The 143045-nt window shown below is 48.3% G+C and overlaps 1 protein-coding gene across 1 annotated transcript; it reads left to right on the plus strand.

Annotated features, from left to right (window-relative positions):
* Nucleotides 1-1247: 1247 nt before the first annotated feature.
* Spred2 (sprouty related EVH1 domain containing 2) lies at nt 1248-107466 on the plus strand. Its single transcript, XM_075944412.1, has 6 exons — nt 1248-2138; nt 75150-75327; nt 82448-82616; nt 85782-85846; nt 101712-101849; nt 104311-107466. Exons 1-6 carry the CDS (start codon nt 2113-2115, stop codon nt 104977-104979), a joined length of 1245 nt encoding a protein of 414 aa, XP_075800527.1. The 5' UTR covers nt 1248-2112; the 3' UTR covers nt 104980-107466.
* The last annotated feature ends 35579 nt before the right edge of the window (nt 107467-143045 follow it).

The following is a 143045-nucleotide window of genomic DNA, read 5'->3' on the forward strand; positions in this document are numbered from 1 at the left end:
GCAGGACCGGCTGGGACAGAAACCTCAGTCAACACAGAAAGGAATAGGGACTATGCCTCTTGTTCCCTGGCAGGACTTCAGGAGATGCCCAATGATTCTGAAATTGGTAGGATTCCGTGCAAAGTGAAAATATGGTATCCCCTTCAGAAACCGTAAAGGATTTCATTACCACAAATTCAGATCCGACGCAAATGCACAAGACAAGGTCCCGGGAACAATCCTGTTCATTGTCTAAATGTTGCATGGGTCCACTCAGAAAACCTCAGGTGGGTACTAAGCCACGGCAGGAAAAAATTAGAGATGCGGGGAGAGATGGCTCAGCAGTTAGGAGTATTGGCTGATCTAGAGAACCTTGGTTCAATTCCTAGCACCCACGTGGAACCTAACAACCAGCTAGCTATACAACTCCAGTTCCAGGAGATCCAACGGCCTCAGCTTCTGCCCACACGTGGTGCACAGACGTGAATGCATGCAGCCCCTTCCCTCCCTGCCCCCAGCATATTCTTAAAAAAAAAAACTAAAATAAAAAGATGGCCGTGTAGAGTAATGAGTTCCCGGGTCTTCCTTTTGCCAAAGCCCATCAAGGGCCAGTAATCTGTGGCCCAATTAACTATAGACTTTAAGAGTTGGTGACAAGAGACATTATTCACCAATGAATGTCACCAATAAAGAGACTACTGGATACTTTAATATATTTTGGTGTTACTTTGAACTCCATTTCTGCCTGCAATACAAAAGTTTCTCATCTGGGTCCAATGTACCTTTTTGTTTTCTGCAAATTAGAGTTTTTAAAAATGCCCACTCTGGGTGGGCATGGTGGTGCACAAGAATAATCCCATCATTTGGAATGCTTAGGCAAAAGGACCAAGAGTTGAAGGGAAGTATCGGCTACGTAACAAGTTCGAAGCCACCTTGAAGACAGGCTAGAAAAACACTTGTTCTCTGTCCACAAAAAAAAAAAAAAATCGCAAGATTCTCGTGAAACTGAACCTCTTCTGCCGTTCAGGACACTGGCAAAGTCCAATTCCCTCTTAGCTCGGTTTCTATCACAGTTAAGATGTTGAGGTCTACAGGGATCACCTGCACCGCTGCCCCCACCCCGCACCCTGTAGCGTTCCTCCAAGCCCCAACTCTCGGGCTGCAGTTTAACTCCTCCCCATCTCCGCCCCGCCACCTCCCACTTGATTTTTAATCCAAAGGTTTGGAAGGAGGGAGGGGACGAAACGGGAGCCAGATGTGTTCTCCTCCTCGGCTCCCGCCTCCCTCCCTCTTGGGCTTCCTAAAACCCGGAGCCCCGGAGACAAGGATTTGGAGCCGGACAAACACAGCGCCAACCACGCCGTTCCGCTCGCTCTCGGCTCCTCCCGGACTCGAAGCTAGCGGGAGGGGGAGTAGAAGCGGGCACTCTCAGTAGGCGGGACAAAGTGGTGTGTATGTGTGTGTGTTCCTCTCTCTCTCTCTGTCTCTCTCTGTCTCTCTCTGTCTCTCTCTCTGTCTCTGTCTCTCTCTCTCTTTTTGGTTGCAAGTAGGAAGCTTTTTGCACTCCACCACCTCTGGCCGCTGGGAAGACGTCATCGCTTCCGCCCTACTTCCTCCTCCTGTTGGCGGCGCTGAGAATCCAATATGGAGTAAATCGGTGGAGTCGCGAGATGGGGTTCGGACGGGGCGCCCTGCACCGCCTCCCAGGCGCACCTCCCCCGGCAGCCGAGCGCTACCCGGAACCCTGATTGGCCAGGTCCCCGGGGGCGACCCCGGCCCGGCCTCACCGCAGCCGGCCGCCCGCCCGCCCGCCGCCCCGAGCGTGCTTGTTTTTCTGCTGCTCTACTCCTCCGGGTCCCCTTCCCAAATCTCGCCCCTGTGCCTGTTTGGAGCCCGGGGGCCGCGCCCGGCCGGCCTGTGGCGTCCGCTGCCCGGTACACCCCTTCCCAGACCTCGCCCTGCGCTCGGGGAGCGCCGTTTCTCCGCCTGCCTAGGCGCCCCCTTCATCTCTAGCTCCCCCCTCCACCACCAAATCAGGAGATGTCGGAGATGTGAAGAAGGGGGGCGAGCGCACAGGAAGATGAAGGGAGCCAGGCTGCCCGCCGCGGGACAGGCGTCTAGGTGAACAAGAAAATGACCGAAGAAACACACCCGGACGAGTAAGTTCGCCGCGGGTGGGACGCGGGTGCCCGGCAGGGAGGCGTGGGGCCGCCGCCAAGGACGCAGGCGGGGGACTCGCCGGGGGAAGTTGGCGTGGGGTGCTGCTGGGTGTCGGGGCTGCGCGCGAGGCTCTCCAGCCTGGCTGGGGGAGGCTGCAGGAACCGCCTAGGGTCTGCGAGTCCGGGTCGTGGCCGGGGCCAAGGGCGCGCGAATGACCTCGGGGCGGTCCCCTGCGCTGTGCTAGCTGAAGCTCCAACGCCCTCCACGCAGGGCATCCCGGGGTCGATGGGTTTGTGTGCATGGTGACTTTGTGACTCCGGCTCTGCTGCCTGCCCCACAGTCCTCTCCGGAGCCCTCTGGGGCCCGGCTCCGCCATTTCGTTTTCTTGAATCGCTCTCATTTGCATACCACATTTTCATTCATAAAAACACGAAGGAGTTGGGGGAGGGCCGGCTAGGCTCAGCTCAGCACAGGGGCACAGGGTCCGTGCGCCTGGGTCCGCGCAGCAGCCGGAGCGCGGAGTCGCGGTGCGCATGAGTGTGTGCACGCGCGTGTGGGCTGGCACACGCGCCCCGGTGTCGGGGCAGCTCTGGGGGCGGATCCGAAGCGTGTGCAGCGAGGGAGAGAGCGTGCGGGAAGCGCGCTCCTGGCGTGTCTGTGAGGGAGAGCGCGTGCCCGGCCGCGGGCCCGAGGGGAACAAAGCTCTCGGTGCTTAGTCGGAGGTGCTCCCGGGCCGCCCCTTGGGGAGACCCGGGCCTGTCACCCGTCTCCTCGCAAGTGGCAGCGCCTCTTGCCTTAGTTGCTTGTCGGGTTGGGACTCCCCCTTGGGTTCGAGGCGTTTCCCTTGCGGGGTTCTGGGGGCGGGGCCGCCGTTCTGTCCCGGCCGGTACTCTCCTGGGGTCCAAGCTGTCCTTATTCTGTACTGCTGTTCAATGACTGAGCTCGCCACCAGTCACTTTTTTTTTTTGTGAATAAGACGGTCTCCTTTATTGTCACATGATATCCCTCCTCCCCTGCACATTCATAAATCCTAAGTCTGCCTCGGCTCTTTTCATTCAGTGTTGCCATTAGCCAAGGTAGTAGCGGCGCCTGCTTGGACTCCGGAGCTGGTCAGCAGCCTCTGAGAAGTCGAGGGGGAGGGAGACCTGGGGCGGTGGAGTGTGGGTGGCTGGAGACTAATTTCCAAACCTCTTGTATTTTGCTTTTGTGTGCCATCCCAACTCACCTCCCCATGGACACTCCAGAGTGCAGAGAGGGGAAGTGACTTAGGACTGGGTGACCTGGAGTCTTAAAGAGCTCTTGTAGCAGGTGGCAGAATCTGTGTTCCACTATGAGAAACCTTACCTTTTTCTTTGTTTTCGATGCTGGAGTTCGCACCCAGGGCCTGGCACACCCAGACAAGCAAGCCCTGGTTTGTTTTTAAATGGCCCTTTATCCTTTGGTGTCCATTGTCAGGCTGGGTGGAAGGAAGCTGATGTTCTGGGAAGGGAATTTCCTTCGGTGTGTCCCCAGGGAGATTTGACTGCAGCCACCCTAATCTGTCAAGACACCTGTCCCTGGAGAGGTTCCCACCTGCTGTGCAAGCCCCCACAGCCCGAGCTGGCCTGTTTTGGACTTTTTACTTCGCCTTCCTATACCTGTCATTGACATCATAAGGCGGAAAAGAGAAGTTGGGAGTTTTCGTGCTGAAATATGGAGGGAAAGAAATATGTGCTAGGCCTTCCGCTTTTGGAACTTGGCCAATAAACAATCCTTTTTTCTGGCTCCCAGTTCGTGCTTGCACGTAGGAGTAGCCTTAGGAGCGATGACCCGAACCTGTGCTGTTGGGGATTCTTGGAGAGCTTTGCTCACCTTGCGTTGGGTTCCTTGGCTCCTTCCCCGGAGAGTGCAGGAGCGCGGGTCTGGCTTGTGCCCTTCTGCAGGGCATCAGCTCTGTATCCATGCCCATTTGCTAGCCTAAGCCAAAGGATTTCAGGTGGGGGCAACAACATGAACACCTCTCCCTCCGGTCTTGGGAAGAGAGGAGAGTTTTACCACTGCTCGAAGTCTCGTTGAAGTTGATGGCTCACACCGGTTATCCCAGCAACTGGAGAGCAAAGCAGGAGGACCTGTTGTGAGTTTGAGACTGGCCTGTGCTACCTTGGTACAGGCCAGCTTGGGCTAAGAGGAAGACCCTGACTCCAAAAAGACATAAGTTCTATTGAGACAATAGATACGGAGATGATTCAGAGGATTGGAAGCCCTGGCATCTCCGCTGCTGTTGAAATGCTTGCTGGAGTTTACATTTTTTTGTTTTTGTCTGAGAGAGAGAGAGAGAGAGAGAGAGAGAGAGAGAGAGAGAGAGAGAGAGAGAGAGAGAGAGAGAGCGCTTCACTATGAACCCCCTGGCTGGCTTGGGACTTTCTTTGTAGACCAGTTTGGACTTCAGCTTAGAGAGAGATCCTCCTGCCTCAGCCTCCTGAGTGCTGGCTTTTTTTTTTTGTTATTGTTGTTTTTGAGACAGGGTTTCGCTGACATGTTTGTGCCCTTGTACCAGCCTCTGGAGGTCGTTAATATGACTTCTGTGGCAATGAACTGTGTGGTATTAACTCTCTTTATATTTGAGGAAACTGAAGAGAGTTTGAGTAGTTTGCCCGAGACCACCCCTTTAGTGACTGAAGGAATTCACTCTACAGCCTGATGCAGGAGGAGCACCTTGCTCCCAGCTGTGAAGTGTGTCTGTGAAGGGCGATGGTCAGGCTTTGTGAGCCTGGCCTCGTGCAGGCTAGGTGGGCGCTTCACCGCAGCTGGAGTCGTGCCGCCTGGCCGGACTCACCACGCTTCTGCCAGTCATTCTGTTGGTTCCTAATTGTTCTAAATCAGTGACAGTCTGTTGCCATGGTTTTTCTTCTTTGAAAACTTGTGTAACGTATGAGAAACATATACATTCAAGCGAAGTTAAACAAACTTGGGCATGAGAATGCTGTAATTCTCTTCAAGGTTATGGATGGAGGAGGCTCAGGGTATTGTTATTGGAGTGTGTTAGACCCAGTACAGGCAATGTTGAACCATATACAATTTTGTCTTTTCAAAAGTTTATTTTTGGTGTGTATGTGCAGAGTATATGGTGTGTGTGTGTGTGTGTGTGTGTGTGTGTGTGTGTGTACATGTACATACATGAGTGCTGTGTTGGAGGTCAGAGGACAACTTCATGGAGTTGGTTCTCTACTTTCACCTTTGTATGGATCCTGGGGAATCAAACTAAGGTCTATTTTTCAGAAGTTCATAAATTTTGCAACGGGAAAGTTAGTGACTGGCCTTGAACTCATTCTATAGTCCAGGCTGACTTGAATTTATGATTTTCTTGTTTCAGCCCCCTGAGTATTGGAGATTATGTACAGCTTCGCCCCGCTAAGCCCAGCTGACTGCGCTAGCATTTGTTTGTGAATTTGTTTGTTTGAGACAGGGTCTCACTGTGTAGCCCCAGCTCACCAAGGACTTACCACATATTTAGGATTGCCCTTGAGCCTGCAGCGATCCTCCTGCCTCTGCATCCCAGGGCTGGGAATACCTTTTCCATTTAGCAGGCTCTTTTGTTTTAGTTTTTTGAGACAGCTCTTACTGTCTAACACGGCTGCTTTAGAGCTCACAGGTTTAAATCCCTGAGCCAAGAAATCTTTACATGCAGAACTCTTGATGTTGAAAATATGAGTTGACTGGGCAAAATCAGAATCTTGATCCATTCATTAGAAAATGCTACTTTTTTTTTTATGGCTACAAGAAGTCTCAGATACTTTCCTGCTGCCGTAACCAGTAAAACCTGTAAGGAACACCGCAGGCAGATCTACAACTTTTTTGCCCCAACAGCTTGCTTACTCTTGCTGCTTTTGTGAGTTTGTTTTTGTGATTTTTGTTTGAGAGAGGATGTAACCCAGGCTAACCATGTGCTTACCGTGTAGCTGAGGATGGCCCTGAACTCATGAGTGTTGAATTATTGGGGTGAATTCCAAATTCACTGTTGCTCTTCATTTGGGGATTCTGTTTTGCTTTCCATCCATAGGTGAGTGGACTCTTCTTCCCAGCCAGTTTTGAGCTATCCTTTGGGGGGTTGTTGACTTTTCACCCCCCGCCTCTACTGGCTGTAGTCTGTTTCCTTTTGCTCTGCCAGGCAGCTCTTACCATATAGCTGGGCTTCTCTGGTCTAGATTCTGCACCAGATTATGGGCTCTTTGGATTCAGGGTTACTACGTAGTAATTCCACTGTTTAGTTTTCTCCTGTTGGCCCAGTACCACTGAAGCCATTGTATTTGCTTAATAAACGTATACCAAAGAAAGTAATGGATATAATTATTTCAAAATGCTGTTTTGGGCCTGGGGAGATTGCTCAATAGATAAAAGCATGCCGGAACCTGAGTTAGAATTCCCAGAACCCATAGAAACTGGTAGTGCACATTGGAATCTCAGTGCTTCTGGCAGATGATAGGAAGCCTAGACAGGACTCTCCAGAAGTCTGTGGGTTCATGTGGCCTGGCATATATACATAGCAGCAGATGAAGAGACCCCAGGGACCAGAGAGGTGGCTCAGTGGTCAAGGGCACTTGCTCCTCTTACAGAGGACCCAGAAGTTTAGTGTTGCTTGATTGGTTGATTTTTAAGACCTGGAGATTAGAGGGGTCTCACTGTGTTCCCCGGGCTGGCTTGGAACTCCTGAATTCCAGCAATCCTCCTGCCTCTACGTTTCTAAGAAGCCTGGACTGTCGCACTGTGGCACTGGCTTAGAGGTGAATCTCCAGCGTAGTAAGGTGGAATCTGCATCTCTGTCCCTGCAGGGAAGTCTGGAGAAATCACAATATTAACAGTTTGCAGTAGCTGCAGGGTTCTGGGGGAGCCTTCTCGCTTGCTGTTGGGGACAGCTGTGCAGATGAACTCCATACTGGCATGGGTCCGACGTGGCTGGCCGAACACAAACACTCGAACAGTGGATCCTCAGAAACCAGTGCGCGCTAATGGAGGCAGAGCAGGAAGTTTTGGATACGTGTGCTTGTTTGTTTTGGCTCATTTTCTCTGAAGGAAATTAGATTGACTTTAAGACTTTAAAGATAATTCATTGGTGATTCGGGGACACTGTCTATGGTGTCATTTTTCATGGATGCACACAGTGCCCTGGTGGCAAGGTGTATGTGTTTTAATTTAGTCTTTCAAAGTTTATACACTTAATGTGCTTTGTTCAGTAAACACCCCCCTCCACCCGCTGTCCACTCATCTTTGTCTTTTTCCTGTTGAACCCCCTCCCCTCCCCTCCTACTTGCTGTTCTGTTCCTATGGACTAATTTAATATAACTGCGGGTGTTTCTAAACCTATCTGAGCAACTCACTATGGTCCAAGGAAACCCTTACAGTTTGTCATGGAACAGCATTTCGAACTATGTAGAGGTGTTAAGTGCGTCCGAGTGTGTGTCTCGCTGCATTTCAGTAGGGTTTGCACGAGAGTGGGTGGGGGCAAGGTGTGTTTTCTGCGTGCCTGCTCTGAGTAGGCGCATACTTAAATGCCCTGACAGGTATCCCAGGGCGTGGAAAGAAAACAGAGTAGCATTAATAAAATGCTTGATCCTGACTGGATTAAGAGCCCGCTCAACTGCAGGGCAGCTGTTTTATGACCAGTCCATTCCCTTGCTTAGCTGGTTTTTGTTAACAACACATTCACGCAGCCTTTTGTACACGTGACTGTCAGAGTGTGCTTCCGTATGCACGCTTTACATACACACACAGCATAGCTGACTGAAAGCAGTTTTTGTCTTTGTGCTTAGTGGATAGAGGTAGAAAAGCAGTTTGACTTCGTCTTAGCCTTTAGTACTTTCGTTTTGTATTTTGAGACAGGGTCTCACTATGTAGCCAGAGCTAGCCTGGAGCTCACTATATAGGCCAGGCTGGCCCGAATTCATAGAGCTCTAACTGCCTCTGACTGCCGAGTGCTGGGGTTAAAGGCGTATGCCTTCACACTTGGCTATATGAAGTATTTTTGACCGAAGATATGAGATAGTAGAACAGCTTCTAAACCCGGGCAGCTTCTAAAATGATGACCGTGGTTCTTTGCCTCCGTGGACGCCATAGTAATTCTTTCAGACCTGGTTGTTTTGTTCTTAGTTATATTCCCCGTGGAGCCATTCATAAATGCATAAAAATGTACCAGGCTAAATGTCAGTTGTCTTTTCCGTATTCATCTGGTAATACTATCCTTTTCTGTCGTAATTTATTCCTCTTATTTCTGTCTGCTGTTGCATAGCCCTGGTTCTCACCTCCAGCACTGATGGCTCAGAGAATCGTGGCCCGGCTTGCATTTGTGTTCTGTGGGGACTGCAGGTGTGTAGGGAGACTTTGCCCGTGTTGTGTGAAGAATTTATTGACCCTTACATCCGTGGCCTGACCGTGCATATCAGTCAATAGGCCTTCTGCAAACATGCGATGGAAGTTAATGCTTTTTTCATTAAAAATAATAATAACTTCAAATCAGTCTGGCTTAGAGCTCACCATGTAGCCAAGGATGACATTGAATTACTGCACACTGTGTTCTCAGGGTTAAACCCAGGGTTTTGTGCAGGCTTGGCCAGCGCTCTGACCCCGAACTCAATCCACAGCCCTGCTTTGTTGTTGTTTATTTGTTTTTTTGAGACAGGGTCTTACTATTAGTTCTGGCTAGCCTGGAACTCACTACGTAGTTTAGGCTGGCCTCGAACACTCAGAGATCTGACTGCCTCTGCCACTTACGTGCTGGCATTAGTGGCGTGTGTTACTGTCCCGTTCCCGTCCCCCGTCCTCCCCCCCCATCCCTCCGAAGTCCGTGCCTTTTTTTTTTCTTATTTTTGGTTTTTTGTGATGGGTTTCTCTGTAGTCCCGTCCGTCCTGGAACTAGCACTGTATACCACGCTGGCCTCGAACTCACAGAGATCTGCCTGGCTCTGCCTCCTGAGTGCTGGGATTAAAGGCGTGTGCCACGACTGGTTGGCCCCTTGTTTTTTTAAAGACGGGTTCTTACTCTGTGCGTGGTCCAGACTAGCCTAGAACTCGGTGCAACCCAGAAAAACCTCAAAGTGACATCCTCTTGTGTCAGCTTTCCTTGTAGGAGAATTTCAGACAGGAACTGCCACCTCGACCCTGAGAATATTTATCTTCAGGACTACCAAGAAGAGGGCTGCCATGATGGTAGTGCTCCAGATATGGCTTTGGACAGATCCTTCCTCTGTCCCCTTTCTGATTCAGGAGTTCTGGATGGATTGCACACAGAAGTTCATTGTGTTGAACTGGTCTAGACCAGCCTCTTATTAAGTAGGAAGTGTGGTAGCCTGGGTAAAGCCCCCCCCCCCCCAGCAGACCCTGAGTGTTGGGAATTCACTGGACCCCTTCACTTCTGCTGTGGCTCCTTGTGTGACTAGATGTCCTGTCTTTCATAGTTCACAGTGTCAGGTGACCACTGCTTATTCACGCTTCGGAGTGGAGTGACTTGTTCAGTGTTCCTTAGAGCCCAGGATAGGAGAGCCAGAGCCTCGACGTCAGGTTCGACTGTTGAGCTTTGCTCCTCTGATGCCCTGGTAGGACGCTCTAGAATAAAACACCTCTCCCTCTCTCTGCTGACAAGATCGTGTTAATGTACCTGACTGGCCTGGCCTCAAGCTTGCGGTAAACCCCCTGCACTGGCCTTCTTGGTATTGGACTAGAGGCATGCACTAGACTGCTTATGGAAGTTTTTTTTTTCTAGGGAAGTTAGGGAGCACTAGAGAACAGGTGTTGATATTGTGTAGATTTAGATTCTAATGCCTGTTCTTGGGCCCTAATTGAGACATCATGTATTGTACTACATGGAATAAAGCAGCAGAGGACGGAGTGACCGGCTTAGCTACTGCCTGTCACTGGATACAGAACACCTAACACCTACCTCTAATCCACCCACTTGTCAGAGCTGTGACTCAGGCGGTCCCTGCCCGTGGGGAACTCGTGCTAGGGTGTTAGAGGCTTTCTCATGCCTTACGGGTATGAGGACGGTCTTGTCTTCCCAGGTGACTGATTGCGCAGTTGTTTTCCCTTTTCTCACCTGCTCACACGTGGTTGGGCTTCCCAGATGGTGGAGCTGAAGATCCAGGCCCAGCTTGTTTTAGGATCTGCATGACTTGGTCAGGCTTGCCTAACGAGCACGCCCTTTGTTCTTAAGGCATGTGGGGATTGTGTTGTACGTAAGCGCGTGTGCATATTAGTCCGTGGGTGGAGTGTGTCTGACCCTCCAGCATCCACATGCCGACAGGTGAGAGGGAGATTTGGAAAAGTTAACATCTCGCTTGAGGGCTAAGGATATAGCTCACTAGTAGAATAATTGCTTAGCAGGTGCAAGGCCACTGTAGTTTCAATCTCTAACGCCAAACACACAATAATAATAATGCTAATAATACATTAAAAATTGGACTTCCTTGATCACAACAGGATTTATGGTTTTTTTGTTTTGTTTTAAATAAGATCTCATTCTATAGCTGAGGCTGGCCTCACACACATGGCAATCCTCCTGCCTTAGTGCTAGGATTGCAGGTATGACCCACTAGAACTAGCAGGACTTTGGTTGTTGTTGTTGTTACTTCCTAGACAGGGTTTCTTTGTGTAGCCTTGGCCATCCTGGAATTCGCTCTGTAGACCAGGCTGGCCTCCCACTCAGATCCACTTGCTTCTGCCTCCCTACCTAGTGCTGGGATTAAAGGTGTGCACCGCCACTGCCTGACTTTTTTCTTTTAATAAAAATTTTATTTTATGTATATGTAAGTGTTTTGCCTACATGTATGTATGTGCGCCGCATGTGTGCCTGGTGCCTGAGGAAGTCAGAAGAAGGCATCGGCTCTCCTAGAGTGTGGGTGCTGAGAACTGGACTCGGCCTCTGCAGGAGCAGCCGGTGTTCTTTACTGCCGAAGCAATTAGCCAGACCGGGATTTGCTCCTCTCACCCAGGTTCTTGTCCTTAGGTCGCAGAGATCTGCCTATGCCCGAGTGCGAAGATGAAAGGCATGGGCCACCGCTGCCCAGCTGATTTCAGACTCTTGTAAGTGTTTTAGTGCTAGGTGACATCTCTTCGCCGGTCCTTCTTTGCTCATTGTGGATTGAATCTAGGGCCTCGTGTAGTTAGCGTTGCCAGTGAGCTATCCTCAGCCCTTTCAGTGGGCTCTTGCTGTGCCTGCAGCAGGAGCTGTGGAAGAGAACAAGCTGCTGCACCCTGTATGGGAAGCATGGGTGATCACAGTGGGTGACAGGGGGTCCTTCACCTGAACCAGCTGAGGAGGAACAGTAGGCTGCTTTCAGAAATTCCTCTAGGACTGGGCTCTTAGGGGAATGGGCTCCTTATCCGTGGGGCCTGGGATGATGTTTTCAGAAAGATTTAAACATAGTCTATGGGTATGATCTAAGATAAGTACTGAACCGTAGATGGTATTAGTCATTCACTTGTTGAGGCTCTTTGGACAAGGTGGTGTGTCTACCCTGGGAAATAATACCAAGAACATCTTTCTCCATCGCTGGCAGGATTTCTTGTTTGACTTTAGATGGGAATGAGTTGAGGAAAACTTTGTATTTTTTTTTCTGGCTTTAAAAAAACAAAACAAAAAAACCCAAAAAGCTGAAGCCTGGCATGGTTGTCCTCACCTTTAATCCCAACATTCTGGGGCAGAGGCAGGCAGCTCTCTCTGAGTTCCAGGACAGCCAGGGCTACATAGAGAAACCCAGTCTCAAAAAAGTATCAAACAAACAAACAACCCAGGAAAGTTCTCTGTGAATGCCAGGAGCCCCAAGAAATCCATCACTTAGGCATGCAAAGTCCCCCAGCTGTGCAGTATCCTACCAGGCAGCTGGCACTGTGCACCTTCCAGGGAAATCAGTCATGTACGGAAAGCCTGCTGGCCCTGGGAAGCATGCACGCTCAGGCCTAGAAGAAATCACAGGAAATAATTAAACAGAGAAGGTCAGAGAAAGAGGAAGTGGTTGTGTTGTTTCTGATGCGAATAGCATTGTTGTTGCTGGGGATCAAGATGATGATGTTTAAATCTCCTGCCATGTGACTGCTTGGGGCTTTGATTGTATTTAAATTGCGGCCCTTTTAGTTTATTCTTTTAGACAGCAGTCTTGTTAGGAAATGAATTGCCTTTAGGTCTTATCAGGAATCCCTGTGTGCCTAAGCAGAAATCTTAAGTGAGAGCTGCTTAGAGCCAAGCATTTAAATGGGATGACTGTCAAGACTATTAGAGGTTAATTTTAGGTGTCTGCCGTTCTCCCTAATTCTCCTGATTAAACACTTTAACATAATAGTTTTCCTTAATTGGAATAATGATGGAATATTAGCATGCATATTAAACCATTTACCTAAATCTGAATAGGGTTAAAATGTAAATGATCCGTCACTTGTCAGTTCTTACTCTTTGGAGATGATTCCTGGTGAGAATGGAAAGAGACTGGAATATGAATTGGAGTCGGGAGGGCTATACATGGACCTGGCTGCTGCAGCTCTAAGAATAGACCAGAAGGCTAAAATAAGTGAGAAATTCTTTGTCTCCCCCAGAAGAAGTACTAAAAACATGCAAGCCTGCAGTTCTTCTGCAGGGAGATTGGGACCCTGTGGTTTAATAGTCTGCCATAGTTTTCTTTCAGAGGATTGTGAGTAAGGCCTAAGGCCCATTCCCAGGAAGTCTCGTGTAGAACTTTTTTGAAAAGATTGTGTATTTTTTTTAACTATGTGTATATGTGTATGTGGATATGTGTATGGGAATGCACGTTCCCGAGGAGGCCAGAAAAGGGTGTCATTCCCTGGAGCTGGAGTTGTGAGCAGCCCAACTTGGGTGCTGGGAAATGGTCTTGGGTCCTAACGGCTGTCTCTCCAGCTCCTGTGCATCTTTTAAAATTGGTGTTGGTTTTGTGTGTGCCTATCTGTGGACATGTGTGCACACTGTGTGCATGTGGTGGTCAGAGGACAACTCTGGGGATTTCTTGTTTGACCCATGTGGGTCCTAGGGGTTGAACTCAGGTCATGAGACTCAGAGCAGGCGACTTTACCTACGGAGCCATCTGACCAGCCCTAAGCTGCAAGTCTTGAATTGACTAACTACCCAGTTTTTTTTACAAGTAGCTGGCATTCCTTATGTCACCTAAGTGTTGCTTGCCATGACCATGACCATGGTGGTGACCCTCAACCATGACCGTCGTGTTGACCCTCAGCCATGACCATCATGTTGACCATGAGCCATGATTGCCGTGGTGACCCTCAACCATGACCATTGTGTTGTCCGTGAGCCATGACCATGGTGTTGATCATGAGCCAGTACATCTTCCCTACAGACAAGGCGAAAAGTTAGGCCTCCTTAAAGCAGGAGGAATTAGGAGTGAATCATGCATCGCTCGGCTTGGCCCATCTCCTCACACTTGCAGTCATTAAACACAATGCCTTTTCTGTGCAGTTCTTTCTATAGCAGAGGAGAGGCTGCCCCAACTCTAAAAGTTTAAATGGATTCCAAATAGTAAAGAAGACAGGTTGCCATATGTAATGAGTTCTGGGATTCAGGACGTTTAGATACCCCCACCCCCTTTTTGCCACTAACCTGCTGTGTGGCTTTAGGTATGATTATGTAGGTCCTTAGATGATAAAATAACATTGCAGGGCTCTTCTAGAGGCAGGTGCTATAATGCGGCCCCATTTAAAAAAACCAAAAGCTAGGACTGGAGAATGGCTTAGTAGCTAAGAGTGCTCACTGCTTTTGCAGAACACCCGGGTTCAGTCCCCAGCACAACTCTAGTTCCAGGTGCTCTTACCTCCTCTTCTGGCCTCCTTGGGCTCATGCAAGCATGTAGTGCACATAAACTTCATGCAGGGACACACACACACACACACACACACACACACACAAATCTTTAAAACAAAACAGACCTTTTGGTTGAGAGTGTAACTCAGTGATAGAGCACTTGCCCGGCATGCGCAAAGTCCTGGTGAGCTCTCGTTCATATTAAATGCAAGTGTAAAGCCAAGCATGGATGTATAGGAGGCAGAGGCAGGAGGATCATGAGTTCGAGGCCAGCCTGGTCTACACACACGTTATCTAGGACATCCAGTACTATGTAATAGAGAGGTCCTGTCTCAAACAAACAAGCAAGCAAAATAGTCTTAACTAGAGGGAAAAAAAGAAACTGATTTTTTTTTTTTAATGATCATACCAGCCAGGCAGAGTTGGTATTCTTGTAGGTCTTGAGTTGCCTGTTGACTCCTACAAGACACTAGTACGTTTGCAGGGAGAGGCAGACCAGCCAGCCAGTCTTGTCCATAGGCCTCCACCACAAGCAAGACAGCCCATCTGCAAGTTCGTGCAGGTTCATGTATCTGCTGAGGCTGAGGCTGGAGACTGCCGAGTGCTGGGCCAACAGAGTAGGTGTTTGGACTTTTGTTCCTGAAGCCAGACTTGAGAGCAGGCAGATGACAGAGTGATAAGATGGTAATATAAAACTAGTGAGAGGGTGTGGGCTGCCTCGGGGTCAAGGAGGCCACTTGTCTGATGGGACTTTTCTGTTTGGGTCTAGTTAAGCACTGAGGGCGTGGCTGGAGAAACCTGCATTCACCAGAGGCCATTGGTGTGTTTGTCGGGAAGTACTCTGGGCAAGTTCAGAACAGTAAGGCAACTTGCTTTGGCGGTCAGGCATCCTCCTTAGAACCCCTGTGAGGGCTTCCTGTCTGTCTGTTTTTATATTGCTGCCCCTCATCTCAGCCCACACACTATTAGAGAAATGGCAGGTGCATCATCCTTCCTCAACGGTAAAGCGTCTGCCACTCACCACTGCGTGTTTAGAGCTGGAGAAGGTTCTGGGAAGTGACGAGCTCAGGTCCCTTCTTTGACACATCAATTGTAGTCTGGCAAGGCAGTTATACAGCCATGGTGTGGTTTGAGCTATGTCAGGGGGATATCATCTGGTCTTGGTCGCATCCCCTTCTGGGCTTTCTATTAAACGTTTGAGACTTGCATTAGCTCTGAGTTGTCAAAGCCTAGGAGACAGGAAGGAGGCGGAGTCAGCATCCATCAGGTCCATGTGGCCCACGTAGATGTTGAACTATCAACACGAACAGATTGCTAGGCTTGGTCACATGCTGTGCAAGGGTGAAACAGATGAGCTTCCAAATGCTGTTCCTGTGTGTGTCGCCTGTGGCTTGGCAGGAGGGTACAGGAAGTTTGGGAGTGGAGGCAAGGGGCCTCCAGATGGCCGTCCTGGGAGAGAGGAGATGAGCCCTCAAACAGTTGAAATACACAGAAAGTTCCCAGGCTTCTGTATCTGGGCAATGGAGGGAAAGTTTCTGTGACGACCTATGATTTTCTCTTGCTACCCAGCCCAAACGTCTATGCTCCTGTGTGCTTTTGATGTTTACTGCCTGTTTAAAAAACAATAAGGAAAGCTGTTTCTCCATGACCAGTAGAGCCACACCTCCTTCCTTCTCCTTGCTGTAACCGTTCTGATGGCATGAAGTTGTCACAGCAATGTACCTAAACTACCAGGCATCCCAGTTTGGTATCCCTCCACCCTGGAGACCAGCATGTCAGATATTCCTTCCAGGCTCTCACCATGTACCCCAGACTAAACTAAAGTCACAGCGTTTTCTCCTGTCTAAGCTTCCTGGGTGCTGGGGTTACAAGTCTGTGACACTGTGCCTTGCCATTCAACCTGCCTGGATCCTTCCCTACCTCTCCTCCTTTCTTCCTCTCCTCCCTTCCCTCTATCCCTCTCCTGCCCTCCCCTCATCTCCCATCTCCTAAGAATGTTGTGTTTACACATGTGCCCTTGCATCCAGTATTTGCCTGGCTCTCAGGGATGGAACTCAGGCCGCCAGCTGGTGTGGCAAGTACTTTTGCCTGTTGAGAATGACATCTTGGTCCCGGTGGTGTTTAAGTAGGACAGTGTTAACCAACAGCTTGATCGGAACACCACAAACACTCTGTTCCATGAAATGGAACTTTCGCTAGTCACAGTTGGTTTACCCCTATAATCAACCCTTGGAAGGATACCTGCTCCTCTAAAGAGGATCAGGAGTTCAAGGCCAGACTCCGCCACATAACCAGCTCCCGGGTAGCAGCCAGCTGGTCTGTGTACCAGCACATGAGAGAGAGTGGAAGATGGAATCCCGAGTTCCCTTGTGCTCTTCTGAGCCTGGGCTCCCATTTTCATCCCTGTTCACTGGTGTCTACCTCTCAGTCCATCCTTGCCTAGTTACTGGTTCCCCCTTCTCTGCCTGTCCCTCCCCGCCTTTGCCTCTCTTCTCCCTTTAGAGAAGGTTGAGGGAAATAAACTTCAAAATTGGCCAGAAATACCCAGAGTCATGCATTTGTAATGAAGGGCCCTAAAGTTTGCCAAGTTTACAAATTTCTACTGTACAGCATCATGACAAGGTCGTCTTGATGGGGGCTTGGGCCTCTGAGGAAGAAGTCCAGTCTTACAGCTGGGCTATTCTGCCTTCGTTTCTCTCCCTTCTCCCTCTCCTGTTTCCTGAGACAGGAGTTTCTGTGTGTAGCTTAAACTAGCCTTACACTCACTGTGGTCCAGCGAGTATAAACTCAGTCCCAATCCTGAGTATTGGGATTACAGCTGGTGTGTGCTGCAAGATGCTTGTGTGTGTGTGTAGGGGTACATGTAGGGCCTCGTGTATCTAGGCTAGCCTCAGACTTGCTGTGTAGCTAAGGTTACCTTTGAACTTCTGACCTTTCTAGTTCCACCTCCCCTAGCACCACACCCGATTTTATGTGGTCTAGATGGAGCCCCAGGCTTTATGCTTGCTGAAGAATACTTTACCTGTCAGCCCTAAGCTACACTTTTTACGTGATGCTAATGTGGTCCCTCTGCCTGCAAGTCAGTTTGAGATCTGCTTCTGTTTTTTTTTTTTTTGTTTTTTTTGTTTTTTTTGGTTTTTTCGAGACAGGGTTTCTCTGTGGTTTTGGAGCCTGTCCTGGAACTAGCTCTTGTAGACCAGGCTGGTCTCGAACTCACAGAGATCCGCCTCCCAAGTGCTGGGATTAAAGGCGTGCGCCACCACCGCCCGGCGAGATCTGCTTCTGAAACTGAAGTTAGATCCCCATGTTCGTTTTCCTAGGTGCCTAACCACTGACCACTCGGCCATCTCAGAGACCACCTCTGTGCCACACCTCAGCCACTCAGCGTTCTTAACAGTTCCTGAGCGTGTGTTTACACAGACTGCATTTTATGAAGTCCATAAAGACATATTTACCCACCCCGTCCCCAGCCGCTCCAAAGGTCGGCTTCCCTAGGCTCGCCTGAAAGGTTCTTAGCTCCAAGCCAATTAACACTAAGATGGATGCCAATTAAGGCAAGGAAATGAGTTGTTCTGTCAACAGTCCACCCCTCTCTCCTTGTCCTCGGCTGGAGCTTGGTTTTCCAAGTTCCTTCATGACAGTTACTTCTCGTAACCCATGCATGGTGGCCCATTATAGCACCTAGGCAGAAGGGCCACTTGTCACGGCGCCACGTGGGAGTCCCGTTTAAAAGACTCTGATGGACATCACTGTGAAGCCATGCTGTGCTGGGCTTCTTCCCTGACTCCGTGTGTGGCAGGAGCATCATCGTTAGTGGTAGGAAAGGAAGGAAGGAGAGTCAGGCTGCCTTGCAGCTGCTTTCAAAGCGTCCTCTGAGTCCTCAGAGGGTTACTGCGGAAGTCGGTGAAAAAATGTGCCCGGTATGTGGGAAATGAACAATTCAAGAAAGGCAGCAGTAGATGGTAATAACAGAAAAGTTGAAAACTTAAGAACTAACCATGAGATTAGCTGGTGGGCTGTCCACAGTGCGGTCATAATCAGCAATTAACCTTGGGTCTGGCTAGCGACCCCTTCCCCATCCAGATGGCAGCTGAGCATCCGACACTGAGAATCCTACCAAGGGGGAGTGGGTACCTGTATGCTCTTCCCTGTCCCGTAGACCTGTGCTTCGACTGTCGTTGCTTGAGACAGGATCTCCTGTAGTTCAGGCTGGCCTCTATCTCTGAATTCCCTCTATCTCTGAATTCGGCCAAGGATGACCTTGAAGTGCTGGGTTGGCGGTGTGAGCCACATACCTGGTTCCATATTGGCTCTTTCCATTGTTTGACAGACGCTTGCTTCAGCCTCCAAAGTGGTTGGGATTACAGGTGTGAGCCACCACTTCTGGCATGTCTGCTAAAGATTTCTGACTGCACAGGGTGTCAGGGGGACTCCAGGAAAGAAATAGGACAAGAGAACTTAAGAGAGTATAATCCAATAAGAACATTGAGTGTCTTATCTCCTTCCTTATACACTGGACACAGACAGGGTCTCTCTCGCCGAACCTGGAGGTTGTGGCCAGCGAACCCCTGTCTTCCTCCTGCGCTTTTTGCCTCTGCTCCTCCCAGGTACATGCTTGGCTGTGCCAGTGTGGGTGCTGGGAACTGGAACTCTGGCTAAGTGCTCTCACCCTCTTGAGTGATCTCCCTGGCCCCTTGGGATCATTTTTGACATTCTTTTTCTGCCCGGTTAGTCCCGTTTCCTCATCGTTTCCCCTGCATTGTTGTTTGTCCTGGAAAGTGGAAGTGCCCAGGACATCCTAGTCTCTCCTGATGGGAGTCTCTCCAAGAGCCCAAGGAGCATTGTCCTCAGAGGCGACTCTAGGGAGGTTGTCTGTTTGCCTTCCTGTGCTCTTTACACACAGAGGAAAGCAGGGACAGGTAGTGTCTCTGTCTCCACAAGTAAAAGGTCAGTGTTAGTCATCAAGTGAGAATAAGTACAATTGATTTGTTTGTTTGGTTGGTTGGTTTTGATTTTGTTGTTGTTGTTGTTTTTGAGTCAGGCTCTCATTACGTAACCCTAACAGGCCTGGAATTCGTAGAGATCTGCTTGCTTCTCCCTCCAAGTACTGGGATTCAAGGCGTGCCCCATCACCCCTGGCCTAATGAGGGCTATTTACAGAAACGGGAGCAACTTATCAGAGGCAACATCGCTCAAGAGCGCGCCTCTCCCTTCCCCAGCAACTGTTAACTGTCTACAGGTCCCAGGAAGGGGTGGGGCTTTGCGATAACTTTTTCCCTTTTAAGACAGGGTCTTCTGCAGTACCTCAGGCTGGCCTTGAAATTGAAGCTGTTTTCCAACTGCAGTCTGCCAGGTTCTGAAGGTACAGGTGTGAGCCCCCGCACTGCGTTCTGATTGGTCTTTGGTTTAAGCAACTAGAGAACAAAATTTAGGTTTGCAAAGCAAGTGGATGGGTGGATGTGTGATGTCTGCTGGGCTCTGACTCAACCAAGACTGGCTTCAGATCAGCTGTGCCTTCTGCCCACCCCACACAGAGGGGAATAAGCATGTTATACAGTGTGTCACGGAGGGAGTGGCATGTCATGCAAGATGTCTCTTACCTGCACCGCTCAAATCTGGCCGTGTAGCAAGGGCTTGGAGCCCAGTCCTGCGACACGTCTAGAGGATAATGCCAATTTCAGTGGTTTGAAAGTTGACCTGTTGGGCTTCTGTTGTTTATCTTATCCTTGAGTTCAGTCACCAGTGTTATTCACACGCCACCCCACCCCACATCAGAACACGTGTGTAACCTCCTCAGGTTCCTGGTTAGGTTACTGGGAGCCAGGTGTGGTGGCACAAACCAGTACACCAAGGCAGAAGAGTTCCAAGGTCAGCTTCCTGTATAACAAATTTGAGGCCAGCTTGAGCTACACAAGACTCGGCTCCAAGCAACAACGACAACAACAAGTTATTGACCCAACAGTGAAGGAACTAAATGTCCCTTTTGAGAAAGGGCTTGGATTTTTCAACTGCCTTGTGTAATATCAAACTATGGGGCCAAAAGCTCGGATGGCCCTGCCCACTTCCCAAGCTTTCTGGTCTGGGGCATCCTGCCTCTACGGAAGTGGTACTTTCCTTCCCTTTATCAGGCCATTCAGGTGGAGCAGGTTAGCTCCCAGCCAGAGGGGAAGAAAAGTTTGGTATTAACTCTGACCCTTCCGTATTTGCTGCAGAGTGGGATGATCTGCCAACCAGAAGGAAAGTGACCTGTGTGACCTGTCACCAGCCCCTTCCCCTGCCCCCATGTCCCTCCCCAGATATAAAATGTCAGGGATATGATGGGATATTGTCTCTGCCTTCCTAAGAGCCTTTCTTAGATCAAACTTTGGTGCATTAGCATGGCTTGGGGCAAGTGTGTCATCTCTAGCCAAATCAGACTGTTGGTTGCAGGGCTAGATGGGACAGGTGATGCTTGCTTTTTTTTCTAAGATGTATTTGTTTTTTTTTTTTTAAAAAAAAGATTTGTTTTTACTTTATGCATATGCTTGTTTTGCTTGCATCTATGTTTGTATAACACATGATTTAATGCCTTAGGGGCCAGAAGAGGGCCTTGGATCCCCTGGAACTAGAACTGAAGAACAATTGTGACGTACCATGTGGGTGCTGGGAATTGAACCTGGGTCCTCTACAAGAAAACTGAGTTCTCTTACCCTCTGAGCCATCTCTCAAGCCCTGATTTCCTTTTTCTCTCTTTCTTTAACATTTCTCGTTGTTGCTTCTGACTCCCATGGGGGTAAATTTTGAGGGTTGGAAGTTGCAATTCCATGGGCGGAGGGGCGAGATGGGGAATATTAGAAATTGTACTTTGAGCTCGATGCGGTAGCACACCTGCCATTCCAATCCGAGGAGACTGAGGCAGGAGGCTCACTACAAGCTCCAGATCACCTAAGGCTATAGAGCAAGCTCTTGACTCAAAAGAAAGGGAGTGAGAGGGAAGACAAGGAAGAAAAGAAAAAGAAAACATCGTTGTTGGTGTTTTCTATTCAGGAAAGGGTGTAGGATTTTCATACCGAATTTGGTCCATTCAGGGGGGCTTAGACTTTTAGACTCTATGAGACTATTAACTTCAAAGACCTGGCAGGATTTGCTTTTCTAATTTCTGGGTGGCACTGCCAGCCAGAAGGACACTCCACCATTAAATGCAGACTGTAGTGCCATAAAAAAAAAAAGTGGGTTTACTTCTGGGCAGTGGTGCGCGTCTTTAATCCCGGCACTTAGGAGGCAGAAGTGGGAAGATCTCTGGGTTCCAGGACACCTGGGTCTTTGTAGATAGGCCCTGTTTTGGAAAGCAAAAACAAAAGGGCATATATTTATCTGTAAATGTGTGTAGGTACACATACGCCGCCGTGCAAACGTGGAGGTCAGGAGATAACTCGAGGGAATCGATTCTGTCCATCCATCACATGAGTCCTGAGGATCAAATTCAGGTTTTCAGAGTTGGCGCGACTGGTTTGCTTGCTGAGCCATCACATGGCCCCACAGTACCATTTTAAGGTTAAAAAAAAAAAAAAAAACCTTTTCATGTTTACTTCTGCATGTGTGTGTGTTAATCCATGTATGTCTGCAGAGGCCCAAAGGCTTGGACCTGGAGCTCCAGGCGATTATGAGCCATTAGACATGGGAATTGAACTCCAGTCTTCTGGAAGAGCAACAAGCACTCCTAACTGCTGACCCATCTCCAGCCCCCACAGAACATGGAGGTCTGGGGAGCTAAACCCAGGTCACACAGTTGGCAAGCCTGGCTGGCCTGTTTTCCTGCTGAGCTCCTAGAGGAAGGAGGGTGCTGCCCACTCCAGAGGTCAGCTTGAAGGGGGCTTCGAACTAGCGGGAGCTGTGGCATGAATAAGGGGCAGTCATTCAGCAGACTCCCTGGGCTTCTCTGGCAGGAGAGCTCCTGCTGGGAGCTGGAGGGTGGCTCAGCCTGAGGACTGGTGGAGGAACTCAGATGGAGCTGCTTAAATTAGTTCAGAGTGAGAAATGTAATTACCATGCCTGCTCAAACCAAGTGTCTGAACAGTGTTATACAATGCGGTGTAATCACAGAAAAGGGGTTTGAGGCTGCCGCACTCCTACAAAGTAGCCTTTGTGTTCCTGGAACCCTGTGCCCGATTAATCGTGGAAGTTCAGGTGTGTGTACTGAACTATTTGGGGGAGTTTTCGTCTGTGCTCATCTGGATAGACATTCACAGTTGCTTTGCATCTGTAGCAAGTGCCTGGAGAGGAACATGGAAACAATGTTTAAGCACTTGAGCTAAGGATACTTGAGTCAGAGTAAAGATCCCAGAGGAAAGCAAGGTGGTGCCTCGCCACTGCCAACTGCTGTTTGAAGGACGTTGTTGTAGCTACGTGGAAATCACCTTCCTCCATCAGCATGGGTTTCTACAGGGTATGTTTATCTGTCAGGCTGGAGAGGGCAGCTTAAATGCTGATTTCACCATTTGTTGGTCATGTGACTCGGGGCAGGGAGTTTTCTCTTTTGAAAAGGATGGGTTGACGTTTATGTTATAATGTAGCCGTTTGTCCACGAGGGTTTATTAGAAAGCTGTCTGTACGTACACAAAGACACCTGCCAGAAGGCAGACATACCTGGTGTAGGGACAAGACAGGACAATGTGGTGGGAAGCAGGTGCCCAGAGCTAAGTGAGGCTCGTCCACGACTGGGTCACTGGAGCCTGTCGGGGAAAGGCATTTGGCAGAAGGGAAGATCTGTTTACGCTGGGGTGTGTGGTGCCTGGCGTGGCAGAGCTGTGCTGTTCTTGGTAAGAAATGGACGTGCACCTTCCCATGCGTGCATCCCATGCATGGATCCCATGCAGGCATCCCATGCATACATCCCATGCAGGCCTGACATCCTCCTGCTGCCTCAGCTTCATGGTCCACACCTACAACCTGTACATTTATGTGTTGGGTGCCTTCTTCATGGCCTTGTGTCCCCAGGTCTGTGGACTCCGGCTCTCAGAGACCCCGTGGAGGACCAAGTGTCTGCCTATTTTAGTCATTGCTGTGTTGTGCGTCTGGGTCTCAGGAAGTGCCTGATGGATGAATGGGCGGATGAATGAATGAGGTACAATATGAATAAACATCAGTGTTAAATTACATGTGTTCCTTGAGAAAAAACTCAAGAAACTCATTATAAACAGTTAAGACAGTTAAAAAAGCAACGCAGTTTGGTCATAGATAAATAGTATAAACTTGTGTGCATCTGGTTGCCATGCATTTCATTAAAGTTTTTCTTTTAATTTTAATTGTGTCTGTGTTTGTGTGGAGTATGTGTCAGTGGAGGCCAGAAGAGGACCTCGGGTCTTCTGGACCTGGAGTTCGGGGATAGTTGTGATTGCTCAGAACCAAGCTTAGGTCCTCTGCAAAAGCAATACTTCCTTTAACTGCTGAGCCATCTTTCCAGCCCCAATAATAAATTTAATAGATTTAACTTTGTGAGTGTATTTGACTATAGATTTTAATAGCTTAACATGGCAGGCTTGCCCATAGAGTTCTTAAAACAGTTCAAAGTTGTGTTTTACCTGTGCTAACATTCTGAGTTGGATTCCCAGGTCAAAAATAAAGCAAATTTTAAAGGGGAACACTGTTAGCATGAATATTCCTTGGTTATTGGCTCTCACTGTGTGTGTGTGTGTGTGTGTGTGTGTGTGTGTGTGTATACACAAGCATATGCTGGGAAGCTACCCCAAGTGAGTAGGGCCTTGTGTTCTGCCAGCAGACCAATATTGCAGTGGCTTCTGGAGGGCAGTGTCCACTCGGTACAGTGGTGCCCATCAATGGCAGCGGATGATTTGATGTGTTAGCCTTCCTCAACTTTGCTTATCGTGAGGGTCTTGTTGTGTCAGCACAGCTGGGTGGTGGGCCCACATCCTGCCCCTAATAGTTCCTGGTCTCTGCTCACCAATGTTCTGGAGCCTTGTTTCAGGAATCCACACTTGAATTTGTTTTTGGCATTTGGAGGTTTTTCTCGGTGTTCTCAAGAAGTCTAGTGCACTTAATCCCTCCTGGAAACAGTTGTTTCCTGAGGAGGGTTGCCCAGTTTGCTGGTGGGCACTATGGTACCGCCATGCTTTTCTGTAGTGGCTCCTAGAGCTTGGCTATTCTTGTCCACTGTGGACTCAGGGCGGTCTGAAGCTCTGGATTGGCCTCCGGGGTTGCCGTTGGCTGTGTGTCATTGTCACTGGCCTCAGCGGTCATCACAAAGGAGGTTGCACTGAAGTTCTTGAGGTGAGAGATGCTGGTGGCAGGATTCTTTTCTACTTCCCAGCTCAGTGCTCGGTATTGTCTAAGCCAAGTCCCCTCACGCCTTTTCCCTGTTGCAGTGCTGAGGATTGAACCTGTGCTCCGCTGGGTAAGCGCTCCACCGCTGAGCAACATTGGCAGCTTTGCCTACTGTCTACTTTTTTGTTTGGATACTGTGTGTGTCGGGTTTTTGGGTTTTTTTGGTGGGGGGGGGGCGGTTAGCAGGATCTCACTAGATTGCCTTGAATTTGTAGTCTTTCTGTCTCGGCTTCAAGCGTGTGCTACCATGCCCTGCTCACCCCTGTGGTTACACAGCAAAGCAGAGTTTCCGTGGTGCAGAATGAAAGCCCGCATGCATGTTGGCATGCCTGTTGGGTTTTGCTCCTTTCTGAATCATCAGAGAATCTCTTTGGATACAGATGTTTTGTGGAATTTCACTTATTTCGGCAACCACCCAGGTAGGAGTTTAGCTCTAGTTAAGTCAAGACACTGTACTTTCATTATGAAATCTGATGGCTGTGACTGTGTTACTTTTCTTACTACTTCAACTCTGTAAAGGCTGGAACCCTCCACCCCAGGGCCTGACCTGTCCCTTCCTCCTGCCTCTGTATAGGCCGGCCTGGGTGGAACCTCGCCCCCCTCTAACTTCACTGACTTTGTGCGAGTGACATTCAAGCTGATTTCTCCAGTTTGGCCTTTCCCGGGACTCAAGGTATCTCTCGGTAGCTCCACGTGGGCCTGTGACCAGCACAAGCACCTGACTTCAGTGTTCGTAAGAGTGTGCTCCATCTAACTTCACAGACTTGGCCGATGGCACTGACCATTCTTTACTGTCACCCAGATCCCAAGGCCCTGGTATCTTTGAAACCCCGCCCCCCACGCCTAGTTGTCATGCTGGCGATTGAACCCAGGGCCTTGCCGAGCTACGTCCTCCTTCTTCAAGACTCTCTTGTTCCTTCACAGCACCCCCTCAGGTTTGCTTTCCTGGCTGCAGCTCCCTTGGTCTCACGTGAGCTGTGACCATAGCCCCAGGACGACACCTCGCTCTTGTCCCTGCATACTCTTTGGCAGACTAGCCCCCAAAAATCTTTATGGCGATCACATTGCTCACCTCTCTTCTTGTGGAAAACCAGGTGGTCATTTCCCGTGGGACTCAGCCCCTTGGCCATGTTCACTAACTCCCTAGTCCATCTGTGGAGTTCAGGATTCTCGTGCTGCCTGGCCTCCGGACCGGAACACTGTTTTGCCACTTGCCTGGTCTAACTCCTCTCAAGTACTTTTGCTGGCCCTCCGTGTCACCCTCTCTTGTGCCGTTCTACACGCCTGGTACCAGGCGTCTGTTGACCTCTATGTTCGTGGTCAGTCACTCTTCAGACGAGCAGAGCATCTTTTGTGTGTCTGAGCTCAGAAAGGACCTGGATGTAGTAGAATGGGACTATTGGGAAGTTAGTGTCTTTATCTTGTACGTAAGGAAGTTTAGAGTTCTGTCATCGTTTTGTTCTCTCCATTTAACGAAAAGTCAAACAGTGTGTTACACCTCGAGTTTTTCCCATTGTCAAGTAGCCATTTCCAGAGAATGTGAGGAATTGAGGCCCTGCCAGGACAAGCTGCACAAATCCCTGGTTCTTTTGAGATGCTGGCTCCTGTGAAGCCCACGCCCCCTTAGCCACCTGATAACAAACACTGTTCTGAGGGTCCTGCAGGTTGTATTGGACTTGGTGTGACTGTTCAGCGTGTGATTAACAGAACTATTGGCCATTGTGGCCAATTCTCTGTGAGTTTCTGCTACTCTGTCCTGAGAGGCAGGACTGAGGGGCACACGCAACACTGACATTGTGACTCTCTCACTAACATCGACTCTGACTTCTCGTTAAGTGGATGAATCTCTGCAACCTCCCAGAACTCTAGGAAAATGACAGAAGAAAGAACAGTATAAACCCAGCCTCACCCCCAGAAACAAGACAGCGAGCAGATTTTTCAAAGATGGAATGTCAGTGCCCGAATACAGCCTGCCTGCTGCCCTGCCTGCCAGGCGGCCGTGAAAGCTTGGGATGGCTTGATGGAATTTTGTTACGGATTCCAAAAGGCTGGAGTTGAGTATGTCGTGCCAAACCAAAAACAATGGACCAAAGGAGGAAGAGAATTAACCAAAATAGCATCCCACGCAGGAGGAAAGAATGCTGCCTCAGCTTCACAGCCATATACTGGAGCTCTGAAACCAGCCAGTCTAGACCCCGATAGAGGACCGGTATTCTTAGAAGGATTAGCAGAACAGTAAAGGATGCTTTTGACCCAAATTTCGGGATGTTCCAGCCAGCTGTGGTCCAGTTTGTGGATTAAATAATAATTCATCATAGGAAACAGCAAAAGAACTCCCCCCCCCCATTTTGAGGTTCTAACCTAGGGCCTCTCATGAGCTAGGTAAGCATTTAATCATTGAGGCCCTATTTATTTATTTATTTATTTATTTATTTATTTATTTATTTATGGCTTGGGATGGTGGTATGAGGCTACCCTTGAACTCTTGATTTTCCCGTTCTGTCTCTCTCAAGTACTGGGATTACAGGCATATACCACCATATCCACCACAATTTTTAATTGAAAAATAAAAATAAAAAGACCAGAGTCAACTAGCTCTATCCCAAGATGAGCTCTACGTATTTATCCAATGATAGTGTGTTTAACTATTCTAATTTCTTGGTGATGCTGGGACTCAAACTTGGGTCTTTCCAGGCAGGAGCCCTACGTAAGCTATCTAAGAAGGCGCAAAGACAACTGTGAAGGAGTGATAGAGGTGATATAGTGGCTGAATGTCAGTAAGCTTTTAGACCACGGCCATGTTTGATGTCCGAGCTTGAGGCCATGGTTTACCGTTATTTACCTGCACTGGCCGGGTGAGATCTGCTCTATCAGATGCTGCGGGATAGCGATGCATGTAAAGAGGGCTAACTGAGATGCTGCCTCTGTCTGTTGGAAGTTGGCAACCTAATTAGAAAAGCCGGTCGGAGAATTACAGTATGGATTACCTTGTGAGTAAAGCAGCCTCTCCCCAAGTGCTGCTCAAAACTCGCCTTAGGAACCGGACACAAAGACAGGACAGTTCATCTTGATGTACACAGCTTAAAAATCCTCCACAGAAAAGCAGAGAACGGATTCTCCTCGTGGGTAACAGTAGGGGTTAGTTGAAAAGAGACGTGCCCTAAGTCACAACCGCTCCCGGTGCTAGTGAGAAAAGTTGGCATTGCTTATGAGGGCCAAAGTCATTACTTGTTGCCATCTTGGCCAGTGTCTGATAGGCTTGGATCATTTTCAGGGTGTTCCTAGGTAAACGCTGGGGCTGTTTCCCCGGGGCTCCAGCACCATTTCCTGATGCCACCTCACGGCATGCGTTTCCCAGTATTTCCGTTCAAAACAGGGAGAGGAGAGTTAGGGTTTTTTCCTCTCTCGCTTTTGTGAGGGCTGGGACTTGAAATGTTCTTGCCTGAACAGCTCCTGCATTCTTATTTAAAGGAAGACCTTGGCACATGGCAGCCCTCTTCAAGCTCTCTTTGGGCTTTGGGGTGTGAGTGATTAGGAATGCGGCTGTGCTCACTACCAAGGCTGTGGCGCAGGCATACACGGAGAGGAGCTTAAAACAGCCCCTTGGGCTCCGAGATCTAATTCTTCAAGTGCATGGCATGCAGGCCTCTCTCCTCAGGACCGATGCGTTGAGGACTGTTTGCACCGGAAGCCTGGGACTTATTTAAGAGCCCCCACCCTTGGCTCTGGAAAGGCAGCCGTGCCTCACTTGGAGGACATAGGAGAAGACTGGTTTCATTTCAGCAGCTTTGTGTAGCTTGGCTCCAGTGTGCCTCTGGAGTACAAAATTCCTTGCTTCCCCAGTGTGGCCCTGCATAGATCCATCTCTGTCCGGAGGCTCAGCTGTATGGTACCACTGGTGTTCAGAACTTGGAACTGCCTCTTGCCTTGGCTACAGAAAGTTGTGTTTTCGCTCAGCTCATGCATGTGGAGTTTCTGCCGCACGCAGGCCATGCAAAGCGCCAAGGTGCACCGATTGGGGTGTGTCCACAACTGGTGGCAGTCGGGTATACAGACCCAGGAGCCAGAAAGTCTTCTTTTCACTAAGAATGCAGGAACTGTCCGGGCAAGACAGGTCTAGTTGGGGCTCTCGGAAGAGTGAAAGGGGACAAAGATGGGACTTTTCTGTCCTTTTGAGCAGCAACATTTGAGGTGTGCAGTGGGCAAGCCCTGCCTAGAGGTAGCCAGAGTGTCTCTAGGCATTTCGTAGGAGGGAGTTAGTTAGGCAGGCGGGAGTCAGGTAAACCCTGGTGGGGAGAGATGCTGTAGGCGTAGGATACAGACCCAGGTGATAGAAAGCGCAGAACCAGGGGGTTGAAATACGAGGAGAGCAAGTGTGTATACCATGAGGACCCACTCCCGTCACCCCACTTAATCACTAACTCTTAGTAACTTTTTTCCTATGGGGTGGGGAGGAAGCCATCTAATTGCTGTAACATTTAGAGCCCAAAGCAGTCAGACCTCACAGGGGTTGGTTTTTGGTTTTTGTTTTTTTTTGCTAGAGCAAATGGTTGTTACTTGAAGGGGAAAGGAATGATTTGAAGAGGTAAAGTTAGGGAAAATGTGGTTTGGGACAGATGGGCAGAAGGAGCCTGAGTGCTGACTTAATTACTCTGGACGCTTCAGGAAGCCATTGAGAGTTTTTAATGGGGTGTGACATGGCCACAGTAGTAAAACATCTGAGTTCATCACTCCTCGCCAGACATTCTCCACTTCTCCTCCTAACAACCTGTAAGGTAGGTGGTGTGGATACCCCCCATCCTCCTTACGGCTCATGATGTTAGAGAGGCTAAAAGACTTGCTGAAGCAGATATGAGGTGAACTTGAGGTCAAAGGCAAAAAGTCACTGGAGAAGTCCCTAAGAGACAGTAAAGGAGAGGGAGGGATGAGAGAGAGGGCTGGGAGAATCTGACCGATGGCAGAGGCCACCCACCCCATAGGATGCCAATGGTGGTGGTGTGAGAAGGGAGAAGTCCTCTCGTTTGTGCCTTCTCTGCACAGTGCAGAGTCCTGCTCAAAGGTAGGACTGAGGACTTGAGCTAGGGGTGGGTATTTGTCAGAGCAGAGTTTAAAGCAACAGGAGAAATCTCTGCAGGGTTCAGCTTTCGAGAGAACATGTGTGTGATGGCTGGGTCAAAGACAGGGACTCTCTGGGAATTACAGAGCGCTCTAACTCAGGGCTGGGTAGTGATGGAGGCCACACAGGGTGTTTGAATCCATTTTTTTCCTTCCCCTGCTATAACCAAAGAATAAAGGTTAATTCATTCACAGTTCTGAAGGCTAAAATGTTCAGGATTGGATGGCGGCATGTGGGAAGGAGCTTTTTATTGCTGCAAGTCAGCACCAGGCACCACATGTCAAGACAGAGAGATTGCTAGCTCGGGTCTCTTCTGCTTTTATAAACCTACTAATGCAGCCTGGGGTCCCATCCCCACAGCCGCATCTATTCCCTACCTTCAAATACACTAGCATGTGACTTTGGGAATTAAGTGTGTGAGAGTTGGCATTTGGGAAACACTGGAGCCGTAGTAGAAGGACCAGTGGATAGGTGTTGCCTGGTCTCAGCATTTGAAGGGGCTGGATGATAGGCATTACTGGGTCCCTGGCCATCTCTGCACAGTTGACTTTGTCACTAGAGCCAACCAGCAGCCTGAGACAGTCTCCCTTTCTCCTCATTAAGAAAAAGATTGAAAGTCATTATGATTTTGGTTCCAGGTGCGGCTTAATTCTTGCCTGGCATCTGTTAAGCACTGGAGTTTGACTTTTCCAGCATAAACCAGATACGGTGGCACATCGCTGGAGTCCAGCTCTAGGGAGGTGGAGGCAGGAATACAAGTTCAAAGTCATCTTTGGCTGTTTGAGGCTCACCAGGCTACCTAATGCCCTATCTTGAAGGAAAAAAAAAACAATGCATGCCTTCAATTCTGCTTTGATCTCAGTACTTGGGAGGCAGAGGCAGGTGGATCTCAGTGAGTTTGAGGACAGCCAGGGGTGTATGAAGAAATCCTGTCTGGAAAAAAACAAACAGAAAAGAAAGAACAAAGAGAAAAAACAAAACAAAATCCACTACCATCACCAGTAACAACAACAAAAAATCCCAAAGCCATCGCTGTAATTGTCAGTCTCGAAGCAGGGTAATGTGAAAACCCGGTGTGTTTTTAAATTGTTGCCTGTTCAGCTGTGCCTGAATTCCTCCAGCTCATTGTATTGAGGCGTCCTTGAGTCTGTCCGTGTCTGTAGTTGAGAAATAGATCTGCTGAAGCTCAGGGGTTCTAGGGTGGGAGCCAGACCGACGTGGGCAGGTCTTCCTCTGAGCTCACTGAGGCCTGGGCTGGCCGCTTGGAGGAGAGGTGTTGGTCTTTAAATCCCCCAGGGGTTAGGTGAAGGTTGATTGAGTGAGAAGGCCATGCTGATCGCTGCAGAAGGGCCCAGAGGCATTCTCATCTTCGTTTTATTGAGGCCACCATGAAAGGGAAGGTCCGTTAAGCCTTGTTGCTGTCCTCTGAGCTGCCTCCAGCTTTCAGTCAAGACACTTGCCCCCTGCAGGGCTCCACCGGTCTCTGAAAGCCCCACCTGAGCCTGAGGGAAGAAGCTGTGGCTCGGGTCCTCCTTTTCTTAGGCAGTAGCAAGACTGTGGTTCATCTTGTTTGTCAGTTTCTAGCCAAGAGGCTGCCTGAGAGAAAAAGAATCTTAATTCTTTGCTGTACTTTTCAGTAGAGGCAGGGCCTTCCTGTGTAGTCCAGACTGGCCTCACCCTGCTTCAGCCTCCCAAACACTGGGATTAACCCACCATGGCCAACATTTGATGCACTTCCGGAAAAATAAAACAAAGCAAAATAAAACAAATTGTTCCTATGAGAGAGACTTCTCATCTTGAAGTGCATAAGACATGGCAAAAGTTTTTCCACGGAAGCAGCCATATTTGTTGATTTCTTTTTTTATTAAAAAATAATTTTTTAAATTAAAAAATTGGTGGTTTTTTTCCCTTTATTTTCATTTTTTTATGTATGGTTGTCTTGCCCCATGCATGCCTGTGCATGCAGTGTGCACAGAATCAGAAGAGGACATTGAATTGTCTGGAACTGGTTGTGAGCCACCGTGTGGGTGCTAGCACTGGAACCCGTGCCTTCTGTGAGATCAGCCAGTGTTCTTGACTGCCGAGCCTTCCCTTACTGAATTTTCTTTAAGGAGTTTTCTCACTCAAACGTTCACCTATTCTCAGTGGCCCTCAAACAGTTCCCACACTTTTTACTTGTGCCCATTCCTCCCCCTCTTAGCGATGAGGAGCAGACAGACTCAGGAGGTGACAAAGCTTTGCCCCAGATGGCACCATGCCTTTCTGCTTCATTGCCTGGAGCGGGTCAGTAGTGGACAAGAGGCCAAGTGGATGAAGAAAGGCCGTAGAGAGAATGCGGTTCTATGCTACATACTGCCGGGACCATTGGCAGCAGTGATCCCTAAGATTTTAATGTAGTTGAAAGTTTTCCATTGCCCGCGGTGCTGCCTGTCTATACATGTTTGGGGTAACGCTGGTAAAACCAAACCTATTCTAGTGCCAATCACACAGAAGTTTAACACAGTGTGCAGACCAGGTGACGATGGGGACACGCTTTATAACATTTTTGTTTTGGTTTTGGTTGTTTTTCAAGACGGGGTTTGTCTGTGTAACAGTCCCGGCTGTCCTGGAACTCGCTTTGTAGACCAGGCTGGCCTCGAACTCAGGGAGATCTGTCTGCCTCTGCCTCCAAGTGCTGGGATTAAAGGTGTGTGCCACCACTGCCCGGTGCTTTATGACATCTTTTCAGAAGAAAGTCTCCTCCCAGGACAGTTCTTAGCTCCTGTCTCCACTGCTGACAAAGGACTGTGCTTAGTATCTTCCCTATTCTGAGAGAATATTTAGGATAGTCTCAAAGATGTTTGAAAAAGGGAAGCATAGACTAAGAGGCACCAGTAAAGCTTCCTTATTTCTGGTAAGTTTCTTTATAAAAACTAATAATGTAAAGGTTTAATGATTAGTCTACAAATAGGTATTGCATACATACCCTTTAGCTTGGGGTTTGGGGAAGAGGGAGAGGACTGGAGGGAGATACAGGTAGAAGGGATGGGCTAGAGAGAGGTGTTATATTTCCCTCCTGGAGTTTGCCACCATAACATTTATCTATATTGAGGGTTCTAACGTGCCTGAGGGCTAGTAAGGTGGCTCAGCAGTTTAAGGTCCTGGTGACCTGAGGGGGGACCTCAGAGACAGGTGGAGAGAGAGAAGATTGCACCGACACTAAATAAATAACACTGTAATTAAAGATAGGCTCGATTTAAAGGCGGTTAACAGATCTATGTAGGGCGGTTTTTATAACACGCTGCTTTGCTTTTCTCGCGATCACTTTCCACAAGAACTACTGGTTCCGCCATCTTTGCCTTTTGGAAAGGAGTCAGGGTGGTAGAGTCGTACTCAGGGAGGTCTGAGTGACCACAAGTGACGTCGTACTCAGGGAGTGATCACAAGTGACTCCTGAGCTGCCCTGTGCTCTCGTCGCTCGTCCTGTCCTTTCCACTCGATGCCCAGTAATCTGCTGAACACTTAGGCGGAGGAGAAGTTGAGACTGCCCAGCAGGGCCGGCCGTTTAATGATCTGTAGGCCTCACACAGACCTCCAGTTCAGATCCTGGGGATTGACTCTTGGCAGTTTCCTCTTTTCAACACAGCACCGTGAATTTAGGATTTCCTTCAGGCAGAGAACGGGCGGAGAACCTCCCCTTGCATTTTCTTTGGAGTAAAACTACAGAGTTCATGGGTGAATATTTTAGCCCAGTTTGGAAGGAAGCAGAATTGTCTGCATATGAAAGTATCAAGGAAAACAAACAAACAAACACCTCGCAAAGGACTCACTTGAGTTTCCAAGCTTGACTTTATATACATTGCCACAGAGAAACTTAGCACGCGTGCAAAGAAAAGGTGCAAATTTTAGGTACGCTGATGAAGAGTCAGTAGAAGATTATAAACTTGGGGAATTACAAAAGAGACGCCCGACAACTAATAATAAAACAAGCAGTTCCTTTTTTGTTTGTGTGGACATCAGAGGCCGGCTCAGGCCAGCTGCTCTGTCTGCTCCCAGGCCCCAGGCAGGGCTCCTCTATCTGCATCTCCCAGCAGCGGTGCTGGGATCGCTGAAGCACACCACCGCACCTGGCTTTCTACAGTGAGTTCCAGAAACACAGGTTGGGTTGTCAGGTTTGCACGGCTAGCGTCTTTACCTGCGGAACCATCTTCTGGGCCCTAACAGTGTTCTTCTTACTACCTTTTTAATGGCAAGGCTCTTTGATTGAAATAAACATCGCTAAAACAAGATGGCCAACCCACAAATTATAAAACTGATGAAACGTAATAGTTTTTTTTTTCACCTTACCGTCAAATGGAAAAATATCGGTAAGTTAGTTGTAGCTTTGGGTAAGAGATATTTTTCACTCCGAGTTGTTGGAAGTAGGGTTGGGTGCCCTCTTTCTGAAGGGCAGTTTTGTTGTTTGTATTCTACCCCCTCCTCCACCATGAGACATTCTTGTAGAAATGTAAAGATAAAATCAGATGGGGACACATTTATGGGCAGTGACGTTTATAGTTCTGTGAGTGGGAACGTTGATAAGAACCTGGTAGAAGAGTTCGGTTACACGGAACAGCCATGTACTGTGCAGCCGTGAAAAACAGCTGTCAAGGAATTGGTGTGGTGTGCTGTGGTATAGCGTTGCCTCTTGTTTTGCTTTGTGGCTTGAGGCGAGGTCTCACTCCATAGCCCTGGATGGCCTGCAACTTGCTTTGTAGACCAGGCTGGCCTAGAACTCACAGTCATCCTCATGCCCCTGAGTGCTGGGATTGATGGTATATGCCACTATGCCCTGCTAGAGTGTTTGTTTTTTTAAGGAGTTCGTTTTCAGTTAATTATTCTATGTCTCTGTGGGTTTGTGTGCATGAGCAGTGAGTACATACAGAGGTCGGAAGAGAGCATTGGATCCTCTGGAGCTGGAGTTAGCAACAATTGTAAGCCACTGAAAGTAGGTGCTGGGAACCAAACTCGGGTTCTTTCCCAAAGCAGTATGTGCCTTTAACAGCTGAGTCGTCTTTCCAGCTCTTCGGGGAACTGTTAACAATACAGAATTATAATATTGGGTGGAAAGAAGATACAGAACTCTTCTATGTGACAAAGTTTACGTTTTACCTGAAATGTGTATAGCAAAAGTGTATCTGGGATATAGTATAAGCCTTGGCCGTCATCATGAGTGTGGTGTTGGAGGGATTGTGTGTGTGCTTACATGCTGTGTGTAAATGGTTTAGAATCCTATTCTTGACAGTTGATCACTCCCATATGGTATGTGTGCATGTACGTATATTGGGATGAGGTTTTGCCACTTAGCAAGAAGAGCCAAGCTACCCAGAAGTCACAAGGTGGTAGGGCCTGGTTGGGATTGCATTAATCTTTGTAATAGTAAGATTAATGCTTGCTTTTTAGAAAGAATAGGGGGAAACCAGTGCAAACCACACATGGCCCACTCCGCTCTACATGCCTTTGGGATGATCAGATCACGCCTATGGAAGAAGGCCCTGTGATACATCTCATTTGCCAAGTCATAAAGAGACAGCAGTTGGTTCAGGATCATGGCGCTCATGGCGGAGGATGGATTTGAGTTCAGGCAGTCTGGATCTAGGGTCCAGGCTGTTGAGCACCACTTACAGAGTCCCAACATTTGGTTCTGTTCCTTCTGTGCACAGCAGTGGGTGTCGTGACTGCCAGTGCCAGGCTACCGACCTGACCAGATGCACTTCCTGCTGCTTGGCTCTCACTCCACCACTCCACTGCTTGGCTGGGAAAGCTTTGACCTTGACAACAGGAACCCATTGGGGGAAACCTAGGCCTCTGGGTATATAGAGTCCTTTTAGCTCTGTGACGTGGGTGGGGTCCAGGTGAGGCCTTGCTGTTTCTGGAAGCCCTTCACCTTTTCCTTTCTCTTTCTGAGAATGGCTCGTTGGTCATCCTCCGGGAGCTCTTCTGCCTGGACCACCAGACATTTCTGTAGGTTTGTAATCTTGCATGAAGCTTCTAGATCATGGAAGTTAAGAGGAAACCCAAGCATGGGAAGGTGGGGCAGGGATCTGGGCATCCGCCCTCCTTGGCTGAGATCCCCTTGATAATATGTTGTTCCCCCAAATGCTCGGGATTGGAAGTGCTCCCTCTATGTGAAGAATTTTGCACATATATAATGAGATCTTGGGGATGGCACCCAAATCTAAACCCGCAATGAAGGTGTTTTGTATACACTTTATACCCACAGCCTGAAGGCTAATTTATGTAACATTTTCTACAGTAAGCAGGGCGTGCTGGCACACACCTATAATCCCAGCACTCTGGACTTAGAGGCAGGAGGATCAGAATCATATCAGATCCATTCTCAAACAGCAACAATAATCGTTTCTGATTTTGGAGCATACTGAGTTTTGAGTATTCTTCTTTGGGGAAAACCAAGTTTCAAACCCAGGGACTCATGCATGTGAGCTCAGGACTGACATCTCCAGAGCCTTGAGTTTCTGTACCTGTGCCTGCTCATTTTGTTTACTGTTTGACTGATTGGTTTTTTTTTCTTTTATTTTGATTTTAGCAGCCCCGGGACTCTGGCCCAGGCCCCCATGCTTGCTAAGCAAATGCTGTATCATTGAGCCACTCAGTCACAGCCTCCCCTAACTTGTACACGCCATTTCTTTAATAAGCTTGCTTTGCTTAACCGTGTATTTTATATAAAGTTTTACTCTCACTGAAGATTTGCTAGTTCCTTCAAAATCTCTGTGTGTGGCAAAGATCTTCCTACAATTCAAGTTAGAGCAATTCCATTTTTGTACCAAAAAGAAATACCACCAGCAACTGTCTGAACTTGTACTTTGCTGGGGACAGCGCCAGAATCTGATTAATTGCCTGGATTTTTTTTTCTTTTACATTAATGAAACAGCGGGAAAACATTGCATTCTTCAGTGGGGAGGTGGAGGCCTAAAATCCACTTTTTTTTTGGTAACATTTTTAAATGTATGGGGGTGGGGGGCAAGGCAGGAGGCAGGCCTGCACGTGCCACAGAGTGTGTGTGGATGTCAAGGGGACAGCTTGGGTGAATTTGTTCTCTCCTTCCACCATGTGGGCCTCAGGAGATGAAACTCAGATTGGTAAATTTGGAGGCAGGGGCTGAGCCAGATTGCCGGCTCCTGCATTTTCCCTTAGGCCCGAGAGAGTCTGAGATCTGGGTCTGATAAGACTCATGTGCAGGTACTTTCTTGTGGATAATGTTCTGTTTGAATCAGAGCTGAAGTCAGGCCCTTCAGACACTCAGAGCAATCGATGTTTCTCTCAAACATGTGGAGCCCTTGCGCCCTTACACACTTTAAAGGGGCTGATGAGGAATAAAAATGGTGTTGAAAAAGCAAATTCTTGTGCAAATGAACAAGAAGTAAGTCAGATGTAGGATGTCCTTAAAATTAAGGCGGGATGTTTAAGAAAGTGGGGAGGGAGGAAGGAGGGGTCCGAGTGGAGAAGAGGACTCTGTTGCTGCTTCTGGGGAAGGAGGATGAAGCAGCCATGGGTTGAGAATAGAAGGCTTGTTCTGGGGTCTGGCCAGGTAAAATTCCCTCAGTGAGAACAGTTATAAAGTGAAGGGGCTTTCATCCTTCAGGGGCGGAGGACTCAGATAGAAGCTAGAACTTCCGTCAGTAGGCTACGTGGGTAGGCTGGGCAAGCCAGGAGACCTCAAGCTGCAGGGGGCACTGCGCTGTTCACCAGGCCAGCAGACGTGCAGAATGAGCCCCCTCACCCCATCTGCCAAACCTGCTGAATGGTGGTAGGCGCTCTGCTTTACCTGTAGATGTTGGCCGAGTTGCTGGCTTGTATGACTCTCCTGGAGGGCCATTTACCCCAAGCCAAGGAGCACTGGGGATGGGGGAGACCAAGAAAGACTGCTGAAAACCAGACTAGGAATGTCTAGCAAGGGACCGTATACTCAGGAGTTGATTCTTCCTTCAGGTACCCAGGGAATGTTCATGAGTCCCGTGAGAGTGTGTTGATGCATACATGCGCGCATGCATGCATGCACGTGCACGCTAGGGAAAAACTGCTTCCTCCTCTTTACTGGCACAGTTGTGGGAGAGGACCAGGAGACTGTCCACTTGTAAATAAGAGCCCCTGCTATAAGCCCTTCAGTTTAGGGACCACCAGCTGCCTTCTTCATGAATGGCCATACCTAGCTGGCACTTGGATTCCTTCCTCTACTCTTGGAGGCTCAAGAAATCACCAGATGTAGGGCCGTAAACCTGTGGACCTTGGCCATTTTACAGACACACGACTGAGAAGCTGGGAGCCTGGCCCACAGGGTGGCATTTTCTCACCGCCATTTCTTGGATGCGATAATGTCTTTGGCCCTGCCTCTAATGGGAGACACACAGTCTCTACCCGAGGGCTCAGATTCAGTTTCGTAAGCTTTGTATTAAGTAAGTGATTGAAACACTCTGCTAGGCGGGGAAGTCCTAACCTGTGGGTCACAAGTCTCACGGGTGAATCACAGTTGGTGGTGTTTAGCTGTTCCCTATCCCTCGCTTTTCAGGATTAGTGAAGAATATGTGTATGTTCTAATTTTTAGTTTGACAGCCTAGATCTAGATGGGAAATACATTTGCGCTGAGATATTTCTGAGTATGTTTTAGTCAAGCACTGTAGTGTTCCCCCTCCACTCAATTTAATATGCACGCAACTGCCTGAGCCTTCCATGAGAATCTGTTGGCTTCAGAAATAACTTAGAAGCATTTATGGTATGTTTTAAGTTCTTCATGCTATTTTTCATTTATAGGCATTAAAATTGAATGTGTCACTCTTCCACTATATAAACTGAGAACTGGGTAGGCTTACCATTATTCTGTGCAAAGGCCAGCAATTGAGTCAGGCCTTCGGTTATTAGCCATGGAAATGAGAAGTTGGTACTGCAGAAACTACGGGCTGGAGCTGAATGAAACCTGCCTTCTTCAGGTAGCCGGATAGCCGGACCAGTCAAGGCCCGGGCTTTCTCTTCTGTAAGGTGGGAACCATGCCGTAAAGATAAAGTTGATAGGCATTTGACCAGTACCGGCTTAATAGTTTTGAAGCGTGGAAACAGACGGATAAGAAAAATGCCTTGACAAGTGCCTTGAGAGAAGACAGAAGAAGTCACCTGACCCCAAGCTGCTCACTCTTTGACTCTTCGCATGTCAGCTGCTTTATTGTTATAGGGTGTCTGTTGAGCTTGGCAGGGTCCCTCATTCAGTGTGGTGAAAACCTGATACCGCCTCTCGCCATCTGATATGAGGACAATCCATACTCATTGAATTACTGGAAAAATCAACGTTGCCCGCATTGTTAGGAAGCTGTTTGGAACCTCCAATGTTTTTCTTTCTCTTAAACAAATAATGAAGCAAGCCTCGTGTGGGGACAATACCTGCAATCCAACCCTCAGAAAGCAGAAAGACCGTTGCAGGTTCAAGGCCAGCCAGTGCTTCCGATTGCGTTCAAGCTGCACCTTAGACCAGCACTAATGGTGAGGCCTGCAACTTTGGGGGCACGGTGATGCTCCTTTGGGCTCTTCCACTTCTCCCTGTCTGCCTCTGCTCAGAACACGCATTTCCCCAGCAAAACTCTCCAGTCACCAAGAAGAGGAAAGTTTACTGAAGTTTGCACACTTGTCCTGCTTATAATGGCCGAAGCAAGGAAATCTCCATGAACTCACGCTCTTCCCCCAGGGGTCAGCACACTGTCACAGAGGAAGGCCAGAGAAGCAGTGCTAGCTGCTCATCCTCCCCACTCCACTGCTCTGTCCTGGCCACGGCGAAGTCACTACCAGAGTCAGCAGGGCGGTCAGCATCCAGCAACTGCCTTCATGATAGTGGCGATGGGAGGCGTTCCCTTTCAAGAACTCCACTGCCCCAGCAGACAGGGCTTTTCCTCCTGAGTACGAGGAAGATCTCCGATAGATTTTCACTTTCCCTATCACGGGTTCCCTGCCAGGGGTCATAGGAGACTCTACATGTGTGAGAAGTGAAAAAATTCCTCCTGACCATTCAGTAGAAACCACAACAAGCCTACTATGTGCTGGGTGTTTTTTGGCACGTGAAGAAGAGGACATAGACATGGCTAAAAGGTGGACAAGGAACACTGGGGTCTAACGAGGTGCGAGGCATGATGGGTAAATAATGAAGCAGCTGGGAACCAGGGCTCAAGACAGTAGCCCCCTAAGAGGGAAGCCTGGGTGAGGGCCTGCCTGGATTCTGTGCTAGCGCATTGGGCCTCGCGCCTGGTCTAATGCTCTTTGGTGATTTTGAAAGTTCTTATGTTTTGTGTTGGGGCTCAAACTCTGAGCCTTACACTTGCTAGGTAAGCAGCCTACTGTGAGTCGTGCCCCTGCTTTGCCTTAGGCCCTGCAAATCACATGGTTTTGTAGGTCAAGATGGGGTGTGAGGTGATGGTTGGGTGTGATTGGAAACCATTTGGCTTTATTCTGTGGGCAGTGGGGAGCTGTGGAAGGGTCTGTGCTGGGGTGGCAGAAGACCCAGTGGAAGAAATAGGAGGCTCTCGGTCCACTGAGGGCAACGGAGGACATCATGCTGCAACACGGGGAGGTACCAACCATAGCAGTTCATTCACAGGCCTGGTGGAGACCGTTTGTTTTGGGCATAGTGTGGAAGGGAGGGGGGTATTAGGGGTGGAGGTTGGGTTCTGGGGAGCTAGAGATCCCATAGGCCAGTGGGGCTGCTAGAGACGAATCCTGATCCAGTGGCAGTGAGGCAGATGTTGTGCAGGAATGGGGCAAGGCCTTTTCCAGAAGGACTCGGAAGTCTTGGGAGGGGCTGCTCGTGGAAACTCGGAGCGCAGCTGCGGTGGATGGCCTGCAGATCAGGGTTTCTGTCAGCATCGAGAGCGTCACTAGAACAAATATTCATCCAAAAATAAACTTCCTGCTCTTCCTGTTTTTATAACTTGCCTATTTCCTCTGAGTTTGAGGCTGGTCTCCTGTTCCGTGGGTATTAACCTTCAGAGGATCAGGACCTCTATAGAACTATTTCCTGTACATGTTTATCCACACAGCCCGAAATTATTTCTCCAAATGATAAGAGGAGTTTTTTTTTTCCATCCTGGTGTGTCAGCCTTTGAGAGGTTTTCAGTTGGGAATCCCAAGGATGGAAGGCTCATGTCAGTGGTGGGGAGTGACTTCATTCAGTGCTTGTGGTTTTGTTTGTTTATAGGTTGTGTGTGTGTGATGTGTTAGGTGTGTGCATATACAGGTCAGAGGGAAAATGGAAAGTTGGGAGTTGGTTCTCTCCTTCCACCACGTGGGTCCTGGGGATTGTAGTCAGGTCATCAGGTGTGGTGGGAACAGTACACTTACCCAGTGAGCCATTTTCTAGCCCACTTAGTGTTTTTGTTGTTGTTTACTTGTTTGTTTGTTTGGTTGGTTGTGGTTTTTTTGAGACAGTATTTCTCTGTGTAGCACTGATCCTCCTGGAACTCACTCTGTAGACCAGGCTGGCCTCAAACTCCCAGAGATCAGCTTTTCTCTGCCTCCTGAGTGCTGGGATTACAGGCATGCGCCACCACTGCCCAGTTCCATTTAGTGTTTTGATGAGCACGTCCTGTCCACCTCACATGTGGCTTCTTTGGGGACAGAATCCCAGAGATAGGAAAGCACCATCTTTAAAGGACCCACGTGAGGAAGGTTCTAGTGCCCCCATTGAATAAATAACACAGGGGAATACCAGCTGAAACAGCTCTGCCGTTCTCAAGAGCGCAGTGTTTCTTATTGGACTGGCAGTGGCTTCTACGTCTCCAAACTGTGAGCAGGGCATCTGCCTTCATAGGAAGGAAGTTAGAGTGGCTGCATGCAGAAAGAAAACCCAGTTTGGTCAAGTTTAGAGCTGGGTTCAGTAGGTGTGGCGGCATCAGCTCATCTGCCCTGCCCACTTGCCCCCAGCAGTCCCCTTGCTTCTCCTAGTGAGTCCTTTAAGATGTGAACCTCCTCTTACAGAGGCTGCGGTGACCTGGCTGTGTGGGCAGCAGCTTGTGCCACAGTGGAACTTGGAGGGGAGCCAGCTGCCTCTCATTGAGGCCTTCTTAGGTGGGGCCGGGATGCCACATTTTTTTCAAAAGCCACCACCCCATGGCTGCTTAGAGATCCAAGAGGCACTGTTGGGAATGACTGTCCCCAGGCCACTGTCCAATACTGTAACCACTAGTCATTTGGGTTCTGAGCCTTTGAAACAAGCCAGTGTGGGCTGACAGGGGGCGTCAGTGCAAAGAGTCCGTTGGATTTTTTTTTTTTAATTACAAAGAGGTGTTAGGTATCTCGTTAGTAATTATTTTCTTTTGATCACTTGTGGAAACAATGCTATTTTAGACGCACTGAGTTATGTCAACTCTGGAAAATCTCCACATTGTGAATGTGGCTTGCATTCATTTCTGTGTTGTTAATTTGCTGTGGTGAGTTCCCAGGCTCACAGGCTCCAGAGCTGGGCTCCCTGTTGGCCGAGCTGTGCGTGGTGACCCAGCCCTAACCCTAGACTTCCGTAGGGCAGTGGTTGGGACAGTGATTCCTTTAGGCAGACAGTTAATCACTTAATAAGCAACACACACACACACACACACACACAGAGAGAGAGAGAGAGAGAGAGAGAGAGAGAGAGAGAGAGAGAGAGAGAGAGAGAGAGAGAGAAGGAGGCTTTTTTTCCCTCTAGTCTGCCTTGCCGACCAGTTTCCTTCCTGGAAGCCCTTTTCTCAGATCCAGCACTAGTCTCTCCTCCTGCCCCAAGTTAGACTCCAGTGGTTGGTTGCCCTTAATCTTTGCACTCACTGCTGGCAGGTGGTCAGAACCCCAAAGCCGCTATTGCAGAGTGGGTCATGCCCATCCCCCATTACTCCCCCCCCCCATGTTTGAAGTGGATTCTCAAGGATAAGCACACTCCGGGGAAGTGCATGAAGGAAGTGAATCCAGCCTGGGAAACTCCTCATCTGGGAAGTGCAGGAGCACACTCACTTAGCTCACCTCCGGTGTGCTGGCCTTTCAGGGACAAGGGGCAGAAGTTCTGCTGCTGGCCGAAGCCCCAGACAGTTCCCTGCTTCGAGGAAGAAGTTCTGCTTCACCAGAGGTCCAGGAAGAACATGTCTACCTGGACAGTTATCATTTGCAGGGCTGGGGGGACACCTGCTTCACCAGCCAGTACGGAATCCCTGTGCTGACTACATTTTTGCCCACTCTGTTTTCTGTTTTGTTTTGTTTTTTTGAGACAGGATTTCTTTGCGTAGCCCTGACTATCTTGGAACTCTCTCTCCTAGACCTGGCTGTCTCTGCCTCCTGAGTGCTGGGATTAAAGGCATGGACCACCACCCCCAGGCTTGCTGTCTGTTTTATATTGAACCATTTTTGTTTTTTTTTAAATCTAATCTACATGGGAGTAGGCATTTATTAAATTGTTGAATGTTTGGAGTATTCGAGCACTGCAAAGTTAATTAATAGAACAAACTCCAAGGTACCTGAGTAGCCGCTCTTAGTTCCCCGTTGTGGATGGAGCACCTACCCCTAGCTAAGAAAGATGGCCTGAGTCGCCCTATGACGGAATGGGTGTTGGCTGTGGAGTTTAGGGTTAATTCAAGTCCAGTATTTGGCTGTTGTCAGTGTGTGCTGCCCGGTCTAGCTTGTGATGGCCTCATTTCATTTGCCCCGCCGTTTGCTTTGTGATAAGATGTCTGTTGGAGGTCCGGGCTAGGGCCTGATACCGGAGGACGATTAGCTGCAAGGTCCCCAGACCATCTGAGCTAAGGATGGAGGATAGTCAAGCTTTGCTGGAAGGATAATTTCCGCCATTCCTTTTGAAAAGGTTGCTATTTTATTTTGCTTTTTGTTTGTTTGAGGTTGCCTTTTTTTTTGGTTTTTGTTTTTGAGACAGTCTTGATCTGTAGTTTAGGCTGGCTTTGAACTCACAGCAGTCCCCCTGCCTCTGCCTCCCAAGCGCCCAAGTGCTGTGATCATAGGTATGAGCCGCCATGCCTGGCTTTCATGACTTAGCATTATGAGTTATGGGAGTAACCACATAGTTGCTGTGTTCCTTCAGAGGGCTCAGGGCTGTGTGAAAGGGGGTGATGTGACTTCTGGGGTGCCCTGCGGCACAGCCAGCCCACATGATGAGTTTAGGATGAGAGCCTCATGCTCGGGATCAAACTTCTGTTGGCTTCTACTTCTCCTTGACTTGGCATATTGGGGTCTTGTTCCCTGTGTGCTGGTTTCTCCATCTCTCAAATAGGGACACTAAAAAATTCTGTGGGAATACAGGGGACTCAGACAAAGTCTATTTAGCACATCAGGTGACTGTCAGCTAACCTTCATAATGATGTTCCTTGGTGCCACGCTGTGGATCACAGTACTAAAGTGTTGAATTTTAAAGTTTGTGTTTCCGTTTGAAGGCGACGTGATCCGAGCATGTGGCTGTGCGTCTAGGCGGCTATCTTTGTGTTTAAAGAGTTGTCACTCAGTGCTGGGCTCTCACCTGGTAAGGCTCTTTTCTCTATCGCAAAAACCAACGAGAAAGATGGAGGCTTTGGAATGGCCGTGGTTGTGGCTCAGGAGTAGCATGGTGACCTAGCATGCACAAGGCCCTGGGTTTGATTCTCAGCACCACAGAAAGTAAAGGTTAGAGTGTGTGTGTGTGTGTGTGTGTGTGTGTGTGTGTGTGTGTGTGTGTGTTAAAGAGAGACAGAGAGGCAGGCACTATCCATGTGCCACAGCTAGGCAGTCCCTGAGCAGCACAGCTGGGCTCTGTGAGAGTGCGGAACCAGCACCTCATTTCCACAGAGACTGAGGGGGGCAAGTTCGAGGGCTGTGCCTTCAGGTTCACGTGGGACGGTGGAGTGTCCAAGCAACCTTTCGGGTCTTTCCTGTGAGTGGAAAGGGGTGACGTGTTCAGACTATCCTGAGACATGTCAGAGGACGTGGCCGTGAAAGAGCGTGGGGCGCTGCTGTTTGGCTGGATCCGGTTTCAGCCTCTGTCATATAACAAAGGCTGGCCTGGCCTCACTCCTCTCTGGGGGGGGTGCATTCTTACACTTTAGGGTTATTGTGAGGGTCATTTAGTTGACGTAGAAGGGACCTGAACAGACACATATCCTACTTCTCTCCCAAGACCTTAGAAGGACACGACTAATTTCAGTAGAGGGCGGAGGCTCACGGCTGCCTATCGGTGTCACCCACAGGAACGTCTCCCAGTTCACCTTGTGAGGTGAGGCTTGCTCATCTGAGGGAATTGCTGGCTCCTCTCTGCTTGAATAAGGCCAGCTGTTAGGCTACTGCAGCGAATTGGCTGTTTATAGCTCTTCAGCCAGTTAAAACAGGACTTTATCTGTCCCGGCAGTGGCTGATCTCCACCAGAGGCGCGTTGACACTTAATGCCCTCGTAAGCAAAAGGGTGTGGAGCCAGTGGAATGTGGGTGTAAAGTAGGCCTGACTCTGGCTTTAATCAGTCCTCCTCCCTGGTTTGTACAGCTCTGGTTGTCCTTCATGGCATCTGCAATTCAGGGGACCTGACCTGGATGCCAAGTCTGGGGCCTTTGGCCTCAGGAAGGTCTTTCTGAGCGGCCCCGACAGGTTCTTAACAGCACTGATTCCTAAACCTCTCAGTACATCAGAATTACCTGGGAGCGTTGAAAAAGACGGGGATCCAGGCTGCACCCCAAACAGACTATACTCCACCACTTATAAGAACAGCAGAGCCGGGCGGTGGTGGCGCACGCCTTTAATCCCAGCACTCGGGAGGCAGAGACAGGCGGATCTCTGTGAGTTCGAGGCCAGCCTGGTCTACAAGAGCTAGTTCCAGGACAGGAACCAAAAGCTACAGAGAAACCCTGTCTCGAAAAAATCCAAAAAAAAAAATAAAAATAAAAAAGAACAGCAGAAAGCTCACCTGACATCCCAAGCTTAAGAGCGAGTAGTTTCCTTGGTGGGAGAGAAACCTGGTGTCATCTTTGGATCATCCAGGGGGTGTTTCCCCAGTGGGCTGATCTCGAGAGTGGATAGCCATTTTAAAGCGAAGCCCAGATAGTCATACATATTTCATACAATAAAACTTTTGTGTGCATCCCTAAGTGGTAAGGACCTAAGTAAGACCTAAATAAGAGTCACTGTACCATCATACCTGAGGATATTTAATAACAAGCCTGTGTTCAGATTTTTTCAGTTGGTCTAAAAATGCCTTCACAATATTTGTGTTTTTTTTTTTTAAATTAGGACCCAAATACATACAATTCATTTCAGTAGTCTGGCTTTGACTCTGGGGTAAGGACACTGTAATGGTGTACACACGGGTGGTGATGGGTGTGCACATCTGGAAAGAGAGGTGTCTCTGGCACCTGGCCCAGCTGATGTTTACAAGGTGTTCTCTTGCCTTCCTGAGCCCTTCCAGGGCCCTTGCCAGCTTCTCCAGCAACGGTTCTCAACCTTCCTAAGACTGTGACACTCCACTAACACAGATCCTCGGGTTGTGGTGACCCCCAACCACAAGTTTTTTTCTTTGCTCTTGCTATGAATTCTAACGTAAATGTCTGGTATGCAGAAGCTCTGACTTGTAGCTCGGTTGGCCGAGTGCCTGCCTGACGTGCAGGGAGTCCTACGTTTCTTCCATCCCCAGCATAAACCAGGGATAGTTGTGTACCTCTGTAATCCCCGTGCTTGCGGGGCAGAGGCAGGAGGATCAGAAGAAGCTCAAGGCCAGCCTGAAGTACATGGGGGGGGGGGATGGAAGAAGGCAGTAGGGTTTTGACTGGAAGCTGTAGCTAAGGGACAGGCTCCTGGGCTCCGTTGAGGAGTCCTGCTCTGACAGCTCCCCTAGGAGCCAGCTGGCACTTGTGCCCCTTTGGAGGGGCAGCCTGTCCTTGCTTCCTTCCCCTGGGGTGGCTTTGTATGGAGCTGACCTCCACCTAGGTCTCTGGGTCAGGTCCACATGATGACCACTGGCAGCAGGTGACCGTGTCTTTGTAAAGTTTGTTTCTTTTGTTGTTGTTAGACAGGCAGGGTCTTCCTGTGTGACTTAGACCAGCCTTTAACCCGCTATGCTCCTGAAGTTCCCTGCCGGGTGCTGAGACAACTGGTCTGTGTCCCTGCCACATCTAGACAGTACTTAAAGTGACAGCCGCCCAGATAAGTCCATTGAATTGGATTGGGGGTGAGGCAGGGTCAGCAGGAAGAGGGTAAAGATGAGGATGGAGACCAGACACCCTGATTGATTGACCTCTCCTTCCTTCCTCTGTTGAGTATCTCGACACACTCTCTAGCCCAGCAGATGAAGCCCTCCTCTGTAGCCCTGTAGGACTCCGTCTTGGGTGAGGATGGATTTGCAGCTGTCGGGGATGTTCTTTGTTTCTTTCCTGCATCACAGTCAGTGGTGAACAACAGCCATTAAGCGCACGTCTTGATATTTTAAGACATCTCTAACATTCATCTTACGACCGATCTTGCGAAAAGGGTAGGAAAACCCAAATGCTCTTCGATAACATTGGGGTCATAGCTCATCAGTAGAGCACTTGCCCTGAACCTGCAAAGGCCCTGGGTCTGATACCACTAGCGCCACAAAAATGAACAATCACTGAACAGAATTATGGTATACCCTTATAGTAAAATAATGTGCGGATGTGTGTGTGGGGGGGAAGACTTGAGTTGTCTGTGCTCCAGGATGTAAAGGTCAAAGGATAAAAATCAAGGTTCAGGGACTGAAGATGATGGAGAGATGGCTCAGTGGTTAAGAGCGTTGGCTGTTCTTTCAGAGGATCCAGGTTCAAGTCCCAGGACCCACATAGTGGGTCACAGCCGTCTGTGACTCCAGTGCCAGGAGCCCCAGCAACTGCTTCCGGCCTCCTCTCTAGGAACCCATGTGATGCACAGATAGGTGTGCAGGCACATAAAATAATAAACTTGTAAAAAGCCGAGGTCCAAAGACTCTGAGAAGTACGACAGTGTTTCTGGGCACCCCCCTCCCCACGCTGGGACCACAGACATGTGCCACCGCTCCTGACTTCATGCTGTCTGGGGGAGGATCATTCCCCAAGCCTGTTGCCTGCTGTTCAGTTTACCAACCAAGCTACGTCCCAGCCCACCAGAAACCTTTTAAAAGATGGCTCCTGCAGTCTTTGCCTGGTGGGAAAGGGGGATCAGATTATAGGATGTGGTAGAATATACCTTTTTACACTTTAATTTATGAATCAGACAGCAGTCGGCTAAAAGAATCCATCTGTATTTACATTGTCAGATAAATTGGTGGCTTTATTATGTCCCAGTTAATCTGTGTTGTAAGTTCTGCGCATTGCTTGCTAAGACATCCCAGATTCTGCCCTGCTGTGACCCCAGCGTGGCTGCTGTCAGTCAGTGGAATGTGACTCCTGTTCTTCCTGCAATGCCTTGCTCGACCACAGGTGATGGATGCTCACTCAGTTCTGTTCTGAGACCCGTGGGCTTTTCCCTTCCTCACCCTGAAATACAGACCGAGCCAACAACATCTGGAGCTTAACTCTAGGGGTCATGGAAGGCCCAGAACTGAGCCCTGCAGCACGGTTAGCTGCTGTTTCCCAAAGACGGTGGCACGGCCGCCTTTGCCTAGCGACCGCCTGGTGGCTTATCTGTTGGCATCCTGTCCACCAAATTGATAGTGTGTTTGTGTTTGTTTCCAGCTTTGGAGTGGCAGCACAAATGGGTCCCACCCTGGTAGTTTGGAATGTTCAAATGTTGAGACTTGTTCCTCACACCGGGTTCATTCTTAGCAGCAGAGAACACAGAAAGCAAACAAATGAAATCCTCCTTCCTGAGCAGAGAAGAGCAAGAGAGGATCTTGGGGCATCTGAAACAAAGAGCATCTGGGAGTGAGCCTTAGGCAGAAGTGTTCTGGAAGACAAATCCGAGTACACTCAGCCCTGCCACAGAAATCCTTTCCGTCATGTATTCATTCTTGCTCTGGCATCCGGTACCCACATCTCAGCCTGAGTAGATGGAGCCCGCATTCGTCGTCCATTCTCCCTTCTGTTCTTGCTTTAGTACCTGATATTTATGTTAATGAGGCCCGGGTGCTATCTTTGTAAATGGCAGAGAGTGGGTGAGCTGCCTCCCTGCCTTCGGTTCTGGAATAAGTGCCGCAGTGGGTAGGTGCTGAGTGTTTGCCGATCAGGTGAGGGCTTTGTTCTCCAGCACCGGCAGCCTCTCTTGTATGGATGTGCGCGGCGATGTGGCGAAAATCACCGTGTTGCTGGCTGCTCTTAAAACCTGGCTGTGACATCTGCATAGGCAGTCACACTGCTGCTGAGACATAACCTTTGGGGAAGCACAGATGAGAGAGTAGATGACTGTTGAATGGGCTGGAAGACGGGCTTGCCCTGCATCCGTCCACACACAGTCGAGGTCCCATCATCAGCCCTTGAATATCTTGGGGCTCAGGTTCTCTTGCCGAGTGTGTTGACTCTGCAAGTTAACACACTCTAGATGACCTCACTGAGCGTGATGCCTCCCTCCCAATCTCCCTTACCCTTCTCTTCTCTCTGTGCTCCGAGTCCACAGAACTTCACACATTATCCCAGCCACCTCCGGGCCAACTTTATCATCTCGAGCCCCAACAGGTTTCGTTGTTTGCTTCTACCTATTTATAGGTAGGGAGTGGGTGGGGCACATTAGAAGGAGTTGGCAACTTGAAGGGAGTTGGCTCTCTCCTTCCACCATGTATATCCTGGGGGTTGAAATCAGGTGGCCGTGCTTCATGGCAAAGGTCTTCCACCTGCTGAGCCATCTGGTCAGCCACTCCTTGATTCTCTTGGGTGGGGGGAGTGAACTCAGAGATGTCCACCTGCCTCTACCTCTTGAGAACTGGAATGGAAGGCATTGGCTGTCACATCGTAGCCAGAGCCGGTGTTGGTTTTTCAAACAGGCTCTCTGAGGCCAAGGATGGCCCGAATTCACTCTGTTGTCCAGACTGCCCTTAAATTAGAGGAAGCCCTCCTGAGACTAGGGGGTGCAGATGTGCACCCTCTAACTTAGGGTTGTTGACTGCTGACTTTTGTAATGTTGGAACCCAAGTCTCATGTTTGTGTTCTCCCCACCCCACCCCCACGTCTGTGTCCTCCTTCCTTACCTAGGCCCATATCATACATAACTGTGCCAAGGCCCAGCCATAGCCACTGCCTCAGAAAGGATACACTTGCAGCATTCCTGTCTATGAATTGTGTGCTGTTTATACAGATAAATTATTAAGGAGCATTGCTGAAAATTCCCAGGAGAGATCTGCACTGGCAGCAAATGCTTGTCTGGCCTTTTGACAAAGGTGGCTTCCCTGTGGAAGGTTCCATTTGGAAGCCACCTGAGTTTCAAAAAGTTTTAAGGTGATTGATCTCAAAAGGGGCAGTAGACCTCCCTCCAGGAAAGAAAAAAGAAAAGAAAGAAACTTGTTTGTTTTGAGACAGGGTGTCCTGGAACTTGCTATGTAGCCCAGGCTGGCCTCAAATCCAGAGATCTGCCTGCCTCTGTATCTCCAGTGCTGGGATTAAAGGTGTGCGCTACCATGACTACCCTCACCCTTTTAAAGGAGGGGACCCGTGTGGAGGTCAGGGGGCAACTTTGAGTGGTCACTTATCTCTTTCTGCAATATGAGCCCCGGGGATCAAACTCGGGTTGTAAGACTTGGCAGTAAGGCCTTTATGCTGTGGACCATTTCACCAGTCCAGCTCCTAATGATCCGGTGTCCTTCTGGCTTGGAGTGAAAGCCCAGAGAGGGCTGGGCTGATGAGAATGGCATTTGGTACAGCATGGTGTGAGTTCATGCTGAAGTACCCATTCCCCGGCACATCCGTGGGCACAACCAGGGCTTGTTCCTGCCCTTTTGTTTGGTTTTGTCTTTGGCGACAGGGTTTCTCTCTGAAGCGAGTTCTGGAACTAGCTCTGTAGACCAGGCTGGTCTTGAACTCAAGAGAGTCACCTGTCTCTACCTCCCGAGTGGTAAAGGCATGCCCCACTACCGTCTTTTGCCAACTTGATATTCTAGGTCTAGATAGAGGTTTGGTTTCTCTTTAGCCTGGGTCTGGGTTTGAAGGGAAAATTGATTCCCTCAGATACCTGACCCCCAGCTGAACTCCAAAACCACACTTTGAATACTAACTTTTCCTTGCTAATCCAGCCTTTGGCTCCTCCTGTGGTCTTCCAGAGTGACTTACCCAGGTATTAGTGTTCATTCTTTCCCTCCCTCTCCTGTAGAATAGGCTGTGCCGTGGACCCCGTAGAGGGCGTCTGCACCAGTGGAGCCCATGACTGTTCCATGTTGACCAGGAACAGATCAGTGATCAAGATGTTCTCACATCGTAGAGTGGACACGGGATAAACGGGGGTTCCCTTTGCCTTTTCCACACTCCACAGTCCTGCCTCCAAAAGGTCTTCACATCATAGGGCCTCATGAAAGGAAACAAAACAAAACTGTTGAGGACGCTGGTACCTATGCATCCGACCTGGCTGTGACTAAGTCAAACTCTTCATGAGATTAACCACAGAGAGCCCGTTAGACTAAACATAGGTCGGTACCTCAGCATGTTATTGGGTTAGCCTGAGGTGGTTGGTCACAGTGCTTCTATATCTGAAGTTCTTTTCTCAGGAGATGACCTAAGAAATTTATACCCTCTCTTAGCCACCATCCCTACCCCTGGTTTGTCCTGGCCGTTCTCTGTTGGATTAACTTTCCAAAGATGTTGCCGTTGGGAAAGCAGCCCGTTGCCAGCGGAAAGACAGCTATCCTCACAGACCCTAGATTTCATCTGTCCCAGCAGCTGGCCAAGACTTTGTTTTCAAGAGAACATAAGTGAAGACAAGAGAATGGTTCCTTTTGTTCGGATTTCCCCTCCCAGAGGCCAGTCCCAGGGGTCCCTTCACCTGCATTATCCATTAGTGCTGTGGATTCATTTTTTCCCCCAAATAAACAAGTCTTCCTGCCAAAGGAAATCTGCATTCTGATTGGACGCAGGGCTGTCTCAGGGCCTTCTTTTGAGTCATTCCCTTCATTTCCCTGGGTCCTGCATTCTCCCGTCCGCACCATCCCCCTTCTCCTTATGGGGCCCCTTTCCCTAATTTCCTAAGGCCTTTGGCTACGTGGCCAGTCAGCATTCCTCCTTGAAAGCATTCTTCGTTCCTGTTTGCTCGGTGTTCTGAAGGCTCCCTTCCAATCATCTTTCACCTCTCCCTTCACGCTCCGGGGACACATGTGGTTTCTCCATCCTGCACAGATGTGCTTGGGGGAGAGAGGCATGACTGTGGCCCTGCACACTACAGCTGGTGGACTGAGCTCCGCAATGGGGAGGTGACTTTCTCAGAGCAGGCAGGCCAGGGTGCGAGAGCAGCAGATGTCAGGCTCTACCCTGCCTTAAGGTAGAGCGAGTTGTTTGCGTCATAAGCAGTGGCTCGTGGCGTCTGGGGGGACCAAAATTCACCCTTGGATATCTGATTCCAAGCAATAGGAACCAGTGGCTGACAGACGCTCTGATACAGGCACACACATGAGAATGCGTGTGCACACACACCATGCACGGCTGTTGCAGGAGTCAGACTTGGTCTCAGCTGCTCCACTCTGCCTTTTACCTCCGAGACACAGTAGATGAGCGGATGAGTGAGGTGGCTGGCTACGGTTTGCCCACCTCAGAGAGGGAAATTCGTGAAGCATCCTCACGGCTGCTGTGTGTGTGTGAACTGATGAATGTTCTGTGTCTACAGCCTCTGCTCAGTACCAATGGGAGTGGGTCCATTTATCCCGTCCACGTGGTTTTGTATGAGGAAGCCAGAGTTCTTTGGCTGTTGGGTATTTTGACAAGAAAAAAGTCTATTTTTGTCTTCTGGTCCCTGTTTGTCCCCACGTCAGGAAAATACACCTGCTTTGCTTCTGTGACATTTTTTTTGCAAGCAGTCTGTTCAGCTCTGTGGGTTCAGGTTGTAGTGACTGTTACAATGGTTTATTACCAACTTTGCCCAAGCCCTGCCCCCCCCATGAATTTTTCCCTAAGTTCTTTCATTGATAAACATTTAACCAAATTTTGCTTAGTATATTTGTGAGCTACTGAATAAAATGAACATTTTATGGAATTCGTATTTTTCACACCCAAGATGAAAATAAGGTTTGAGTTTAGTGGGTTGGTTGGTGAGTTTATTCTCCTGCCCACTCCTCCTTTTTGAGGCAGGGTCTCAAGTAACCCAGGCTGACCTCAGACTTGAACAAGCCAAGATGACCTTAAACTCCTGATCCTCCTGCCTCAGCCTCACAAGTACTGGGGTTACAGCTGTGCCACTGTACTGAGCTAGGAATTAAAACTTAAGTAAATAATAGCATTTATCTGAAAAAGGATGGCTTTATGATGTTATCCATAATATAAACTCATTCTACAGTAAGGAGATAGAGGCTCAGAGAAGCCACAGCAAGCCTGGGTTTTGAGCCAAGACACCTGGGTTCCAAGTTCATTTTGCTACTGCAGAAGATTAACGTAAGGTAACATTGCTATCCGTGCTTTCAGATCTTGACATTGACTTGTGTTTGGTTTTTAACAACAGAACACGTACTGCTTAAAAGAAAAAAAAACTTGGCAAATTCAAACAAGGCAAGAACCTTAAACTAAGTCTCTGTGGGACTGGAGAGGTGACTCAGAGGTTTAAAAGCACCCAGCACCCACACGGGTGGCTCACAACCCCCTGTAATTCCAGCTCCAGGGATGCCATACCCTCTTGTGGCCTCTGCTGGCACTGCACACACGTGGTGCACAGACCTACGTGAGGTTCAACACTCAAAAAGTAAATAAATCTTTTTTAAAAACGAAAATGAAGTCTATTAGAAAAGTTTAAGAAACCAGGGGCCGGTTTGCTATGTTTCTGGCTTTTTTACTGCCCGTGCCAGAAAATGAACACGTGAAGGCATGGGAGCCCAGAAGCCAAAGCAATGCTACCTGATTTCCATGGTTCTCGGTCCAGTTTTCCTAAAGCGATCTATTTCTTGTTAGAAATGCCAGCACTGACCTGGACTTCCGTGTTAGTATCAGTTACTTTTGGTTGCTGTGATAAAATACCATGACCAAAAACAACCTACAGGAAAGCTTATGTTGGCCTTTGGTTCCGGGCAGGAGGATGGGAGGTGCCCCTAATGGCAAGGTAGGCATGGCAACAGGCATTGGGAGCCAGAAGCTGACTTCACCTTCCCATTCAGACAACCTTCCCAAACCACACCACCAGCTAGGGACCAAGTGCTCACATAAGCCAGCCAATGGCAAGCACTTCTTAACCCAGACCTCTGCAGCTGCCAACCCCTCGCCCCCCCCCCCTCCGGGTCACAGGCTCAGGTCCCCAGCTGCCTTGGGTAGTGGCAGAGGCCACTGTAGATGGTCAGGTGAGACAGGAAAATTGCACACAGTTGATTCCTGACTGATGGTAGTCAATAGCAAACGGAGCCGTCCAATAGAAATGCCCACTAAAGATGGCAGAAACGGGCTCAGCAGCTGAGAGCACTTGTTGCTCTTGCAGAGGATCCGGGTTTGATTCCTAACACCCATGTAGTAGCTCACATGACTCTAGATCTGAAGGATCCGGCCCCTTTTCTAACCTCTGCAGACACCAGGCGTGGACACAGTGCACGTGCATACACACAGGCAAAACACGCATTCAAAAAATTTCTTTTAAAGAAGTTAAACTGTAGACTGAAGAACACTCAGTAAAAACCATTTTTATAGTGCTCCACGAGCCACCGAGAGTTAAAACTGCTTGCAGTGCGAACCTGGCAGCATGAGTTGGATCTTGGAACCCTTTTAGAGGAAGGGCGAGAACAATTCCACAGTGTTGAACACCCTTGACCGCCACAGGTGCGCCATGCCGAGTGCATATGCTGTATATACACCTGATGTAATGTAAAATAGTGTGAGTGTCTCAGATCCTTTGGCTTCCAGCTGTTGCTCAAAGTTTTTGGTTCAGGCTAATTAGGATCAAGCTAATCGGGTGTGAAAGTGTTGCTGCAGGCCCAAGTTCTGTAACCATATACACATAGGGGGTGCAGAGGTTCCCTGGTCACGTGAACATAGGAGATGGAAGGCTACGCAAGCCTGAATAGAGTGTGTGTACGTGTGTGTGTGTGTGTGTGTAGTGTGTGTGTCTGTGTCTGTAGTGTGTATACTCTTAAAGGTTATTTTCAAGGAACAGCCTTTAAGAAATCTGAACCTAGAAACATTTCAGAGTTCAGATTTTGGTGACTTTCCTTATAGTTGAGAATATTTTTTAATGGGTGGACTTGTCAGCAGTAGCAACGATTGTGGGTTTTAAAAAAAGATATAGTGTGTGTGTGTGTGTGTGTGTGTGTATGTGTGTGTTGCCGATGGAGATCCAGAAGAGGGCATAGAACCCTGCATAGCTGAAGTTACAGGATGTCATGAACGCTACCTGAAGGCAGGTGCTGGGAACCAAACCCAGGTCATCTGGAATAACAGCCAGTGCTCTTAACCACCGAGTCATCCTCCAGCCCTATTGTGGCTATTAAAGTCATAGTTTTCCTTTCCCTAACAGGTTATATGTTTACTTTTGTGTGTTTAACCTTCTTTTGAAATATTTCATACTTGCAGGAAAGTGGCAGGGATAGTGCAAAAAATTCCTTTCTCTGATTCCCAGTTGGTACTATCACAGTTTACCCAATCTAGCATTTTTCTTTTGTTTTGTTTTTCGAGACAGGGTTTCTCTTGCAGCTTTGGAGCCTGTCCTGAAACTAGCTCTTGTAGACCAGGCTGGTCTCGAACTCAACAGAGATCCGCCTGCCTCTGCCTCCCGAGTGCTGGGATTAAAGGCGTGCGCCACCACCCTGCTCTAGCTTATTCTTTCGTGGACACATACTCACTGCTGGGTTTGTTCATGTTTGTTTATTTATTTACTTACTTATGTGTGTGCATGTGCGTGCCAGTACGTATAGGTGCCAGTGTGTGTGTGCATGTTGGGGCCGGAGGACAATTTCCCATGTGTTCTATGGCTCTGTTCAACTTATTTGTTATTAATTTGAAATGGGGCCTCTCACCTGGGACTTTTCTAGGATGGTAGACCAGGCAGCAGCCTCTGCGGTGTCCAAGCTTGCTTGTTTTCATGCTTGCTCCCCTTGCCTCCTGCACTGCAGTTAGCACAAACTGCAACATACCTAACTTCTTAACATGGGTTCTGTGTGTTGAACTAAGATCCTCAACTAAGCAGTACCCCCGCCCCTGTTTTTGTATTTTTAGCTAGTGAAATCTGGCTTACAAAGTTTTGTTTTTTTTAGACTCGAGTATCATGTAGTCCAGACTCACTGTGTAACCGAGGATGATCTTGAACTTCTGATCTTCCTGCCTCCACTTCACCAGTGTTGGGGTTGTTTTGTGCAACTGTTCTTGGTTAATGCATTGCTGGTTATCCAACCCAGGGCTTTTTTTTTTTTTTTTTTTTTGTATGCTAGGCAAGCATTCTTCCAGCTAAGCCGCATTCCCAGCCCCTAACTTACAAAACTCTCGAGTAAGCTATAGGTTTTTCGTTCGAATCCTAATAGAAGCTCCTTACGCTGGAGAGGTATTCACCTCCATGTGACTACCTTAGGGCCAGTGTCTATAAAGTCGGGAATTGTGAGAGAATGTTTAGCTAGGTCCTGTTGCTACCGTCCTCATTTTGGTCCCATGCTCCGCCCTAGTCATTCTGGATTAGGCTGTTGGCTGAGGTAACTGTCAGTTTCAGGACATACAGGGACAAGGCAGAGGTTTTGGTCCTTAGTGAGATCTGTGTTTTCCTGGAGTGACTTGAATTGTTTTCACAGTGTATCAACATGGAGAGTTTTGGAAGTGACGTCTAGTTTCGTCAGTGACTTTGCTTGCAGGCTAAACAAAATTTTTTCTCAGCTGTGAAATCAAAGCCCCATCTTCAGATGATTTAAGTCATCCTGTTTGAGCATGAAGTAAGTTGAACCGACCCTGCCACCTTACATAGGCCTTTGTTGGTGTGAGGGACGAGGGATGTGACTTACATAAGCTGTCAGGGAACATTGCCAAAGCTGTATGAGGAAGCTGGGAATGGACTCCTTCATAGTGTTAGCACTGAGCTCATGAACAGGGAGGGCTTCAGGGCACAAGGAAGCTCTCACCAGCCGGCCTTAGGAAGAAGCTGTACCAGGCATTCATTCAAGGGCTCAGTGGAGGTTTCACAGTGGCCTTGGGATATGTGGTTCATACCAGCTGGAAGACTTAGTCAGCCTCAGCTCCCACACCCACAGGGCGCTGGGTGGCAGATGTCTCTCTCTCCTCGCTCCTCCCATTCACATGGAAGCTTCACGCCTTAGTAACCGTGTGCCTCATTCTGGTTCAGATTGCATCCTAGCAATTGAAAAATCATGTATAAATAAATACTCCATAAAAACTTTCGAAGGTAACTCAAAAGAGACAAAGATATCAGGTGCAGCAACTTATCTGGGTTTTGCAGTGTTTCTTTATCCCTGTCTTTGTATCACTCATATGTGGGGTTAACTAAAACATCTGTAACACACCATAGAACATTTCATGTTACCCCAACATGCTTCAGTAACACTCTTTCTTCTTTGTTTTGTGGTTGTTTTTGTTGTTGTTGAGATAGGGTTTCTCTGTGTAGCTTTGACTACCCTGGAACTTGCTCTGTAGACCAGGCTGGCCTTGAACTCAAAGAGATCTGCTTGCCTCTGCCTCCCAAGTACTAGAATTAAAGGCACGTCCCACCACCGCCCAGCTACTAACGCAGTTTCTGAAGACCATCTTTCTAATTTTTGAGACAGGGCCCCTGGTAGCCTAAGCTGGCCCCAGGGTCTGCACAGCTGAGGTTGACCTTGAACTCCCTGTCCTTCTGCACCCACCTTCCCAGTGCTGAGAAGTGTGCCACCATACCCAGCTTCATGCAGGCTGGGGAATTAAACCCAGGGCTGGTGCATGCCGTGGCAAGCATTCCACCAATGGACCACCCTATTCGCAACTCCCAAAATTATTATTTATTTACTTATTTTTCAGAAAGGGTCTTAATTTTATAACCCAGGCCTCAAGGTCTTGGGTCTACTGCATCAGCCTCCCAGGGGATCACAGGAATGTGTTACTACGTCTACCTCCAAAATTATTTTTATATATAGGCTTTTATAATTTCTGTAATTGGTAGTCTTAAAGTGCACAAATCAAGCTTCGTAGAGTCACGTACACCTGTAATACCAGCATTAGGGAAGCTGAGGCAGGAGGATCATGAGTTTGAGGCCAGCCTGGACTGAACAGTGAGTGAGAGCTGGTCACAAACACAATGCGGGAATCAACGGAGTCCCAACCTCACCTATTCAACCAATAGCTTCTGAGATGGTTCCTTCCTGGTTCTGGATCTGAACAGTTCCTTGGTTTGTAGGGCGATGCTCAGCTCACACTTGTGGGTCTCTGGAGAGGAATCTCAGAGAGTGAGCCATGTATGAGCTTGGCTTTGTGGGCATCTCAGCCTTTTGTCAATGATTGATCATCGTCACTTACAGGAATTTTTTTTAAAACAATATTTTAATTGGAAAAAGCATCTGTCAGCTGTCAGGCTCCCCGTTCCCGCTTTTCAGAAGCAGGATGTTGAATGTGAGTAATGCCAACAGGCCTATAAACTGCGGACTCTAACCCTCAGATGACTCATCTGGTACAATGCAGTATATTTGTCAAGGAGACTGAATCATATATGGGGGGAACTACTTCTCAGGCAGCCAGCTGGTTCTCAGGTCAGCCAGAGAGGATCCATTTTTATCGGAAGCTTTAGAGTAGCAATGAGGCTGATAGCCGGCACTTGGACTCCGCGATGTAGAGGAAATGGCATCTCCGGGCAGGTATTGTGCTGACTTGAGCTCCCGTTTCTCCTTGCTCTCCTCCCAGTGTTTAACCTTTCCGGGGTTCGCCTGTAGCATATTCTTAAGGGAGAAACATTATTCTCAGGGACCAGTGGGTGTGAGCGTGTGTGTGAGTGTGCGTACGTGCGTGTGTGTGTGTGTGTGTGTGTGTGTGTGAGTGTGCTTGTGTGCTCGCCGACATGCGCGGATCCGGAACCTCTGATCTGGTGGACAGAGCTCTTCTTTACCTGTCCCCTTTCTGAACCTCCTTAGAGATTCAGATAAACATGGCTTTACCCTATCATTTTATATTAGTAAGTTTTAAAGATGCTGTTTGGGGACAGCTTGCAGGAACAGCCAACCTAGGTGGGTAGGTTAGGATGCTGAAACAAAGTAAGCAGGGGGCAGCTGAAGTGTAATTGCGGGTAGCTTTTGGTATCCGTCCGTTTTTCACCCCCCCTCCAATGTGGCCTCGTGCAAAAAAAAAAAGAAAAGAAAAGAAAAAAAAACTTTCTCCCCCCTGAGTGGATATGTTTCTTTTTTTGCAGATCATGATTTGCTCGTTCTGAATTCATGTGTTAACTTTTCCAAGGTAGAGGAAAAGGGAGTGGGGATTTGGTAGTAACATGTAATTATAGCTTCCACATGACCTGAAGGATCTTTCCACATAATTGGGAGGCTGGGGCTGCCCCTTTGACCTTCTCTCTTTCTTCACTCACTAAATTTAAACAATACCCGGCTAGCGGAGGCAAATGCCTTGTTTATTTGCGTATATTAAACATTCCTGTGTGTGTTGACAGATGATTCGGTGTCTCCTCGTATTTTTAAAGGACACTTTTTCAGTCCTCCCTGTTAGGGACAGTTGCTGGAGTTAATTTGTGTCTGTGTTGTGTCTGCTTGCTGGTCGTTCTGTCCACACTGGGTGGGTCAGGACCTGTAAGACTGGCTCCCATAGGTTTGCCTGGGATGTCCTCCACGGCACAGTTCCCTCTGTGGTGTCAATCCTGCTGTCCCTTGGAGAGTATCCAACAGATCTGGAGTTATCAGACTGGAGAACGAGGCAGGCTTTGTCCCTATAATAACCTATAATAACGTCTTTTTTTTTAAGGTATATGAATTTTAAACTCTTGGTAAATATTTTTCATTTATTGGTTTCAACACATTCAGAAATTCATATGTTTTGGAAGGGGTTTGCTTGGTATGTTCTGTTTGTAGATTAAAGTGTGTGTGTGTGTTTTTTTCTTGTTTTAAGAATGGCCAGCTTGTTTTTAGAGACAGACTGCCTTTAAATTTCATTAATTTTACATTCTATAAATGAAAGCCACCTGTCACGGCGTCACTGGCTAATTACGGTCAAGGACGATAATGAGGAAGAATAGTGTTTGGGGTATGTGGGGGTCTGGCTAAGAATTTCCCTGCCCACATCTGTAGTGCTTATTTTTGTGTGCATATGTGCATATATGTATATATAGTACGCATTTAATAATAGCATTTGGTGATATTAAAAATATTTCAGATTCAGAGCGAGAGCCCTTGCCTTCTCAGGAAGATTCTGTTTCAGAGTTAGGGAAGCTGCTTTAAACACGCTGAATTGACTAGAGTTCTTGTCTTTGGTGGCTTTAGAGTAAATGGGCTCCTCTAGAGTTTTGGTGAAAGCCTAAACTCGGTTTGGGGTGGCTCACTTTGTCAAAAGTTCAAGTAAGTGGGTCTTGCCTGTCATGTCAACATTCAGGAGGGCAAATAGGAGGACTGTTGTAAATCCCAGGCCAGCCTGGGCTATAGTGTAAGACTCTGACTTCCAAAGCCTATACATTTAAGGTCAGCCTGGTCTATATAGCAATTCCAGGACGACCAAGGCTGCACCATGAGACGGTGTCTCAAATAATAATTATAATTAATAGTATTATTTTTTTACTATCTTCTTCTCTAAGTTCATGGAAACAAGGTTCATTTATCTCCCCCCCACACACACACACGGCCTGCAGAAAATGTCTCTAAGCTCTAAGCACTTCCTTTAAATCTCCTGATTTATTGGCGTTTTCTATGAAAATATCCTGTTTCCCCCGCTCTCCGTCTCATTGCGACTAGCCCAGGTGCTCTCCAGCTCTTCCAGAGCTCTGACCTAGCTCAACACATGAGCAGCTCCCAGAGATACCAGCTCTGTTGAGTACTGAGAGCCATCAGCCCAGGGTGATCATGGCCTTTAGCATTCTGAGAAGAATTCAGAGCCACAGCTGGTACCAAAGTCTCTTCCTTCCGCTTAGGAGCGGTCAGTGGCTACTGACTGAGCTTGCTGCCCGTGTTGACAGGCATGTGCGATGCAGTTCCATGTGGAAGCCCTTGGCACCTAGGCTCAGCTCTGCCCTGCCCTTGGTTGCCGAAAGAATGCTCTACTCCAAAATCCACGTGATAGTGGTTTTGGTGGCCACGTTTTCTAAGCCGTGACAAGTGACAAAACTAAGGACAGAGGATGCTTTTTCTCCCCGCTGTTTCTTGGCGGGTGGCAGTCAGGGAGCGCATATATTCTGAGAGATCACAGTGTCCAAGGTACCTTAGTGGGGCAGACAGCTTGCTTCCCTGTCTTCACTGGTTGGGAGACTCCCCTCTTCTTTTTAGGATCTATGAAAGCTCTAGTCACATTTAAAGCTATATGAATTCAGTAACTATTTCATAAAAACAAGCTAATTTAAAACCACTATAGACCGGCTGCCAGCATTTAAAAATACTCACGGGCTTTTGAGTCCTGTCTCTGCAGGCTGCCCCTGCTGTTCACATGTGAGAGCGTGCACGGTAACATCCCCGGCTCCTACCAGAGGCTTTACCTGTGCATTGCCAATGCAGTGGTGTCAGCTTGTCCTACATCGGGAGCATATGCCCAGCACACACACACAGTACCATTATTTGGAAATTGTAGGTTTTCTGTGTAGCTCAGAAAGGCCAGAGACAAGCATAGTGTGGGTTCCATAAGACTCAAGCTCTACTCTGAAGAAGGCATAAGTGGGGTACATGCCCACTCATATCCAGCCACTGTGGATGCATTGACAACCCTCCACCCTTGTCTTGGCGTGGGTATGGACACATAAAGCCAATGCTTCAGACAGGCTGGTACCTCAGCTCTCTCTTGCAATCCAAGCCAAAAGCTCTTTCAAGTGGAGCCTTCCTTGCCCCACCTTCTGAGCGGCTGCTGGGACTGTGGAAGTATTTCAGGGAGACGCATCTTCAGACCCAGCCCAAGACAAACTGCATTGTTTTAGGCATTAACTCCTGCAACTGTAAAGAATGGAAATTCTCTTTCTCTTCCTCCCTCCATCTTCTTCTGCCTCCCTCCCTCCCGTCTCGTCTCCGTCTCTCCTTTTAAACACTTGTTCCCTGCATTGCCTGCCACTGCTCTGGCCCCGTGGGCCCTGCTGCTTGACTGGGCCCCTTGAATTCCATTAGATGAGCACAAAGAGCATGTGTCACCGGGGCTGCTCGGGGAGGGTGATGAGCAAAGCCAGTGTCTGTGGGTGGGCATGTGTTCTCATCACATCGAAGAGCTGCAGTGTGCAAAATCTGGCAGGGACTTGTTCCAAAGAAAAATCAAGCCAGTCCCCCCCTCCCCCGCCTTGAGGAATATTAAAAACACAGCTAACTCCCATGGAGAAGAAATGGAAGTGTTAGAGAATTTCTGTACTTGTGTTTAGTAATCTTTAAAACTGAGGGTCATCATAAAAATGTCAGGGGTGCGAGTCTGTTCATTGCATTATAGACATGTTAAATGTTCATTATAAACACTTGTCAAGGCTGGGGTGATGACACAGTGGTTTAGAGCCTTTGCTGCTCTTGCAGAGGACCTGGGTTCAGTTCCCAGCACCCACATTCATGGCAGCTCACAATGTAGCTAGTTGTTTTTATTACTCTTTGAGGGACCCGCGACCCAACTCCAAAATAAATCTCACGGAGTCTTATTCTTTCCTATGAATACCTGGCCTTAGCTTGCCATATTTCTCACCAGCTTTTCTTAACTGATTATCCCATCTACCTTTGCCTCTGGACTTTTATCTTTCTCCATTCTGTATACTTTTATTTATTTCTTACTCTCTGGCTTGCTATGTAGCTGGATAGCTGACCCCTAGGGTCCTCTCTCCTGCTTTTCTCGCTCCTTGATCTTCTCTTCCCAGATTTCTCCTATTTATTCTCTCTGCCTGCCAGCCCCGCCTGTCCTTTCTCCCGCCTAGCTATTGGCTGTTGAGATCTTTATTAGACCAATCAGGTGTTTTAGACAGGCAGAGTAACAAAGCTTCACAGAGTTAAACAAATGTAGCATAAAAGAATGCAACACATTTTTGCATCATAAACAAACGTTCCCCAGCATAAACGCATGGAACACATCTTCAACCAATATTCTACAGCATCACAACCTCCTGTAACTCCAGTTCCAGGGGATCTGACACCCTCCGTGGACACTAGGCACATATGTGATATACATACATACATACATACAGGCACTCACATGGCCTTAAAATAAGTATAAAAAAATTTTAAAGAATATTGTTGTCTAAGAGCTTAGAGGATTTTTTAGTGCTCACGGTGGGGGCATACAGTTCTGCTTCACAGTTTTGATCTTTGAAATGGTTTTATAAGAAAAGCCATTTTTTCTGGCAATTAAAGGTACTACTTAAGAAGTTTGCGTTGTATGTGGCCTGCCTTATGCATGAAGGAGCAGAGAGCAAAGACAACCTTGGCCTTGCACTCAGCTCCCTGAGAAGGTTCTGCACGTGTGCTAACTGTTTCCCTTGTCACAGTGGTCCTCCTTAGACTGTAGGAATGTTCCTCAGCAGGACCCAGGATACAGGGCCAGTGGTTCATCAAGTAAAGGCAGCTTGCTGCCAAGCCTGAGGACCCATGCGCTAGTGGGGACAGAACCAACTCATGGGGACTACCTTTGACCATACATGCCTTGTGTCATATAAATACCCCTCCCCTCATTAACACAGGCAAATGCTTTTTAGCCCCCAAACTTAGAGTTTATCCACTTCAACTACTTTTTAGTCAAGTAATGGTGATTATATATGCATTCTAGATCTCTAGAACATTTTAACCTTGCAAAGCCCAAACTCAACCTGGATAATTGAGGCCCCCTTCCCCTTCCCTCCCCACCCCAGGGCAACCACCGTACTGCTTTCTTTGTCCCTGGCTTTGACTAAGGCATTTAGAATTTAGATAACAATATAAATAGTGCAGTGGGCAGTGGTTTGTCCTTTTTTTTTTTTTTTTTTGGCTGGCTTATTTAGCATTCTCAAAGTTGATCCCATGTTGATTTCCTTCTTTATTAAGGTTGAATAATAACCCAGTGTGGATATTGCTACATTGTTTAACCATTTGTCTCTGGATGGGCCCAGCAGGTGTTTAGACGATTGCCGCCTCTTGGCTTATCGTGAATTCTGTAGTGAAAACGTATCTGAACGAGTCTGTGGCGGTGGAATTGCTGTGTAGTAAACGTTAAGGTTGGCTGTATGCAAACACGCAAGGAGACGCACTAGCGTGCATCGTGTTAGGCTTCGCCTTTTCGGTTTGCAGAACTTCCTTATAGACTGACTCACTGGAGGAAGTTGCTGGATACAGGGTGGCTTATTTGTGGTGCCTTAGGAATGGTAACTGTCCTAGAGAACCAGGCTGAAGGCCAGAGAGACGGCTGATGAACGAAGGCATTTGCTGCCGGGCTGATGACCTGGGTTCGATTCCTGGAGCCCACACAGTAGAAAGGGAAGAACTGACTGCAGGCTGTCCCAACCTCCACACATTCTCTCTCTCCCTCTCTCTCTCTCTCTCTCTCTCTCTCTCTCTCTCTCTCTCTCTCTCTCTCTCTCTCTCACACACACACACACACACACACACAAATTATTTAAAATAAAAATTGTAATCTTAAAAAGGGAGAGAGCGAGACCAAGCGTAATGTGATCTCAGCTTTGCTGTCGGGAACACACCACAGGATGAACTGAGTTGGAGGCTGACCGGCACCATGGTAAACATCTTTTTGTGGTTTTGTTTTTGACGCTAAAGTGTTGCTCACAATGATGGCTTTTACTGTGTTGACTTCAGAGAACCTCTTATGTGTGCCTGGCGTGGCAGCACATGCCTTTAGTGCCAGCACCTGGGAGTTAGTCAGGTGGATCTCTGAGAGTTCAGGGTTAGCCTGGTCTATATATGGAGTTCCAGGTCAACCCAGAATATACATATATTCCGTGTGTGTGTGTGATATGTGTATAGAATATATATATTTTATACACACATAGTGATATCCTGCCTTAAAAAAAAACTTTCTCCACTTCCTACGGTGCTACAGTTACAGACATGGGTCAGCACACATAGCTTATTAAATTTATTTTTAAAATAGTTTTCATGTCTTTCTTCTGTGTGTGTGTGTGTGTGTGCGCACACGCGCGCGCCCCCTCACACGAGCTGAGGATTGAACCTCTGGCCTTGTCCGTGTGCATCCTAGGTGAGCGCCCTGCCACTGATCTACATTTCCAGGCCTGTTCTCTTCCTTTTTCAAAAGACTTCAGTAAGCATGCCCTGCTCTGGGAAGTTTGTGATTGCGTAGGAATTCTGACAGTGCACCTTCGTGCGGCCCTGGGTCTTGGTGGCTTCTGGTTTTGTGCTATTAGAGGTATTCCGTTGCGTCTTACTACTTGAAGTTTTCTGCTTCAGTGGTCTGCGGGATGTTTCAGAAGCATGTGTTTGCTAACGCCCTTGGCAACATTAAAAGACTATGAAGCCCATTTTTTAAAAATCCAAAATTGAAAAGAGACCTCAAAAGCCCTCTGGCTCTTGTCCCTGTCTTGCCCTCCAAGAGGCTGTGGCTCAGTAGTAGACTTGACGTGTCACACCCAATTGTGAGAAGGGGATGTGTTACAGGTTAGGTCTGGGGATACTAATAAATCCCAAGTGGAATGACCTCTGTCCAGGGGAAACCGCCAAGATGGCCCCACCCCACCTTCCAGCTGTCGCTCTGTCCCAGAGTTAGTGATTCTCTTGGCTTTAAATTCCTTCATGGCCATTCCCTAAGCCAGTAGATCTGAAGATCCCAACAGCACCCATCCAGGGGCTTTCCCCAGAGCCCTGTTTGTAAGCAGTGTGGGGAGCGATGGGCAACCACCCTTTATCTGTCCCAGGTCACTAGCCTTGCTCAGTCCGTTTTCCATCTGAACGAGGGGTGCGATTTAGTTGCTCCTGGTCTTTCTAGCTGAAAGGGTTCCGGGGAAACTAAGTTGTTTATCATCTCTTCACCACGCGATGGGAGGCCTAACTACCAGTGTCTGCTGGGGAGTCAAGAATCCACCCCCCCCCCACACACACACACGGCGGGAGAGCAGTACCTTGAACAAGTTTCATTTGCTGCTTATCTTCCCCTCCCTAGAGAAGAAGGTGACAGGACTCTGGTGAAAAAGAACTGAATGAATCGCTGACTCTTGCCCCCTGAGAGGACAGCCCATGGGTGGATCTGCCTAGGATATAAAGCGAGGCTCATAAAAGCCCAGCCTGTGGCTTGTGGGCCTTGGCGCTTCTTCCTTCCTGTGGGCTAAATTATCACCTTTTGTTTGGAACAGATCTTAAGAAGGGCTGGCCTGTAAAAGATTTTGTAGGTTTTGAATTTGCTAAAACTGGTAAAGTAATTTCCTGCCCTTTTGACTGTGGGAGAAGGGCAGGGTAGCAGGGGAAATAAATGTGGCCGTGCACGGGACAGAAGGAGGCAGACGTTTCAGGGCATTATTGATGCCTATAGACCTAGATTTCACTCTCACCGGCCGCAGGTTGTCTGCTGACATTCTTACTCCTTGGCTCTCACCAATGAGGAGGTCAAGGGTAAAACTAGAAGGAGGCATGGAAGTTCAGCGGCTCTGGGTCTGTCCTGGGTTGGAGACGATCGACTTTAAGCCACCCCCTTTGCTGTTTGTGTTTTGAAAGCCTGGTTTTCTTTTATTGCTGGTGTGATTTAATGTGGTGGGGGTTCCTTCTGTCCAGTGGTTCAGGGTCTCTGTTAGCTGGCCATGATTGCTTTCAGGTAAAAAGAAGAGTTTGTCTGCCTCAAGATGGAAATCTCTTAAATCTTGGTTAATCATGAACTCTGCCGACCCTGGGCTAAGGAGAGCAGACGGAGCCCTAAACATCAGTTCAGCTTTGGTCCTTTGCCTCCCAGGGCTCTCTTGTCCCCAGTTTTTGCCCTGAAACTCAGCCCTCTAGGGCACATGATTAGTCTCTAAGAATTAGACACATTTGTTTTTCAAAACAAAACAAAACCTAAATAAAATAAAGCTTATTTCTAAAACTACTGATGTCAAAGTTATGCTTTGGTGATTTTTTTTTCCATTTATCATTTCCTGAAAGCACCATATTAGCATTTTTTAAAGTTGCATATAATGCATGTAATCATGGCACCTGCTGCAGATGCATTGCATTTTTGTGGTTCTGTAGTAACTGGGTCAGGGGCCAGAGCATCACAGTAAGGCAGGGTGGAGCAGAGGAGAGGGCCCTGCGGCAGGCCGAGGCCTGATATAACCTTATCTTGTACCTGGAATCCCCACCTAGCGTGTGCTCAGTTTCTAGAAAGAATTTTGATTTCTTTTTTTTAAAAATTCATTTTTATTTTATGTGCATTGGTGTTTTGCCATGGGTGTCTGATTCCCTGAACTGGAGTTACAGATAGTTGTGAGCTGCCATGTGTGTGCTGGGAATTAAACCCAGGTCCTCTGGAAAAGCAGCCAGGGCTCTTGAGTGCTGAGCCATCTCCAGTGCCAAGCCCCCTTCCCCGGGTTTTAAGAACTTGGATTGTTATTTTTTTAAAAAGTGTGGTTTGGTTTGTGTGTGCTTTTGAATCTGATGGATCTGTTCTTGTTGCCAGAGGGCATGAGAGGCTTAACTACCTGGAGCCAGTGTTTTCGAATTCTATAATTACAGGTGCAGTCCCCAGCCTCCAGCTGTTGCAGGGTAGGGGTCACCCTTGGCTGGCCACGCCCACTTTGGTGGAGGGGGGTAGAGATCTGATTTTCAGCTGTAACGAGTAAAGGACAGAGTCTCTTTGGCTCTTCACAAGCAGGGTCTCCATCCCCAATGACTCTGCACGCAACACACTCAGGAAAGCAACAGGCCCCCCAAAATAAAGCAGTAGACACAAAAAGAAACCAGGAAAAGTCACCTGAGCGGTGTTTTCATCCCCCATCATCCCCTATTATCTCGGCAGGGTGCCCCGGAAGGCCACACTGACACAGAGTGTGGACTAAGAGCATCTTAGGTCACCTGCCGTACACAGCATGGCTGGAATCGCTTTTCAGGTGCTGAATTGAAGATGGACCTTTTTGGGGGGAGAGGTTTTGGTTTTGTTTTCTGTTTTTCAAGACAGAGTCTCTCTTCGTAACCAGGAACTTGCTTTTGTAGACCAGGCTGGCCTCCAACTCACAGAGATCCACCTGCCTCTGCCTCCCGAGTGCTGGAATTAAAGGAGGGCGCCACCACTGCCCAGCAGAGATTTACTTTTGATAATCCCTTCTCTCCAGGTTCTTCACTGTCATTTTTCTGCTGACCGGAGTGTGTTATGGTTTGAGATAGCACGGCAGAACCGGATGTAGGAGATAGATGCTTAGGTGTGAAATTAGCAATTTCATGTTAAATGCTAAGCTAACGAATGCACTCTGTGAACTACTGCCAAGTAGCACAGACTAGCCTTTCCTAAGGGGACGCCCAGTGTGAGTCTGCACTGCTCCTGCGCTTTCCATGCTTGGGGTGTGTGAATTCACTCCTGGAACTGACACTCCTGGCTACAGAAAACTGTTGGGAACCGCAGAAAGCCCAAACTGTCTGGGCCATGGGATCTTCCAGCTCACTAGGAGCCTCTGTTGTTAGCACTTACAGGTGCCCTAGTCGTTTGCCCCGCCCCCACCCCACCCTGGCTTCTTCAGCTCCTTAGGTTCACGTCCAGTTTTTGTTCCTTTGACTTCCCTGATGACTCTTGACCATTATGGGCCACAGCACACAGCAGCAAAGAAAAGGGAAAGAAAAACTGGACTGGGGAATGGCACGTTGCCTGGTACCCCAGCCTTGTGCATGCACACTGCCTGGTACCCCAGCCTTATGCATGACACACTGCCTGGTATCCCTACCTTGGGATACCCAGAAAGTCTGTGGGGCCAAGGCAGCAGGCCCTGTGCAAGAGAATGTGCTAGCAGGTACAGTGCCTCTGAAGCTCTGGCTTCTCTATGCCCCGAAGGTTTGGGTCAGATCAGTATAGAAGTGTGAGCATGCTCAACAGCACTGTCTGTTAGGCCAGGTACTGGCGGGCTTCCCTAACTGACACTAGCAACGCCATTTCTCTTGTGAAGCAAACAGTCTCGGTTCAGAAAGGACCCGGACCCCTTCACAGAGCCTGCCTGTGGGTGCCTGAGAGGAGAGCTACTGCCCTCCCAGACTTACGAACCCTGCCGGAAATGGCATCTCTGCAACTAAACCGTTTTCCACAATAGGCCAACCAACCATCCACACAGTGTCTGTTTAAATCATTAATCTGGAGACCCTGTTTCTTCTGCATTTAAGCTCCAGAGCAAATGCTCTACCTTGGGTGACTTGTACAAAGCAGAAAACCATGTAACCATCGTGCATCCAACCACATGAATCTCTTTTCTCACCCATCAAGTTCAGAATTTTTTTTTAAGACCAGGGTAATCATCTTTTATAAATTCTTAAGTAATTGATGCTTAAGATGAACACTGAAAAAGCAACGCCAGTGGACGATGACCAATACCTTCGGCTTCTCGGCACATTTGCCTTTGCCATAGTATCTTACTGATTAATTTTCCAGAACTCACTAGGCATACATCATTAACATACACGTATATGGGCAATTTGGTGAAATCTAAGCGTCTTTCTAAATCAGTGGGCATGGCATAGGGGTGTGATTAAGATGAAGACAAAGTGGTCATACCTGGCTCCCAGAGAGGCTGGTGTTTGGGCTCAGAGGGCGCCTGGGAAGTGGACTGCGGAGTCTGGGACCCAGCTAATCCCCCTCTAGGTCTGGGGGAGTGGTGAAGGGGCTGGAAGGAAGTGAACCTCTTGTTTAACGTGATGGAGAGATAAAGAAGCCATGTGATCAGATAAGGCCTGGCCATGGGGTGTGCTGGGGAGGATTTATGGCGGTATGAAATTGGCTCCATTCCTGCAGGAAGAGGGGGCGGGCAGAGGGTCACAGATGGCAGGCGGAACCTCTCCCTCTGTAGGTGTGCCTGCAGCGCCATCCGTCCTGGGTTTTATGACCCTGTCTGCTGCTGAGGCCGGTGGTCTCAGATGCTGTCTCCTCAGGTGCCCGACAGCTGGCAGGGCCCACGTTCTGCAAACTTACTCTTCAGTGGGCGGGAGTGCTGTGGTTTAGAGACCCACCTTAGTGATTAAAGCCAGCCTTCCAGCCAAAACAGTGCGCTACAACTTCCCAAGTCGCTGCAGCTCTGACACGTGGCCTTTATTGCTGGCATCAGGGTGGATTCGGTCTTCCTTTTGTAAAGAAAATGAAACTCAAAGAAAGGGCCTCAGCAACCAGGGAGATCTGCCAGTGCTGACCAGCCTTGCCCGGGAGCACACATCCTAGACAGGACTAGGAGCAGCTGTCTCAGCTTCCTACAGTTCTCTGTTTACGTCTGTAACGTGGCCTGCTCCAAATCTGAATCGAGTGGCGTGGCCGTGGAATCCTGCCATAGATTGTTACCTGCCTCTTTCTCATTCTGAGTGCCTGTAGGAAACTAGTCAGCATGTTGGGATCGTAGGGGTTTTTTTTCCCTTCTTCTTCTAAGAAACCACATTTGAATGGAAAGGTCCCCAGTCTGGCCAGTTTGGCACAGTGTCATTGGTACTGGCACTGGCTGCCTGGGCTCTTCAGCTCACATGCTTACCTGGCCTCATTCAGTTGATATTGGGGCCACATCCAAAGTTTAAAAGTCTCCACCGGCACACACTGCAAGCATGCCAGTTTCGGGAGCTTTTGTTTTGTTTTGTTTCCTTTTTTTTCTTTTTGACAGTGGTAGCATGATTTGAAGGTGTGTCTAAAGCTACCAGTAGCATGTTTTTGCATGTGAAAAATTTTTAAATGAACCTGTCCTCCAGCTTCCTGCTGCACACTCGTAAATAAACCTCACACCTGCAGTGTCTGATTAGTTTTAGCAGGGAAGGAGAGAGGGCAGGGAGTTTTCCTCTATACCAGGCAGAATGAAGTGCTTGAGGAACTTCTGTGGGCCACAGGTAGGAAACGGTTGATTGGCTTGGGGCTATATAGGTGGATACCAAACATCACCACATGCTCAGGTTTGGTTTTAAGCCCCTACCACCCCACCCCCACCCCCATGGAGAAGATCTGTGCCTGGGGAAGGCACTTGTTAGGAATGGTCAAATTGGAAGGACAGAGGCCTTAGAGTACAAGCAAAGGCACAGTCAACACCGCTGTAGCCTAGGAGCCAAGGGGTGGGATGTTTGTTTTTTTTAATCTCTAATAAATGTGTACTTAGGTGGAGTTAGTGGCCCTAACACAATGTAGATCTCTCCTTTTCATGTCTGCTTAATCCCCTCAAATGAAGGACACACAATTGAAACTCAGAAAGTAAAAATTACTCTTTAGCCACTGTGTGGAGAGTTTCAGTGCCCACCCCAGCCATTTCCTGAGGCATTGAGTTCATCTTGCCCTTGTAGACTATTTGACAAAGTGTATTGTGTGCTAGAATTATGATTCCCAGGAATTCCTGTTGTTTCTGGGATTAATGGCATACGGGGGAGAAAATGTGGGTATTCTCTGGAATTGCTTACATACATATAACCAAAAGATACGGCATCTAATTGATGTCAGTGTGGCGATTTCTCAGAAAATTAGGAAATAACCTTCTTCAAGACCCAGTAATACCACTTTGGGGTATATAGCCAAAGGATGCTCAATCGTGCCACAAGGACATGTGCTCAACTATGTTCATAGCAGCTTTGTTTGTCATAGCCAGAACCTGGAAACAACCTAAATGCCCCTCAACCAAAGAATAGATAAGGAAAATATGGTACATTTGCACAATGGAGTACTACACAACAGAAAAAAATAACACCTTGAATTTTGCAGGAAAATGGATGGAGCTAGGAAACATTATTTTGAGTGAGGTAACCCAGATCCAGAAAGACAAATATCACATGTACTCACTCATAAGTGGCTTTAAAACATAAAGCAAAGAAAACCAGCCTACAAACACAGTCCCAGAGAACTTACACAACAATATGGACACTAAGAGAGACTTACATAGATCTAATCTACATGGGAAGTAGAAAGTCTAAAAAGACAAGATTTCCTGAGTAAATTGGGAGCATGGGGACCTTGGGGGAGGGTTGAGGGGAGAAGTGAGAGGCAGGGAGGGGAGCAGAGAAAAATGTAGAGCTCAATAAATATCAATTAAAAAAACAAAACAAAAAGATATGGCATCTAGTAGAAGGAAGATGGTGGTGGTGGTGGTTGTGATGGTGGTGATGGTAATGATGATGACGATGGTTGTTACCACCACTGCTCCTCATTTATTTGGGGGACATGTCGTGACACATGTATGGAGATCAGGACAACTTGGGGGAATCAGCTCTCTCCTTCATTTTGTGGATCCTTGCTATGGTAGTTTGTCAGGCTTGGTGACAAGTGCCTCTGCCTGCTGAGCCACCTCACCGGCCCACACCTCTGAGTTCTCAAGCACAGCCTTATTAAATCCTGAGGTGAGCAAGACTCTAGGACTAGAGGTGCAGGTGTGACCTGTGCCATCTGCGTGCACATCTTCAAGGGTGACCTCTGACGCTTCGTTCGGCTTTCCTCTTGCTAGCACTGGTAACTCCTGCCTGTATCCCCAGCCCATTGAAAGGGTCCTGGCTAGGATGATATGATACCTCATTGCCTTGCTTTTAGGCCAGAGAATCACAAGTTCAACCTAGGGAGACGCTACCTCAAAATAAAAATCATAGAAAGGACTAACGGGTGACCGAGATCACTCAGAGGTGAAGAAGGCGACTGGCCACCAAGCCTGACAACCTTGAGTTTGACCCCGTGGATCCACCTGGTGGAAGGTGAGAACCAACTCCCACAGGTTGTCCTCGGACCTTCACGTGTTCACTGTGGCATGTGGCGCGCGCACACACACGTAATTAAATGTAAAAAGGAGTGGATATAGCTCAGTAGCCAAGAAGTTGTCTTTCATACACAGAGCTACTCTCTATAAAAATCTATGATCATAGCTTGGCTAAGCTATTGTGGTTTGTAAGCAAATGAGTATCGATACAGGGACTTGGGTAGTTTCAATTTTTTAAAATACCTATTCATACTACATTGTCAGTCCATCGATCCTGCACCCTGTTGATGGGCTCGGTACCATTGTAAGCCCTAAGGATTAGTGGTGAACGAACATGGCAAAGTCTCCACCCTCACTGAGTTTTATCCTGGTGGGCAAATAGGTTTCAGGGCCAGCAGTGGGAAGAGATTTGGGGGAGGTGGGAGTGGGGGGGGCTGCTTTTACAGATGCCAAGAAAGTGTTCTCTAGTGGAGTATGTTGTGCAGGGACCCAGGTGAGATAGAACATACGTGATTATATGTGGAGAGAATGGTGAGACGTGAGATGGAAAGAAATGGCAACCGTGAGACCCTAAAGCAGCAATGTGGAGGGCCTGCAAGGAGGCCCTTGGGATGGGAGCCGCGTTCAGGAAGTCAGTAGGAGGATATGGCAGGGTTTGAGCTCTTAGTACACGTGATGCAATCTGACTGACCTTTCTGTTTTCGGGGACCACGGACAAGCATGGACATAGGATGCCAGTCAGGGTACCACTACAGTAGCCTCAGGTTATGGGATGACCAGTAGGGTCAGCATAGAGACTGGGGTAAGAACCCAAAAGCGTAGGAAGACCTTGGGAAGGAAAACATGTATTGCTTGAGATGGCTTAGACACCTAAGCAGAGACATGTCATCACCCACTGTTGTCACTGGTCTGGATCTTGGCAGGTAGGAGGCTGGGCAGAAGTGTGAAGACGGGCATTGTTGGCATAGAGCAATGTTGAGGTGGAGGATGGGGTGTGGATCAGCCGGTGTGACTGGAGAGGTTGTGCAGACATGACGGGCATGGGGGCAGGGCTCAGCTGGCTGAGTTGGTTTTCCCAACAAAACAAGGGCATCCATCACCTCGGAGCCAGAAGGCAGGAGGCTCTCTGAAGTCATTTAGGCAGAGGGCAGATGTAGTAGAACGTAAGCCCGCTTACAGTCAGTGGCTGTGGCTTAGAATAAGCCCTGTGAGCAAAGTGCAGTGGGGTTTCCCTGTGACCGAATGCAGCGGCCTGAGAGAGCCCAGTGGAGAGGAGTAGAAAGCAGGGCGGGAAGAGGTAGTCAGCAAGAGACCCCTGGCCCTAGTGGGGGGGAACTGTGAAAGCAGGAAGTCATGGTTGGAGAGGAGGGTTGTTGGCGATGGCTCACGCCTGCATGCAATTGAGGCTATGGAAACAGGAGAATCAGCCTCCTCTGCAACCTAGGCTTCATGAGACTATCCGAAAGGAAAAAATAAATGAGATTTGGAGGTGGTGCCCAACCAGGGATTGACTTGGTGCTCCGGACATAGATAGCCGTGGTTGAATGCAAAGGCATTGGAAGGGAGAGAGTTCCAGAAGCAAGATGCAGCGGTGTCGGGAAATCCCTCAGGGACGTGAGTGGCACACTAGGGGGTGCGCAGAGGGAAGGGCAGTTTGCCTGGCTGGTAAAGTCTTCCTGGAATTGGGGTTGGGGTGTGGAACGCAGAGTTGAAGAAAACTCAGCAGGTAGAGAATGGTTTAGCGGCGCGCGCGCGCACACACACACACACACACACACACACACACACACACACACACACACACACACGTCTCTGTCAGACCAGGGCAAGGGCGCATTAGCCTGAGAGAGCCGCCACAGGCGCCTTCCCTGAGTCTAGGTGAAGAGAGCAGAAGGGACTTTTGTGTGGGACAGACAGGACGTTGCCTGGGTGTGGGAAGGAATGAAATCACAGTAGCAGATCACAGGAAGTTTGGGTGAGAGGGGAGCAGAGGCACGGGAGACAGGCTGTCTCTGAGACTGTGGCCTTTGTCCCAGAGTGCTGAGGTGAGACACAGTCCTGTCATTCTCTGTTACTGCTTCCCTCAGCTCCGTACAGGGCCTGACATAGAAGATGGCAGTTTGTGTTCTCATGGGCAAGACAAACAAATGAATTTTATGCAAAGAAAGAAAATATCAAGCCAGAATTATTTATCCTCAAACCAACAAACAATGAAAAGAAGCATGAGTTGGTCTTTGGAAGAAAGGGGATCTTTGGCCATAGTACAGTAGAGCTTAGGCAGATTCATATATTTCGACTGAGGAGATGGAAATCACAAGCAAAGGCTACAGGGGTGTGGGGTGAGTTGAAGCCTTCCCGCCTATAGAAATGGTGCATGGGACGGGGACTTTGTAATTTAGAAGTGAATTTTGATATTGCTTGCTAAATAGAATTCCTAATGTCATAACATGTTAAAGGTTCGTCATTTCTTGTAAACTAGGTTTAAAAGATTAAAGTTGTAACATCCTTTTAAGTTAATAGGCTTGGCGTTTCAGCCCAGACGTCAAATTCTGGAGCTCAGTTTATTCATTCCATTCATGTGCAGCACCCGGAAACTGGAGGACATAATTCCCGTGTGGTCTTCAAAGACTCATAAGGAAGATTTGTTAATCAGTGGGTGTCTCTTCTAAGATGAACTGTGGTATTACGATACATGCTGTTTTTCCTAAATGTCAAGACGGACTCCCATTCTGGGTTATATTGTTAACCGTATTTCTGCGACAAATCGAGAGAAGTGTCTCGCCCTGGGAAGTGTGTTCTGCAGCTACTAGACTGTTGTCATGCCCCTTCTTGTTGTCGTTTTAGTGACAGCTATATTGTGCGTGTCAAGGCTGTGGTTATGACCAGAGATGACTCCAGCGGGGGATGGTTCCCACAGGAAGGAGGCGGGATCAGTCGCGTTGGGGTGTGTAAGGTGATGCACCCTGAAGGCAATGGACGAAGCGGCTTTCTCATCCATGGTGAACGACAGAAAGACAAACTGGTAATGACAGACCCACATCGCGGGCGTTAAAATTGCAATGACTGGTTTCTGTACATATAATCCTCCCTTTCCAGTGCTGTCTCTTGGCCGCACACCATACAGAGCGCATGCCACAAGGGTATTCGACCATCTTGTTTGCATCTTTGATTGATCAAGGTGTGCAGTTATGACAGGTATTAGAATCAAAAGCATGTTCTTTGTCATTACAAGTCGTGTAACGGTAAACTGGAATCAGGGTTTTCCATGGGAGATTTAGGTGGGAGAAGGTAACGCGGGAGACAGCGTCACCTAGCATTGGTTCCTTCTAAATAAATATTTGTCGGAAAGAAACCAGAGCTTAGGGGCTGGGGGACATGGCCTGGAGTATATGAGCGTTTGCTGTGCAAGCATGAAGACCTCCTGAGTTTGGATCCCCATAGCCACATAAAAGCACGCTGGCCTGTACCCCCAGCGCTGTGGGAGACAGAGACAGAGGATCCCCACGTCTTACTGACCCCAGCCTTAGCTCCAGGTTCAGCGAGGCACCAGAGGCAGAGGAATAGGATGCAGGTGGCAAAGCAGGGCCCCTGACGTCCTCCTGTCGCCTCCACTCACTAAAGAGCACACACACCACACCAACACATAACAGCCTTTATTTTGTAATAATAGCAAAGCAGCTTTGGGATAAGAAAATCACACACGGTAACATGGCACTTCTATAAGTAATTGCACATGCTTAGGAAAATGCACGGGAGGCAGAGGCAGGTGGATCTCTGTGAGTTCGAGGCCAGCCTGGTCTACAAGAGCTAGTTCTAGGACAGGCTCCAAAGCTACAGGGAAACCCTGTCTCAAAAAAACAAAACGAAACAAAACAAAATGCATGGGAAAGTGAGTCTTACCCCAAGGATGCAATAGCTTGCGGTGTCATGGAGGAACCTGGACGACGAGTTACACGACAGTCTCTGACAGGGAGGAAGGTAGACCGCCCAAGCCCCGTTGATTCTTTGAAGGGTGGGTACTGCCAGAGCTTGTGCTCTAGGGCCCCATGCGTGCCAAGCATGTGCTTTACCACTGAACTACGTCCCCAGTCCATGCTAGTCTCCCTCGCCTTCCTGCCTACTCTCTTGGTCAGGATTGAATCCAGAGCCTTGCGCAGGATGGGCAAGCACTTCTGTGTCGGGTGCCGTGTGTCCCCGATTCTAAGTCTCCTTTAGACTGACTACGCTCAGCATAGTCTGCTTTCCACTGTCGTTGGAAGTAGAGATTCAGAACCTACAGTGACTGAAAGTGTGATGCATTGGGTAAGGTCTCCCAGAGGAAATGCTCGTGGCTCCGCGCTAAGTTGGTGCTGCATTTGAGAGCTGGACAGGTTTTATGTATGAAGTGTGTAGACAGGCTCTTTCTTTTTTTCCCCCCAACCACTTCTTATGGTTGAAGAAAATTACCAAATAGATAAGACAGAATATCTTGTAAATATCACTGATACATTAACTGGAATGCTGCCGTACACTTTATTCCTTCCTAAAAATTCTCCCAGTGTAGGCAGTGTGACCATACTATAAAGAAAACGAAGTGGCCAGGTTTGGTGGTGCACACCTTTAATCCTAGCACTTGGGAGGCTGAGGCAGGCAGGTAGATTTCTCTTAAGTTCAAGGCCAGCCTGATTTACAACACAGCCAGCTCCAGACCAGCCTACATAGTGAGAGAGATCCTGTCCGTCTGTCCGTCTGTCTCTGTCTCTCTGTCTCTGTCTCTGTCTCTCTCTCTGTCTCTCTCTCTCTCTCTCTCTCTCTCTGTCTCTCTCTCTCTCTCTCTCTCTCACACACACACACACACACACACACAAAGAAGAAAAATAAATAAGATTTTAGAAAAAAGTGGCTTGGCTACCATGTGCCTGGCACATGCGTGCCCCTAGCTAAGCCCAAGGTTAGCCCATTAGTTAGCTGATGCTCAGGGCATGATTTCGTGTTCTTGGGGACCATATTTGGTACAGCATTACACAGACCCCCAAAATTGAAGCAGCGTCATGGCGCACAGCTGTGCGTGTTTTCTTTTTCACACGCCTTTTGTTGGTGTGTGAAGAGCTGTGCATCATCTCACTTCCTTGTCGCTGACATTCTCTTCAAGGGCTTTCCTGTCCTGCTCACACACTAGTGTGGCGTTCCGCTGTTAGGCCATCTCCTTAGTGCCCCCCCCCATCACCATAGTATCGTGAAGATACATTTAACTGCGTTTTTCCACATTCCACAGTTCCTGATTTTAAAGAAATAATTAGAAGACGTGCAGTGGTAGCTCAAGTCTTTAATCTCAGACTTGGGAAGTAGAAGAAGGTGGATGGACCTGTTGAGCTCTGAGTTCAAGGCCAGCCTGGTCTACAAGGTGAATTCCAGTACACCCAGGGCTACACAGAGAAACCCGTCTTGAAAAACAAAACAAACATCAACAACAATAGAGAGGAAGAGAGGGAGAGGGAGAGGGAGAGGGAGAGGGAGAGGGAGAGGGAGAGGGAGAGAGAGAGAGAGAGAGAGAGAGAGAGAGAGAGAGAGAATATATGAATTTGGGGCCTGATTTTCATGACCTTTAGTGTATAGCTGTTACTGTGTGAGATTTTCCTTTAACCTTTGAGGTCATAGGTTTTAAATCGCTATCATTTCAATAAAATAATAGTAGTCTTCGTTGATTTCTTATGAATGACGTCATATGGTTTCCTACTTGCTAAAAAGCTGTCACTTGCCAGCCAGATGGCCCAGCGTCTGAGGGCTCAGGCAGCCAAGCCTAATGGTGAGTTCTGTCCCTGGGACCCACATAGTAGGAGAGCACAGATTCTTGTAGGCTGCCCTCTGACCTCCACACATGCCCGCACACATGTGCACACACAAAAATAAGTGTTTTTAGTCCTTTGCGTGACTGAGTTACCTGCCAGTGTCCTTTGCATATCTAGCTCCTGGAACTTTCCTTTTGTGTGTTCTGCCCTGGTTATAAGGTATTCATCTTTACCTGCCTTGTTTAGATTTTAAAAATGTGTTTCTTGTCTTTTTTCCCTTTCATCGGTATTCTTGTTCTGCAGAATTTCAATAGAGATTCTTTGATTTGCATCCTCCCTTTCTAGTCTGTTATCAGACTGTCTTCGTGTGAAGGGTTCTGGATACTTAGGGCTATTTCTCCTGGGTTTTTTCTGGATTGTCAACCTAGAATAGTCTCCATTTCTGGCTTTTTGAGATAGGCTCTGCTATAGCCCAAACTGGCTTTGTAGCCAGGGATGACCTTGAACTCCTAATCTTCCTGTCTACTACTCCCAAATTCCAGGATTACAGGCCTGTACCACCACACCCAGGTTTAAAATAGCCCAAGTTGAGACGGTCTAACCCAGCCCCTTCCTTTCAAACTGCATTTTGAACTTGTGTCTTCCCAGTGACTTATACATAGTAACTACAAATGTTTTCCTTTTTGTCCAGGGACCTGACATGAATAACCTCTGTTGTATTCATGCCACATCCAAAAGGGGAAGAGACTGTCTCCATGTTATAATACAGTGCATTGCTTCCCTGGGTTCAGGATGGTGCCATCCTCCAGGTGTTCCTTTTCCCCACCACCCGTTTTCCCCATCTCTCCCTACCTCCTCCTGCTCCCTGCGCTCTGCTGACACTTCGCACCTGGTGGCATTTCTGTCCCACATCCGTCCACCTGCTGTGCTTTATTTTCCTAACCCCCACTTTGCCTGCTTCGCTCTGGGAAATCTGGATTCCAGCCCCCACTCCTACACCATTTGCAGCTGCAGTGGCATCTCTTTGATCTCCCTGCTCTGTGAGGCAATGCTCCTGCCCTCAGGAGCCACTGGAGCCCATGAGGCTCTGAAGGAGCTCTGAAAGGGGGCGGGTCGTTAAAGGAAGCCCCTTTAACCATGAGGGGGAATGTGAGGTGGTGGTTGGCTGAGCCTGAGATGGAGGCCTTGTTCCCTGTAATCAGCTGGGCACGAAGTGCTTTTTTCATAGGAGTGTATGGGGATTTGTTCCAAGGTTCTAGAAGTCAACATTGTGTGTGTGTGTTTGCGCGCGTATGTGTGTGCACGTGCATGTGCGTGTGTTTTACTTCTGTATTGGAGTCTGTGAGTTTAACTGACATTGCTTCTACATATACCCATTTATAAGTTGTCAGAGAATTTCTGGTAATTGGCTGCTGAGAAATTGTATGCAAACTGAAGCTTTGCGGCCTAGACTGGCCTGAAACTCAACAGTATAGTCCAGGCTGACCTCCAACACGTTCAATTTTTATCACCCTTGCTCTACCTCCCAAATGCTGGAATTAAGAAGAAAGTGTGTTGGGACTCAGGTCTATGCCCCCATTATCTGTCCCCCTTTCTTATAATTGTAGATATTCTTCCTAGATTGTATATCAGAACTTAACTGGTAACTTTTTTTTTTTTTAGTGGGGTGGGGTGGTTTTGGAGACAGGGTTTCTCTGTGTAGCCCCGGCTGTCCTAGAGATCTGCCTGGTGGGCTTGGTTTTTAAGACGGGGATTCAGGTAGTCCAGGCTGGCCCCAGTTCTTAGATGAGGATGACCTTGCACTTCTGATCCTCCTGCTCTGTCTCCTAATAGTACAGGCATGTGTTTATGTGCCCGGTTTATCCGATGCTGGGGACCCAGGGCATGCTGGACAATAGGAAGGCCTCCTTCAGACCAAGCTGCACCCCCAGCCCACCATTGTTTCTCATGCTTCCTTCCATGAAAACTGATGTTTAATCCTTCATCTCGCACGAATGTCTTACTCGGGCCTGATTCTGTGGTTGTCTGGAGAAGAGAACGTGGTGTTTGTTGGATTGGGCCAGTCTTCAGGATGATGTCACATTTCATCCAGCACTATACAAAGAGATTTCTTTTTTGCTTTATGTCCTTTGTGGCTAGGAAGGCCCAGGGATTGAGTTAGAGCCCCAGCCCTTCTTTGAGACAAGCTCTCATTACACAGTCCTCACTGGCCTTGAACCTGCAGTTCCTATTGCCTCTGCCTCCCTGGAGCTAGATTACAGCCCTGTGCTACCATACCCGCTCCACACACCACTAGGCTGCATACATAAATACACACATATTCCCCAAGACATGATTTTTTTTTCATGTTATGTTTATGAATGTTTTGCTGTTTGCTTGTATGTGTACTGCATGTGTGCCTAGTACCCACGGAGGTCAGAAGAGGTTGTTTGATCCCATAGAACTGGAGTTACGGGTGGTTAAGAGCCACTGTGTGGGTGCTGGGGACCGAATCTGGGTCCTCTGCAAGGGCAGCAATTGTTCTTAATAGCTGAGCCATCATCTCTCCAGCCCCGCAAGGCATCATTTTAAGGAAAACAAAAGACCCATTGCAGAAGCAATTATAGGAATGGTTCTGCTGAAACACAGTTCATATGTAAAGAAGGAACAAGGGCCAGGTTCTGTGCTCTCCACGTCCACAGGAAACAAATCTGGGGATACTGGAGTGGGAGAGGAATGTGGCCGGGGCAGGGGCTCAGTTGGTAGGGGACTAGCGTGCACACAGTCATGGGTTCCGTCCCCAGTATGGTTTGAGACACAGCCTGTAATCCCAGCATGCAGGAGGATTTAGAAGGTCATCTTCAAATACTTGGAGAGTTCAAAGCTACCGAAAAGAAACAGTTAGACAATGATAGCCAGAGACTAATTATTTTTTTTTTTCATTCTAAAAATACGGGAAAATTGAGTCTCTTTGTTTTAGCAAAGAAAAAAATTAATAACTTGGGGCTTTGAATTGAAGCCTTTGGATTCTAAAATGGGTGACATTTGTTAGTTAAAGCCTTGATTATTTGGACTTCCCCAGTTTGGAACGAAGCTGGGCTGGCATTTAGTCATTGGGCTATTCTTAGGGGAAAATGACCATGATAAGCAATTTAATCATAAATAGAATTATAAGGAGCTGTCCTCTTCAATACAATGTTATAAAATTAACATTCAGTGTTGCTTTTAATATGCCAATTACACTATTGTTATTAATTTAGAAAACATTTAGTAAGCAGTATTTTATTTCTTACTGCTTTGACATATTCTTGAAATTTGTACTATTCTTTAGTTTCGATTTACCCTAGTTTAGGTAAACCTTTATTCTCTTGCCCTTCATTTAGGCTAGATTGACAAGCTTACATGGTGTTAATGGCGGGACTTTGCAAAACACTGTCAAGGCTGTGAAACCCTGTAGAGTTGCTTTGGTGTTTGTAATAAAGCTGTTGAATAGTTTGGGATTTTTATTAATGAGAATATGAAGTTGATATTTGTTGGATTGCAAAGCTTCTAAGACATGAAATAAACGGTGTCTGTCAACAAGATCGCTGATTAGAAGGGGAGTTAAGCTATAGTGTATCTTGCCATCTAAGATTAATAGGTGAGAAACTATTAGAGAATATTGAATCCGGTACAGAATTAATTGTGAATGGAGCGAGTAGAATCTGAGAAGTCCTGGGGAGTCATGTGACCCTGTTCAGTTCCTCGGTGTTTTCAGAACACAGCCTTGTTCTTGCTCATAACATTGATGGTGTTTTCAGTCTTAGGGAAACAGGACCAGGTTCTGTGTAAAGATGAAAAGCCATTCCTTAGGCTCGGTCGTTCGGAACACAGAGAGCGTTCATAATCCTAATGTACAGTTAATAGTACTGCCACCAGCTTAGAACTGCAGCAGCTGACTGGGAGGCCATACACACGGGAAGTGGACCCGGTGACTGACGGCGTAGGGGGACAGAGAAACAACGCAGAGATAGCCACAGGAGTTCTGAGCCAGAGCGAGCGAGCAGACCAGGGTTGACAGTGCCGGATGTGAAGAAGCTGGGAGAGATTTAGTCATGTTCAGTTTGTTGAATCCACAGACACAGACCTGTCGGGACCAGGAGGGAAGGCAGGCGACAACAGGACAGAAGCCCCAACACTGAGGGGCCAGGAGAAGGAGGAGTGGGGTGCAGGGAACAGCAGAGATTGGTGGTCAGTGGGAATCATCTGTTTCTTCCACCTGGAGAGGTACACACATGAAGACCAGGGGCCGGTGTCCTTCCGTTAGTGGCCATCAGTGATGGTTCTCGGTTAGGCTTGCAACAGACACCGCCATGACTGTCCCACGAGTAACCAGCCTGTGTTTCAATCCTTCAGGTGGTACTGGAATGCTATGTCAGAAAGGACTTGGTCTACACCAAAGCCAATCCGACGTTTCATCATTGGAAAGTTGACAATAGGAAGTTTGGTCTTACTTTCCAAAGCCCTGCGGATGCACGAGCCTTTGACAGGGGCGTGAGAAAAGCCATTGAAGACCTTATAGAAGGTACTGGATTTGTCACTGCACCCTTAGAGGGACTGTGGAGTGTTCCGGGTTCTTTTTCATTCCCACAGTCTGCCATCTTATATACGTGGCTTGTTTGTAGGAAGTTTCCCTGTGGGTTTGTGGTTCCCCCATTTCACCAGTGCCGGCCATCGAAAGGGATGTGCCTGCTCTTGAGATTGTTTACCGTTTCATGTCAGTAGCTAGTGTGTAACACAAAGGGGTCCCTTAGAAGAATGTGAGCCGGGGCGGGACAGATAGCTCAGCAGTTGAGGGCAGTGGCAGCTCTTGCAGAGGACCCAGGTTAGGTTTCCAACCCTCCCAGCGCCTAAAACTTGGCTAATGGCCACCAGTAACCCAAGTTCCAAGGAAGCCAACGCCTTCTTCTGGCCTCTACAGACACTGCACATGCGTGGTCTGCAGATTTACATGCGTGCAAAGCACCCATACATCTAATTTTTTTTTTTTAATTTTTAAAACAAACTAAGCCAGCTGGGTAGTGGTGGCGCACGCCTTTAATCCCAGCACTCGGGAGGCAGAGGCAAGCAGATCTCTATGAGTTCAAGGCCAGCCTGGTCTACAGAGCAGGTTCTAAGACTGGCTCCTTAGCTACTGAGAAACCCTGTCTCAAAAAAAAATAAGTTACAAATTACTTCTCTTGTGTGCAAATGCACACAAACAATAGGATTCTTTTTTTCTTTTTAAGAACAATAGAATTCTTACACTATTTCAAGTTAATAGAATTTTTTTTTTTTTTTTTTTTTTTGGTTTTTCAAGACAGGGTTTCTCTGTGGCTTTGGAGCCTGTCCTGGAACTAGCTCTGTAGACCAGGCTGGTCTCGAACTCACAGAGATCCGCCTGCCTCTGCCTCCCGAGTGCTGGGATTAAAGGCGTGCGCCACCATCGCCCGGCAAGTTAATAGAATTTAAAACTGTATCATGTGCTGGTTGTTGTGGCACTCACCTTTAACCCCAGCACTCGGGAGGCAGAGGCAGGAGGATCTTTTTAAATTTGAGGACAGCCTGGTCTACATAGCAAGTTCCCGCTGATAGCCAGGACTGTATAGAGAGACTCTGTCCCACCCCCCAAAAAAATGAAAAGAAAAGTGTAAAGTGGGGGCCCCCAGACGGCTCAGTGATTAAAACCCTTATGCGAAAACCTGACAACCCAAATCCCGTCCCTGGAACCTGCAGTGGGGGCAGAGGAGGGACCCCATCCCTAGAACTTACTATTCAAAGAAAGTGCATTTGAAATATATTTACAGTCATCAACAGCCTTCGGAGACTGAGAATAGCAATGAATAATTTTATACAGGAGAAATATTTTAAGATATCGTATTACTGAATTTATGGCAGTGGTGAGAAGATGGTGAAGTGGCCTGGAGAGACGGCCCAGTGGTTGAGAGCACAGGCTGCTCTTCACGGTACCAGGGTTCGATTCCCAGCACCCACATGATAGTTCACAGCCTATAACTCCAGTTTCAGGAGATCCCCTTCTGGCTTCCTGGGACACCAAACGCACAATTAGTATACGAACGTGCAGGCAAAAATACTCCATAGACATAAAAAAAAAAGTAAGTTCTAAGACGATAGTGAACCGCTCTCGTCATCAGATGGCAATTCAACCTGTTTTTAACCGTTAGGGAGCTGTACGGTGAATCTGCTATAAATCAAAAGGATTGTTTCTGCCGGGGTGCAGGCACCGCACAACCACAGCCTTGAGGGGCCTTCGGCCATAAGCATTCAAATTCTCCTCTCTGCACAGTTTAGTCACAAGTCAGTGTTTAAGGTACTGGGACCCTGAGGTGTGGTGACACCAAAGTCAGGATTGAAAGAAATGATTATTTCATTATTTCATTTGCTTAAGAGATGAGATTTGAGCTAGGGAGATGGTTCAGTGGATAACGTTGCTTCCTGCCAAGCCAGACAACCTGAGTTTGGTACCTGGGACCCACATGGTGGAGGGAAATGACCAGTTTCCAGAAATTCTCTCTCTCTCTCTCTCTCTCTCTCTCTCTCTCTCTCTCTCTCTCTCTCTCTCGTCTGTCTCTCTCTCACACACACACATACACACACGCACACCACTTTATATATGTATAAAGACTTGAGTTTCTCTTCAGGTATATCTATTGAATTGACCACCACATTCCTGGCTCCTGTTCATGGGAGAAGTGGGGTTGCTTCACTATTTGCAGCTAGATAAAGAAGTGAACAAGAAAGTTGAACTTGAACCACCAGGCCATCTCATGATGGGATTAGCTGGATTTTCTAACAGAAACCTCAGTTTTGACCTGGAAAAAGCAACGCCAAGTCCTGGGGTTCTGACAGCACATGTCTGCTAACAACACAGCTCCCATAGTATGGCCAGGGAGTGCAGGGTCTGAGTTCAGAAGGAGAGGCGGGGATTAGGGCTTCTTCAGCAGGAGGTGAGACGATCAGGGCAGTGAAAGCCCTGCTTTTCTGAGGCTGAGTAGGTCTAGCTGAGAGAACTTTGGCGTTTCCCTTCCTTCGGTACAAAAGTTAAAGTAATGGGAACCACAGCAGGCAAAATTAATTTAGGGAGCATCATGGCTAGAGCCAAGGGGAATGATTTAAAATACTGAATCACAGCCGGGCGGTGGTGGCGCATGCCTTTAATCCCAGCACTTGGGAGGCAGAGGCAGGCGGATCTCTGTGAGTTCGAGACCAGCCTGGTCTACAGAGCTAGTTCCAAGACAGGCTCCAAAGCCGCAGAGAAACCCTGTCTCGAAAAAACCAAAAATAAAATAAAATAAAATAAAATACTGAATCCCCATGTGATTATACGCTAGGGTCGTTGTCCTGACAGAGTGGAAGATACTTTAAGATAACACTTTTTTTTTCAGGATAGGGATAATCAGTGATGATAATTCAGTGGTAGAGTTGCCCGTGGTGTCCATGGGGCCTCAGGGTCAGTCCCTACTAATGCTAAAATAAAGAAAAGAAGAAATACACCATATGCTTTTAAAGACTGGGGATGAGACTCGGTGGTAGAGTGACCTGCCTACCATGCGTAAGGTCCTGGGTTCAGTCTTCAGCACTAAAGGAAGGAAAACAAGACATACACTAGCCACCACACTTTACACTTATTTAAATGATTGAAGTCAGTTATCCACAACTCGATTGATTTGATTGCGTTTTTGTCTTTTAGGCTCCACCACCTCATCTTCCACTATTCACAACGAGGCCGAGCTGGGAGATGATGACGTTTTTACAGTGAGTTTCCTTTCTCCTTTGTTTCCCCGCATTAGATGACCTTCAGAGACGTTGCCCACTAAGGACACTTTGCAGCGAGGCATTTGAAGTTGCTCTGTGGCTGCTATCATAGAAAACTCTGTCATTTCAGTTTGTCACATTCTGGTCTTGACCCCTTGCTCATCCTTGTAGTGATACAGCCCTCCGCGCAGCCCACACCCCCAGATCTTCAAAGTTCAAGTCTAAGGGCTCCTGGCACATCAGGGGACCAGCTGCTCTGGTTTGCCCAGGACAGTTGATCATCTCCTTGTAGCCTTCTTTGAACACACTGGTGCCAAAGGAAAGCCAAAAGGACACCCCCACCCCCACTGCCACCGCCACCCCCACCGCCACCGCCACTCCCCGCGAGTGATTCTGCTTCCGACATGAGACATGTGATATTGAGTAAGAAGGAAAGGGCTTAGGTGTGGACACTGCTTCAGTTAATGGGATGTAACTGGGACATAATGACTGCTCAGCGTCCTTCTCCCTGGAAATCCTTTGCTTCTGAAAAATCAGTTACCATGCAGTTGCTTGCCCAGCCACTGCTTGGAGCAGCGAGTGGAGGTCAAGCAGCATTGTCAAGCCGAGCACCTTGGCCCACAATGAGAAGAGCATTGTTGTGACCCGGCAGGGTTGTGGCACATTGTTGTGACACCTCAAAGCTAATCTTGGTACTATACTTTCTGGTTCTGGTGACTCCATTTCCTGGCGTTTGTTTGTTTGTTTGTTTCTTTTACGAAAATGTAAAGAACGGCATGGTGACCGTGCATGGCACCAAGACTCGGCAGACTTGCTAGTTGTGTTCCTGCGACTTCCCTAGTGTCCTGGCAAATGTGACTGAAGGACGGCAGGGTTATTCTGGCACAGTGTGTGGTTGTCACAGGCCATTCTGGTGGGGAAGTCATTACAGCAGGGGCTTGAGGCAGCAGGTCCTATTGTATCTGCCGTCAACCTTGAATGCTGCTGCTTGCCTAGCTGTCATCCTGTTACCCAGTGCAGGACCCCAGCCAGGAAGTGGTGCTGCCCACCTCTTGGGTGGATCCTCCCGTCTCATTACCCGAATCAAGATAATGCTTCCCAGGCCGAGCCAGGGGCTCACCTAGTCTAGGTATAGTCTAGGTATAGTTTCTTACTAGAGCCTGTCAGCTTGACAGTCAATATATTGCTTTTAAATTGTTGCTTATTGTTATTGTGTTTGTATTTGTGCATGGTGTGTGTGTGTGCGCGTGTGTGAGAGAGGGCATGTGTGCCACAGTGTTCTACGCGTGGTCTGTTCTCTCCCAGTCCCTTTATGTGGAGTCTGAGGGATCGAACTTGGGTCTCTAGGCTTGTATGGCAAGCATTTCTCTGGCAGTTACCTCACAGGCCAACAGTGAGTTGGCCATAAGAGTGCCAGTGTGTCTTCACACACACACACACACACACACACACACACACACACACACGTACTTTTTTACTGATCAAGTTGAGTATAAATTTCCCCGATTTTCTTTTGTATTGCTTGGTTGATTTTTGTGTATGTTTGTCTGTGTGTATGTGGGCACATGCGTGTACATGGGCACTTGCGTGTACACTCCATGTATTTGGGTATGGATTCTAGAAGGGGGGATCCTATCACCTGGAGCTGTGATTAGCGTGTTAGTGATATGCAATGCTGAGAACCACGCCCCCTTTCTCTGGAAGAGCAGCAAGTACACCCGCTGAACCATCCCTCCAGCCCACCTCACAATGCTTTTATCATGCATCCCTTTTAATAATAAGTATCACAGAGTCCTTTTAAGTAGCCAGTCTATTCTGATGCTCTAATAATAGACACATGTTGTTTTACATCTGTGCAAAACCCTAGACTGTGTAACACCTACACCGAACCATAGAAAACTGAGAGTCGGGATAATGTGTGGGTATAGGTTCATTGATTTTGTAATTGGGTTTTTGTTTTTTTTTTTTGAGAAAGGGTTTTGCTGTATAGCCTTGACTGACCTGGAACTTGCTTTGTAAACTAGGCTGGCCTTGAACTCACATAGATTCATCTGTCTTTGCCTTCCTAATGCTGAGATTGATTAAGGGCACCAGCACACTTGGAAGGTTTATTGATTTTTTAACAAATACACAGCCTGGTGGGCAACATTGCAAATAGAAAAACTGCAGAGTGGGAGGCAAAAAATGTATAGGTGCTCTCAGTTCCTTTAGCTCAGTTTTGTTGGTTTGTAAACCTAAAATAAAATAAGGAATGAAGTTGGAGGGAAGGTATTTAAATATAATCAGGCCTCCTCCATAGAGCACTAAAATTCAGACCATTGTCTAATATTTCCTTTATAAATTACCCAGTTGCCCCCAGACTGCCTTTTGTAAGTTGTTTTTTGTTTGTTTGTTTGTTTTTAATTTCACATTTTAAAATCTGGGGAGTAATTGAATAAATTCATATCTCTGCACTAACAGTTTGTGCGGAGTGTGCAATGTGTGAGCCCAGGCACCAACAATCACAGAACCAATGGCGGAGCTTGCAGAACTGAGTTTGACCCACGGGAAACCTGAGAATGGGCAGAAGGCGGGCAGTGAAAGGTAGTCCCGTCTACACATAAGGCAGGAGGTTATGGGGGAGTTGGGGGCGGTGTCTAAACAGGCCTTCACTGACATCTGCACAGGGTTTTGGAAAGAGATCTCATCGAGGGAGCTCGGGGACAGGGACAAAGGCTGGAGGGGGAGTGGGAACTGTGGAGCATCATGGTCCGGATGCCGCAGATACATTGTGTAATGAGACCGTCAGGAAGTAAGCTCGGTTGTCTTCCCTTGGAGCGGCAGCGGCTGGTGCTGCGGCTGAACAGGCTTCCTCTAGTGCTCCGCGCAGACCCTCTCAGCAGCTGGCATGTGCTTACAGCTGTTCTTTTGTCACGTTTGGGGAGACAGACAACAGCGGGGAGGTTAAAGGTGGCTTCCTGTGATCCAGAGCACAACCGGAATCAGCAGCTGCTTCCCAGCTACCTGCCAGCAAGGATTTATAGACTAAGGCAGGGCGGAAACCCGAATCCTCTAGGTTTCGTCCTTTAAGCCGTGCCCTGGGGAAAGATGCTTGTGACAGACTGTGTTCTGCGTAGAGCCGGTGTATAGGGTCACTGGCCTGTTTACAAACACAGGCCTATTTATAATGGTACCTCCCTTCCCCAGGAAAGGCCCAGATTTATTTCCAGGCTGTTGGCTGTGGGAAAATGGGCGCGTGGTGGGGGGCTGACATGCCAGATTCCTGTTCATTGACCAGCTCTCTGTAACTTAGACATTTCGCCCCAAGACAGTAAAGGAGTGTGAGCCAAGGAAACGAGCCGCTACGTCACAGCCTGAGCCGGACACTTCCCAAGTGGGTACAGTGTTCTCAAACGTTTTCTGGAAGACAGATGTTTAGAAGTTGGAATTTCTATCAGGGTGTAAATGGTGCTAGGCATCCCCTCTTCTGAGTCTTGAGAATTGCCATGGTTTTCAGAGGCAGCCACTGGCATTTGGAGCCCTCGGCGCTGTAACTGGCGCTGTCAAGTGCTTGTTTTCCGTGTCCGCCATTGGGACCAGAGGTTTCCCTAGTTCTCAGGATTCCTTGGGACTTGAGGGACATAGGACGCTCCAGACACTGTGTGGGTGCTTATGAAGACACACATTGCTGAACTTCGCCCTGGGGACACCAGTAGGAGTGTGTGCCCCAAGGGTTCGCGCGTTGCAGCTTCGTCCCCAGTGTGGCAGTGTTGATAGTGAGTGAGGACACTGCCTCAGAAGAGAGTAATGCTGTTCTTGTAAGACCCTGGCCAGTATTCAGAGTCCTTAGCCTGTCCCCTTCCTAGCCTTTCCCTCTGCCCCTTTGCCCTGTGGCTTCTCACACGTGTTCCCACCATTAGAATCTCCAAAGGTAGGTACCAGCACCATGAAGTCGAACCTCTAGAACTGTGGAGTTAAAGAGGCCTTTCTATTGTAGACAGCCTCTGCTATTGTTTTAGTAATGGAAAGTAGACAAGTTCGAGTACTAAACCTAGACAAAGGGACACCCACCTAGCTGCCCTGTGGAGTCAGTCATACAGCCTTGTGGGCTCACAAAGCAGTGGCTGTCTCTGCCCCAACACTTTCTCAACTGTCCCAGCGATCTCTCGGAGTCACCTTGTCAGCGAGAAACCAGACGGTCTTCCTGTGGAAAGATACCTGCCAGTGTACATTGTATCATTGGCCAACATTGCCCACCTCTCTCCCTGGCTCCTGCTCCTCCTGAGCCTGTCCCCTGTTTCATTACCCAAGCCCGTGCATGTCCATGTCTTTCCTGTCAGAGGCCCCTCCAGAAGTTCTTGACTAGCTACTGCTCTCTATGAGTTTTTGTTGTTTATTCTACTTCTCATATTGTTTTTTTACTGCATGCGTGCATGTTTGTGTGTGGTCAGAGACGATTTGTGGAGTCAATTGTCTCCCATGTGGGTTCCAGGGATCCAACCATGGGGCAGCAAGAACCTTCATACGCTGAGGCATATTAAGAACATACAACAAAGGGGCTGGAGACATAGCCCGTGAGCAGCATGCTCACCAGCTGTGTGAGGGCCTGGATTCTATCTGCAACCACGCCAGACAACAAAGAGGCGAACATTTGGGGATGGGGACTTTCTGGCATTGCTGAAAGTAGACTTCTTTTCTCTTGTCCCTTCAGCGTCTTCTTTCTTGTCCCTTCCGTCTTTCGCTTCAGAGCTGAGACTTGTGTTCGGCTGGCTCTGCCGAAGTCAGTTTTGTGGACACGCTTAGCTGGTTTGCTCTCCAGCTGACTTCCTCCTGGACCCCCGCAGCTCGGGGCTCAGAGGAAAAGGGGTTTGGAGCCAGCAAAGAAGAGGTGGGTATTGGTGAGGAGACAGGAGACCCTCCCAGACATGGGAGCCATCTTAGCAAATCTTTCCAAGCTCTTGTTGGGAAGATTTGGCCTGTTAGAGAAAGGAAGGTGTGAGGGAGCGTGTAGTAGGAGGCCGCTTGTTCGTCCCAGCCACCCAGAACCGAAATATTCACACTAAAACTGTATTATTTAAATCACTGCTTGGCCCATTAGCTCTAGCTTCTTATTGGCTAACTCTTACATATTAATTTAACCCATCTCTATTAATCTGTGCATCACCATGAGGTGGTGGCCTACCAGCAAAGTTTTAGCACTTCTGTCTCCAGCAGCTGCTCCACGGCTTCTCTGACTCCGCCCTCTTTCTCCAGCATACACCCTAGCTTTTCCCACCTAGTTCTGTTCTGCCCTTGCCATAGGCTCAAAGCAGTTCTTTATTCATTAACCAATAAAAGCAACACATAGAAGAACCTCCCACACCAGGAGCAGAGATGAGGGAGAGGTGAGGCTAAGAAGAGGGCCGTGCCTTCCAGCCATCAGACAACTCTTCTCCCCATCCTTCCCCGTCTCTGGGTTTAAAGAAATTGGAGTTCGGCTAAGAGTATGTGCCAAAGCCCTGGATCTCTGCGACTGTCACTGTAGAGTACTGTCATGTACCCCACCTTGACAACATGGATTAAGAACCATGTACTCGTGCCCTTACATGAAACGGCATAGTATTTACTTCCTGTGTGTAACTTGAACAAATCTTTTGAGTATATTTTGTCTTATCTCTAGATTACCTATAATACTTAACACATTGCAAATACTTTATAAACATTTGTTTAACTATTATTTAGGGAATTGTGGCAAGAAAAGATATCTGTAACTAATCAACAAAGGTATGATTTGTTTTTATGTTTTTTTATTGTTGGGATGGGGTCTCATTGTGTAGCCCTGACTGGTCTTAATCTGCCTGCCTCTTCATCCCAAGTGCTGGGACTAAGGTCTACATCACCATACCTGGCTGTGTGTGACCATATCTGGCTGTGTGTGTGTGTGTATGTATGTGTGTGTGTATGTGTGTCTGTGTGTGTATGTGTCTGTGTTTTAATGCAGTTGGTTGCATCCGTAACTAAAACAGTGGCCACACAGTGGATCCTCTGAACGCACAGACGGAGAATGGTGAGGTCATCTGCTCTGGCCTCCTTGTTTCTGGGAAATGAAGTAGTTGTGTGTGGTTTTACAGATCGGAGGAGCCAGGGTTCAGGTGGGCAGATTACATAAGGTCACAGTGCCGGTTCGTGGTGGGCAAGCAACCAACACTACCTAGGAACCCGTCACTAGTGCTGCTCCTTCCTTGATTGAATCATTAAGTTAATGTTGTTGTTGTTGTTGTTACTGTTTTAGGTAAGGTTTCTCTAGCAGTGCCAGCTGTCCACCCTTACACCTGACTGACCTTGAATTTACAGAGATCCTCCTGCCTCTGTCTCTTGAATGCTAAGATTAAAGATTAAAGATCTAAGCTACCACCAGGCGGTAGTGGCACAGGCCTTTAATCCCAGCACTCTGAAGGCAGAGGTAGGCGGATCTCTGTGAGTTCAAGGCCAAGCCTGGCTTAATAAGAGCTAGTTCCAGGACAGACAGACAGTATCTTTAGTCTTAGCTTTCAAGAGGCAGAGGCAGGAGGATCTCTGTCTCGAAAAACCCAAAAACAAAAACAAAAAAAGCTATGAGCTACTATGCCAGGCCATCGTGTTTTGAGACGTGGTCTCAAAACCTCCGGCTGGGTACCTTGAACTGGCTGTGTAGCTGAGGATAGCCCTGAATTCTCCTGGTCTTCTTGCTCCCACTTGTCAAATGCTGGAATTGCAGGCATGCGCCACCACAACCAGCAGCTCTTCCATCTTAGAAACAATAACCAAATCCACAAGTCATGTTTGAACATTGTCTCGGACTCTAGTTCTTTAGAAGGAGATAAGACAAGCTAAGCATTGGTCAGTGTTCTCCGTCGCCTGGTCCTGTGGTGAGCCCAAGACCTGCTGCAGTGAATGTTATACCCTTGAAATCCCGTAACAGTTACTGAAGGCTAGACCACAGGAAGGCCTCCCACACTGTCACAGTTCTCTAGAGGAGCACGGATGATGGAGTGTCATAAAGGGGATTTATCAGATTGGTTTACACGCTGTGGGCTGGGTAGTCCAGCAGTAGGCAGCTGCCATGCAGGGCTGAGAACTTGGTAGTTCCTGTCTGATGCTCGAGGCCTGGAGCATGCCTAGAGGCCTGCTGGTCCTCGGTTTACAGTAGAGGACGAGAAAGTTGGGTTCTGATGCGTGGTAGCAGCTGCAGTGGGATAAATGCCCACGCAAGCGAGAAGCAAAGGCAACAGGCTAAAGTATGGCTAATAAAAGCTCAGGGTCAGAAATTAGGGTTCAACCTAAAGACCCAAAAAGCAAAACAGCCAGCCACTGGCTCGACCTCAGACTAAAATGGCAATCCTGCCTCCTGGAATCTTAGAAGGAGGCTGTGCCCGAGAGCTGCCTTGACCCATTTATAGGGAGTACACCACCTGGGTTTCTATGGCAACTAGGGTGGCTACTGGGATTAAAGGTCTGGTCTGTAAGGCTGACCAGTGGGACTGTTTTACTCTCAGATCTTCAGGCAGTCTGTATGTATTAAAATACATTTGAAATACCACTACAACAGGCAAGCCGAGAGTGATGGATGCCGGCACAGTGACATCTCCCCCATGTGCCTAGCAGGTACCCACAGTGAACTGCCCCGTCCCTGAACTGAGAAGACTCTCGGCTCATTCTGTGTGAGCATCAGAGACCAGCAGGAAGAACTGTATACGTATACTTTGGAGTTTCATTATTCCTTATTTTTCTCCCTTCCCACGGGAAATAGGACACTTTTTTAGCCCCAGCAGAGTCCGCTTCTGTCCCAGCTGACTCTGCTTCTATCATATTTTCCCCATGGAAAACTTAGTCCATCCTCAGACCCTGTGCTTGAACCTGTAACACACTGGTTTTTGTAAGCTTGTTATGACTTGCTGGCCATTCACTACAGCTGCCCCCATGTGACTCTTTGGCCCCTCCCACCACTGCAGCTGCCCCCATGTGACTCTTTGGCCCCTCCCACCACTGCAGCTGCCCCCCAAGACTTCTTGATCCCTCCCACCCACCAGGTTGGGCTTTTGAGTATTTGTAAATTGTGCTGCTTTTTCAGTCTTGATTCAGTAAACTTCTTGAATGCTATGACCACCAGTTTGCAGAATGCAGAGGAGGGTATTTATTTGATGTTTTTCTAAGAACTTGCTTGTTGCTGGTTTTTTTTCTGTTTTGTTTTTTGTGTTCTAGATTTTGTTTTGGGGGGAGTTTTTTTGTAACTTAATTTTATTCTAAAGTTTTAGTTTTGTTTAGTTTTGGGTTTTTGTTTGTTTGTTTTCGAATCAGGGTGGCTGTCCTAGAACTCACCCTATAGACCAAACTGACCTCAAACTCAGAGATCCACCTGCCTCTGTCTCCCAAGTGCTAGGATTAAAGGCATGTGCCACCACCACCCGGCCTAATGTTTTATTTTTATATTGTGACCTTAAAAAGTTATTTGAAATATTAGTAAAACACACATAATAAAGAACAATAGACTGTCCAGGCACGTGTGTGGAGGGGAACAAACTGTAGCTCATGTGTGTGAGCTGAAGGACTGTGTCGTTATAGCAGCAAATCCAGAGAAGTCAGCCATGACTCCCAGTGTCTTCCAGTGGAAGATCTAGAAGTCTGTTATGGAAGGAAACTTGTGGATGCTTTTTTAAAGTTACCTTAGTCATGGTGTTTCATCCCAGCAGCAGGGGCATAACTAATACAGAAGTTGGGAGATGTGTCTCACCATGCCATTTTGGAGGAACGAGGAAGCCTTTGGGACTTTGCATGCTATAAGCAAATTGCAATGGGCTGTCGCAGCAGAGACTTGGAAGATAGCAGTGCTCGGAGCTGAGGGCTGAGGAGGCCCAGCTCCAGAGTTTCAGAGGGAGAAATAGGAGCTACCGGGCTGTTGTGGTTTAAGTAGGAATGGCCCTCGAGACACATGTGCTTGAACGCTTGACCCATAGGAAGTGACACTATTAGGAGGTGTGGCCTTTATAGAGGAAGTGTGTCACTGTGGAGCGGGCTTTCAGGTCTCATGCTTAAGCTAGGCCTAGTGTGGCTGTCTCCTGCTGCCTGCGGATCATCTCCTGCACCATGTCTGCCCCCGCTGTGTTTCCCACCATGATGATAATGAACTAAACGTCTAACCTGTAAGCCAGCCCCAATTAAATGTTTTCTTTTATAAGAGTTGCCATGGCCATGGTGTCTCTTCACAGCAATAGAAAACCAAGTTAAGGGAACTGGAGATGACCTGGGATATTTTGGCAAAGAATGCAGCTGCTCTATGCTACAGTCTGAAGAACTTGCCTGGGGCTAATGTTAAAAGTAATGGACTAATTTCTTTGGCAAAAGAGATTGCGAAACAGCCTAATACTGACTCCGTCACTTGGTCACTCATAATCACTCTTTGGCAGGTGTACAATTAAAAATGATCAAATGGGCAGAATGAAATGCAAAAATATACATGGGGAAGAGAGGAAGGCACATACTGGAAGAAACGAGACACACAGAGGCCTGGTCTGCAGCGCGGCAAAGGGCAGGTGCACACAGGGACCTGATCTGCAGCGGGGCAAAGGGCAGGTGCACACAGGGACCTGATCTGCAGCAGGGCAAAGGGCAGGTGCACACAGAGCCCTGATCTGCAGCAGGGCAAAGGGCAGGTGCACACAGGGACCTGGTCTGCAGCGGGGCAAAGGGCAGGTGCACACAGAGCCCTGATCTGCAGCAGGGCAAAGGGCAGGTGCACACAGGGACCTGGTCTGCAGCGGGGCAAAGGGCAGGTGCACACAGGGACCTGATCTGCAGCAGATCAAAGGGCAGGTGCACACAGAGCCCTGATCTGCAGCAGGGCAAAGGGCAGGTGCACACAGGGACCTGATCTGCAGCAGATCAAAGGGCAGGTGCACACAGAGCCCTGATCTGCAGCAGGGCAAAGGGCAGGTGCACACAGGGACCTGGTCTGCAGCGGGGCAAAGGGCAGGTGCACACAGGGACCTGATCTGCAGCGGGGCAAAGGGAAGTGCTTCCAATTTGTGAAAGGAAAAAGCCAAGGAACTTCTGTTTCTAAAAGACAACAAATGGGGGCTGGAGAGATGGCTCAGCCTTTAAGAGCATTGCCTGATCTTTCGGAAGTCCTGAGTTCAAATCCCAGCAACGACATAGTGGCTCAAAACTACTGATAATGGGGTCTGATGCCCTCTTCTGTTTGATGCCCACTTCTATCAGGAAGTCATACATGCAAATAAAGTTCTCATATACATACATACGTTAATCTTTTTTTAAAAAAAAAAAAGGCAAAAAAGGAACACCACTGCAGATGTCAACCCAGGGGTCCAGGCTCTGTCCCAGGCAGGCAGCTGCATGTGACCGTGTCGTTCACACGCTTCTGGCCTAAGAGTCCTGCAGGGTGTACTGGAGTAAGGGGTTTGTGGAATCTTCCTCTGTGGTCAAGGAGAGCCATTCAGGCCAGGCAAGTGCATGGCAGGGCAGTCCCTGCACGAAGGCCCTTAGAGGGCAAGAGACCCTAAGAGGCCATTGTGTAAAGCTCTAAAAACAAAACCTCAATCATATCAGAGAACCCAAAATGTTAGCCTTGCCAGGGCCATGGGGGAGCTGCACGCAGAGGGTAGAACCTCCTCGAGAGAGAAGTGTGTTGGAGCCTGCAGAGCTGGAAAACAGCTATGTAAGGCCTGACGCCGAACATAAAGCTTGTATTGCTGAATTTGTATCTGGGTTTGGTCCGGTCCTCCCTCACCATGCCCTACCTAACCCTTCCCTTTTTGAAGAGTGATGTATATTCTGTGCCGTTGTATGTCAGAAGTGTGTAATTTGCTTTTGATTTTTCAGTGAATAACAGTTAAGAGTTTGCCTTGATTGGAAGAGATTTGAACTTTGAACTTTTGTTGTTTTGTTTTGAAATAGTGTCTCTCTGCATAGCCCTGAACTGTCCTGGAACTCACTCTGTAGACCAGGCTGGCCTCAAACTCACAGAGATCTGCCTGTCTCTGCCTCCCAAAGGATGTGACACCACCACTCAACTTAAAATTCAGACTTTCAAACAGCATTAAGACCAAAACACTGGGGAGTTTTGAAGTTGGACTGTATGCATTTTTGCATTATAATATGTCCGTGAGTCAATGGGGGTAGGAAGTGGTTCAAATAAGAAATCTCCTATAATTGTCAGGCTTTCGAATACTTGGTCCCCAGTTGGTGGGAAGTTTGTGACGTCGTCGGAGGTGTGGCTCTGCTGAGGAAGTGTGTCACTGGGACAGGCTTTTGGGTCTCGAGGGTCTCAGTGCTGATTTCAGTTTGAGATGTGAGCTCTAGGCTCTTCTTGTTTTTTATAAGTTGCCTTGGTCCCCATGTTGATCACAGCAGTAGAAAAGTAACTAATACTGACATCGTGAGCCTTGTTCCATTTCTTTAAATAACCTTGAAGAGTTTAGCTGCATTTAAGCCGGGCGATGGTGGCGCACGCCTTTAATCCCAGCACTCGGGAGGCAGAGGCAGGCGGATCTCTGTGAGTTCGAGACCAGCCTGGTCTACAGAGCGAGTTCCAGGACAGGCTCTAAAGCCACAGAGAAACCCTGTCTCGAAAAACCAAAAAAAAAAAAAAACCTGGAGTTTAGAGGTAAGCTTCTGCCGGGCGGTGGTGGCACACACCTTTAATCCCAGCACTCCCGGAGGCAGAGGCAGGTGGATCTCAGTGAGTTCGAGGCCAGCCTGGTCTACAAGAGCTCGTTCCAGGATGGGCTCTAAAACTACAGAGAAACCCTGTCTCGAAAAAGCCAAAAAAAAAAAAAGGTCAGCTTCTACCTACTAATTGTAATTAACAGAGTCACTCAAATCCAGCGGGGGAGGGGGATCCCACTCGTGTTAGCATACTATCCTACTGCGGCTCCCCCTGCGGTGGTGCCTCTGTAGGCTGTGTGTATCTTCACCTAACATCCTTTCACTAAATGAGTTTTGACAAAGTAACACATGCAGATGACTGGGGCTGTGCTTCCTGCACTGAGGAGGCTCCTCTACCCAGTGGCAGCTTCCCTGGATCCAGCCGGAGGCATGAAGGAAGTGGCTTTGACCCTGCTGCCCCTTGCTTACTGGGAAGCCCGTTGCCAAAGCTGACTCTCCTAAGTGTTCAGGCCCCAGGCCCAGAGGAATTAGAGAGCTCCCAATGTTAGTTCAGCGAACCTCCCCAAGAGCAAGGCAGATTAGAAAGAGCCTTGATGGTCGGGTTTTGGAGTTGACGTTGACACGAACCAGTGGGATACTTAAGGGTCTTTCCTACTCGTGCATGTGTGCCTGCTTTGTGTGGCACTACCCTTTGCTCGGGCACCCACAGATAATAAGTGAACCTGTTCCGAGGCACACATCTCCGTCGTATCAGCACCTGGCGAGATTTATCTGATAGCACAGACCTGGAATAAATTTTGACCTTCCTCATCTCTCTCGCGTTCCCTCTGTTCTAGTTCCCTTCCACGGCTGTGATAAATGCCGTGAACACGGGCAGTTTAGACGGTAGAGAGGTTTATTTGGCTCTCACTTCCTGATCACAGCACATCACTGGGGGAAATCTGGGAGTATAGAAGCAGAATTTAAAGGAGTAACCACAAAAGGAGTACTGTCTACTGACTTCCTCACAGGCTCACCTGCCCCAAGAACAGTGTCGCCACAGTAGGCTGAGCCCCCCTCTTCAGTTAACAGGTCCCCCACATTCATGGTCACAGCCAGTCCTATGTGGACAGTCCCTCAAATGTGACTGGCCTGTAAAGTTGACAGTTAACAGACAGCTGACTAGGACACCCCACCCTTGTCAGCCCAACGCAGAAACACGTCCCTTTAAAACATAACCTTGTCTCAAGTTCTTAGTATCACAGTACAAAACACACTACAGCTATAAAAAGCCAAAGCCTCTTAACTTGGGGATCCTGTAAAACTAAAAAGTTTCCTACTTATTCCAAAAAGGAAGAACCAGGCCATAAAAATGATTAGATCAAAACAAAAACAAAGCCCAGCAGTGTAAGTCAGAAATCGTGTAGCTCACTCTCTGACAACTGGAACTCACACATTGTGTAGTCTTCCAGCTCTAACAGGCTTGGGCCGTCCCACTTCTCCAGCTCCGCCGTCAGCAGCAAGCACAGCTCGTAGGTTTGAGCTGGCTCCTCTGATACCAACTGCTTTCCTGGCATCCGTCTCTGATATCCAGGGGTCTCCATTGCACCTGAGGCTGCACTTTCGCCAGTGGCCTCTGATGCTTGCCTGGCATGCCAGACTTAAGCTACCCTCCATGAAGGCCTCATGCCTTCAAAACCAGTTCCACCCGAACAACACTTAACATACTGTTTGCCAAGTTCTACTGCAAATGCAAAATACAGCCTGCCTCCCATGGACCAGCTCTTCGCTCTCACTGTGAAGAAATAGTTCTCTATTGTCTCCAAGACATTCTGAAGACCTTACTTCAATGGTGCTGATCTTTCATTGGTCACAGTGGGGTTTCTGGCCCCAGCTCACCCAGCATCCCAACATTAGCCTGTCAGTACTATTGATCTTGTTAGTCACTGTTGATTCTTCAACACCAGATCATCAGTGTGCACACATTTTTTTTAATCAAAGTATCACGCTTACACCCCCTACCATCACACCTCAATATTGCCTTTGCTACCCTCTGAAACCCCACAGGACAGGCCTCCATTGTCCCGTGTTTCTCTAAGCATTCTTAGCTTCCAAGATCCCACAAAGGGTGACCCGTTAAGTTGTAAGTACTCACCAGGAGGAGGCGGGCCAGTCTCATGAGTTCAAGGACAGCCAGGGCTACTTAGACAAACCCTGTTTCCAAAGGGGCGGGTGAGGGAAACTTCCACATAATGTAAATCTCCTCTTCTTATCATGGGGCCTGGCCACCCAGGTCACAGCAACCCTGCTCAGTCACCCGAGGGGATGGTGGAAACCATCTATAGCCTATGAGCTAGTACTGTTTTTGCACTTAGAAAACCAACTTGTCTTTCCCAGGCCTTGCTGCTGGGCCTTTCTGTCCATTGAGCTAACTACATGTTGAGACAGATGGTCCTTGGCATGTCTAAGATGAACTCACTGTAATGATTAAAAATAAAACAGCGCAGTTCCCTGAGGGGCGGCAGCGGGGCAGCCAGTCCCAGGAGGAGCCATGGCGGGTGAGAGGCAGAGATGGATAGGAATGCCATGCAGAGAAAGTAGGTGTTTATTTAGTGGGTTATCGAGGGGAAAGGGGAGAAGGGGGAAGAACAGAGAGAAAGAGAAACAGAGGGTGCAGGGAGAAGAGAAGAGAAGCTACCTCTTCAAGAGAGAGCTGGAAAAGAAGGAGCTTGGGCTGGAAGGCAAGAAAGAAGGAAGATCTGCTTGCCTTGGTGGGAGGGGGGAGTGGGTGGGGCTTGCTTCTTAAAGAGACAGAACAGACCATTATACTCGTTACTGGAAAACCATGAGTGTTGGTCCATACCTCTGATCCCAGCCCTTGGGAGGTTGTAGTTCAAGAGTTTTCTTTGGCCACCAGCTCACAAATAAAGACGAGGAGAGTAATTATTAATTATGGAAGGAAGCTTGGCCGATAGCTTAGGCTTATTCCTAAATAGCTCTTATACTTACATTAGCCCATTTATATTAGTCTGCGTTCCATTACTTGGTGTTACCTCTCTTCCATCTTTCACCTCCTGTTTCTTCTCCTTGTCTCCTGGCCCCTCCCAAGTGCCTTGATTATCTCTTCCTACTTACTCTCTCACCTTGAAGTCCTGCTTACACCTCCTGCCTAGCTATTGGCCAGTTCAACTCTTTATTAAACCAATCACAGCAGTATATCTTGATGTAGTGTACAGATATTCCACAAGAGGTCATCAGAAGGTCAAGCCACCGTGGGTGGCTAGTCAGTCCGCTGGGGCTAGAGAGATGGCTAAAAGGTTAAGACTATCCACTGCTGCTCCTAGCACCCAGCTCAGGTGCCTCACAAGATCCAAGGAATCCAGTGCCCTCTTCTGGCCTCCGTGGGCACCTGCACTCACACACATATTAGAAATGAAATAAGTGAGGTGTGGTGACACATACCTTTTTTTTTCTTTTTAAGTGCATGTATGTGTATTTTGTGTGTATGTACATGTGCCTTGTTTGCATGTGTACCACATGCATGCACGTGTCCGTGGAGGCCAGAAGAGGGCATCATATCCCTGGAATTGGAGTTACAGGCAGTGGAGCTGTCGGATATGAACGCTAAGAGTCCAACCTGGGTCTTCTGCAGAAACTGCAAGTGTCAAGCCAGGCAGTGGTGGTCCACGCATTTAATCCCCGCACTCAGGAGGCAGAGACAGGTGGATCTCTGTGAGTTCAAGGCCAGCCTGGTCTGCAAGAGCTAGTCCAGGACAGGCTCCAAAGTTACAGAGAAACCCTGTCTCGAAAAAACAAAAACCCTACAAGTGTGCTTCACCACTGGGCCATTTCTCCAGCCCCAACATACACCTTTAATATCCAGCATGGCAAAGGCAGACCTGAGTTCCAGGCCAGTCAGGGCTCCATAACCAGACCCTATCCCAGATAAATGAATAAAGGAATGAATCCTTAAAGAGGGATTGGAAGGTCCAGGAAGATGCCCCAGCCAGGCAACAGGTGGTGTTTGGATAGTGTGTTTTGTCCTTGTTTACTTACTTGAGTGTGTGCATGCTCGTTCGTATGTGCTTGTATGTGCCATGGCAGGTGTGGAAGTAAGAGGACATCTTTGGAAGTCTCTTCTCGCTCCTGTAGGTCCCACGTGGTCAAGGCTTGCGCACTTAGCACTTCTACCTGCCGAACCACCTGGCAGGCCCTGCTGGGTTTTTGTTTCGTTTTAATGAAATCTTCATTGCTTCTCTCCAAACAGACAGCCACAGACAGTTCTTCTAATTCCTCACAGAAGAGGGAGCAGCATACAAGGACAGTCTCCTCCCCCACGTCCTGTGAGCACCGGAGGATTTATACCCTTGACCCATACCCTGTGGACCATTACCACCCCGACCAGGTGAGCAGAGGACTTCATTCCCATGGAAACACAAGGACAGCTCCGCACTGGCCTTCTCCCTCCTTCTCCCTCGCATGACCCACGGCCATGGTGGAAGTCCAGGTGGTAGCACCTTGCCTCACTCACCCTGTGTGTACAGCTCTGTCTGCTTCTATCCAGATTACCCCATGAGGCGGGGCATCAGCATCTCTGGTTTAGAGCTGTGGGGTGCCTAGGAGAAGGAGGTCCAGGCCCACGGAGTACTTGGACAGGGTGTGGGACTCCCTCTGTTCCTCCATCCAAAGGACCTTGCTGTGAAAGCACAGGGTCCAGTCAAGGAACACTGCAGACTTGGTCCGCACCCCCGGCATGCGGGCTGCAGGCCCAGTCTTGCTCAGGGAGATGTAACTGCAGTCTGAATTCAATAATTCAACACATATGTACTGAGTGGCTCTTTTCTAAAACAGGTTCCCAAATCATGGGAAATAGACAGGTGCCCCTGTGGGTTATGTGGCCTCTCGGCTTGTAGTAGGAGGCCGCTTGTTTGTTCCCAGCTTCTCAGCCCCGAAATAACCACACAGAAACCATATTATTTTCAATACTGTTTGGCCAGTAGCTTAAGCGTTTTTCTGGCTGACTCATATCTTTTAACCCATATCCATTAATCTGTATCGCCACGAGGCTGTGGCTTACCAGCTAAAGTTCCCTGGTCTGTCTCTGGCAGGGCTACATGGTGTCTCCTGACTCCGCCTTCTTTCTCCCAGCATTCAGCCTAGCTTTCCCCGCCTAGTTCTGTTCTGTCCTGCCATAAGCTCAAAGCAGTTCTTTATTAATCAGTGGTATTCACAGCGTACAGAGGGGAATCCCATATCATTGGCTGACTTGAAATGAAAAGAAGCAAGTACTGGGCAGCGAGATTTTGCTTCATTTTTGTTGCTGTTTTAAGATGGTTTTACTATGCTATGTGCTTCCTAATATTTTGATATCAAAGTGTGTTTTGGTTGTTTTGTTTTTTTAAACTGGACATGGTGGCATAAACCTGTAGTACTGAATTTGGGAGGCTGAGGTAGGCCAGCCTGGGCTACGTGGTGAGTCCCAGACCAAAAATGAGATTCCCATCTTAACAAATGAAAAAAACTCAACAACTGCCAGGCGGTGATGGCGCACGCCTTTAATCCCAGCACTCGGGAGGCAGAGGCAGGCGGATCTCTGTGAGTTCGAGACCAGCCTGGTCTACAGAGCTAGTTCCAGGACAGGCTCCAAAACCACAGAGAAACCCTGTCTCGAAGAAAAAAAAAAAAACCCTCAACAACAGAATATTCCATTTTAAACCAGGACTGCAATCCCAGCACTTGGGAGGTGGTTGTTGTGTGATCCAAATACATTGAGGGGGAGGGGGCAGTGGAATGGGAGGGTCTGCCTAAGAGTGGTAGATAGTGGTCAAGGTGGATAGTCAGGACAGCAGGAGCCTGAAGCACCTGGCCACATTGCATCAGCAGCCAGGAGAATGCCTGCACCTGGCTGACCTTTGCCTTTAAATACAGTCCAGGATTCCAGCCCTGCAGTAGATAAGGCTCCTCAATTAGCTTTATCAAGGTATTCCCCTGAAGGCTGTCTCCCTAGTGACTCAGCAGGTTGATCATTGAGATTAACCCTCAAGGGTGCTTGTAGGATTCCAATCTGGAATCTTCTTATCTTTCTCACTTGTGCTCACCTGTGATTTCAATCAGATAACACTTATGACACAGGCTAGTGGACTTTGTACTTTCTTTTTTCGTCCCTAACCCCACCTCAGGGAGTGATGGCTCAAACCTTAATCCCAGGCAGAAGGACACAGATCTGTGAGTTCAAGGCTAGCCTGGTAGAAGAGCTCACCTCTAAATAAATAAGCATCTGGCACACTGTATAAAAATGTACGGAACTGCTGTACTCTGTTCAAGGTCTACTCAGCACAGGGCACCCTGAGCGCAGCTGACCTGAGTGAGGGACAGGAGGTGAGATTTGTAAGGCAGGGCCTCTTTTTCCTCTACATGGGAATGCTGGGCTCACCCGACTGTGCTCCTTTACGAGCCAGAATCCATAGCCCCAGCTAGCAGAGAACTCACTGTGTTGCAGAGGAAGTCCTTGAATACACTGATCTCCTGCCTCCGCCTCCCAACTGCCAGGGTTAAAGGGGTGGTCTTGGCACCTGGTCTATGGGATGTTGAGAACTGCTTAACTTCAGGGCTTTCTACTTGCTTGGCAAGAATTCAACAGCTGAGCTCAAACTGCTCTTAGGGTAGGCAAACCTTCCAACGAAAACCGTAGAATTTCGGGGCTCTGCTCATAATTGAGGCTCATCTGGGAGTGAGTGACAAGCTGTCCGTAAAAGGTTGTCAGCTCTTCTCTGAATCCTTGATGGAAGGAAGGACCGGTAGATCTTTCTCTGATGGCTGACTGTGAAGCCTCCGACTGTAACAGTCTCTGGTTTTTCCCTGGACAGCGGCTGCCGAGGTCCTACCCCCAGGTCACCTTCCCAGAGGACGATGAGGAGATTGTGCGCATCAATCCTAGAGAGAGGATCTGGATGACCAGCGGCTATGAGGATTACCGGCATGCGCCCGTGCGCAACAAATTCCTGGATACCGCGGAGGACGCGGACTCCTATGTGCGCTTTGCCAAGGGCGAGGTGTCCAAACACGACTACAATTACCCCTATGTGGACTCCACAGACTTTGGCTTCGGCGAGGATCCTAAAGGCCGTGGTAGCAGCGTTATCAAGACGCAGCCAGCCAGGGGCAAGTCCCGGAGGCGCAAGGAGGATGGCGAGCGCTCCCGCTGTGTGTATTGCAGGGACATGTTCAACCACGAGGAGAACCGGAGGGGCCACTGCCAGGATGCCCCCGATGCCGTGAGAACTTGTATCCGCCGCGTGAGCTGTATGTGGTGCGCGGACAGCATGCTCTACCACTGTATGTCGGACCCCGAGGGGGACTACACGGACCCTTGCTCGTGCGACACTAGCGACGAGAACTTTTGCCTCCGGTGGTTGGCATTAATCGCCTTGTCCTTCCTGGCCCCCTGTATGTGCTGTTACCTTCCCCTTCGGGCCTGTTATCACTGTGGAGTGATGTGCAGGTGCTGCGGCGGGAAGCACAAAGCCGCTGTGTGACTCGGTTTCCTGCTCTCCCCCTCTTACGGCCACAGCCACAGGGAACTTGTCTCTTGCATACCCCACCCCACATCTTCTCTCCAGGCTTTCCTGGTCCCTAACAACATCATTCCAAACCTGGGGAATCTACCACTCCTGTGTCAGCCACATAACCCATTCGTTCGCTCGCAATGTTCTGAGAAGGGGAGCCTTCTACATAGACTTGTGTTATGTTATCAGCCTGTGATCGCGCCGTCTTATCCACGTGTTGATTTCCTGTCCTGCCTCCCCACCTCTTCCAGTTCTAAGGAACCTGCAGTAGAAACGTAGATTCGGAGGGGTTTAGAGTTGATTTTTCCTCTGCGATCCGGTTTGCCTGTCGCTAACAAGCACAGGTTCGTCGGAGATGTGACCGAATGGTGAGACCCTACCGTAAGTGTTGTAACTTCGGGAGGTGAACAGACTAACTAAACAATAATAGGGCTTTAACTCCGAAAGCCAAATGCCCGCAGCTACTGCGGTTTCTGTCTTTCGACCATCGTCATCTTCTGCCCCTCCCCCACCTGTTGAATTCATTCACTCATGCAAAGCAGTTACCTTTAAAATGACTTGAGAATTGAGCCTTAACTTCAGATTAACTTGTGAGAATCAGGAAAAAATTCCTCAAATTGCATTGCATCCTCTTAGACCAGGGTTAGAAAGGGGATTTTGGGTTTTTATGAGCCTGCCCAGTTTACCCCTAAAATAGAACTTTTAGAATTATATTACCACTTCTAAAAACCTTAGCAATATTAGAATAACACATCAATGAAATAAATTTTCCTCATTGTTTCGAAAACCAAATACATTTATTCAAACACAAACCAGTGTTCTGTGATCAAGTTCCGGTTGAAAAACACTAGAAGTTGTGGGAGATAAAATTATAGCCACTCCCCGCCCTCTGCAACTGTTTTATATTATTCAGGGGGAACTTTAAGTACCATAAAATTTGTGGTGCCTTGCGTTTTGTTTTAGGCTTAACGTTTTGGTTTTAATTTGGGGCTCGATTCATTTATACTTAGGAAAAAACAAGGCCATATGTAAAAACCCTTCCGATGCCTAAGTGTCTTCTTTTCTCCTACAGCTCCTCACCCACACTTGCCGCTTGGGGTGCACAGATAAGGGTAGATCACCAACCGATTCTACCTGTCGCTGAGCCACATAAGAGGCTTCTAATTTGCTAGAAGAAGAAAAGGAACATTTTTATATATATATATGTTGCAAGGAATAGCCAAATCTTGAAGAAAAAGGAAAAGTGAAAGTGGTTACCTATACCTAGCATAGTACAATCAGAACTTTGTGGGGACCATAAGGGACATGCTCATTGCCGCTGACTGTTCTTCCCGCCAAGATCTTTCCGTGGTAATCACCAGCGGAAGGCAGGCCCAGTCCCTTCTACTTCTTCCCTCTCCCTTTATTGCACACAGGATATCAGTCTTCAAGGAAAAGGACTTTTTTCCAGTGTGTTGGTCATACTGGGAAAACGCTAGCCACGCTTACCGTTGCGGCAGTGTGTTCTTCCGCTGGCCTTGACAGCCTGTCTTGTTTCTGTAGACGGATTGTCAGTTAGCTCATTGGCGTGCTTCTGAGTTAGTTGGTAGATGTTTTCCTTTGCTGGGATGACTGGTTGGGACTATCTGTTGTACAGAAGGTGCAGAGAGCTACCATCATTGTCGATGGAGGGGTCTCCAGGCCAGGAGACCTAGACTGCCTCCAACCAGCCTCCAGTGCTGTGGAGAAACTGCCTGTCCTCGGCCTTTTCTCCAAGGCACCTATCTGCAAAGCACAACACTAATCTCTTTCCTCAGACCTCAGTTCAAGTGCCCCTATTTATTTCACTAAGAACCCAGATCCCAGTTGCTTCACGTTGGTTGCCTTTGGCATTCTTCCTTCTTTCTCTCCCCCACCCCCTTGCTCATTTCCACCCTTCTTGAGAGTTACGCTAGCAGATCTTACTTTGTGCACCGTTTTTTGGTTTGTGAAGGCAGCGGTTAAGGGCACAAAGACAGCCGTGGGGACGCCGATGTAAATATGTTCAATTGCCACACTGCAGCCGGACGGTGTGGAGTGTTTTCCCAGTCAGCTTTGCCTTGCTGGTGTCAATCGTTTGAGAGAAATTATTCAGATTTTATTTTTATATCTGTGGTAACAAAACTTAGCCAAAAGGTTTCCTGTTCAGAAGTTTCCCTGACTCCCCCCTTTACCCCCCACCCAAGCTATTTGCTCTCATTAACAAATTAAAGTGCCTGAAGCCTAATTCATTCACCTGTATACTAAAACCCCTGTTGTATTGATTTTTATAAGCCTTTTTACCTCTGTAAAAATATACATACATATATATATATATATACAAGTGTATGATGTACATTTTAGTTCTTAACTTTTTTATGGTTTCTAATATGTATGACCAATGTAGCCATTGCTTTCAAATGTACCATGTAAATATAAACACATCCTATGAGACCGTTCGCTGTGGGTATTTGTCTGACTGGAGTCCTTGGCGGGATGGGCTGAGCTTTCTTTGGCAGCACACGAGGACGTGGATCTGTTTGTCCTTCCTGCCTCTGGTTGTGTGTCCTCCTCCATCCACAGGAAGAATGCCCTTCCCTCCCCTCCTGTCTTCCCTACAAGTACTCGTCAGAGAGAGGGCTGTACTTTCTCTGAGCTGTTTCCTACACATCCTTGCTAAAGCCCCGACAGAAGGCATGGGGTCAGGAGACAGTTCTCCGAAGACTTGGTTCCAAGTCTGCTCTTGGCCCACTTTCCAAATGGATCTCTTGGATGCCACAGAGCTACAGTGGCAGTCCCCAGGAGAATATAAAATAGATGTTTGAGGGTTGTAAAGAAAATGACTTCTCCATAGAACGGTAAAGAAGTGTGCAGACTTCCCATCCTTGTTCTGATGTTCCCCAGAAGTGGGGGGCACTTTTCTAAGCCCCTGGCAGAGGTCAAATACAAGATGGGTGCTAAAGGTTAGGTAATAGGGGACTCTGTGCCCCGTCCCTGAGAGCTGGTGTGGGAGGGGACATTGTAAGATCTCACTTGACCTTCACCATCCTGGCGTTTTACAGATGAGACACCAAAGCTATGAATGGGAGCTAAGGTGACCCTACAGTCAGAAGGCAGGGCCTGGTCAGGCTGTCTAGTGACAAATCCCAAGTTCTTAAAGGGCCTTGTCCCAAGCTTCTGGGTCCATCCCTGCTTCAAAAGTGAGCAGGGGCCGGGCGGTGGTGGCGCACGCCTTTAATCCCAGCACTTGGGAGGCAGAGGCAGGTGGATCTCTGTGAGTTCGAGACCAGCCTGGTCTACAAGAGCTAGTTCCAGGACAGGCTCCAAAACCACAGAGAAACCCTGTCTCGAAAAACAAAACAAAACAAAACAAACAAACAAAAAAAAAACAAAAGTGAGCCAGGACTAACTAGGCCACCGCTCAAATTGCCTCAGGAATGGCACACGGACCAGGTATCGGAACTAGACTGGCTATGAGTCTCATTTTTAGTCTCTGTAAAATGAAGCATTCATGCTCAAGTCACATGAAGAAGGCCTATGCAGAAAAGATGCTGCTTGTTCATTCTCCCATCACTAGCCAGTGGTCCTCAGTGGTCCTCAGGCAGATAACTACCCTTCTCGGTTTCCTCTGGCAGAAATATCACAGGACCCCAACTCTCCTACTCGCTCTTCCTTTTCCACTTGCTAAGGGGGATGAAATCCTACCAGAAGTAGGGTTCTAATCTACAGAGCTGCTCTGTCAAGGAAGTTAAGCCGCAAGTCTTATACCACAAAACACACCACCTTAATATTTTTTGAAGTTTTATATTTATGCTTGAAGGGATTTTTGTTGTTGTTGTTTGGTTTTGTTTTTGAATTTATATATTAGTATAAATGTATGCACGTGTCCCTGGAGGCCAGAAGAGGGTATCGGATCCCCGGAGCCAGAGTTACAAGTGGTTGCAAGCCATCCAGTGCTAACCAACACTGGTGCTGGGGACTGACCTGCAGCCACTGGAAAGGCACCCAGCCTCTGAGCCACCTTTGTAACCCAGCATCTTTTCTGCGCCCCCCCCACATCTGTTGCATTTATTCAGTGATGCAAAAACATTTACCTTTAAAATGATTGAGAATTATTGAACCTTAACTTGAGACAAAGGGTTGAGGCAAAGATCATGAAAACAAACAAACAGAACAAAAACCACTCGGGTTAAGAGTGCTTGCTGCTTTTGCAGAAAACCCCGCTTCAGTTCCCAGCACCCAACCACATGACCGCTCACTCTTCTCTTGAAGAAACAAACAAAAAAGCCTGAGACAGGGGAATTGCTTTGAGTTCAATGTCAGCCTGGGTATATAGTGAGTTCCAACTAACCTGAGCTAAAGTATTCAAAGGCCATCTTTCCAGGAAGCCAGAAAGGGGGAGTGCAGGCTAGCAGGCGCCTTCTCACAGGTGGAGTTTTGTGATTAGAGACACATCTGATCCTAATCAGCTTGTCCCAAGATGCTTTGCACTCCTGCAAACCTGGAACAGATCACCGTTTCCTACGGTTATTCTCTCTGCTTCGTTTCCCCTTTCAGCTCGGTCCATTCCACGTGGACAGGCTGGAGGAGTGGCCGGCTGTCCAAAGAAAACAAATTCGCCTGGTTGTGGAAAGGGTCAGGTGAGGAGAGGCAGTACCCATATGAAGTCTGGCCTTGACAACTGGTACAGTAACCCCTGTGCTGGAAGGTGGTTCCGTAATGTGAGCCACAGGAGGCAAATTACTTCCTTGGTTCCTTGTTTGTTCTGGGCCTTGAGGAAAGATCATCCACTGGAGAAGGTGCCCTGCTCAAGGCACAGGAGGCTGCAGCATGGGGCGGACAATTTGTTAGTCTAGCGGCGACTTACTCCGTATTTCTTCTTCTAACGGCAATTCTCCCTTTGGTTGCACTTCCTCGCTGACGCTTCCAAATAGCCTAACAGCCAGCTGCTGCCCACAGATGTATACAGCTGCTGCCAGCAGAGGTAACAGGGCTGGCTGGATTCTGGACAGCCAGAATGTGCAACATGGAAGAAGCCAGTGGCCCCTGTCTGAGCCGTTCCGTGGAGAGAGCTGCTCCCAGCTCAAAAGGTACTTGCCCAACGTCAGGGCGCGGTGTCTTCAGGGCACTGCCTGCCTGAACATTTCTGTGGACTCTGGGGTCCTCCCTGATGCTCTTCTGCCAGTGAGGTCACAACTACTTCCCCCTGAATCATGGAAATTCATCCTGAAAATTAGATCGCTTCCAAGAAGAAGAGCACGGGCTGTGGAGCCCTGTGTAAGGGACCTGCAGCCCAGTTGGTTTTTGTCGTGGAATGCAAGCAGTCTTGTAAATGGATACCAGAGCTTGTAGAGGCTCCCTTGGCTACAGTCATTTTTACTGCAGGCCTTCTGGGCTCTGAAGGGTGGAATGAGATGGTTATCGGTCCCACACTGGGTGGGTGAGTGGGTGGGTGGGTGACCTTTGTTTTCCTGGTGGCAGTTCTGGAGGTCAAACCCAGGGCCCTTCTACATTCTGGGCTCCTACAGCTCCAACCCAGCCCGCGTGTGTTTAGGCAAAGCCAGATTCTTGAAATGAAGGGTCCCAACCCTGCCACACAGTCTGGCCTCAGCTTGCTCTCCATGGCTTCTCAATCCTGCATCTTCCATGTCTTGCAAACCAATACGAATGGATGACACTGCCAAGCTTTGCGGCCAACTTAGAATGGAGCACCCCTGTACCCTCATCCCCAGACCACAGCTTTTGTGTGCCAACACTGGGGAAACGCCTTCCCAGGCAACTGCTCTTGAGGCTCAAAGAACCTCTTCAGCTTATTCTTTCTGCCTTTCAGAGGACTGGGATATCCACAGGATGGAACCTCCAGAGGGTGTGGTTTGCCTTCAAGACACCCCTCCTATGGCCCCAGTGCAGACTGCCAGGTTGCCCTGCAGTGGTGCTAATCTCTTTAATGGTTGGGTTGTCTTTAACCCTGCTCCAGGAACAATGAATGCTTTATTCCTGAGTGTAGATGTCATGAGTGATTTCTAAAGTGTTTTCTTCTCCTCAGTTCTCTGATCCAGAGTTATAGGAACTAATGAGAGGGAGGGCCAAGTGAGGCAAGCTTCAGTGGTTAGGGGCTTAGCTCGGGCAGAGCTTGGCTGGTCTGCATGAGGAACTGGGTACGTTCCCTCGCACAAAACAGAGCGGTGACGGCTCATACTATTCATACATGCCAGACACGGTGGGCCCGCCTTTAATCCCAACACTCGGGAGGCAGAAGCAGGTAGAGTTCTGTTAGTTTGAGGCCAGCCAGTTGGAGGTCTCACTACATAGAGTGAGACTTGTCTCAAAAAAAATGTTTTTTTGACAGGTGGTGGTGGTGCACAGCTAGCCCTTGGGAAGCAGAGGCAGGTTGATCTCTGAGTTCGAGGCCAGCCCGGTCTACAGATCGAGTTCCAGGACAGCCTGGGCTGTTATACCCTGTCTTGCGGCGGGGGGGGGGGGGGGGGGAGTTCTTAATTTAAAAAAAAATTAGTAAAGTGAATCTAATAAGTTAGATGCTCAAACATATCTGAGTTTTGAAAAATATGCTTGACAGCTGCCCAGTAAATTTTCCTCGTGAGAATCAGTCAATGAGCATTCTCCTGGCCTTCTGCTCATGACCTCATCTTTGGTTACAGAGTTGCTGTCACTTTGCATATTCGCCCAAGGCTTCCTGGGTAGCGGACAGGGGTGGGGCAAGGGGAGGGTCAGGTGAACAACAGGAAAAACTGAGGTTTTACTAGGGCATGATGCTGTCTCTGCAGATGTAGGGTAATCCTTGCTGTGATCTCTTTGTTCCAGGGCAGAGGCTGAAGGATCAGAAGTTCAAGGTCATTGGAACTGAGCCTGGGCTAGATGACAGCCTAGATTTAAAAAGGGGGGGGGGGGGGGACAGGGGTATAGCTCAGTGGTAGATGAACCCTTGTGTGATTTCACTCCCCAGCACCACTAGGATGAGGGGTAGCGGGCGTGTGTGTGTGTGTGTGTGTTATAAAATAATAAAAATGAAGTGGGTAAACTCTCACAATAGCTGTGTCATTTATTGTACCATTTTATGCAAAGTGGCCAAAGTATGCATCTATATTTACATGTGTGCCAAAGATCAGAGGACACAAATCTGATGTGACAAAATAATGTTCTCAGAGTCTCCTGTACAACTAACTAACTGTCACTTGTGAGTTTTAGGATAGTACCAAAGAACTAGCCACAAGACTTCAGGTTATTAAAATCCTCTTACTAGCCAGACTTAGCGGCACACACTTTTAATCCCAACACCCAAAAGGCAGCGGCAGGTAAATCTCTATGAATCCAAGGGCAGCCCAGTCTACTTAGTGAAACTCTGTCTAAAAAGAAATTAAAACATACACACACACACACACACAAATCCCCTTATTTTTCCCATAACAGATCAGTCTAAGGTCAGATTTTCTCCATATAAGCCATCAAAATAACACCACAGGGGCTGGAGAGATGCTCATCAGCTAAGAACACTTCCTGCTTGCAGAGGATCCAGATTGGGCTCCCGGCACTTCCTGGTGGTTCACAGTGAGCTCCAGTTCTAGGGTATCGGCTGCCCTCTTCTGGCCTCCACTAGCATTGCATGAACATGGGTGTCCATACATACACACTTGGGGACACACATAAAAAAGATATTAAAAAAAAAAACAACAACAGATTGAATTCATAAGCAGTTATGAGAATCCAGCTGTCTTCCATGTTAAAAGATTTGCAAAATAAAAATCTTTTCATAGCTGCGCGTGGTGGCACACACCTTAATCCCATCTCTCAGGAGGCAGAAGCAGGTGGATCTCTGAGGCTGGCCTTGAACTCATAAAGATCTGCCTGCTTCTGCCTCTTGAGTATTGAGATTAAAGCCTGCACCACCAAGACTGGCTGTTAATTTTTTTTTTAAAGATTTCTTTTTTACTATTGTTGGCTTGGGTTTTGGAAGTTTAGGGCAGTTCTCTTGCTTGGGAGTTTTAAGGGGTTTTTTTGTTTGTTTGGTTTTGTTTTCATTTCTTAGTCTTTTTTGAGACAGTCTCACTATGCAGCCTTGGCCGGTCTGGTGCTCACTATGTAGACCATAACCAGCCAGTTTTAATTTCTAATGTAGTTGTATTAATAGGTATAGCCAGGGAAAGCTGGGCATGGTGGTCCCACCTCTCTGGAGGGAGAGGCAGATGGGTCTTCTTTTTTTTTTTTTTTTTTTTTTTTTTTGATTTTTCGAGACAGGGTTTCTCCGTAGCTTTTTTTTGGTTCCTGTCCTGGAACTAGCTCTTGTAGACCAGGCTGGCCTCAAACTCACAGAGATCCGCCTGCCTCTGCCTCCCCGAGTGCTGGGATTAAAGGCATGCGCCACCACCGCCCAGCTTCTCCTGGTCTTCTAAATGCAGAGTTCCAGGCCAGACAGGGCTCCATAGTGAGACTTTGTCTAAGAGAAATGAAACAAAAACAGAATTGTAAGGAACTTTGGGGCTGGAGTGATTGCCCAGCAGTAGAGAATGCTAGCTGCTCTCCAAAGGATCCAGGTTTAAATCCCAGTACTCTCATGGTGGCTCTCCCTGGGCTGTAACTCCAGTTCCAGGGGATCTGATGCCCTCTTCTGGATTCCTTGGGCAATGCGTGCATGTGGTGTCTCACATGCGAGCAAAACACCCATACACATACGATTAAAAAAAATTGAATTTGAAAATAGCTATGCATAGCTACCCAGAACCTACAATAACTTTTAGGAAAATAAAGTATTGAGAGCCGGTTGGTGGTGGCGCACGCCTTTAATCCCAGCACTCGGGAGGCAGAGGCAGGCGGATCTTTGTGAGTTCGAGACCAGCCTGGTCTACAGGAGCTCCAGGACAGGCTCCGAAGCTACAGAGAAACCCTGTCTCAAGAAAAACCAAAAACAAATATTGAGAACAAAAGGTGTTTGTCCTCTTCCTTTCCAGTCAACAGACTATTTTGTGGCTATTTCTAGCCCTTTTCTTTTTTTTTTCATGGTGTGTGTGTGTGTGTGTGTGTGTGTGTGTGTGTGTGTGTAGGACCAGAATTTTATTTTATTTTATTTATTTATTTTTATTTATTTATTTATTTATTTTTGGTTTTTCGAGACAGGGTTTCTCTGTGGCTTTGGAGCCTGTCCTGGAACTAGCTCTGTAGACCAGGCTGGTCTCGAAGGACCAGAATTTTAAAAGAGGGGTCAATTTCTCTTCACCTTTTTTTCAGATAAGTTCTCTCACTGAACCAGCAACTTATCCCTTAGCCAATGAGCTTTAGAAATCCACCTGTCCCCATGACCCGCTATGTCCCGCCCCCAAGGCCTCTTATTGGCAGGCGCTCTACCTCCCCAGCACAGCCTCCTCCACCTTCATTTTGTTTCTTGTAGGAGACAGGGTCACTTGTAGCTCAGGTTAGCCTTGAACTCCTCCTGTAGCCAGGAACAGGCTTGAGCCTCTAATCCTCCGGCGTCCATCTCCCAGCCGGGTGTCGCTGCTCTTAGCTCTCTTCCAGTACAGAGCTGCTCCATCTCTTCTGGCTTGGGTTATTTTGTATTCCCTTCTTATTTTCATCAGAGGCCCTTTGTATCTTATCTCTTTGTTCTAAGTTCCTTCTTGTATCAATCACTGAGCTCTGGCCCAGCACCCAGCAGCTGTCTAAAGTCGGCATCTAGTTCACGCCTCACAGTAGCTCCCGGGGAGCCGTGTGACTTCCGGGGAGGACAGGGATGCTATCTTCCTGCTGGCCCTTTGTTGGTGTTTTTCCATTGCATAGGGAGCCACGTGGCTCAACCTTGGTCATCAGACCAGGCAAATGCGGTGAGCAGCCTTCGCTTTCCAAATGGGTGCTGGCAGCTTCTTTTCTAGATGTAAGCCTGCCCAGCTTAGATGTCCGTGCCTGGTGACATCTACCCAGGATATTTCCGAGCCAGCCAACAGTTGGATCTGTTCCCCAGCTTCCTTAAGGGAGAGAGTTCAGCAGCACCCCTGCCCTGTCCTCCCTGTCTCTGAGCAGCAACATTCCGCACCCTACCCTTTCTCCCACCGTCTGCCACTTTCTCTAGCGACTAAACATCTTGAGGAATTGACACGGGCACAGAGCTGCCTTGGGAGGGGGGACTGTGGCTCGATGGATACAGTGCTTGCTTAGCAGTTGGTTTGCCTCTCGGCACCACCACCAAGGAAAAGGCCACGCTGTCTAACCTACCCAGGTGGAAGATGGTCACCAACAAAGGGATTGAGCGAAATAAAATGTTCCTTTCGCCCTGTCTGGGCCTGTCTGGCTCAGAGGGGCCAACATGAATGGCAGGAAATCCGAGACGGTCCTCCTGCACGAATCCCCGGGACAAGCCGGTAAGGGAATGTTCAGCCAGGACTTTGGCTCCTCACCTGCCTGTGCTCGAGAGCTGCTGCCAGGTTTCCGGTTCCTGTGAGCCACCTGGCCCTCTGACAGGACGACTTTTAAAGCCGTATCAGGTGCGTCTGGCTCCGCAGCCACACTCATCTGGGAATCCTCGGGACTGATCATTTGTGGCTCGGTGCAAAAGCCAACCCACGTAGTTTCCCTCTTTGTGAGCCCCGGATAATAACTACCTCCAACTCATGCTCGCCATGTTCCTTAGGCAGCTACGGTTGCCTATTGGGTAGCTTCCAAAAAAACCCTTCTGCCTGCCAAAAGAAAGAAAATCGATCTTGTCTGCCCAGCCTTAAAAGCAGACAAGTACAACAGTCACAAAACCATTCTGTGCAGTGCAGCGACAGAGAAAGGTCAACACACAGGGCCCCAGACTGCTGGTCATTTTGAGTTTCCCCATCTGGACCCCGGAAGTGTGCTGTGGCTCCTGCATGGTGCTTTTTAGTGACTGTCTTCGCTTCTTTGCCAGCCCATTGCCACTTTGAAACTGCATCACCCCAGCCAAAGCCCAGAGACTTGCCTAGTGGCCTTCCATTCCGCAGACCTAATGTGCACCTCTGCAAATGGTTTCAGGCCTCAGGCCTCCCTGGATGCATGCAAGCCCATAAGACCCAGTCGTCAGCAGGCTGCCAAGGAGGAGGACTGACTCAGAGCACGGGGGGGCCTGGCTAGATAGCAAGCTGGGCAGGGAAAGAAGGAGTGGGTTTTTCAGCTGGTGTTTTTGGTATGGGAAGGAGGACGAAGGTGAGGGAAAGAGACGGGGTGCACATGTAAAATAACACTAAATGTAAATAGAACTGCAGCATTTGGAAGACTAGACGATTCGCGGGTTCTGCGTGACTCATTCCTCTCTGGATGACAGAACACTTTGCACTCAGCCTCTGGGATTTTGGAAGTTTTTTTCCAAATGCTGGGAAGAGACCAGGCCCACGTTTCTCACCCCTTCCTCGGGAGGGCTGTGTCTGATCTCCTAAGCATCTCAGCATTTGCTTCATCCCCTCTCTTTGACTAGGGATCTTTTCCATTTTTCTACCCAGAACTAGGTCAGTGGCAGCGTGGGTCCAAAGGCCACAGGGTGAAAAGGAAAGAAATACATGTGTTCTGGAGTCTGACCTGAGCCTAGAAATCTGGGTTGGCAAGGCTCACCAAGGGTGCCTGAGGCAGCCCCGGGCAGGTGAGCATCAGCAAGGCTGGTGGCCAGCCCCGGGACGGGAGTCTTTCTAGGATTCTGCCTTCCCTGCTACAAACGTCATGTGCACACACATCCTTTGGCAGGGGTCACAGGGCATCTGCCCAGAGCTGGGAGTCTCCAGAAGCAGCCACCATATAGCAAATACCACAGTCTTCCGGGGCAGTCTCATTCCCTTGGCGCCAAAGCCATAAGGAGGCTGGCCCATGACCCAGAAAACCTCTCTCATTTCTTCATTCATTTCAGGAGATGGGCGACAGATGGCCTCCCTTCCCATGTTCACTGGCACATGGCAGGTTCACTTCCTCCTGTGTAAACACAGAGCTCTGGGACCTGGGACGTAAGTCAGTGGATAACCATGAGAACTCAGGTTCAAATCCTAAGAACCCACATGAAAAGGCAGGCCTGGCCACGTATGTCTGTAACCCCAGCACTGTGAGGGGTGGGGAGAGGGGGAGCCCTGCAGTTTGCTGGCACCCAGCTTCAGTGGGAGAACAAAGCAAAGAGTGAAGAGTGGTCCAACAGTACACCTGTGTGCTTCTGCACCAGCATGCACACGCATGCATGCACACACGTGCACACACTTTTAAAGAGAGCTCTGTAAACCACTGGTGACTGACTCTCTCGCCTGCAACTGAAGAGGCCGAGGAAGGAGGACCAAGTGAGCCCTCGGCCTGTCCGGATTACACAGTAAGACCTTGGCTCAAGAGCGTACAAAACAAAATGAAATGAAAAAAGGCAGTGATCTTTCTCTGAAAATGAATTAAAACTTTACTTTGCAGAAGTCAGGTTGATCCCAAGTCTAGCAATCGAGAATGCTCGTTTAACAATTGACATTCCCAGGCCTGCTGTGGGTTGTGCTTCATGCTTTGGGCAGAGTTGTTGGAATATTTGCCCGGTAATAATTTATTGAGCTCAAGCTCAGCTTGTATCTTGGTCAGTTTTTGATTTTTTGGGGGGGCGGGAGGGGTTGTTTGTTTTGTGTGTGTGTGTGGTTTGTTTGGTTTTTTTGGTTTGGGTTTTTTTTTTGTTTGTTTGTTTTTTGATTTTTTGGTTTTGGTTTTTCAAGACAGGGTTTCTCTGTAGCTTCAGAGCCTGTCCTGGAACTCACCAGGCTGGCTTCAAACTCACAGAGATCTACCTGCCTCTGCCTCCCGAGTGCTGGAATTAAAGGCTGAAAGGCGTGCACCACCACCACCTGGCTCTTGGAGCATTTTTGTGTGCTTTTTTTATAGGATGGCTAAGAAAATGCTACTATGGTCCCCAAAGCTATTGACAAGTCTCCACAATCCTCTACTCCCTCCCTCCTGTTTCCCTTGTTCCACCAGCCTCAGGGCATAGCAGAGGGATTTGATGCTCAGTATAATTTCAAGCCATAGGCCTCTCCCCCAATTCCTTGTCTTTTACAGTTGGTATGGTCATTTGACAAGCTGGCCAGTGGTGAGATACTGCCATGTCAGTATAGGATCCTCCCAGGGCCTCCCCACTCCAGCTCCGCACCCCATCTAGGTCCCTCAAGACGAAAGCACACTGGGTCGCTCTGTCCTGCAGGGTGATGGGCAGTTGAGACAGAGAAACCAGAGGCAGGGATTGAGCAAGAAGAAAACGAGTCTTGGTATTAAACCAGTATAACTCTGGGCTGGTTCACCAGCGAGACACCCTCTGACTGACAGGAGATAGCTGCAGTTTATACCACAGACATCATAGTGATGGGAAGGCAATAAAGGGGGAGCCCTACAGCCCCCCAAAAGAAATGTGGTTGTAACTCTTAAGCCTGGTGGGGCACGCCTTTAATCCCAGCATTCAGGAGACAGAGGCAGGTGGGTCTCTGAGTTCAAGTCCAGCATAGATTATGGAGTGAGTTCCAGGACAGCCAGGGCTACTCAGAGAAACCCCCGCCTCAAAACAACAACAACTAAAGGCGGTGTTCAGCCTGGTGTGCTGCTGCGTGCTTGTAGTCCTAGCCCTTTAGAGGTGGAGACGGGAGAATCAGGACTTCAAACTTATTCTCAACTTTCTGGGGACTCTGAAACCAGCCTGGACTAAATAAGAAACTGTCTCAAAAAAGAATGTTGCCCCTGAATCTGTGCAGTGACATTTTCTTGAAGATGTTCCCACGGCACTATTAACAACAAAAAGTCCTAAAGGTACATAGGGTATAGATAATCTATCTAAGCAGTTGCGATAGACCCGCCTATAACCCCAGCCCTCTGAGGCAGAGGTGGAGGCAAGCTGCCCACAGACATTCCTGCTGTCCAGCCCTAGCATCCACTTAAACTATTTTTGATAGAGCCCAAAACTCACTGCACACTCGACCCCTGCCTGGAGAGCGGATGGAGCCATTAAGAGCGTTCCCCAAACAGTCAGGGCTGCTTTAATATTTCACCACCTGGCTGCACCTCCGAGGAGGCACTCCCTTGCAGCCTCTTCCTGTGCCCCGCTCAGCCTGCTATTAACAGTCCCCAAAGCCTGCTTAAACCATGTGCTTCCCCACGTGATTTCCCAAAACTGCTCAGTGTGGGGGCGGGGTGGGGGTGGATGGGGTGAGCATCATTATCTCCTAGAGCGTTCATGGAGGATGCTAAGGAAGAACTCCTCCTACCCACGGGGAAGAAAAGGCTCTGAAAGCCATTATGAGTCTGGCAAGGATTCAATTACTTCAGCTCTCCCCAGCTAAGCACTTCCTCCCATGCAGCAAAGCTGCCAGTCCACACTGCACCCTTTCTGCAGAAATGCTACGCACGGAGGGGACAAAGCTCTCCTGTAGCGGTCACTGCGGCACCCCGGAGGTGACCTAGGTTCTCCTCTGAGTTCCTATTGGCCAGAGTTTCAAGTTTACTTCTTTAAAAAAATACTTAATGTGTATGTCTATATATTACGTGTGTGCCTGGTTCTCTGGGACAGCAGAGACCCCTCCCCCCCGGAACTGGAATTACAGGTGTTTCGGAGCTACCATGCGGGTGCTGGGAATTGAACTGAGATCCTCTGTGAGAGCAGCAAATGCTCCTAATAACCATGGAGACGTCTCTCCAGGCTGCTCCCTTTTCCATTCCCTCAAGCCACACCTGTCTCCTTATTCTTCTACATGTTCCTGTGTCTGGACCCTTGAGCTTGCTGTTCCTGCCGTCTGAAGTACACTGCCCTCTCATCTCTGCGTGGCTTCAACCCTTATTTCTACAAGCCTCTCTGATCAGTTTTTATCGTGTGTGTGTGTGTGTGTGTGTGTGTGTGTGTGTGTGTGTGTGTGTGTGTTGACAAGGGGTCTCACTACATAGCCTTGGATGGCCTGGAACTCACAGAAGTCTACCTGCCTCTGCCTCCTAAGGCCTGGGTGTTAAAGACCTGTGTTGTTATACCTGGCAACTATGTCTCTTTGAAGCATTTCCCTCTGGGCACTGGGGCATGTACCTATAATCCCAACAATATGGAGGCAGAGGCAGAAGGATTCCCACAAGTTTCCACTGTGAGATCAGCCAGAAATACATATTGAGAACCTGTTAAGCAAGAGACAAAAGGCTTCCAGGGCTGAGTGCTTGCCTAACATGTGGGAGGCCCTGGTTTGAATTCCAATATCCCTGTCTCTTCACATCACGTTCTATAAAGCAGTATCTCTGCCTCATAGTGGCTGAACCGTAATTCACTCCCCTTGAAGTCTGTGGTTATGTGTTTCAGCTGTTCCCCAGATTTTCTTTCTCCTGGATCTCCAGGGCCTAGAAGAGCTCCTGGCCTATAGCAGAACTCCAAGAAGACTTGAGTCAATGGACTTATCTGGGAAACCCAAGTTTCTGGCCGCTTCGTCTCCTGGACTTGATGGCCACCCATCTCAGAAACAGAAATACAGTGCTCGGGCTGGAGCGCACCGTGGCCCAGTTGCCTTCTGACATTGCACAGCCTGGAGCCCACAAGCCTTTCCACCTGCCAGGCCTACACTCGGTGCACTGTAAGGAAGCTGCCTCTGTGAGGGACAGCTGGAACCCGAGCACCACTAGGCCTGGGAGCCAGAGGGGACCCTGCGGATGCTTAGGTGTTCTTCAGAGAACACTCGGGGAACCCTGAGTGAAACTTACCGGTGCAGATCCGTGTGCATAGCAGCACACCTGGATGAAGAAGGGGCAGCGTGCAGGCGGCTGGTCTGTCGGTTTGTTTTTAAGATTTTTAAAAATAATATTTATTTTTTAAAAAGGGATACCCTTTTTAAGGCCAGGTAATGGTGGTTTATGCCTTTAATCTCAGGAGGCAGAAGCAGGCAGATCTCTATAAGTTCGAGGCCAGCCTGGTCTACAGAGCGAGTTCTAGGACAGCCAGGGATACACAGAGAAACCCTGTCTCAAAGAGAAATTAAAAAATATGTCTTTGGTGAGTTCTTTCTGTGGTTTTGGCTTCAGAGACGTGTGGATGAAGGCGGTTTTGTGCTTTCTTGCTGGCAGGACACTTGCTGAGTGGGCTGAAGGAAGTCTCAGGAGACCCTGCTGCTGTAGTGACCGGAAAACCAAGGTGGGGCTTCCCATCTCTGGAGGAAAGCCACTGTCCAGTAGTTCCCTGTAGTTCCCTGTCCAGCAGCTCATCCATCCCCCGCCCCCTGTGGCCCCCAGATGTCACTTGAATGGCTGACACATCATATGGGGAGGGAGATGCCCGCAGTTGCGGATGATGCGATCTGGCAAAGTCATGCCTGGTGTGGGAAGTCCTTCTGTATATGGATTGCTTTTATTGGTTAGTGAATAAAGAAGCTGGCTTGGCCTGTGATAGGGCAGAGTAGAGCTTGGGGGGCGGTGAATGCTGGAAGAAAGAAGGCGGAGTGGCAAGAAGTGGCGAGAAGCCATATAGCTGCCAGAGGGGAAAGATGCGAGCTGCCAGTTGGAACCTTGCCCGTAGACCACAAGCCTCAATGTAAAATATAAAATAATGGAAATGGGTTAATTCTAGCTGTAAGAGCTAGCCAGCAATATGCTTAAGCTATTGGCCAAACCGTATTGCAAATAATATAGTTTCTGTGTGACTATTTTGGGAGTCTGGGCGGCCTTCTGACAACCCATGCCCTTGCAGATTTGCTCAAGCATTCATTCCCAGAGATACAGAAATGAGCTGTTCTCTGTGAGGGCGATGTAGCTTATCTCTAGGTGGTGGGATCTGGGGTGGTTTCTCTTGCACTTAGCTATAAGTGTAGTTTCTCCACATGCAAGGGTTGAGGGTCTTTATACAGGTTAGGCTAGTAGGCTAGAGCCCTACCATTGAGCTGCGCCTTCAGCTCAGCTATAGTTTTAAGTTTTGATTTTTAAAAAGAGAGAGAGAGAGTTCTAGAGAGAGTTCCATGATGCATTTATAGAAGTCAAAGAACAGTTTCCAGGAGGTGGTTCTCTTATTTCACCCATGTGGGTCCCGGGGATTGAATTTATGTTGTCAGGCTTGGCAGCAAGCCCGCTGACCTGCTGAGCCATCTCCCTTGTCCCCTTAGGTTTGGCCCTTCCATTTCCCCCTCCTTCTTTTCCTTTTTCGAGACAGGGTCTCACTAAGCAGCCCGACTGAGTTCAAGCTCATGGCACTCTTCTTGCCTGGGTCGCCGACACGCTGGTCTTGTACATCTGCTTTAGAAGGACAGCTGGTGATGGCACACGCCTTTAATCATTATCCCCCCCCCCACACACACACACAGGATCTCTGAGTTCGAGGCCAGCCTGGTCTACAGAGCGAGTTCTGGGACAGCCAGGGCTGGACGGAGAAACCCTGTCTCCAAAACACAAAACAACAGTAGAAGAAAACATTTGTCTCAGAAGGAGGAAAGATGGGAGGAAGGGAATGAGGGAATCAGCATGCCGCCGCAGGATCAGCTGTGCTACTAGGGAAAAACTTAACCTCTTAGTTGGCCATAAGGACTCCTGCCTGTAGCCTAGCACTTGGGAGACTGAGGCAGGAGGATTGTTATCATTTGCATACCAGCCTGGGCTACCGAGTTCCAGTGTGAGCCCCATAGTAAGACCCTATCTTAATGGGAAGGGCACACAAGAAAAGACTGGGGGCGGGGCAATTCTAAGACGCCTTATCTCAAAGGTGAAAGTCCCACTTTCTCTTTCCTTTCTGGGGTACTTGTAGAACCAGGAGGCCAGAATGCAAGCATGCAGGGAGCAAGGATCCATCCCACTGTGTGCCGCCTGTGCGGCTGTTTTTATTGCTGTAGGTACTAACTAAACCCTGGGTGACTGAGCCTGGAGTCATACATGTTTGTCCCTGTCACCAGTCTAATTCTGCGAAGCTGAGAAGGAGCCCCAGGCTCTGGGAGTACACTAAGCTGCTATTTGGAACCCACCCATTTCTCCACCAAACAGATGTGCTCCGAAGTCAAGGCTTAGGGGCCCACAGCAGGAAGAAGATCGAGCCAGGGAGCTGGGGTCCTGAAGAGGGGCCTGGTTAACTGCACAGAGCCTGCCCTGCCCTGCAGAGATGGAGTAAGTTGGCTCTAACAGTGATTGTACTACTGAATAAAGGATGGGACCCTGGCGGGGCAAGAAGTGCGCAGGGGCCATACCTGGCGCTTTGGCAGCCTGGGCGGGCGGCTGCCCTGCCCTGGGCACAACTTAGCAGCAACAGTCGGGCCTCCCCTTTGCCTTATAATGGGAATAAAACGAGAGCTTAATTAGCATATAACTGCTCTCAAAATGCTGTGTCCCAGACCTACGGCAGTCGCCTCTCCGCAGCATTGACTCCTCCCCAGAGAACCCCTCCCCAGTCAGGTTCCCTTTCTGACCGATGGGGGCCATCTCTGGATGTATTCACTGAGAGAAAGAGGGAGCGGGAGGGTAGCTCGTGTGGGAACACCTGCAAGGCGCTATACCTCGTGGTGTTTACCAGAAGGGAACACTGAGCAACACACAGAGAAGACGAGCATCCTTGTCGGAGCCCCCATGCTAAAGCTCGCCTCCACCTGTCTGCTCCTTCCGGTTTTTTGTGCCGCACTCTGGAATTTTCCATTCCATTTGTTAAATGCCACTTGCAAGGAGGCTTTCTGGTGCATCATCTCGAGCAGGAATGCGCTAAATGGCTCTATACGCAAGCTAGCTTCTCCCACATTTTGGTCACATAAAATGCCACGCCTTCCCCTAATTATGAGGCATTCTTCTCCGGATATTTGTGGCGGGGAAAGGAAGCCCTTACTGCAGCTGTGCCCTGTAGGTTAGGAACTGTGGCGCAGCGAGATCCAGAGCTGGTACCGTTGGAAGGGTGCAACCAGACGACTCTATAGACACCTTCGACCCTCTCACATGCCTGAAAATCTTACCATGAATATGGGAGGAAAAGAAAATGAAATAACCAAGTGCTGAGCAAATGTCGTCAAACACCGCTGTGATGAACCCAGCAATTCAGACACACTGCACGTTGTTCCCTGGCGCATCAAGGGGCAGAGCACTGTTGCCAAGGCAGGTTTCCATCTACATAGTGGCTATGGCAGAAGTGGAAAATCCGAAATCTACCCAACCCATTTCCTTTTGAGCCCCCCCCCCCATGTTGGGATGGAAACCCCGTCTCAGGCGAATGTCACTGAGCTACGCTCCCAGCCCACAATTTGTTGTTCCAGGGGCTTATAGCCTTTTATAATAAATAATCTGTAGACTCTAACATCTCACCTGAAACTCATAGATGATATGATCTGCATATACACATTAAAGGAAGCTCATGTGGAAATCTGAGTTTGAGGCCAGCCTGGTCTACAGAGTGAGTTTCAGGACAGTCTGGGCTACACAGAGAAACCCTGTCTCAAAAAACAAAACAAGCAATTCATATGATTCCAAAGCCAGAGTTTCTCAAGCTAGTATGGGTGTTCGGGGACTGCCCTGTGTACCACTGGGTTCATTAGCATCCCAGGCCCTCGATATGCCAGCAACATCTGCTTCTAGGCGTGGTAACGAAGAATGTTTCCGGAGACTGCCAAGTGTCTCAGGGGGAGGAAGACAAGACACCTCTACTTGGGAACCATGTTTTTTTTGGGGGGGGGTTGTTTTTTGTTTTGTTTGTTTTTGTTTTGTTTTGTTTTTTAAAGATTTATTATTTATTTATTTATTTATTTATTTTGGTTTTTTCGAGACAGGGTTTCTCTGTGGCTTTGGAGCCTGTCCTGGAACTAGCTCTGTAGACCAGGCTGGTCTCGAACTCACAGAGATCCGCCTGCCTCTGCCTCCCGAGTGCTGGGATTAAAGGCGTGCGCCACCATTGCCCGGCTGTTTTTGGGTTTTTTTTGTGGGTTTTTTTTGGGAGTTTTTCAATACAGGGTCCCTTTCTGGCTGTCCTGGAACTCAGGCTGGCCTCAAACTCACAGAGATCTGCCAGCCTCTGCCTCCCAACTGCTGGAATTAAAGGCACGCACCACTACCACCAGGCAGGAACCACTCTTCTGGACACAAAGGATAAGAGAAGATAATGTATAATAAAGTAGCGTGTGTTTCAAAATAAAAGCCCCATGCACAGCTGCACAGGAGGTCACAATGCTGCCACCTGCTCTGCTGGTCTTTTATTTTTATTATTTTTTAATTTTTACTTATTTATTTATTTTGAGGTCTCACTATGCGGCTCTGGCTGAAACTCACTAGGTAGACGAGGCTGGCTTTAAACTCACAGAGATCCGCCTGGCCCTGCCTTCCCAGTGATGGGATTAAAGGCATGCATCTTCCCTGTTCTTGTTTCCAATGGTATTATGAACCAAAATTTATATCTGCCAATTTCTAAAATGTGACCTCTGGGCCACCACGGCTCTTGTATGGCCACACCCATGACTACATTGTCAGTCTTTTGAATGGACAGACTGAGGTCCTTATGCAGGCTGGGATTTGGAATAAAGTAGAGGGATTCTAGTATCCCGACTACTGTTCTTCTACTCCTGGCCTTTCTGTGCAATTCTGATTCAGCAGAAGTCACTCAGTGAGCTTCTCGGAGTGTGGTATTGACAGCTATTGAGTTCCCAGTGTGTCTGCCTGCAGTGCACGACGCCTGTCTGCGCTCTGTGCGCTACCAGAAAGTTAGCAAGCTTCAGGCAAGGGGCTGGAGGTTAAAACATACAAAGACTCACACAGAGACAGCACAGACAGAGACACGGACCTCTAGTCACTGGTAAGAAGCCCACAATGACACACAGACAGAGACCCGAGTCATCCTTCAAGCCAGAATGCCCCAAAAATGCCCCCTTTATTGTGTCCAGGGGTAGCCTATATATGGACCCTTAACTGATAGCCACGCCCCAGCCAAACCTACCAGAAACCACTCCCTTGTCATCAGGAACTCCTGAGGGTCTCCTGCTCAGAGCAGCTGTAGGCACTCAGATCAGGGGAAAACAAGTTGTTTACAAGAAATTCAGGATCTGGGGGCTCACTGCTCCCAACATCTGCCCCTGGGGGTTAGGTCTGTTGTTTCGCTCAGGCGATCACAGCTACCCTGTGAGGTAGATCCTTGGTACTAGACCCACTTATGACGAGCAAATGGGACTGCAGAAAATACCATCTGGGAATGTGGGTCAGTGATAAAGCAGTTGCCTAGCGTGGGAATGACCTGGCTTCACCTTAGCACCACACACACACACACACAAAGGCCAGCGAAGCTCGCTCTATAATATGTTAGGAGTTGAGTATATTATCCTAGTGCTAAAAGCGTTTGCCTAACATGCACAAGGCTCTGGGTTCATCATCAGCGTTGCAAAGTTTTATTTATCCAGATCTAGTATATATACTTAAGTCCAGGCCCATCTGTCCCACAGCCCTGGCGAGCCTTTGGAGGGAAGGAGCAGTTGTTTGGAAATTTGTCTTAAAGGCTGTGAAACACCCGGTTATGAAAGAAAAGTTGAGGTAAATGCATCATGCGCAGACTGTCAAACAGGTTTCGTGTAGAGTGTCACCTTCAGCTGACTGGTAGTGACTGCCCCCTAAAGACTTTTAAGGTAAACCCATGAGAGGCAGGATCTCGCTAATAAAACGTTTGTGGTCTGTTTAGGGAGACAACATGGGTAGGTTCCATGTTATGAATTGGTGGTCCCTAGGCTGGAAGTTCAAATTGTACACTTAAGAAGAGATCACAAAAATGGAAATGAAAGCAGAAAGAATTCTCAGTGGTGGTAATACATAGTTAACACATGCCTGTGACCCTAGCATTGGGGGGACGAAGGTAGGGGAATCTAGAGTTCAAGGTTATCCTCAGCCACAGTGAGTTGGAGGCCAGCCTGGGCTAGATAAGACCTGGTCACTCACAAAAACAAACAACAATATAACCAGTCCATGAAACCTAAATTTACCATAAAACTCACCTCCTCCAAGTACCGACCCTTCTTGTGTAGCCATAGAAACCCTGAGGTGGGAAGGACCCTGGAGATTTTTTGCACGTGTTCACCTTAGAGGAAATCTGAGAAACAGAACAGAAACGAAAAGGAATTCCTGGCAGTGAATTCTAAGTTCACCAGAAAGGCCAGTTCCTCAGAAAATTCCACTCACGGGCTCATAGTACCTGAAGCCCAGACAGACGTCTAAGCTCATTCAGGACCTGGCTTTCGCATTTGGCTTGCAGAAGAATCGTCTGGGGAACTTTTGAAAATTCCAAATTTTAATGTCTGGGTTCTGATTCAAGTGTGCCGGGGTAGTCCCAGGAATGGCTGTGTCGTATGCCTCTCTAGTGTGCTGGGTCCCTCCCCGGTGTGCTGGGATAGTCCCAGGGATGACTCTGTCGCATCCCTCCCCAGCTCCCCTACAGTTTCTGACACATAGATGATTTTTAGAACTACAGATTTGGCCAAAGCATGTCATTTTAAGATAAGGAAATGAAGGCTTAGCAGATGGGTGTTTTCCGGGAACATAGTTACTTGGCAGTAGGGAAAGTTTTGTCTCACATGGGGTGATGCAAAACTCCTATATCCTTAGAAGTGGTAGCTCTGGAGTCCTGGCTGCCCAAAAATATGAGCCTATTTCCATGTTGACCAAAGGTCAGAGAGTTGGAACTTCTATTCCTTCAAGGTTATTGTGTTTCTACCTGAAGGTCCCACCTAGGTCTAGACCAGAGTTCTGCTCTCTCAAGGTCATCGTCAACAGGTGTGACTAATAGCCAGCCCTCGTATTTCAGGAATAGAGAAGTAGGTTTGTTTCTACCTCAAACAAAAGTCTAAGGATCCCTAAGGTTCCAGTTCCTTTAAGAAGATAACTTGGGATTCCACCCAGGGAGTGGTTTGCCTACAGAATGTTTTGGTCTAGGGTATAAGAGTGACTTGTTTTGTTCTAGCAACAGAATTGTTTAACTATGGACGTAGCTGTGACCTTTCAACTGGTCTATTCATTTCCCTGTATCATATTAATGCAGTTTTTCTTTTTAAATCTTACTCCTACCTCTTAGGGTTGGGGTATTTTAGGCAATTGGAAATTAAACGCGGGCAATTTCAGTATTCATTGGAACTCCCTCCCGATACTATTCTGTGTTTTTCTGTTTTATTATTTTTCATGCATCTTTGTATTCCCCACACCCCTATCCTGGCGAGTGGTATTTTTGTCAAAGCTGGTCCCCGACACCCCGTAGGTAGTCTCGGCCTCTGTCTCCTTCCCCGAAAACTGGCTTCCAAGCTGAGCACAGAGATGCCTCTTGAGAAGGCCATTTTGCTGCTTCTCTCCCCCTGGCTTTTTCTAGAGTGCCCCGAATGATATCTTTGTGGCTACTAGTATGTTATGTGTCTTGTGTTGCTTTGTACCCTGTGCTATGAGGTGCACTATACAATCTGCTTGTTGCTGGCCCTCCACGGTGCTGCAAACAACACCGAGAGCTTAACGAACTGTCTGCAGCTTCAGCTCTGAAGTCATCGGACCAAGGAGGGGGGTGGGCGTGGAAAGTTCTCACTTGGGGAATGCCATGTGCGATACTGTCAACAACCGGAAGAAGAAGTCACCCCGTTCCCAGACAAGGGAAGGTGGCTCCCAGAAGCTGGTAGCTTGTGTAAGGTCCTGCAGGTAGGTAATGGCCAAGTGGGAAATAGTCAAGCCAGTTCTTGTCCCAGTCCCCTGCAACTCCTCCATCAGAGCGCCATGTCCAGCCTCTTAAAGGACAAGCTGGCAGCACAGTGGCTGGCTAGTTGCCAGGAAAAAGCAGTAGTCATGCAGTGGGGACACCTGAGGCCACACTGACTGTTTCCAGATGCCTGTCCGGCATCTGCGATACCCAAGGCATTCAACTGGAGGACAGTCCGTGAAATATGTGGCCTTTGTTCTCCAAACTTTTCAGCGTGACAAAAGACACAGAAAGAAGCAATGGTGTCTTTCTCTGGTAGTGCAGATGCCATCATGCTTGAGACCTGATGCAGAAGAGCTGGGTGCTCATGTACACAGGCACACGCACAGATGTGGGATAAGTAAATGGGGGTTGTTGGTTGGTTGGTTGGTTGGTTTTTGAGACAGGGTTTCTCTGTGTAATAGCCCTGGCCTCAAACCACCTGCCTCTGCCTCCCGAGTGCTAGGATTGCATGCGTGTGCCACCACCGCCCGGCTGTTTTGTGTTTATGGACTGGGTCTCACTATTTAGCCCCAATTGCCCGATATTCACTATGCAGATAGAACTCCACCCACCTCTTCCTCTGCTGGATGAACCTTTAAAAGGTGTAGTTTTCAAAACTACTCTGGTCTACAAAGTGAGTTCCAGGCCAGCTAGGCCTACATAGTGAGACCTTGAATGGAGGAGTCAGGAGCAAAGGTAACTGGAAACCATGTCAGGCACCTGAGAACCTGTTGGTCTCAGCCGAAGAAACAGCTCAGGAATGCAGGGTAAAGCCATAGCCAGAATGGCTCTTGTGATCCGCGTTCCCCAGAGGTGCTCTGGAGAGTTATGGTGGCCCGGAGGCAGAGTGAGAAGGACTGGCAGGCAGTGGGGAGACCTCTTGTGGTGTGGGAGTCCCCTCTGTGTGCAGTGATTTCCATGAATGAATAAAGAAACTGCCTTGGCCTGTTGATAGGGCAGAACTTAGATAGGAGGAGAAGACCGAACTGAATGCTGGGAGGAAGAAGGGCAGAGTCAGAGAGAGAGACGCCATGGATCTGCCACCAGAGATAGACATGCTGGAACTTTGCTGGTAGGCCACGACCTTGTGGTGATATACAGATTAATAGAAATGGGTTAAATTAAGATGTAAGATAGCCAATAAGAAGCTAGAGCTAATGGGCTAAGCAGTGATTTAATTAATACAATTTCTGTGTGGTTATTTCAGTTCTGGGCAGCCGGGACAAACAGGCGGGCCCTCCTGCAACACTCTATCCTGGATGAAGTCTACTAGATCTTTTCCCTACTCCTTCCCAGACGATCTATGAGGCACTTCCCACATCCCTGCCACAGAGCACACCAGGACATAGCATCTTCCTGGGAAACACTGCAGCCAGTGCTGCCATTGAGGATTTTGAAAATCTCTGGCCTGGGGCTGGAGAGATGGCTCAGTGGTTAAGAGCGTTGCCTGCTCTTCCAAAGGTCCTGAGTTCAATTCTCAGCATCCACATGGTGGCTCACAACCATCTGTAATGAGGTCTGGTGCCCCCTTCTGGCCTGTAGGCATACATGCAGACAGAATATTGTGTACATAATAAATAAATAAATATTTAAAAAAAAAAAGAAAAGAAAATCCCTGGCCTGTTGCCAAGCCCGAGGGCCAGCGTTCAATTCCAGGGACCCACATGGTGGAAGAAGAGAACCAACTTCTACAGGTTGTCCTCTGCCAGGTGCATCTGGAGTGCAGGTGCCCAGACATTCTCCAAACAAACAAACAAACAAATAAATGTAGCAACGATTTTTTAAAAATTAGAGGATGTGGCGGCTGGAAAGATGGCTCAGAAGTTAAGAGTACTAGCTGTTCTTCCTGATGACCTGAGTTCAATTCCCAGTAGCAACATGGTGGCTCACAACCATCTATAATGATACCTGGTGCCTGTTATAATCTGCTGGCCTGGTCTGTCACCTGGGTACCCTGTCCCTTTAAGAGAGAAGCCATGCCCTCTCCCAACCCCTCCCCTTCTGCCAAGTGGATATCCTGCCTCTCCTCCAGCCTGCATGCTCTCTCTCTCTCTTCCTCTTTTTTTTCTTTTTTTTTTCAAATATTTATTTATTTATTATGTATACAATATTCTGTTTGCGTGTATGTCTCCAGGCCAGAAGAGGGCACCAGACCTCATTACAGATGGTTGTGAGTCACCATGTGGTTGCTGGGAATTGAACTCAGGACCTTTGGAAGAGCAGGCAACGCTCTTAACCACTGAGCCATCTCTCCAGCCCCTCTCTTCCTCTTTCTTATCCCCCTCTCTCCCCCTTTCCTTCCATAACCCACTGAATAAACTCTACACTCAAACTCTCTCTGTCTGATGTATCTGTCTGTCTGACACCCGCCGTGGTCTCCCACCTGCCAAAGTCATCCACCAAGGCCTCAGGGGACTTGCCAAGGCCTCAGGTCACCCGCTACTACCCCTTGTGGCACCGCTGGCCCTCATGAAACCAGCCTCCCTCCTTTTATCTTTAAAAAAACAGTAACATTGGTGCATGACTCGTCCAAGCTCTCTCCACATTCCCTCGTGGGGACCCTAGATGCGGACCACTTTTCAATGCTGCAAATGGTGAGGTTCCCTGTCAGCTCCTTTGTAATTTCTACCAGCAAACAGGACTGCCGGTGTCCTGCCACCAGCATTTCAAGCCTCTATGCTTTTCCTTTCGCTGGGCATCCCTTTCCCACCCACCTGTAAATGCTCTTTTCCTTCTATTCTATCTCTGCCACTGCTACCGCTGGTCCCGCAGAAACTGGCAAGATTAGTTGGATCCGCGAGGCAGCTGTTTCCAGTTCCAGCCTTCACTCCCCACAGCTGGTGGTATGGCAGCTCGGCCACACGGCAGCTCACGGTACTAATTTTCCTCTCTACTTCATGTATGAAAGAATGTGTGAATGCTGTGGCCACACTGTAAAGTTTCTCCAGCCCGATAAGTCTCTCTACTGACACAGTAATCCAAATCAGACCAAATCAAACAAATTAGAAAAAGCCCAGCTTTAATGGATGCCAGCACTCCTGGGGTGGCTTCGGGAAAACACGGAGAGGGGGGTAGAGAACCAGAAAGACCATGTGTTTGTTCTGTGGGGGGCAGTTTAAATAGCCTGTGGGAGTGGTCTTGACCCTCTCTGGGGAGGGGGTCACCATTTGGTGGGCTTTGTCAGAGGTGGAGTCTGGACTGAGGCCACTCCCAGGGAGTGGAGATTGAAATGGAATTTTCCCCAACATTCTAAAATGGATGTCAGGGGCTAGGGTGATACTTCCAACCAAACACACACAGATGTAATTCTGTTTCAAATGTATGTTCTACACAGCCTCTATGTCTCTCTTGTTACTATATTTAAAACTCCCGTGGCTCTAAAAATGGTTTCTCCCTACAACATATGACTGCCGCCACTTTGACTAAGGTAGGTGACCCCACCACCATCTTAACTAAGAGCAGGTCAAGTGACCAAGTCCTGCTATCTTTACTGAGGTATTCCTTGCCTAGTCTCATGGTTTACTTACATTTTGTCTTTAAATTCCTCTTACTCTTCCCCCTTCTCTCTCTCTCTGCCCTTCTTCTGGAGAGAACTTTGCTTCTCTCCCTTCTCCCCCCCCCCCCCCGTTTTTCTTCCCCTTCCCCTCTTCTCCCATTGCCACCAGGCCCTGCTCTGTCTCATGGGCTTGACTCTGGTTCCCAGCTCAATGGGAACCAGGCATTCTGTCCCACCAGCGCCCCCTCCCTATGCTACCTCCTGCTGCAGCATCAGAATCTGTCCCTCTTCCATTCATACCACTACTGCGATGGGGGTGAAAATCCTAAACCCGAACCTTCTACCACCCACTTCTGATGTGGAAGGGTCTTCTGTTTTGAGTTGATTTCATTGGTTAATAAAGAAACTGCCTTGGCCCTTGTTGGACAGAAAATTAGGTAGGCGGAGTAAACAGAACAGAATGCTGGGAGGAAGTGAGGCAGATGCCATGCTGCTTCTCTGCAGGTCAGACACGATGAAGCTCTGACCCAAGATGGACGTAGGCTAGAATCTCCCTGGTAAGTCACCACCTCATGGTGCTACACACATTAATAGAAATGAATAGTTTGTTATTTCTGGGGCTAAGCTAGCCAAGCAGGAGCTGGGTGGGACGAAAAGCAGGCCTGCCCGCAGCTCATTACTACACACTTCCCAACTTTCCGTCAGTCCACTGGGACAATTGGTGAGACTGGTCCCTTTTTGGCCTAGAGCCTCTTACACGATCGCCCTTTCTCTGGTTCTCCCATAAACGGAATGCCCTCAACTGCTCAGAGGTCTGGGGAATGTGGCATTTACGTGCTTAATTATTAAAAGACTTTTCATAACAGAGACAGGTTGGCTCCTGGCAGCAGCACTCCATTTCCTCCAAAGAAGACAGAAGACAAATGGGCACAGAACAACATCCATCCACAATTTGCTTCATCAACTGCCAAGCACTGACCACTGGGCAAAACTGCCTTTCACCTAAACTGAAGATCTCCAGACGTAGACAGAATCACTGGAATCGACAGCCTAGCTGCTCAGGTAAAGGGTAAGCTTGTCTTCCTATAGATTTCTTAGCCCACAGGATCTTCTGGAGCCTGGCAGGCCCTGTGCTAAACAGCAAAATGTAAATATGACCCTCAGTGATCATGGAGGACCCTGATGAGGGGCTCTAGGTGCCAACCAAGTAAGTTCTCTGTCGTTTTTTAATCGTTTTTAATAACTCAAGTAAAATTTTACCCTTCTCAAAGATCTCTGATGCGGTTTGATAGCTGAAAGGTTTTGTCAGTTTAAAAGGATTGTTATTCTTTTTAAAAAATGCTGCAAGATCCCCACGGCAGTAGGCAGCAGAAATGCTGTAGGTCCCAAAAGGTGGTGGCGGGCCATGTGGTGGCAGGCGCGGGCCCTGGGAGCAGCCAGTCCCAGGCAGAGACGGCTGCTGGTCTCAGAGCAGTGGTGGTGGGCCATGTGGCAGCAGGCAGTGGACCCCAGGCAGAGACGGCTGCTGGTCCCTGAGCAATGGCTGGTCCTAGGCAGGGAGATACATGGCGGGCGGGCAGAAGACAGAAACATGGATAGACGTGACATGCAGGGTGAGGTTGAATGTTTATTCAGGGGGTTATGGAGGAGGAAGGGTGAAGGGGGGAACAGAGAGAGAGGGAGAGAGAGAGACAGAGACAGAGAGAGAGACAGAGAGAGAGAAGAGGAGAAAGAGACAAAGAAGGGGGAAGCAGAGAAGTGGGGAGAGAGGCAGAAGCGAAGCTGCCTCTCCAAGAGGAAGATGGAAAAGAGAACAAGCTCAGGCCGGAAGCTGAAGATCAGCCTGCCTCAGCAGATGGGGAGGGGAATGGGTGTGGCTTGTCTCTTAAAGGGACCAAACCATAACATTCCCAGGTCTTCCTTATAATAAAAAGCACGCACGTCAAGGAAGCAGAAAAGGAAGGGCTCAAGATGGCGGCCGGCAGGTCAGAGGTAATGGGAGTGGGCGTGGCTTGTCCCTTAAAGCGACAGGAAAGCACAACAAGGACAACCTCACCAAAAAAATTTCAGTAAAATACAAATACAGGTTATTAAGGTGTGTACCTACAAGTTATGAAGGTGTGAGGACAAGTACAAGCTATCAAATTTCTCTCTCACACTGCTTTTCATAGTCTTAAAAATACTTTTCATTGTGCAAAACACCTGTCACAGTCATTCTGACATAAATATGCTACTGTTTATATAATATATGTGTCTAAATCTTATGTTTTCACAAACCTAAAGAATTTTTGTGAGTTCGTGGGAACCAAATTGAAGAATTCACCTTAAACAGGTCAGATAGACCCCTCTCGATTACCCAGTCCTAGAAATTTTTTTTTTCTCTTTCTAAACTTAACTTTGTCCTCTGTTCTGCCAAACCTTGCCAGGTCCAGGAGACACCAGACAGTTCCATACCACAAACCCTGGACAAGAGTAAAGCAACCAGCTACGCCAGGATATGACCAGTACCCAGCTTTCTCAGGTCCCCCCAAAACAATGTCCACAAATAAGCAGGAAGCAGTCTTGACAATCCACTGTCCAAATTTCTTTAACTTGTGCCTTTTTATTATAAGAAAGAGATAGGGCCCAGCAGTGGTGGTGCACACCTTTAATCCCAGCACTTGGGAGGCAGGGGCAGGAGGATCTCTGTGAGTTTGAGGCCAACCTGGTCTACAAGAGCTAGTTCCAGGACAGGCTCCAAAAGCTACAGAGAAACCCTGTCTCGAAAAACAAACAAACAAACAAAAAAGAGGTAACTTCTGCTCTCTCTTTTTCTCTCTCTTTCTCTTTCTCTCTCTCACTTTCTCTCTTTCTCTCTCCCCTCTTCCTCCTCCTTTCCCCCTTCCCCTTCCCTTCCATAACCCACTGAATAAACTCTATACTCAAACTCTCTCTGCATGATATATCTGTCAGTCTCTCACCCACCAAGGTGACCCGCCAAGACCTCAGGGAACTCTTCACCAAGGCCTCGGATCACCCACTGCTACCCCTCATGGGACGGGCTTGTGGAACCACCACCTCCCATGGGACCCACCTTCCTCCCTTATATCTTTAAAAAAGAATAACAGTGCCCTCTTCTGGCAGACATACATGTAGGTAGAACACTGTACACATAAGAAATAAATATATCTTTTTTAAAAAAATTAGAGAATGTGATGAAATGAGAAAGTCACTGTGCACCAAATAGTCCAGTTAGTCTACACAGTGCCTTTCTCAAGAGGTCACGATTTTGCACTTCAGAGATTGGAATAATCCGAGGTGCAATGGCACACGCCTTTAAAGCCAACATTTGACAGATGGGAAAAGGTGGAAGGAGCAAGGACTCAGAGTCAGAACTGCGCCTGGGCTCCCCAACACACTGTTCCCACCCCTCAATGGTCTTTGGGGCTCTCTTCCGTCCTTCCCTCTCTGTCAAAGTTTCCGTCAGTTCAGCAGCCCATCTTGTCCCTGCCTCTCACTCAGAGGCCTCAGGAACAGCCCTTTTCTTCCAGGTGCCTTTGTTTGTCTTAGTATGTGAAAAGCTCAGGCTAGTTCCTGGAGGGCCAGCTGAAGGGCACTTGGATAAGAAGCACCCTGTAAAAACTCACTCTTGCCAGGGGACACATACCTTCCATCCCAGTGCTCAGGAGGCCCTCTGAGTTCGAGGCCAGCCTGGTCTACAGAATGAGTTCCAGGACAGACAGGACTGTTTTACTCTTAAATTTTTAGTAAACCCAGCCTGTGGAGAAAGAGAAGTGGACACCCTCAGAACAAGCTGATGTGGGAGTCTCCTCTGTGTGTGGCGTGTATTGGTTAATGAATAAAGAAAACTGCTTTGGCCTGATAGGGCAGAACCTAGGTAGGCGGAGAAGACAGAACTGAATTCTGGGAGGAAGAAAGCAGAGTCAGAGAGAGCCACGTGGAGCCGCCAAGAGTCAGACATGCTGAATTTTTCCCGGTAAGTCACTGCCATGTGGTGATATACAGATTAATAGAAATGGGTTAAATCAAGATGTGAGAGTTAGCCAATAGGAGGCTAGAGCTAATGGGCCAAGCAGTGATTTAATAAATACAATTTCTGTGTGGTTATTTTGGGGCTAAGCTAGCCAGGCAGCTGGGACGAACAAGAGGGCCCTGCTTACTACAATAAGCACGTGGCCTTCTAGTCACAGGTGTTGAGAGCCAGGAGGCTGGCCACACTTTCAGGGTCCTTAGGAGGTGTGACCTTTGCAGTCTGAGGCCCTGGATTTAGATCGGAACATGACAAGAGAAGCCACTGTGTCTATAAACTCTCCACTCACAACAGGGAGGAAAGGGAAATCATGGTTCTTTAATTAGCAGTAGCCACTGGCATCCTGACAGTCCTTGAGAACCCTGGGAGAGAAAACATTTGAATTGCCTGAATCAAGAACTTGCCTGCCCCCCCCACCTTTTATAATCCCAGCACTCGAGAGGCAGAGGCAGGCAGATCTCTATGAGTTCGAGGCCATTCTGGTCTACAAAGCAAGTTCTAGGACAGCCACAGCTGTTATACAGAGAAACCCTGTCTTTGAAAAAAACAAAAAAAGAAAAAGAGCAAAACCAAAAAACTTGCCTGTGTCTGTGAAACTCACTGAGGATGTCTTAGTCAGGGTTGCCCTTGCTGTGATGAAACACCGGGACCAAAGGCAACTTGTGGAGGAAAGGGTTTATTTCACTCTTGGTTCCACTTCCAAAGCAGCAAGGGCAGAATGCAGGCAGGGCAGGATTCTGGAGGCAGGAGCTGATGCGGAGGCCCTGGAAGAGTGCTGATTATGGCTTGCTCCTTGGGGCTTGCTCAGCCTGCCTTTGTGTCGAATCGAGGACCACCAGGCCAGGGATGCTACCATCACCATGGGCTGGGCCCTCCCTCATCAACCACTAATTAAGAAAAGGTCTTCCGGCTGAATCTTAGGGAGGCATTTTCTCAGCTGAGGCTCCCTTTTCTCTGATGATGTTCTAGCTTGTGTCAAGTTGACATAAAACCAGCCAGGACAGTTGGCCTAGTGGTAAGCAAGCTCTTGGGGCTAGTGGAAAGATCCCATTAGAAGGCCTCGAGAGAAGTAGAATTGTGCTTCTACATGGAGTAGCTGTGTTACTGCACAGCTGACTTACAGCTCCAGGATAGGAGCCCGGACCTGTTCTGCTGTCTCTGCTGCAGGAGGAGCCCCTGATTTGTGGTTAGCCTATCTCTAAAAGCCCCGAGGAGTAGAGAGCAGGAAGTAAGGAAGGATGTGTAGGATAAACAGAAAAAAGCAAAACCAAAAACCAGCAGCAAGAGGGTGCTTTAGAGGAACAGGGTCTGTGAGGCCACACGCTCCTGGGAGAACTGCGTCAGAACCTGGATTAAACGTTTTCACATATGATGGAACACCAAGCAAAAGCAGCTGGTGGTGTGGGAAGGACTTGGTTTAAATCATGGCAACAGATTTCTCTTAGGTTTTTCAATATTTAGACATGGCTTTATTTTGTTTTGTTTTCCAAGACAGGGTTTCTCTGTGTAACAGCTCTGGCTGTCCTGGCATTCCCTCTATAGACCAGGCTGATCTTGAACTTACAGAGATCCACATGCCTCTGACTCCCAAGTGCTGGTATTAAAGGTGTTCAGCTTTAGACACTGTTTTAAAATGTATATAGTCAGAACTGGGCATAATGGCATATCCATTAGTCCCAGGCAGAAGGCTCTCTGTGAGTTCAAAGACAGCCTGGTCTACACAGTGAGTCCCAAGAACAAACAAAACCAGTTAAGGCTGAGGGCCTGGCACTTAGTGTGCCATAAATGGTGACCATCACAGCTTCCCCCATGGTTCCTCCTGCCTCCAGTATGCTTTAATGACCTCCTGTGGCTCTCCTAAAACTTCAAGATGCATTCTGGCCTCCAAAGGCCAGTAAATCAAGATGGGAGAATCCTTTTTCCAAAGGGATTTGAAATAAAAGTGCTTTAAACAGATGATGCTAGGGTTAAGTTTCAAACCCTGGGACAAAGAAGTGCTCATTCATTCATTCATTCATTCATTCATTATATATACACACACAATGTTTTGCCTGCATATATGTCTGCAGGCCAGAAGAGGGCGCCAGATCTCATTACAGATGGTTGTGAGCCACCATGTGGTTGCTGAGAATTGAACCCTGGACCTCTGGAAGAGCAGACAGTGCTCTTAACCTCTGAGCCCCTTAAGTGCCTATTTAACATATCAAAGCGAACCTGGCCTCCAGGTTCTCCCAGCATCCCTCAGTCCCTACCTGTTACAACCCCAAACTATCCAGCCCAGGGGTTGGGCTGGCCTTCCCTTTCCCCAGGCTCTTTCCTATATAATCCAGACATTCTGGTCACAGACACTCACACATTCTTCCCCTACCCCCCACTCAGTTATCTTTTTGCCCTTTTGGCTGCTGCACTTGGTCCCCCTCTCTTCTCCCCTCTCCCTCCCCTCCCCACGCAGCCCAGCTCAGCCTGGTCACGCCCACTTTGGGCTCTCCCAGCTGTCCCTGCCTCTGGCTATGCTCTCCGTTTTACCTACAGTGAACTTTCTCCTCCGCTCCTAGGCACAGTCACTTCCTTTCCTTTTCACCTCTTGTTTCCCAGAAGCGCAGGACTACAGAATGATACAATTCCGACAAACACTGTGTTCCCAGGCACACAGTAGGTACCCTGGAGAGCAAACAGGGGAGTCCTGGGTGGGTCTCTGACGGCTGATTTAGGAGGAAAGCCATTCGCTGCCACCGTCAGTAAAGTGAAACCTTAGGCTGGTTATAAAAACAAACCCAAATGTTACCATGGACTAAATCCTTACAAAATCGCCCTTGTTTCTGATCCATGGTCTTCTGACTACAAAGCCCCCCTTCTCAGACTGCTGCCTCTATGTCTGGACGTGAATACAGTTGTTTGTGTTGTGATGAGCACCCCAAGAGACGCTCAGACACCCCTGAACGTGGGGGCACACTGGCCTGAATCCTGCTGGTAGAGCTAAGAGGACGGAGGTGGGGAAAGATCCCCGTCTAACTGGAAATCCTTTATGGCGACACTTCAGAAATTCAAGATATCTGGGGTAAATGGTTTCCTCATTTCTCCTCCATAAATCAGTGGTATTTTTGGCAGGCTCGGCTCCTCTGCAGGGGCAGGAGGTGCAGCGCTGAGTCCAGGGAAGGGTTCGTCTCTTCCCCCTTTCCCATCCTGCTTGCGTTCCTGCCTTGCACAGATGCTGTTCATCTGCGACGACCTCACAGCTAATTCTTTTAGCAGACAGCTCCGGCGCGGAAGGAACCGGTGCATCCTGGGAGGCGGTAACAATGAGGGAAGGTGGTCCCGAAAGTTCCACCTCCCGGGTGGAGAGTTTACTGAGTAGCAAATTGCTCTTAAGAGTTGAAGGTGCTTCGTTAGCGCTGCATTTTAACCTAACAGCCCAGGGGCTGGACAGTGCTGAGGTTTTTGCCATCTGGGTCACATTTAAGTTTTTTATGTCTCAGTGACTGGGTGGTGGAAGTGGCTGGGAAGCACATGGATACAGACCTCTCTGGATTCTTCAGACATGGGGATTCCATTACACAGACCACTCCTTTCACAGTTTTCAACAAAGCTACGAGGCAATGAGACAGAGAACTTCCATTTGGAAGGCTCCCGAGGCTTCATGCAGGTTGGAGGGTTTCTGCCGGCTCACATAGCTGACCTTCGTTTTAATGGCATGAACAAGTAAAAATATTGAAGGCATAAAGTGATATACAAAGGAGGAAAGTGAGAGTGTTTTCAATCAACTCTCCTGAGATGGCAGAATTAATCAGAACTACAGAAACATGGAATATTCACACCCTTTGAAGAATAGTGACAGACAGACATGTAATCCCAGGACTCAGGAGCTGAGGCAGGAGGAGCACCACAAGTTGGAGGCCAATGCAGGATACACAGAGAGACACTGTCTCAAAAGGAAAAAGAGAAAGAAGAAAAGAAAGGAAGGGGGGGCTGGAGAGATGGCTCAGAGGTTGGGAGCACTGACTGCTCTTCCAGAGGTCCTGAGTTCAATTCCCAGCAACCACATGGTGGCTCACAACCATCTGTACTGAGATCTGGTGCCCTCTTCTGGCCTGCAGGCATGGAGGCTGAACACTGTGTACATAATAAATAAAACTTAAGGAAAAAAAAAAGAAAAGAAAGGAAGGGGCTGGAGAGATGGCTCTGTGGTTAAGGGCTCTTGGTGCTCTTCGAGAGGACCCAAGTTCAGTTCCTAGCACTCATGTTGGGCAGCTCACAGCTGTCTGTAACTCTAGCTAGAGGAGGTACAATGCCCTCTTCTGAGATTACCCACACACGTGGCATAAACACACACACACACACACACACACACACACACACACACACACACACACAGAACAAGAGAGAGAACCACACATACTATATCATATGTAAAAGTAAACAGAAAAAAACAAATAAAATTAAAACAAAATAATACAGAATAAAAAAAGAGCAGCTTAAATTGGGCAAGTTTTCCTTTACACCTATACCTCATGCATTTCAGTAAGTAATCAGTGAACATTCTTATCCAAATATTTTTTTTAAATATTTATTTATTTATTATGTATACAATACTCGTCTGTGTATATGTCTGCAGGCCAGAAGAGGGCACCAGACCTCATTACAGATGGTTGTAAGCCACCATGTGGTTGCCGGGAATTGAACTCAGGACCTTTGGAAGAGCAGGCAATGCTCTTAACCACTGAGCCATCTCTCCAGCCCCTCCAAATATTTTTTTTAAAGGATTTTTTTAAATATTTATTTATTTATTATTTATACAATATTCTGTCTGTGTATATGCCTGCAGGCCAGAAGAGGGCACCAGACCTCATTACAGATGGTTGTGAGCCACCATGTGGTTGCTGGGAATTGAACTCAGGACCTTTGGAAGAGCAGGCAATGCTCTTAACCTCTGAGCCATCTCTCCAGCCCTCCAAATATTTTTTAAATGAAAAGCTACACTCTGAAATACTTATTTTTATTTTGTGTACACATTTGACGGTGGCAGATCCCCTAGAACTGGGGTTACAGACAGTTGTGTGCTTCCCTGTGGGTGCTGGGATTTGAACCTAGGTCTTACAGAAGAGCAGTCAGTGCTCTTAACCACGGAGCCATCTCTCCAGCCCCCAAAAGTTCTTTGTGGTCTGCGATGGTCATTAAAGTTAGCGACAAGACACTAGGTTTGATCTCTAGTACTGCACAACTAAATAAGCAAAACCAACCAATGTTTGGACTACTGATATGAACAAGTAAACACTCACTTTTGGACAAATTTCAGGACATATGAACTTCAAAAGAGCGGACAAGCACGTTAGGCAAAAGTATTTAAAAGGCTCTAGGGTGTTTGTATGGTATAGAATAAAACACTGTATTTAAGAAAAGCCTCCATGATAACAGCAGCAGATAGCAAGGAAGTTGAGAGGCAGATGCGAGGGCCTGTGCCTGAAATCCCAACACTCAAAGGGCAAACTAACCTTCTCCAAGGAAGACTAACCTGGAGGACAGCCTGGGTTAGTAGTGAGAACCTGACACTACCAACAGACAAAACTCCTAAGAAAATACACACACTATCTACAGACTCAAAGCTCATTTGTGTGGGCCATATACATAGGTTCAGAAAGCAAAATTACTTTTTATCCAGAGGAGTCATTAAACATCTTCAGAGAATGGTCCCACGCTGCAAATAGGCACCTTGTTCATGTGTGTAGCTGCAGCTGGTTACTCTTCATACATATTTCCATCTAACACATACAAAATACAGTAAAAGCATGTTTATCGTCTATACTTATTCATGGTACTGGTGTAGGAGGGCCTTCTGTCTTTGTGCTGCTTTCATTGGTTAATAAAGAAACTGCTTTGGGCCTGTTGATAGGGCAGAACTTAGGTAGGTAGAAGGGCAGAGTCAGAGAGACACCATGGATCCACCGGAGACAGATGCTGGGAATTTTACCTGGTAAGCCACTGCCACATGGCGATACACAGATTAGGAAAAATGGGTTAAATTTAGATGTAAGAATTAGCCAATAAGAAACTAGAGCTAATGGGCCAAGCAGTAATTTAATTAATACAATTTCTGTGTGGTTATTTTGGGGTTAAGCTAGCAGGGCGGCCGGGATGAACAAGTGGGCCCCCTCCTTGCAACATGCTACTCTACCGCTGGCTTTCTGTATCTGAGGGTTCTACAGCTGAGGATGCAGCCAGCCACAGATGAAAAATGTGTGCTCACGTAAGGAGGCTTTTCTTCTGCCCTTAGCATCTCACTGGAACAACCATCTGCAAAGGGTTTTCGGTGCGGTGCATTGGTAGGTGTGTGCAACTGTGCCTGTGCAGATCCTGCAGCATTTATGTCAAACGTTGGGCAGCTGTGGGTGTGGAGCTATCCACTAGCATATGGTCAACCCAGTAGGAGCAATACTCCTGAAGAAAATTGACCCTCCCTTCCCCAGCCGTCAATCCCAACAGCTCCTCAGCTGGGGGTGGGGCCTTGTGAGTGCCCTCCCATTCCTGCTTGAATGTTGTGAAGGTAAGCACACACAACATGAGCTCAACAGCCATGCCAGCATCCCTCCCCACTTCTGCCTTATTTTCTCACTCCCTCTTTTTATAATCTGAGAGGGTTTCTTTTTGTAGCCCTGGCTGTCCTTGAACTTATTCTGTAGACCACACTGGCCTCAAACTCAGAGATCTGCCTGCCTCTGCCTCCTGAATGCTGGGACTAAAGGCACGTGCCACCACCGCCTGGCTGGCTCTTATTCTTCCTGCCCCCTCTCACATGCTATTTCTGAACCTTGAACAGGGGATTGAAACAACTGCCCCACTTAGGGCTGAGCTCTCAACAGTCACTTGCTCACTGTAAAAAGCTTCTCTAACTGAAACAGGGACCAACA

The sequence above is a fragment of the Microtus pennsylvanicus genome, chromosome 12, assembly GCF_037038515.1.
Source record: "Microtus pennsylvanicus isolate mMicPen1 chromosome 12, mMicPen1.hap1, whole genome shotgun sequence".
Classification (NCBI taxonomy): domain Eukaryota; kingdom Metazoa; phylum Chordata; class Mammalia; order Rodentia; family Cricetidae; genus Microtus; species Microtus pennsylvanicus.

What these genes read in the sequence shown, in the direction of transcription:
- Spred2 (XM_075944412.1), top strand. Translation starts at nt 2,113, where the DNA reads ATGACCGAAGAAACACACCCGGACGA. An exon ending in CATTGAAGACCTTATAGAAG is followed by an intron (nt 82,617 to 85,781) that starts GTACTGGATTTG and finishes TTTGTCTTTTAG; the next exon opens with GCTCCACCACCTCATCTTCC. An exon ending in ACCATTACCACCCCGACCAG is followed by an intron (nt 101,850 to 104,310) that starts GTGAGCAGAGGA and finishes TTCCCTGGACAG; the next exon opens with CGGCTGCCGAGGTCCTACCC.